Raw genomic sequence first — 109,765 nt, 5'->3', positions numbered from 1 at the left:
AAGTGCAAGTCATGTCATCATTTCTTCTTCAGCAACGAAGGATAAACACACACATTTTCACATTAGTCATGTTGTACAGAAGAGTTAGAATCAATGAGAGAAACCATGAGAAAGAAGAGACAAAAAAAGAGATCAAATAGTCTGCTTCCATCTGCATTCAGATTCCGTAGTTCTCTCTCTGGATGTAGACAGCATTTTCCACCATGACTCTTCTGGAGTTATCTTAGATCCTTGTATTGTCAAGAAGAAAGAAGTCCATCAAAGTTAGGCGTCATACAATGTGACTGTTACCGTGGACAATGTTCTCTTGGTTCTGCTCATTTCTCTCAACATCAGAAACTTCTATTTTAAAAAGAGAAAATAACACATTATAGGGGAGTCCTGACCAGGGATGATGCTTTGTTCTGGGGAAGAAAAAGGGAGTAAGTGAAGGTACAGTGACAGTGAAATGACCTGGTTGAATGGCTGGATGGGAGGCTGATGTCTAAGATTAGCCTGTAGATACAGTGGACAAAAGTGGGCCTTCAGAGGGGAACTCCTAAGATGAAAGGATTAACTTTCCTCAGACCTGGGGTTGGATGACTCCAAGTTGGAGGTCTAGGTTTCAGGTACCCTGTTGATAGTCGTGATCTAGGTGAGGAGGGTCAATTCAGCAGCAACAGGCAGATGATGAGATGGGCAAACTGACTGGCATGGAAAAGAATGGAGCCATGGTAGTTAAAAGATCATGATGGAGGATGACTAGGTAGCACCGTGGATAGAGCACTGGCCCTGGAGTCAGGAGGACCTGAGTTCAAAATCTGGCCTCAGACATTTACTAGGTGTGTGAGCCTGGGCAAGTCACTTAAACCTCTTTGCCAAAAAACAAAAAAAAAAAATCAAAAAACCCATGGTGGAGAAAATAGAAACTGAGTGGTTCTACCTTCCCAGCTTTGCATTTCCATTGTCCATTTTATAACCCTGACAGTCACACTATTTGGGGCAGAGTGCTTGAGCTAGTCTGTACCAGCTGATTGCTCAGTTTTTCATATGCGCATACCTTCAAATCAGGGCCTGGCTTATTTGGTGATTGTCTAGACCAGGGCTAGCCAACCTTCAACCTCAAGGTCACCTGTGGCCTTCTAGGTGGTCAAGTGTGGGCTTTTGACTGAGTTCAAGTTTTACAGAACAAATCCTTTTATTAAGGGGATCTGGAATCCCCTTAATAAGTTTGGAATCAGTCAAAGGGCCACACTTGACCACCTAGAAGGCCACAGGTGATCTTGAGGCCCTAGGTTTCCCTACCTCTGGTCCAAATTTATGAAAGTGAAAGAGAAAATGCTACTATTGCAGGTCATATGTAAATATGTGTCCTGCTCACCTTTTTTTTTTTTTCCTGGAGAGTCGGTTAAATACTCTTCAGGACTCCCTTGGCCTCATCCCTTCTGTGATCTTTCTTCTTTCAATGTCATCAAAGAAGTAGAACACTAGGCCATAGCTAGCCTTCCTTCATTCTGATCTTTTATGTTCTGCCTTTACTGAATGATGACACCCGCTTGGATCATCCTTTGCTACCTATCCCTGAATCCCCAGTTATCTGCTTCCATATTTGTCTTTGTAAAATTGATATGTATCCTTTGTTTTGTTTGCTTGTTTTTCACAAAGGCCAGGCACAGCCAGGCCAGATTCTTCATCTCTCAGACCTCCCTGCCTTAATTCACTCTTCCTTCCAGCCTCGAAGGATAGGTTCTCCTAATCAAGGACCCATCATCTCCCAGCTGTTCCCTCTCTTAATTTTCAGTCCTTCTCTCTCTGCTGGTTCCTTTCCTTCTGCTGACAATATAAGAACTTAATTTGGTTTTTTTTAGACTCCTAAAACCTTCCTTTGACTGTGACCTTATCAAGATACCATAGTCACTGTCTCTTTCTTCTCAATGCCCTCCTCTCATTCCCCTGCATTATGCAATTCTGTTCTCATCACTCTACTTAAACTGCTCACCAATGATTTCTTGACTGACACACTGAATAGCCTTTTCCCAGGGGAGTCCCCCTTGACCTTTCTGTTGACCATCCTTTCACTGATCACCTTTTCTCCCTCTCTGTGACACTTTAATCTAACTCTCTTACCACTCTATTTTTGCTGTCCCATCCTGACCCTGCTGCCCTCTAAATATAGGTACTTCTAAGGCTCTGTCTTCAACCATCTCTCTCTGTCTCTCTCTGTATCTCTCTGTCTCTGTCTCTCTGTCTTTCTCTTTGTCTCTCTGTGTCTGTCTGTCTCTCTCCCTCCCTTTTTAATCTCTCTGCTCTCCCTCACTGGCCTTACCCATTCCATTTATTTCAATAGGCCCCTTGATGTAATTCACTCCTGATCAATGTCTCTGGTACTGGTGCCTCCCTCAGCTCTGCTTCTGACTGCTCAGTATCATTTACATTTATCCATCGTTCCTTCAGAATTCATGTCAGGTACCACTTTCTCTATGATTGGAGGAAGGATTACCCCCTTTTAATATTCCTTCCCCTCAAAAAAGTGACATCTCTCTCCCTCAGATATTCCAAAATTTTTTATTCATTTTGAACTTAAATTCAAAGGCAAAAAAAAAAAACATTTCCATGTACACAGTACAACATAAGGAGAGGATTCAATACAAAAGCATGAATTTCCATTTCACAGCTGGCTTCTTTTAAACTACGTAATTAAAAACCACCCATCATTTTCAAAGCTGCTCTACTTCTCTGTGCAAACGTCTACGTTTCCTTTTGTTCTTTACTGTGCACTTTTACATTTTTTTCCCTCCGTCCCTATCCCACCCTAGAGAAGGTTACCATTAGACACAAATATGACCATCTGTGTGTAAAACCATGCCATACGTCCTTGGGTTTAACAGTTCTTTCTCTAGATGTGGATAGCCTCTTCCTTCACAGGTCCTTCAGAGTTGATATGAATATTTATCATACTCAAAATGACTTAGTCATTTCAGCTATTTTTAAAAATATGTAGAGTATTGCCTTTCTCATTCATCTGCTTATTCCCCAAGCTGTTATTAAGTATCTACTATGTGCCAAGTACTTGAGATATAAAGACAGAAACAACCAGAAACCTGTAACCTCCTCTGCCTGAAGGAGCTTGTGCAGGCGAGCATGCACATAGACATGTATAAGGGAATACAAAGTATGTAGAAAGTAAGTAAGATAATTTGGAGGGGAGGAGGTGATCAGAAAGACCCTGTGTAGAAGACAACATTTGATCTTGGCCAAAACTGAGATTGGGTATCCTAAGAGTCTGAGGAGGAAAGGGAGAGATTTTCCAAGCTTGGTGAAGCAAGCCAGCCAGCCTGTTAATAGGAATGGAATTTAGGTCAGTTTTTCTAGAAACCAAAGGGTGGGGAGGAGAGGTGTGATATTGGTCTAGAAATATGGGTTGGGCTTTCATGTGACAGAGGAGCATCCTAAAGGCAAAAAATGAGGCATGGAAACTTCTGAAGGAGAGCAATGAATCAGACCTTTAGGTGTTTTAGGAAAATCAATTTGGCAGCTGTGTGGAGGATAAATTGGAAATGAAAAAGACCAGAAGCAAGCAGATCAGTTAGGAGGTTATTGCAATATTCAGTCCAGAGATGGAGAAGGGTTAATCTAAGGGAGGTGGCCCTGTGAGTGGAGAAAACACAAGAGAGTGAGATATGGAGGAGGAATAAGCAAAACTTGACAACTGATTATCTGTGGGGGATGAGGGAGAATGAAGAGTTAAGGATGATGGACCATTGTGAACCTGGAGCACGGTTAGTAGGGTGGGACATGGAAAATGATCCCCCAGAGGAGACTAGGAAGGCAGGTAGGAGAACAGATAGATGATGTGTCATGGAAATTCAGGGAAGGAAAGGGGAGTCACCTGTCAAAGGTCAAAGGTCGCCTACTTGAGCAATTAAGATATTCTAATAAAGGTGTTTCAGTCAAGTGATCAACTCAGAAGCTAGGTTAGAATAGGATGAGAAACTGAATGAGACGAAAGGAAGGGGAGGTTGCTTGTTTTTTCTAGTAGTTTGGCTATAAAAAGGGAGGAGACATAAGATGACAATTTGAATGGATAAAGACTCAAGTGAAGGTTTTTTAGTGATAAAGTCAAGCATTTAAATGTAAGCTAAATTCTAGGGATACAAAGAAAGGCAAAACAAAAACAAATAACATCCTCCCCCATCCCAATAACCAGTCCCTGTTCTCGAGGAGCTGAGGAAACCACGGTATGACCAACTATGTGCAGGACTGGGATATGTCTAGCCAGCAGAAGAACCCCATATTAGGAAAAGATTTTGGATTAAAGAGGAAGGGGCAATGACCAAAGGGAAAAGCTGTTGGAGAAAGAGACAGGATGATATGGGATCATGGGCACAGGTACAGGGGTTGGACTTGGTATTGTTGGTGAGAAGGATCTCCCTTTTTTCAGGGACTCACAAAAGTGAGGAGAGAATGGGAGATGATGTCGAGGTGTTCTGGGACATATGAGCCAAGGTCATCTGCTGAGAGGGAGTTGGAGAAGGAGGAGGAGGAAGCTTGAGGACAGAAGGTTTGGAAAAGCCTCTGTCGAATTGTTGTTTGTCTTTCATTCTCTGAGAGCACCAATGACATCAGGAGGGTAATGTCTGGACTTGCAAGTGAATTGGATTTAAGTGAGGCAGATCTGTGCAAAGTCATTAACCTCTCTCCTTCAGAATCATCAGGGTCCAATGGCAAGGCATAGGTCAGGATGACTGGTCATGACCCCCTGGGATAAAGAGTAAATTAGAAGAGTAAAAGGATTACAGTATAGTTAAGAGGACCTAACTGAGATGAGCTAACAAATATGTCTTGGACCTAGTCAGAATGGTTGTCAAAGCTCTTCCAGGAACTTCAGCAGTGTAAGAGTAGGAGAAAAGGAAGACTAGGTAACTCTGGGTTCAGGTTTAAAGATCTGAGAGTTGACAGTGAGTTAATTGGTTAATTATATGATTAAGATTGAGAAGGGAGGAAAATGAAGCCACAACAAGAGTGACAGCCAGAGGGAGGAAAAACTAGAGTTCAGAATGGGTAGCACTTAGAGACATGGATGGATGGGTAATAGTCAGGCCTGAATTACAGAGTATCCACCAGATTGTCCACCAGATTCTGGGTAGAGCTGACGTCACAGTCTTCACAAATCATGGGATTTGATTGAGAAGGCTGGTGAACTGGGAGACCAGGTTGTTTAAGGGGGCATCAACCTGTATATTGAAGTTCCCAAGAATGAGAAGTTGTTGGAGTGGAGAGAAAGGCTGTGATTCAGCTAGGTAACTCCCTGAGAAAGGGGAAAGAATGACTTTGGGATGATCGATTTGAAGTAGGAAGGGCTTTAGAGGTTGAGCCCCGCCTCCTCATTTTACAAAAAAGGGAAGTGGAGTTCAGAGAAAAGTTCAAGAATTCACCCAAAGTCACCTAGCTAGTGGACAGGTCTTCCTGCCTTCAACACGCCATACCCTTTACTCCTCTGCCCTTCAAAACCTTTGAACCAAGTACTGCCATGGGGGATTATTCATTTCCTCCCAGAACCTCCATTTTAAGGAAGGGCCCACAGACCAGTCATGTTAACTCCTTTCTTCCTCTCTGGGCCCCATCCCTTATTCTCTGAACATCTTTGTTCATCATACCCTTGACCAGGCACTGTCTTCTGACATCCCTTACATTGCATTTGACTTTCCAGTTCTTTGCTTGACACTTAGGAAATGCTTCCTGATTTGACTGAGTTTGAGCCTCCAAGCAGAGGTTGTTGAATGAGGCAGAAGGAGCTAGAAATGTTTATAAACATCTGATGCAGGGCTGTTATTGAGGTGTGCCTGGTGTCAAGAGAAGGTACATACAGACCTGGATAGGACAGCCAAGGATCGGCTGGATTGGGGGGTGGGAGGGAGGAACAGAGGGAAAGCCAGATGATTAATTTCAAAAGACAAGAGAGAGAAGACAAGAATGGAGGGGAGGCTGTTCAGTGGAATGTTGTCCCAGTGGGCACAATGGGAGGGGAAGGAAAAGGGGGATGGGGACTTGTCAAGGGCACGTCCCATGTTGATAACCATGGGTCAGCCGTAGGGATCCTGCGTGGCCAGAATTAGGTGTAGTGAGAGTTTGCTAGTCATAGGATAGGCATTCAGGACATTTTGATGGGGGACCCTCAAGGGCTCTGAGATGGCAGAGGATGCGTTAAAGGTAAGTAAAGAACTAGTTAGAGAAGTGAGATGAGATTCTGAATCCCACGCTTGAGAATTCGAAAAGCTGCAGGGGCTAAGCAGCGTGGAATTTCAAGGAACAGACTGTAGTAAAGTAGTACAGGCAGTGCTTGCTTTTCCTTACGATTGATAGCAATCCCTAAAGTAAAAGCGGCTTCTCTCTAGGTTCCTCCCGCCCCCCTTCTACACCTCCCTCCCCAATTGTAATAAAGAAACACTGGCTGAATCATATCAGCTGTTCTCAGGACAAGTCTTACCTCATCAAGCCACGCCCACTTTTCAGTTCGGCCTTCCTCCCGGCTCTCCGGGCTTCGGAGGCAGATCCTGCGGGTTCCCAGAACCTGTTAGTCTCTGATCTGACAAGTACCGCACCCAAACTGAGAAACAGTTTTTGCCAAAGGCGCGTTCTGAAAACGAGTTGCGTGGCTACCGAAACAACGAGAGACAGACCTATTTTTAATCATACACCCAAACGGGGGCAAATCGAAAGGGACCAATCGAACTTTCTCCGCTCCGTAAGTTTTACTAAGGGGAGTTGCGGGGAGTGGGGAGAAGGGAGAGGGGGCCGAGGAGGGAAGGGAAATAAATAAAAGGGGTGGGGGAACCCCGCACTTAAAGAACAAGATCTTGGAGCTATGTGGGTTGGGGTGAAAGAGGAAGGAAGGGGAAAGGAGTGTATTGGGACTGGCCCTTTTAAAGTGGAGAAAGTGGGGAGTTAATTTCTTTTGGCTCCTTTTCAGACCCTCCAGCTACCTCTACCAGAGAGTGCATCTCACCTTTTTCTCGTTCGAGATCTGTGGCTCTATGGCGATAGAATTTTGTGTGAGGAACATCCTATTGGAATTTGCAGTGCTACTGGCCATCTTTTTCGGTAAGTCTGGCCTTGCTCTCCGGCCACGGCCCAGAGATAGATAGCGTTAGATCACGAAATTGGGAATTCCTATCCACCAGCGCCCTGCACTGCACCAAACTCGGGCTGGGGAGTGGGATGGTTCTTGGGAGTCGGAAGGCATCCCTCCCAGATAAACAGCCGGGTTAACAGTAGGGGAAGTTGTTCGTAAGTAGGGACGCCGCAAGCATGCTGCTGGACAAGGATCTCCTGCTGAAAGATCCAGAGCCGAATTTGGATCAATCCTAAGAAAAATACCAAATTTGTGGTTTGCTCTCAGAGTCCTCTCGATGCCTCCCTGTCTGTTCCCCACCCTTTCTGCCTCTCTGGCCTCTCAGTTTCCGACAAAAACAAAGTCAACAAAATCTCCTCCCCCTTTTTCTTTCCTCCCTGTCTCCACAATAAAGTAAGGAAACTGTGGAGAGAAGTTTCTGGGCACTTGACCTTGATCAAAGCGCAGAAGATGCACTTTGGGGGACAGGGCCAGCATGTCCACAGCCACCCAGATGATAAAACCTTGCCAAAAACTGAGTTCTTATGCTCTCTCCCACCCCCCACCCTCGCCCCCAACTTTCACCACTCTTTTCTTTTCAAAACTGGGTAGCGCTTTCAGATAGCTTTAATGAATCTTTCATTTCTGACCCAGGTCAGGAGCAGCCTACACCCCATTGTCAAATGAAATTGCCACTTTGTAGGATAAGACAGGGAAAACCAAGAGACAAGGTGGCTTGTAAACCTCCAAGATTTCTTGGGTGAGCTTAACTTTCTTCCTCCTCCTATCTATTTTTTCCTTTGATTTCCTAGTTGGGGAACTCACAGTCTGCCTCATATTGTTTGATGACTGCTTGTTTCAATGCAGTAATCACTTACCTTTCCATTTTTCCACCTTCCAATTCATCCTTACCAGAGATGTCAGCCGGATCTTCCTAAAATATGTTATTCTCCAGCTAGAAAATCTTCCATGGCTCTCCATAGCCAACAGAAAAAAAATAGCATATATGTTAGGCACTGTGCCAATCACTTTACATTATTATCTCCTTTGATTCTCCCAATAATCCTGGAAAGTAGGTGCTATTATTATTCCCGTTTAACAGATGAGGAAACTGAGTCAAATAGTGACTTGCTGGGTCACACAACTAGTAGGTGTCTGAGGCTGGATCTGAACTCAGGATTTTGAAACTCATGCTTCTTATAGTGAAGAGCCCATCTTAGACATTATCTTTGCCATAGCAACTAGCACTTTGCTTTTTATGGAACAAATCTTAGGAGCCTAGGATTTTCAGGGTAAAGGGGGGTTTTAGATTTGCTGAAGGGTCCTACAGCTAGTAAATGTCTGAGGCCATATTTGAACTCGGATCTTCTTTGTCTCCAGGCTTTGGTGCTCTATCCACTGCACCACCTACTCCCCTGGGGTGGAGAAACAGGAAAAAAACAGCTCAAAGTAGATTTCTAAAACATAGAAAGTTCTTTATGTTAATTTAACATTTACCTCCCAGTAGCCCAAGAGTCCTAAGTGTATTCTTTGGAATAGAGCACAAAAGTGTCCTCTTTCCATGAAAACCTTTGGGGTATTTGAAGACAGATCCCTTACCCGTTGTCTTTTCCAAGTGAAACATGCCAAAGGAAACGCATCTTTTCATCATTTCTTGTGCGATAGGGTTTGGTCTTCATTCTAGTTGTCATTTCTGACATGGTCTCATTGTCTTTTTTATATGTAACTCCAAAATAGAACTTAGTTTTCCAGATGTGGGCTGACTAACCCTCAGTACAATGGGATAATTATTTATTGGAATCAGAACATTACACATCTATTCATCTGGTTTTTAAAAAAATATTGGAATCTTTTTTTAAAGCAACTTCACCATGTTCCCACTGAGTTTATGATCTTTCTTTTTTTGAGGCAATCAGGTTAAAGTAACTTGTGGAAGGTCACATGGCTAATAAGTATGTGAGGTCTGATTTGAACTGGGGTCCTCCTGACTCCGTGGCAGTTGCTCTGTCCACTGTACCACCTAGCTGCCCCCCAGTTTGTGACCTTTTAAAATTCTCAGTACACACACACACACACACACATGCACACACGCACACATACATAGAGACAGAGTGCACAGAGTGAATTGAAGAGGATGGGATCATATACTAAAAAAAAAAAAATGAAATCAAGCAGTGAGAGAGAAATATTGGGAGGAGAAAGGGAGAAGTTATATGGGGCAAATTATCTCTCATAAAAGAGGCAAGCAAAAGACTTATTAGTGGTGGGATAAAGAGGGGAGGCAAGAGAAAAACATGAGATCTACTCTCATCACATTCCACTAAAGGAAAGAATATAATGCACACTCATTCTGATAGGAAAACCTATCTCATAATACAGGAGAGTGGGGGACAGGGGCACAAGCAGGAAGGGGGGGAGGATAGAGGGGAGGGTATGGGGAGGAGAATGCAATACGAGGTCGACACTCACGGGGAGGGAAAGGACCATAAGAAAATAGAAGTAATGGGGGACAGGACAGGATGGAGGAAAATACAGTTAGTCTTATACAACACAATTAGTATGGAAATCATTTGCAAAACTAAACAGATATGGCCTATATTGAACTGCCTGTCTTCCAAGGGGAAGGGGTAGAGAGGGAGGGAGCTAAAGAAGTTGGAACTCAAAGTGTTAGGACCAAATGTAATGTCCTTACCACTGGGTAACAAGAAACACAGGTTAAGGGGTCAAGAAAGCTATCTGGCCCTACAAGACAAAAGAGAAGACGGAGACAAGGGCAGGGAGGGAGGATAGAGGAGAGAGCAGATAGGTCACAGGGGCAATTAGAAAACTTGGGTCTGGGGGGGGGAGGGGGAAAAAAGGGGAGAAAATTTGTAACCCAAAATTAAAAGTTTAATAAAAAAAAAAAAAAGGAAAAAAAAATAAAATTCTCAGATCCTTTTCAGATGAACTTTTCTTAAACCATATGTTTCTCATCTTGTAGAGTTTTTAAAAATTCATTAAACTGCAGGCATTTTTATTTCTCTATATTAAATTTCATCCTGTCCACCTGTTGAAATAAGGCAGCACAAATAATGGATAAAATGCTCAACTTGAAATCAGGAACATCTAGGTTTGGGTTCTGCCCCTGGATACTTACTAACTAGCTGTGTAACCTTGTGCAAATCACTAAGTCTCTCTGTTTCTCAGTTTCCTCATCTGTAAAATGGGGAAGTTGAACTTGATAACCTTTCTAAGGTTCCTTCCAGCTTTAAATCTAATAAATCCTGACTGTTATCCAGTCTGCCATCCCTACCTCCCACCTCTGGGTCCTTGGCAAAAGCCTTATCAAGATATCAACCAACAAGCATTTATTAATCACCTACTATGGCCGTATCTTCATCTAAGCCATTGATAGTAAGTATTGAACAGGAATAGGCATGTGGAGTGTTGAAGTATTCATCAAGATATTCCCTTCATGGTCCATTTTCTTTCCATTAAGCCACATTCTTCAGGCTGGTATTTTTCCATTAGCTATGAATCCTACTAACTACTATTACTGGACCTACTTTTTTTGTGTCTCCACCCATATCATGAGTGTCAGGTGCCTTACCGAGAGCAACCTGGAATGTGATGTTTTCCCGAAAAAGGTACTCGGAAAGTTAGAGATTTTGATGAATATTTTAAGTACATTTGTAAGGCACCTAGGTTCTCTTGTAAGGTTTAAGGCTTCGTTTGTTTGTTTTTGAAAAACTGATTTAAGGATGTCTGTCTTATTCCTCTGGGATGGTTTTTTTTTTTGTAAATTTTCTCGTGATTTTTCTGCTTTTTTGAACAGTAAAATAAAGGTAAAAACGACTTACTCTGGAGACTTAAATTGTTTCGCAAGACATCTGTTGTTGCTCTGTCTTTTTTAGTCATATGTGACTCTTTGTGACCCCATTTGGGCTTTTTTGGCAAAGATTCTGGAATGGTTTGTCATTTCCTTCTCCGGCTTATTTGACAGATGAGGAAACTGAGGCAAACAAGCATAAATGACTTGCCTAAGGCCACATAGCTAGGAAATGTCTGAGACCAGATGTGAACTCAGGAAGATGAATCTTCCTGACTCCAGGTCTGACGTTGTATCCACTAAGCCATCCAGCTGCTCCTATATTCTTTACTAGAATAATGGTTTTAAATGCATAAAATTAAACATACAACATTACAAAGGAAACTATTTATATTTTTTTAAGTTATCAAAATATTTTTAAAAACCAAGTTCATGGATCTCTTCTAAATCTAAATGGATGTTGTCCATCAAAATGATCTCCAGAGAACAAAAACGTTACTGGAAACTTCTCTTTTGTAATCATCCTCAGACCCAGTTTTGACCAGTTTTTCAGGAAGAAATGTTAATAAATTCAGAGAAATCTGATCATGGCCCTCCATCCATACTTTTGCCCCCCTACTTCTTCTAGGTCTCGTTTGAGAATTTTGAGAATTGAGAAACCTCCCTGGAGGGATTGTAGGCTGAAACTCAACCAGGGGAAGGTTGAGAGAGATAGCTTTGACATGTCGCAGCCAGAGTAGGGCTGGCCTGATGATTGTGTGCTGCCTTTTGGATTTGCAAGTTATAGGAGGAATTCATGATAGGTGCTATCACCCTCTGCCTATATACTCTGCTGAGTCATTTCCCTCATCAGTTTAATTCATCATTCATTTATTTATTTATCTGTGTACTATTACCTAGTCCTCACAGACTTGTACTAGTACTTGACACATAGGGGAGTTGGGAATAAGAATTTATTAAGCACTTACTATGAGCCAGGAACTATTGCTAAGCTCTTTACAAATATTTCACTTGATTCTCACAACAACTGGAGCATCTAGGTGCTCTTATTATCCCATTTTACAGTTGAGGAAACTGAGGCAGTCAGCGGTTAAGTGACTTGCCCAGGGTTGCACAGGGAACATCTGAAGTCTAGATTTGAGTCTTCCTGACTCCTGGCCTAGCCTCTATCTCCTTTGACACCTACCTCCCTTATCTAGTAAACCCTCAGGGATAGTTAATAAGGGCTTAAGAAATGTTTGCTGACTAACCTAACTAGAGGGCATTTAATGGAGAATCATCAAAACAAAATGCACCTTGATTGTAAATGAAAAAATCACTCTCTGGGACTACAGAAAAACCTGAATGCTGTGTGATTGTAATTACCTGGCTGGATCCCAGAGGAAAAAAGGGGAAAATGGGCCTTTTTCTCAGCTTTGCAGAGGTAAGGGGCTCTGGGAGTAGAATATTGCATGTGTCTCAGACTCAGTTGATCAGTTGGTAAGTTTTGTTGAACTGTTCTTCCTCCTCCATCTCCCCCTCCCCCCATAAAATTCTATGTAATAGGAAATGGTTCTGTGAATATGAAAGTGGTTTTGTTGTTCAGTTATTTCTGTCATGCCCAACTCTTCATAGCTCCATTTAGGGTTTTCTTGGCAAATACTGGAGTGGTTTGCCAATTCCTTCTCCAGCCCATTTTACAGAGGAGGAAACTGAGATGGAAAGGGTTAAGTGACTTGCCCAGGATCGCACAGCTAAGTGTCACAAGCCAAATTTGAACTCAAGCTTTCCTTACTCCAGGTCTGGTGCTCTATCCACTGTTCCACTTAGTTTGCCAGGAAGGTGGAAGAGGGATATATTTGATATATTTGAAAATGTAGATGGTATAAAAACAAAAGCAAAAGATGACAAAAATGAACCAACCCAAATCTTTCTCTGAAGATGTGTATAGTCTACCTGGGAGTGGAGGGATAGCATTTAATACAATAAATTTTTATTGAGGGGTAGTGTGGTACAGTGAGTCAGGGGACCTGGGTTCAAATCTGGCCTCTGTTTATTATATAGGTGATGTGGGTAAACCTTTAAAGCTTTCCAGACCTCTTTCCTCATCTGTAAAATAGAAGGATTGGACTTGAGGATTTCTAAGAGCCACTCCCATTTTAGATTTATTGTTTTCTTAAGTTCCTACTACGTTCAAGACACCGGGGATATAATTAAAAAGGGAGGGGGAAAATATTCATGGAATTTTTTTTTTTTTTTACAAATATTTCATTTGATCCTCACAACCTTTGAGGTAGGTACCATTATTATCTCCATTTTACATTTGAGGAAATTGAGGCAAACAGAGATTAAATGACTTGCCCAGCATCTGAATCTAGATTTGAACTCAATCTTCCTATCCATTGTACCACTTGGGTTGGCTTCAGTTGATTAAAAAATGGCAGATCTCTATCAGGACATAGATATTAACTTTGGCACCTTCCCTCTGAAGTTATCTCCAATTCGTTCTGTCTATATCTTGTTCCCAGAGTCAAGAATTCCTGACCTAGACTCAGATATTTACTAGCTATGTGACCCTGGGCAAGTCACTATGCCATGCAAAAGTAGTTGTTTGCTAATTTTCCCCCCATTAGACTGAGAGCTGGGACTCTTTTGTATCCTGCTTTGTACTCTCATTACTCAACACGATTGCCTGACATGTAGTAGATTGAGATGAATGCTTGTTGACTTGACTCAGAGTCTGAATGGCAAGTCCTTTGATAATTGATCTTGACTTGATTTGATAGCTACCGGACTGCCTCTGCTAGAAATCCAGTCTACATCTACAATGAGCATTTACAGATGGTGCCAAGTCAGTTCCGGTCTTGTGAATTGAAAACCAAAGAAAGAAGGAGAATTCACAGCAGTGAATATAGTTTCTAACAGTAGAGCTAAATAATGAAATATGATATACTGACTTTTGACTAGCTACCTAAATGCCTTTCTAATTTGTTATTAGAAGGTCCCTGGGGTGTGGTTGTGCTTCTTACTCAGGGCCCTCTTCGGATGACTCAGAGGAGGCAGTGGGTGAGGGACAGGAGGGGAAACAAGCCACAGCTTGGCAGGGAGGTGGGGGGCAGTACATTCTTGAGTGCCTGGGGAGACACCCAGAGGTAGTGAACTCTTAAAAAATGAGAAGTATAGGGTCCCACAGTGGCACTGGACCATTGGTTCTGGGACTGAAGTGGAGGAGGGCAGAAGACCAGCAGAAGCAAAACAGGAAGATAAAAACAAAGTGATGAGCACAGTGCCCTGAAGAAACTTTCTTTCCTTATCACTTTAAGTAACTTTTTTATTTTTTGATAAATAGTATTTTTTTCTTCAATTGCTTATAAATACAGTTTTCAGCATTCATTTTTTAAATAAGCTTTTGAGTTCCAAAGTTTTTCTTCCTCCTATTCCCCCTCTATCTCTTCCATCCCCTCTTTGCAAGATGGCAAGCATTCTAATATGTTATACATGTGCAGTCATGTGAACACATTTCCATATTAGTCATACTGTGAAAGAAGAAACAGAACAAAAGGGAAAAGTCACACACACACACACACACACACACACACAAATAAAACAAAAGAAAAGTGAAAATAGTGTGCTTCAATCTGCATTCAGATTCCATAGTTTTTTCTCTGGATGTGGATAGTATTTTCTGTCAAGAGTCTTTTGGAATGGTCTTGTATTATCGTATTGCTGAGAAGAGCTAAGTCTACCAAAGTTGATCATCGCACAGTATTACTGTTACTATGTATAATGTTCTTCTGGTTCTGCTCACTTTACTGTGTCAGTTCATGTAAGTCTTTCCAGGTTTTTCTGAAATCCACCTGCTCATCATTTCTTATAGCACAGTAGTATTTCATTACATTCATTTACCACAACTTGTTCAGCTGTTCCCCAGTTGATGGGCATTCCTTCAATTTCCAATTCTTTGCTATCACAAAAAGAACTGCTATAACTATTTTCCCTTTTTTATGATATCTTTGGGATACAGATGTGATATTGGTATTGCTGGATCAAAAGGTTTGATTGCCCTTTGAGCATAGTTCCGAATTGCTTTCCAGAATGCTTAAATCAGTTTACAACTCCACTAACAATGAATTAGTATCCCAGTTTTCCGACATCTTCTCCAACATTTGTCATTTCTTTTTCTGTCATATTAGCCAATTCCACAGCTATGAGGTAGCATCTCAGAGTTGTTTAAATTTTCATTTCTTTAATCAATAGTGATTTAGAGCATTTTTTCATGTTACTATAGATAGCTTTAATTTCTTCATCTGAAAACTACCTGTTCATATCCTTTGACCATTTGTAAATTGGGGGACGACTTGTATTCTTATAAATTTGACTCAGTTCTCTATATATTGGAGAGACAAGGCCTATATCAGAGACACTTGCTGTAAAAATTGTTTCCCAGCTTTCTGCTTTCCTTCTAATCTTGGTTGCATTGGTTTTGTTTATGCAAAAACTTTTTAATTTAATGTAATGAAAATCACCCATTTTACATTTTATAATTTTCTCTATCTCTTGTTTGAATTCTGATTTGGCATTTGGGGCAGCTTTCTGGTTTCTCTCTACCATCTTATGTTGAAATTCGCCCCCTGGTAGTTTCTGTCTTTAATTAGTCCTAGTTCTGTCTTCTGGAACCACCCAGAGCATATCTAGTCCCTCTTTAGCAATTCAGATATGTGAAAACAGATATTGTATGTCTCTCCTGCCTCCTCGCCCTCCCCCCATCTTTTCTGTAGTCTAAACAATCCCCTCATCATTCTGTTATCTTTCATCAAGAATGGTTTCCAGAGCCATCACCATACTGTCTGGCTTCCTCTGGTTGTTTTCTAATAAGTCAACTTTGGTCCTGGCAAAAGTGTGGTAGACAGACCAGGACATGATACTCCCAGCGTGATCTGACCAGATTGGGGTAAAATGAGATCATTTTATCTTTTAATCTGGACACTGGATAGCTAGGTGACAGTGAACAGAACACTGGACCTTGAGTCAGGAAGACATGAATTCAAATGTGGCCTCAGACACTTTACTAAGTGTGTGTCCCTGACCAATAATCACTTAACAGTCGTGTTTGCCTCAATTTCCTCATCTATAAAATGCTCACACAAGCACAAAGCACAGTATCTGGCACATACAAAGTGCTATAAACATGTTAGCCATCATATATTATTATCATTAATACAGACTGATTCAGAAGCTTTTTAGTTTTTCCTCCACATTGCTGGACACTGAATTTTAAATCAAATAAAGCCTCCAGGTTTTTTTCATGTGAACTGCTTTTGAGCCAGCAATCTCCTGTTTGGAAGTTTCATAAACTGAATTGAGTTGAATTCAAATAAATTGAGGGGATATCCTATCTCAGTGAGAAGAGTAATAGATTTGGAGAGATGGAGAAGGTGGATTTGAGTTCTTACTTTCCATTGATAATCTGTGTGACCTTGGGCAAGTTACATAGCTTCTCTAAACCTTAATTACCTCAAATTTAAAAGCGGGGGTTGGAGGTAGTGGAATACAAAATGCATTAAAGACAAGAAAAATCCAAAGCAATTTGATAAGAGAGAGTCCTAGAAATTTGAGGTAGGGAGGTGATCAGAAGAGGTGGCAAAATGTCCACTTTGGAAAGGAAGAAAAGCATATGGGGCATGCTAATCTTTCAACTTGCCTTGTTCATTTGGTTCCTCCACAGGTACCTGTTCTCTCAAGTTCTGTTGGTAACTGTGTGTCTGGTTTCAAATACTGTATCTCATGAGCCCCTACCAGTGTGCTTTTCATTAATGGTTAGCCACTAGATACAGTTAGCTCCTGAATAAAAGCATTTTCTCAGATGGTGTACAAAAAGATAAGAATGGTGCCAGATAGAATGTAATTCTAGGTAAAATAATAATAATAACAACAACATTAACAACAACAGGAATAATTCAGAACAATTTAGTAATACTTATCAATAAAGGAAATTAGGTTAATTAGTAGAGCCCAGGAAGTTCTTGGTGAGGCTTTTCTAAATCCTTATGAGTCTGTTCTATAGAACCTGTTCTAGACTTTTGCTCAATATCCACAGCAGGCTGGCCATTCTGTGATTTATACCTATATCATCCTTTCTTGCTTAAATAAAATTTCACCTTCTTCCTTAGAAAGATGGTGAAGTTCCAAGTGCTGTGTACCCAAGAAAGCCATGCACTCACAGATATGTCATAATGCACTGAATGAAATAAAAATAGATTATTGGCAACTTGACATGATCTTAATGAAATCATCAATTGTTTCTGGGAGTGCCTTGATTGCAACATTGCAGACAAAACTTGAAAGTGCTTCAAAGGGTGGGAGACTGAAGGGAAGTGATAACTCCTTTTTGCATGGGGCTTCATTTTTAAAAGGGATTTCCTACCTAGAACCTTTTTTTCTTTTGGTCTGTATATTTTTTATTAGTTTTGGGAATTCCCCATGAGGAAACTCCCTTTACCCATGTAGATCAGCTACTGTTCTGCATATTGATAGTTTTGGTGCCTACAGGCATTGAGAGGGTAACAGTCAACAGAATCTGCTTCCAATTCGAATATAAATAGCTCAAAAAACCTGTTTGGTAGTTGAGGTTGTTTTGAAAACCTGAAAAAGAATCCATTAGTATTTCTGAATCTTTAGTTCTTCTCTAGAAAAAATAACTGTGTCCACTTTGGAAAGGAAAAAAAGAATATGTATGGGGGCTGCTAATCTTCCAACTTGCCCTGTTCATTTGACTCCTCAACAGGTACCTGCTCTCTCAAGTTCTTTTGGTAATTGTGTGTCCTTGTTTCAAATACCATAACTCACAAGCCCCTACCAGTGTGCTTCTCATTAACAGTTAGTCACTAGATACAGTTAGCTCCTGAATAAAAGCATTTTCTCAGATGGCATACAAAAATTTCTCCCATAATGTTGTGGTGCACTCTTTCACAAATATAGTGTTTATAGGAACAGTGAGCACAAACTTGCTACAATATGAAGCAAACATGGCAAAGACAACTCACAACTCTTAGTGTTATAGGACCTAGATGTCCTTTCTTTATAGAACTAACTCTTCTCAGCTTTATATACCTCACACAGCTCTCCTCGGGTAGGCTCACAAGGTCTACTCTCCTCCTTTTGACTCCTGATTGCTAGAACCCTGCCTCCCATGACTATTTAGAAAGTATAGTCTCTGCTTTCTGCTGGATGCAGTGTCTGCTACTGGTTCAGTAGTTCTTATTCAAAGCTATATTGCAGCATAGTGGCTCAGTGGATAGAACTTTGGAAAGAAGTGGGCAGAAGACTCATCTTGCTGAGTTCAAATCCACCCTTTAACATTTACTAGTTGTATAACTCTGGGGGGGAATCATTTAACCTCTATTTGCCTCAGTGTCATCATCTGTAAAAATGATAATACTTATAGCATCTACCTTCTAGGGTCATTGTGAGAATCAAACACGATAATATTATTAAGTGCTTTATAAATGACTTCTAGTGGTTACTATATTAATATTAGCGATAATGATGATGATGATAATGATAGCTGATGGTGGGGGAAGGGGGAAAATTCTCCTCCCCAAGTCTTCACCATAGTCTGTTTCCATTTTCAGAGTCTGCAACTCAATAGAGACAGAAAATTTCCAAAGGCTTACCTATATAAAGCCCCAAGAGACAACCCTTGCACATAGTAGGCTTTTAATAAATGCTTGTTGGACTCGATTGTATTGTATTCTTCTTACAAGAGTTTAAAAAAATCTGTCTCCCTAGAATTTCCTACTCTTGTATAAGCCAGGAATAATTAAAATGTAAATGTGGAGTTTCAGAGTGCTAATTGTTTTGCATTCTAACTACTAAAAACTAGCTGCCAAAGAAAAAACTCTAGGGCACTGATGAGGACTCCAAAGGGAGGTGTTTTGGGGGGAAAGATCAAAACGATGTAAAGGCTGGAAAGTCATTGGTTTGAAGAAATAGAATTTAATTCTACAAGCATTTATTGATCTCTACTTTGTGCAAAGCACTGGGGATTCAAAAACTAAAAAGAGTCCCAGACTCTAGGAGTTTACTGAATTGCAGGTACACAGATAAGTATTTATAGACAATATACAAAGTAAATGTAAAGTGGTTTTGTGGACAGGGTTGTTTAGCTCATTAACAGCTGGGGATTTGAGGGAAAGCCTCTAGTAGGAGGCTTCAGCTGTGCTGTGCTTTGACAGAAACTAAGCATTCTGGGAGTGTTGAGGTCAGGGAACCATAATGTTGAGGTTTGGGACCCCAAAATCCACACCCCAGGTCCTGCCCAAATAAATTTGACCCAAGTCTTCTTTCAACCAAAGTAAAACAAAATTTATTAAAGATTCACCATATTGGGTTGACTCTTAGAAACCTCAGCATTTGTGATGCTTGTATTAGCAAGCGGACCAGACAGAATCTGAGTTAGATTGAATCTGAGCACCATCATGCAGGCAAGATGGAATTTATATACAGAAAGACTGTGGGAGGGATCTGGGGGTGGTCTGGTACTCTGGGGTGATGGGAGGAGAGGATTAGGGAGGGTTTTGAGGAAGAGTCTGGAAGATCTTAATGGGACTGGGGTGACTGAGCTAGGGTAGGAAATCACTGGAGGCAATTGGGAGATAACAGACAATGGAGGACTGGGGTGAAAAACAGGTGGAGCAATCCAGAGGTAATCTACAATGGAGGGCCAGACTAGGTTAGGGGTAACAGATTTGAGTATGAAAATCCAGATTAAGTGGGCAAATTCAAGGAAAGTTCAAGGGGGTTCCCAGAGTCTGTACCCCACCAGGAGGGCCAATTTGGTTGGAACCTAGAGCTGGTAGTTGTTGGTGGTGGTCCTTCCTTCTCAGTCTTCTCTTTTTACAGAGGACCAATGACATCAGGAGGGTAATGTCTTGACTTGCTAGTAAATTGGTTTTAAGTGAGGCAGGGCTGTGCAAAGTCATCAGCTTCTCTCTCTCTCCTTCAGAGTCATTGGAGTCTAGTGGCAAGATGTAGGTCAGGATGACTGTCGATGGCCCCAGATGCAGTGGAAGACCTTGGCCTTTTTAAGCTAAGGTCTTTCCCAGGTCTCAGTTTGTCTGAGCCAACACACATTCAGTAGTTAAAAGGCTAGGTAAGAATTGAGGCAAAAGATAGTCCAGTCTGCCTTCACGGAAGAATCAGTCCGAGAGGGGAAGATCCTCAGACTTTCTTACCTTGAGCAAATGAAGGAGAATAAAATGGAAGATGGGTTGGATCCTGATTGTGAAGGGCTTTCTCTGTCAAATGGAAAGGTTTATATTTTATCTACAAGGCAGTAGAAAGTCACTGTAGTTCCTTGAGCAGAGGAGTGGCCTATTAAGACAGGTGGTTTAGGCAAGGCTGTGTGATGAAGACCACTCAAACTAGTTGGACCACCAGTTAAGTGTGGAATTTTCAGCCTAAGCATTTACACTTTGGCAAAGGCTGTAAATAAGGCCTTGTTTTATTGTTTTGTTAATTAATTGAAGAAAGTGTTAATATTGCAATTAAACTTAAAAGCATGTCCTCGATATGTTTCTTTATGTAAGAGATGGTTGTTAAACATTTACCAGCATACTCCCTGGGTGTAGCAGCAGGCTGTGTAGAGCACAGATTAGAGGAATAAGACTGGAAGAAAGGAGACAAATTAGAGGCTATTATAGTATTCCAAGTGAAAGATGATAAAGTGATGGCTGTATAAGAGCAACAGAGGAGATAGTTAGCTGGATGTTATGGAGATAGAGTCAATAGGACTTGGAAACTCTTTGTATATGGGGTGTAAGAAAGGATGAAGAATTGAGGACAATTTCAAGGTTCTGGGCTTGGGTGCTTGGAAAGATGATAGAGCTTCCACAGAAATAGAGAAATTATGGAAAAGGGTGGATTTGGGACATGTTGAATTGGAAATGCCTATAGGATATGGTGGTGGCTAGAATGCTTGACTTGGAATCAGAAAGACTCATCTTTCTGAGTTCAAATCTGGCTCAGACACTTACTAACTGTGTGACCATGGGCAAGTCACTTAACTTTGTGTGCCTCAGTTTCCTCTTATGTAAGGAGAAGGAAATGGCAAATCATTGTGCCAAGAACACCCCAAATGAGCTCTCAGAGACAGATATAACAGTAAACAACTGAAAAACATTGACAAAATGGGATCTTCTGATGGAGACGTTGAAGGCAAGAGATTGCCTGGCTCCAGAAACAAATCTGGCTGGATCTAAATTTGTTAATCATCTTCATAGAGATGATTATTGAATCCATAGGACCTGGAACAGAGTAACTCTGGGAAGTACTCCACAAAATGGAAATGGATGATGACCCAGGAAAGGAGCCTGAGAAGTAACAATTACATAGTTAGGAGAACTGAGAAAAGAGTGTCTCACAGAAGGACATTGTAGTCAACTGAGTCAAAAGCCAGAGAGAGGAGGGGAAAGGAATAAACATGTATTTAGCACCAATTATGTGCCAGGCACCGTGCTAGGCACTTTTAGCAAATATTATCTAATTTGATCCTCAACAACCCTGGGAGGTAGGTCCTATTATTATCCTCATTTAACAGGTGAGAAAATGAGGCAGACAGGGAGTAATTGACTTGTACATGGTCACACAGTTAGTAAGTATCTGCTGATGTTTGAATTCAGGTCTTCCTGATCAAGTGTCCTATCCACTGTGCCAGCAGATTCTTCAAGAATGATAAGGTCTAAGAAGAAGCCACTGGATTTAAGTTAGAAAATTGGGTAATTTTGTAGAGAGGACTTTTATTTGATGAAGGCAATGAGTATTTATTTTTCTAGGCGTCTGGCAGTGACTAGGAAGAGAGAATTGGGACATAGAGCTTGAAGGAGTGGCAGAGTTAAGGGAAGGACTTTAAAAATCCAGCACTCTTAAGAGATCTGAGTTTTTTTATAGATAATAGGGAAGGAGCCAAAGGAGAGATAAATAGGGAGGGGAAGATCAAAAGGTCAGTGCTTCTGCCGGAGGAAATGGCATGGTGTAGGATCCTGGGCAAAGGTAGAGAGGTGGGACTTGGTCAGGACAAAGCTGGAGCAATTGAAGAAGGAAATGGGAGAAACTGTGGCTGCAAGGATTTGATAAGAGGGTTAGAGAAAGAGATCAGGACGGCCTCAATCTTCTCAGTAAAGTATTGTGATAGATGAAAAGTTCCAGAGATATCATTTCTGAATAATGAATCACTTTATTAATTATGGCTGGTGAATGATTAATAAATAGTAACAATAATATATTTATAATAATTAAATAATAAAAATAAATTAATAGTAAAATAATAATAAAAGAATGGTGATTTGGTGAAACATAGCAGATCTCTCAAGCTTATATGTCTTTAGAAGAGTGGGTGTTCTTGACAGCTGGCAATCAACTCTGATTGGTTAACATTGAGAGATGGTTTTTCCCTTTTGTTCTGAGTCTTCTTCCCCAACATGACTAATCCCTTTCCTTGCCTTGCTCTCCCCTCCTCTGCTGTCCCCTTTACTTCCCTTCAGACACTGCGGGGGCCTCTGCCTAAAGGTTCTCTTCTGGACCCTCCAGGCTTCAGAGTGATTATCAATAGTAACTGTTGGGGTTTCCCTCCCAGCCGGATGTGTTTCTCTTCTTGGCCTCATTAAAGGGGTCATGCCCTGAATACTTGTTTTAAACAGGCCTATTCAATGAATGGGCCTTACTTCACGCTAAGTGAGTACCTGCATACACCTTGACCTAAAGGACCCAAGGTCTCCCAGTGCATCCTGAGCCATCTGCAGTCATCCTGAGGAATATCAGGTCACTGAATTCAGATGGCTCTCGAGGAGAAGTGAGGCTAGTGACCTGCACAGCCCTCCCTCACTCAAAACAAAGTCAAGTGCAAGTCGTGTCATTATTTCTCTGATGGCATGGTCTTCTTTGGCAACAAAGGTTGAACACAACAATATGGAAATATGTTTAACATGATTGTACATGTATAGCCTATACAGGTTACATGTTGACTTGGGGAGGGGAGAGGGAAAGGTGGGAGGAAGAAAAACACTGCCCCCAAAGTCTAATTGATGAGGGAATGAATATTATAATGAGAGGTGGGCTTATTCTAATGAGGGGCTAGAGGACTTGACTGATCACTCAAGCATGGACAGACAGATTCCTCTCTGTTCACATCACCTAGTCTAAGGTAAATTAGACAAAAGAAAGGATTCACTGCCACTCAGACCTGCCTGACTTAAACACGATGAACCAGAATTCACCTGGACCAAAAATCTCTTTACCTTTTGATCAGATCTAAACTTTCTCATTTGGGTAAGTCTCCCCCAAGATTTCATGTCATTATCAGCCCTGCACTTCAAAGCTGACTGAGTAAACTACAGGAGCTGATTTCTGAAGGAGGAAATAGAAAGGGGGAAAAACCTTAGGTATAATTCAGTAATTGATTATTAATATGACTGAGAAATAATCATTTCTCTCATTCTGAACTGATTGAGATTACAAGCAGGGATCAGCCATTTGGAGAGATTGAAGAGATGGGAAGGAGAGAACCCAGCCAAGGGAAATGTTTGTGACCAGAGAGCCTCTTTTTATTTGCTGGGTTTTATTGGCTTTACCCAGGGATTCAAACTGAAACCTGGGGGTGGGAATATGTGCCTAGAGGGACTTTACTTTCTCTCCTCTATGACCCAGGGAAATTAAGGAGAAGCTGTGGCTTAGACCAGGGGTAGTAATAAGGGACCAAGGGAGAAAAGGGGGAGTGAGGTGTTATGAACAACACACTGGACTAGAAATCAAGATCCTAGGTTCTAGTCCTCTCTGACATTAAATAATTCTATGGTTTATGACAAATTCCTTCTCTTTCTGTTTCCTTTGAACATTTCTGGGCCTCAGTTTACAAATCTGTAAAATGAGGGGGTCAGATTAGTCAGACTAGATGAGCTCAAATGTCCATTCCTGCTTCAAGTGTTTGATCCTAAAATGAAAACTTTGCATTAGATGGCCTCTAGGCCCCTTTACAGCTGTACCATTCAGAGTCATTGTGGTGAAGTGTTCAGAGCACTGGGATTTGAACTGGGAGAACTCTTGGTTCCATATGGTACCAGCTCTGCCCCTTACTACCTGGATGATTTTGGGCAAGTCACTTTATCTCTGTATGCCTCAGTTTCCTCAACTGTAAAATGGGGATAACAACAGTACCTATCTCCCAGGGTTAATTGAAAAGCACTTAGCAAGTGTCTAGCCCAGACTAAGCAGTATGTAAACGTTAGCTATAATAGTAATCATTATTATAGGTACATTCCTATGATCCTGTTATTTTTATAATTACTCTTAAGGACTCACAGAGCTGGCCCAGAGCAGATTCATAGCAGAACTGAGGCCATGCCCAGGATAGCACCTGCCTTGTCCACCACCTGTATCGGGCACAGAGTTTGTACCAAAGGAGTTGTCATGGTGCAATTAAGTAACTTTGCACTCTGACTGACTGAAGGAATGTCAGGGAGGAGGGACAGCAGACAGGAGTGAAGGACAAGGGTTGGGACATAGTGGTCCCTGAAGGATAGTCATCCTTCCCCTTTCCATCCCAGGCCCAGGCCTTTCCCCCCACCCCCCAGCCCCAGGCCTTCCCCCCCACTGCCCACAGAAGGTTTGGCCCAGGCTGCTGAATCACAAGGGTGAGGTCATTCACCTGGGGAAAATCACCAGGATGTCTTTCTTTAACCACAGCCTAGAGGGGATTTTTCAAAAAAGACAAACCAGTACCTTCACTGCAACTGTTAAAATCTGTGGGACCGTGTCAGGATGGTAGTCTTAGAAATGTACTGCTCATTTCTAAGTGTAAAATACAATCACACCCAACAAAACCTAGTCAAAGACAAACCGGGACCCTAGACCTCCAAAAGCCTGCAGCCCCGCTTAGCAGTGTTCAGCACAGAGTAAGGACTTAATAAGTACTTTTTACTGTCTGTAACTCTCTCCCCCATAGAATCTGAATATAGGATCCTCCTGCTTAAATACAGGGTCCATATTATCCCTCGCTCTTAGCCTACCTCTTTACACTGGTGTAAGGGGTGCCCACTGACCAACTGCCCAGGGCACCCTTCCCAGGTGCCTGCAAGTTACACTGCATGATTTCTCTCCCCCTCGCCTCCCCTATCAGACCATCCTCCCATAATATGTTGAAGAAAATTGGCTCAAGTGAATTTTAGGGCTGGAAAGAACTTGAAGACTAGGGAATGTATAGAGAAAAAAAAAGGGGATGTCTAGGTTCTTTAGTCAGCCCCAGGCCCCCACCTTGGGGGGGGAGGTGGAGTGGGGTGACAGAGATGTTCTGCTTCCATAACCTTGCCTCAGGCATTTAGTGCTGTCTCCTGCCTTCTGCTCAGTCCCAGAGTCCCCTGTTGCAACTTAAGCCTTCCAAAGCTCTTTGAGGCCTGGGGCAGTTGCCCTAATTTGCTATAGGCTAGAGACAGGCCTCCCTAAAAATCTCCCTTTAAATTGCCTTTAAACAAAGTTAGTTCTAAATTTAGGATAGATCAGTTTTGCCCACATAGGAGAGGGATCTTAATGTTCTCTGGGATTTCATTTTTATAATATTCACAGAGTTCTTAAGATGTTTTCAAAATCTATTTTCGTATACCAAGTAAAACAAAAAAGGATTAGATGTGAAAGGGTGACTAGTTCATAAAGCCTGCTTTTAAAAAAGTATATAAATTCAGCATGTTACCTGCACAGTTGTCTTGCTTCTCTGTGGTTCCTTTTCTTTTTTTGTTTGGGCTGTACTGATTCCCCTACCAAATCCCTTTTCCTCCACCCAGTGAAGAAAACAAACCCCTTATAATAAATGAGCCTAATCAAGCTAAAGAAATCCCCGCGTTTGCTATTTTGTTTTGCATTTCTTTTTATCCCTAGCACTTAGCACCAAACCATGCACAGAATTAGTGCTTAAAAAATCCTAGTTTATTACTACGTGGTCTAGCTGTGGAACCTGGGAGTCATGGTTGAACGTTTCATTGATCAACATTCTTAAGTCTTTCAAAGTTTTATTTTCTTTATAATGTTATTACTGTCAGTATAAATTATTCTCTGGATTTTCCTCAGTTCAGACAATTCTTCTCAGGTTTCTTTGAAACAGTACCTTTTGTGATTTCTTACGGCACAATAATATTGTTACACTTACAAAGCACAATTTATTCAGCCATCTCTCCAAGCGATGGCTATCACCATTTCCTCTAATTTATTGCCTCAGCAAAAATTGCCCCTAAAATATTTAAATTGTTTTTGGACATGCTTTTTAAAATATGTAATAAATAATAATAATGATATGGATAAAATATTATTTTAAAAATAAAATCAAGCATTAAACATAATTAATAATAGTTAAAATACTGACATCAGTATGACTAAGGTTGGCATAAAATCACTGGCACCAGTTGAAAACAGGGCAGCTATTTGGTTCAGTGGATAGAGCACCAGGCCTAGAGTCATGAAGACTTGAGTTCAAATCCAGTCTTAGACACTTTCTAGCTGTGTAACCCTAGACAGCTCACTTAACCCTGTTTACCTTAGTTTCCTATCCGTATAATAAACTGGAAGTAGGAAATGGCAAACCATTCCAGTATCTTTGCCAAGAAAACCCCAAAGGGGGTCATGAAGAGTTGGATACAACTGAAATAATACAAGAAAATTGAAAATATATATTTCAATTTATTTTATGTGTGTGTATGTATATATATATATATATATATATATATATATATGTGTGTGTATGTAGATAGATTTCACAAGATCCTGGGTTTTTTTTTAACACTTCCTTACATTTCTCAATATATCCCTACTCGAACCTTCTCAGAGAAGTATTCCCCTTGGGGGTGACTATTAGATTATTATAAGGTTTTGAGCTCCTTGAGGACAGAGACTATATTTTGCCTCTTTTTGTATCCCTGACACTTAGCACAGTGCCTGGCACAAAGTAGGCAATTACTTATTGAATGGATGAATAGATTGTGCTATATCAATGTAATTGAGTATTAAATTGAGTACTAAAAGAAATGATGTATTGGTGAATTTCAGAAGAAACTGGAGAGACTTTTAGGAACTGATAAAGAGTGAAATGAAAACTAGGAGAATAATTTGTCAATGATAACATTGTAGAGAAAAACAACTTTGAAAGCCTTTAGAACTCTGATCAATGCAATGATAAACCATAAATTAAAAAGAGTGAATGTGAAACATGCTACTACCTCCTGCTAGAGAAAAGTTCTAAGCTATTTTTTCTATTTTCAACTATTCTTTCAGTTACTCATACAGAATTAGATCTGAACTCATCAAGAGTTCCCTCCAGTGATGTACATCAAACTCATCCATGCCATCCCATTCTGTGAAACTTTTTCTCACAACCCCTGAAAAGCCTTCTTTTCTTTCTCCCAATGCCATAAAGGTACCAGTGGACTACTCTGGTGGTCCACCTGCCATTCCTGCTCTAACTGTGTGACAAACCAATCATTTAGCTTTGTTCTCTTTTGTGTCTTTTGTACCCCCTTTGTAAGGAGCGTATGAAATATTCAAGAAGAAGTAGTATCTTTCATATGAGGGCTGCTCAGTCTACCTTTGGTGTCAGCTGGCACTCAATTCTCACATTTGGCTCCAAGGAGCTGTAGCATGCACAGTGGCCACACCCTGCCATCTTGGCTGACAGGCTGAACCATGTTGAAGGTAATCAACTGGCCTCAAATCCATCTGTGAGTTGTGGGGTATATCTAATTCAAACATGTGCAGACTCCTCAGCAGATTGGGGAGGTAACAGTTTGTACCAATGGCCATGAAGGTGGCTGAAGCAGGTGCTTTGGAGCTCTTAGAGTTTGGTCAGACATCAAAGATGCCAAGGTCATCCACTGCATGCCAGGCCATCACCAGTCATCCTGACTTTTGTCTCACCACTGGACTTTGATGACTCTGGAAGAGAGAGTGAGGCTGACAACCTTCTGCAACTCTGCTTCACTTTAGTCCAACATTCCCAAGTCAGGACATCACTCGTAATTAAATTGGTCCTCTTCTAAAATGAAGAACAAACAGCCCCCTTTGTAAGCACCTCACAGTCTATGATAGTGGGATCCAAGCGTGATGGTTCCACTGTGCTTGCTGGAGAAAACAATTTGTGGGGAATTTTTTTCAGATCTTCTCCTTTTTTCTTCAGTTTGGAGTCTTCTTTTCATATTCACCCCTGAATGCCTTAGGATGGCTTTCTCTCAAGTAAGATATCTTGCCCATCTTTCTTTAAGTTGGTTTTACACTTTACCGCTTCTCTCTACTTTATGAGACAGTACTGCTCATAATTGTCCGTCATCCTTCTTTGTAAGCTTTTGCAGATGCGTTTATCTTCTCACCCAGTGTTTCCTTTGGTTACCATCTCTTACCATCTGGCAAGTCCAGTGTTTGCTGCCTGAGGCACTTTCTGATCAATTTTGGTCTCTTTGTTACAGCAATTAATCTGCGTTAATTTAACTTCCAGATGAAATTGTTATAATCAGGGCCAATATAATTTCTGTTGTCCATTTCCTATTTTTGACTTTCAATAGTTTATTAAAATAATTCTGGGTTAAATCTTTTTAATTATATGTTATATCTTCTCCCCCATTACTATTCTTTCTTCTTGTTTATTATAAATTCTGCTTTTATTTCTTAGGAGACAATGGTCTGACAGCACAGACAGCTGGCACAAGGATAATTCTCATGTCAATAATGTCTATCCAAATGTAGCCAGGGAATTATTATATTACTACATCTAATAAAGAATAAAAAGAAGAGTAAGATGATTCTAAAAAACTAGTCAATATATTGAAAAAGTCTAATATTATGTATACAGCTTCACCCTTATGGTTCCCCACCCCTCCAAATCTCTGCAAATATAGGAAGGAACATGTGATCTCTCGGGCTTCCAATGTATTTAAAATAGAAATTAAGTATTTGAAAAATATTGTTGTTCAGTCATTTCTATTATGTCTAACTCTATTTGAGCCCATTTTGGGTTTTCTTGGCAGAGATACAGGAGTGGTTTGCCATTTCTCTCTCTAGCCCATTTTACAGATGAGGAAACTGAGAAAAACAGGGTTAAGTGACTTGCCCAGGATCACACAGCTAGTAATCGTCTGAGGCCACATTTGAAGTGATATCTTCCTGACTCCAGACCTAGTACTCTATCCACTGTACTTGGAAGTATTTATCTAAATATAGATAGGTATACATTCTTGCAAGGGAGTGTATATAGTAACATAGACTACTTCTTCAGGTAAGGTGGAGCTATCTTGTGAGGGCATTAAACTGCCAAACACAGAAATTTGTATTTTTATCCTAGAGGTAATAGAGAGACACTTAAGAATTTTTTTTTAACTCAATCTGGGTTAAGTGACTTGTCCAGGGTCATACATCTACAGAGTGCCTGAGGTAGAATTTGAACTCAGGTCCTCCTGACTCCAGGGCCGTTCTCTATCTACTGTGCCACCTAGCTGCTACTTAAGCGGGAAAGTGGCATTGTGTGGCAGCTGTGTGAGGGATGAATAGGTGAGAAGAGGGACTCCAGGCAGAACTATATGAAGGCTACTGCAGTAGTCTTGATAAGAGGGGATGAGAGAGAGAGATACATGGTTATACCATGTTATTAAATTCTAGGAGGCTAGGTGTTGTAATGGATAGAGCTTAGGCTTGGAGTCAGGAAGACATGAATTCAGATTCAGCCTTAGACACTTACTAGTTGTATGACCCTGGCCAAGTCACTTCCTTGCTCCCAGCCTCAGTTTTCTCATCAGCAAAATGGGAATAATAACCTTCTTCCAGGGTTATTGTGTGGATAAAATGAGATAATATTTATAAAGTACTATGTATGTGATAATTATCGTTATTTAAATAACTTTCACATTTCATGCCTTCCGTTGGATTTAAATACGTACATGTGTCTTTCCAGGCATTATTTTCCCTTATGTACTCAAACTCTCCTACGTGTTTTCTCCTTATAGATTTCATTCCATTTCTTGTTTCTTTGTGTTCCCCATTCCTGAGATGTACTCCCTTCTTTTCTCCACCTCTTAGCTTTCTTCCTGTCATCGCTTTGATGTTCCCTCCTGCAGGAACCCATTTCTAATGTCCTGAAATTACTCTGTATTACTGTTTTATAGGGCAGCTAGGTAGTGCGTAGCATACCAGACCTGGAGGCAGGAAGACTCATCTTCTTGAGTTCAAATCTGGCTTCAGACTCTTGCTAGCTGTGAGACCCTGGGCCAAGTCATTTCACTTCATTTGCCTCAGTATCTTCATCTATAAAATGAGCTGAAAAAGGAAACAGCAAACCACTCCAGGATCTTCACCAAGAAAACACCAAATGGAGTCACAGAGTACAAAATGACTGAGAAAGGACTGAGCAACTGAAATGGGAAGCCAGTTACTCTTCCAGGCAGCCCGTTGTACTTTGGAATAGAAGATGCCTTACAGAGACCACATCTTTGACACATTGCTTCCAGTTCTGTTTTATGTGGCCAAGCAGAATGAATGCCTGTACTTCATGACTCATGACAGCCAGGTGGCACAGTGGGTAGAGTGCTGGACTTGGAGACAAGGAGACCTAGGAAACTTCAAGAGGCTCTGACTCTTTTTTTATGACTGAACAACTGTTCTGAACCTTTTATTTACTTGTCTGTACATCATCTCTTAGGTTGCAACAAAAAGTATGTATCAGGAAGTAGATGCAAAATGATTCTGTTCAGTCATTTCAGTTATATCTGACATTCTCTGACCCTCTTTGGGATTTTCTTGGCAAAGATTCTGGAGCAGTTTGCCATTTTCCTCTCCAGCTCAGGGAGTTCAGGTCCGGCCAGGCCAGCCACTCTATTCACTGCGCCACCTACGTGCCATGTGCATACAAAATAAATCCAAAGTAATTAGTTGGAATGGGGATTTGGAGCCAGGGACAGTTGGGTTCAAGTCCCAAGACAGACACTTGCTAGCTAGTTGTGTGACCCCAGGCAAGTCGTTTTTGGTGGGAATCCCAGATACCAGAGCCCAGATGCTTGCTCAGAGAGTTAGCTTTTCAGCCTAGTGAATAATGGGTATGGCTCTTTTAGCCAAAAATTTGAATCTGTATTTGTTTGTTGAATCACCTTGGGCCTTACAGATAACTTGTCTAAGGGAGGAAGGGTCTACTGTCAGAGGATGCCCCTCCCTTCTTTCCCAGACTCCTCTGTTTGTCCCTTACTTATCATTCCCAGAAAGCTCCCTTTACAATGCAAATATATTACCTGGGAAAGATATTTTATTAACCCATGGATACCATTAATACTTTAACAGATTATTTTATCCATATCATTTGTTAATTCATTCAAAAGCCATTAAGTTCTTTTTCTTTGTGCATCATAATAAGCACGAGGACAGGTGTATGTTTTATTATGTGTTTATTATGTATTACTATTCTGACTCATTTGAAACTTATTTATTATTCAAGCTCATATATACGTATATGTGCATATGTACATGTATATCTATCTATCTATTTATGAGTTTGAATCCAGGCCCCACCACTTACTACTTGGCCAGTCGCTTAAACTTTCTTATCTGTAAAATGAAGTAGATAGATTCCTCTGCTTCTTCAGGTTGTTTTCAATTTAAACAAGGAATTTTCCCAAAATTGGCATATACTGTGTCAGTCCATCAATACACATTTATTGAGGTCCTGCTATATGCCAGACCCTGTGCTAAGTGCTAAAGATACAAACAAATGCAAAACACCAACAAAACCCAAAACAAACAAAACCCAGTCTCTTTTCTCAGGGAGCTCTCCATCTAATGGGGGAAGGCAATATGCAAACAGGATAAACTGGAGACAGTCAACAGAAGGAAAGCATTTGAATTTAAGACTTTGCAAAAGGTGGAATTTCTGTTGAGACTTGAAGGAAGCCAGGAGGTAGAGATGATGAGGGAGACAGTTTTAAGCATGAGGACAGCCAGTGAAAAAATGACCTGAGGTGGAAGATGGATTGTTTTGTGTGGCCAACAGCAACTGTCATAAGATGGCAGAATATGTCGGTGTCAGAGGGTGTGAGAAGACAGGAAAAGTAGGAAGGGGTCATATTTTGAAGGGCTTTAAAAGCCAAACAGGATTTTAGATTTGATCCTTGAAGTAATAGGGAGTCCCTGGAATTTATTGACTGAAAGGGTGATGTGGTCAGACCTGCACTTTAGGAAGAGCAGCTAAATGGAGTAGAAAGAGATTGAGGAGAGAAACTAGAGGCAGGGACACCATTGGGCAGGCTATTGTAATAATCCAAACTGGGATGATAAAAGCCTGCACCAAAGCACTGGGGAAAACGTGACCTATTGTTATCTATTGTTCTCAGTCTAGAGAAAACCTCTCACCACCTCACCCACCCACTAAAACAAAACCACAAAGAAACTTCTGTGTGCCAAAGGACAGGAGTATTATCCCAACACCCTGAGTCAACAAAGGACAATATAGTACAGACCTCAAGGCATCAGAATGGCACTGAATTCTGGGTGATTGGGGAGCTAGTAAAGGGTCACAGAAGAAAAAGGTCTGGAAGAGAGAAAAAGCATCACAAAATCAGACATCAGATGTCCTGATTTTCAAAACCAAGAAAGACAGGAGTGCATTTAGCAAATCATAAGCTAGTGAGCTTGACTTAATTCCTAGGAACACTCTAGAATGGATTTTTAAAGAGATCATTGGTGAACATCTAGAAAGGAAGCAGTGATTGGAAAGAGCCAGAAATGACTTGCCCAAGGTCATAACAGCTAGTTTCTGAGGCCAGATTTTGAGCTCAGAAAGATGAGTCTATCTCCAGGTCTGGCACTCTATCCACTGTGCCACCCAGCCACCAAACTTTTGATAAAGTAACTCATACTACTCTTGTAGAGAAAGAAGAAAGGTGGATTAGATGAGAATATTATTAGATGGAAGCCTAACTCCCAGAAATAGGAAGGTGACAGTCTTGTGCTTTTCAGACCTTATCTGGAATGGTATGTCCAGTTGTGGACACCATAGTTAAGACCAACGTTGGTAAGCTGGAGAATGGCCAGATCAGGGCAATAAGATTTGTGAAGGATCTTGAGTCTATGTCATACGGGGACCAGTTAAAGGAAGTAGGCAAGCTTAGCCTAAGGAAGAGAAAACTCAAGGTGTAACATAATAGTTGTCTTCAAGTATATTCATTCTCCTGATTCAAATGCCTGTTGGGGTGGTGGGCTGGGGGCGATCAACAAGCAATAAGTACAATGGGATCATATATTTTCAACATTTCAGCCAACTGAGCACTGGCAAAGATAGGATCCAATGTGGGCTATCACTCATAAAGGCCTGCTTGTTCTCCACTAATCAAGGATGCTCTCAGTGGGTGCATAGATGACTTTCCTAAAGGTTTTTGTACAGATGGGAGAAGAGGCAGATAGGTAATTATTTCAGTTGCTGCTTAATAGCCCTTTACATTTGCCATTCATGAGCCCTCCAACTAAGCCTTAGTGATACCTATGAATAGAAACTTCTGTGAAAGGGAGAGACTACCCCAACCCATGTTCCACTACTGGAATTTAATTTTTCTGAATTCTATTGAGTAGAAATTTTATTTTTAGTGCCTCAGAAAGTTTGTGGTGTTCTGAAAAGCATTTTCTTCCCCAGAGGCTAACTCAATCTCCACCCCACGTGGAGGGCCCCAGGTTCAGAATTACTCATGGTGGGCCTGACTTGGAAGTCATTTTTATTTCTTAGTAAGGGGAAATAGTTCATCCTCCTGTTCATCACTTAGGTGTCCTGCATTTTGCATGTGGATGCCTAAGATCGTGGATCTTATTACTGGCTGGATTCTTCTCTGTCGTCTCCCAGGAATCACTGCTCCTCTCTTCTACAGTTTTTCATCCTCTCTGCTACTCTTTGTGGTACCGGAATTCTTGGGTCTGTTTCCTTCCTATTCTTCCTTTTTAGTTGAAAGTCCTTTAGTTTCAAATCACAAAACTCTAGGAAAATGTGGAGTTTGGTTTTTGTTTTGTTTTTATCACCCCTGCTTTGATGGCCCTGGCCAAGAGCTTTTCATTCCTATATTTTAAACTATTGCCTAGAAATCCAAATCTGACTTTTGAACATTCTCTTAACCAGCTATTATCTTGCCCTTCAGTCTTCAGACTTTCCTAAGGTTTTCAGAATTTTGACCAGCACTTCGTCGTCTTTATCCGGGATCCCTTGGTTCTTTGTAGTGGTTTAGTCATTTTTTCCTGACTCTTTGTGACCTGTTTGGGGTTTTCTTGGCAAAGCTCTTGGTCAGATTTGCTGTTTCCTTCATGAGTCACCAGGAGTAGCAGTTTTCATATATGACAAGTCTGCTCCCTCCAGCTTTCCTCTTACCCAAAACTCTTGTGTCTCTTATTTGGCTCCTTATTCTCGCTGGTTCTCCTTCTTCCTTTCCTTTCTTGTGTCATGTTCTTCCTTTCCTCTACCTTATAGATTTGCTAACTCTCAGAGGCAGAAGGGACTTCACAGTCCTCAAACCCAGCTCATACCTAACAAGAGTGTCCTCTGCAAACATCCTCAAAATGTGGACAATGATGGGAGATAAGATATCCGTCCTCTTTGTTCCTTTTATTTAGCAGCTGGTATGTTCCAGGCACTGTGCCAAGTGTTGGGGATACAAACAAAGACAAGAATACATCTCTGATCTCAAGGAGTTCACAATCAAATGAGGAAAAATACAATACATTAAAAAAAGCTAAAAGTGGGGGTGGGGAGGAGAAACAAAAAGAGAAGGGGAAAGTTGTGGGGGCAGGCAGAGGATCCTGAGGAAGTGTGACTTTTTGAGTTGATGTGAGATTCCAGAGGGCCTTTCCCAATCCCTTTTAATTCCAATGCCTTCCCTCTATTGATTATTTCCTATTCATCCTGTATATAACTTCTTCATAAATGATCCTTTGTTTCTCTCCCCACCCTTTCCTCCCTGCAGATTATAAACTTTTCTTAAGGGCAGGCACTGTCTTTTGCCTTTCTTTATATCCCTGGCCCTTAGCACTTGTAGTAGGTGCTTGATAAATGCTTATTGACTGTTGGGTGGTCCAGGAGAATATCATTTAATTCTAATTCTGAGCCTGAATTACCAGAATGACAATTGGGTCCAGGTTGTGAATTTCCCTTTGGGTCTTCTCATCCTTTTTTTCCTTGCTTTCTTCTCGAAGCTCATTTTTAACTCTCCCTATTAACATGATAGAGAAATATTCTTCCAGTTTTGCTATTTGGATATTCTTACCTCCTCAGGATTACTAAGCTAAAAGGATGCCAATTGTCTAGGGGAAATCAGTGATCTAATTAAGTCTATCCACTTTGTTTGTCTTTGTCAATGATCTTCCTATATCTTCCAGTATTTCCCTTGTCATCAGGCTCCCCTCTCCTGAGTGAGGTTAAGTGCATTTAACTGATAGCAAACATAAGACAAAACAAATAAACATCCAAATTCAAACAGCACCCTGTCCACCAGTAAAAAAAATCTAATTACCTAATTAGAGCTACCTACCCTTTTTTTTTTTAGTGTGCCCCAGGCAATAGAGTAAAAAGACTTGGGAAACTGATTTGTATATTAAGATAATTTAGTATATCTTTCAATTTAATACATACCTGCCACAATAGGGAAAATGCAATTTGTGTATTTATTAATTAGAGTCCTTCCTATAAATCTATTGTGAATGGTAAGCATATGTTAAAGACAATGTTGTACCTTGGTTAAAATTCCCTCTTTACAGTAATTTAAAAGGAAAGGTCTGCTAGAAAATAAGAGTCCTTGAAATTCAAGCATACTTCGGAAAATCCAAAAATACGATCACGTATGTATAGGGACTAATGACTGGCAATGGGAAAGCATAATCAGTGGTGATGATAATAATTGCTCTTATAATTATAATAATGGCAGTTAGTTTTACATGGGCAGCCAGGTGGCACAATGGATAGAGTGCCAGGCTTGGAGTTAATTAATATATATTGTATTATATAATTACATATATATAATATGTATTACATATATATGTAAATATATACTGATAAATCATATAACAAAAATACTAAATAATTATTAGCTCAGACACTTACTAGCTGGGTGAGCCCGCCCAAGTCACTTAACCCTGTTTGTCTTGGTTTCTTCATCTGTAAGATGAGCTGGAGAAGGAAATGGCCAACCACGACAATATCTTTACCAAGAAAACCCCCCCAGTTAGTCACTGACAGAAAAACGTCAACAACAAACAGTTACATGGTGACTTAAAGTTTGTACAGCACTTTATATATTATCTATTGTTGTATCATATATTATCTCATTTGATCTTCATGACAACTCATGTGTGGTAGGTTTCATTGCTATCCCCATTTTACAGATGACATAACTAAAGCTGAGAGAAGTTATGTGACTTACCCAGAGTCACACAGTTAGTAAAGGGCTTGAGGTGGGATTTGAACCCAAGTCTTCTTGCTAATAAATACTAAAGAAAGGGAATAGGTATTTATATAGTAGCTACTATGTGCCAGGCACTGTGCTAAGTGCTTTGCAAGTATTATCTCATTTGATTCTCACAACAGCACTTCCAGTTAAGTGCTGTTATTATCCTTATTTTACGATTAAGTAAACTGAGGCAAACAGAAGTTAAGTGTCTTGCCCATGGTCACACAGCTAGTAAATATCTAAGACCAGATTTGAACTTGAATCTTCCTGACTCCAGAGCCAGGGCTCTATTTACTTGACCATCTAGATTAGTGGTGGGGAACCTGCAGCCTTGAGGCCACATGTGGCCCTCTAGGTCCTCAAGTGCAGTCCTTTGATTGAATCCAAACTTCACAGAACAAATCCCTTTAATAAAAGGATCATCTGGATTCTAGATGATTAGAGATGACAGTCAATTATGTCTCTTTTTTTGTTCAGAATCTGCCAGGATTCAAGGAAGAAAATTACTCTAATATGTCTTAAGAAGAAATGTGTGATATTGTTTGAATAATGATGGGAGATAAAGATGTCAATCCTCCTTTTTATTCCCTTTGTCAATTGATTGACAAAAATATAACACATGTCAGTTTTATTGCCTAAAACTGGTATTTTATTTTTAAAATTTAAGTTTTATGGGTGCCTCTTCATTCATTTCTCTGCATCTGCCCCTCACTCCCAACCTTACCCTTCCTTGTTATAAGTTTAACAGTTCAGAGAAACCTACTGGCAAGATGACCACATTTCACATGAAAGACCCGAAACCTACTGGCCATCCAATTCTTATGGATATGAAGGAAATGTTTTCTTCTCTCTTCTTTGTGACCAAGAATGGCAGTTAATTTAAGGATATCTGACTGTTAGAGCTGTGTTCATTTATATTATCATAGTGCATTGATTCTACTTTTTCCATTCACATTGGCAAATACATCTTCCCATGTTTCCCTGACTGTCTCATAGTTGTCATTTCTTACAAAATAATGATGATCCAAAGCATTTATTACATATCACAGTTTATTCAGCTATTCACCCATTGATGGGCACCCACTTATCTGTTTTTGTTGCTTTTGATGTTATTGTTACAAAAAATTCTGGTACAGTCTTTCCTGTTTTTGATCTCCTTAGCCTATTTGCCTGGTAGTGGGGATTGCTGGGTCTGAAGGTTTGAAGAGCTTGGTGATATTTTGGCATAATTATAAATTATAAAACTGATTGTTATTATCTTTGTTGCTCATTTATTTCAGTTATGTCCAACTGTTTGTGACCCCATTTGGGGTTTTCTTGGCAAAGATATTTGAATGGTTTTCCATTTACTTTTCCAGCTTCTTTGACAGATGAGGAAACTGAGGCCAGCAGAGTTAAGTAACTTTCTCAGGGTTACACAGCTAGAAATTGTCTGAAGCCAGATTTGAACTCAGGAAGATGAGTCTTCCTGACTCCAGGCCTGACTGGGCCTCTATGCACTGTGCCACCTACATGCTGGTATTATCTGTTAAAAGAGTCTGATTATATAAGTATGTAAGATAGATTTTCATACCGGATTGAGTGTGCATATTATTTCTTCCTTAAGCCAAATGTGATGAGAGCAAGCGTCACTTTTTCCCTCTCACCTTCCCCCTTTCCCCCTCATTGAAAAACCTTTTTCCTGCCTCTTTTATGAGAGATAATTTGCCCCATTCCATTTCTCCCTTCCTCCTCTATCTATATGTATCTGTGTGTTCATCCTTCATTGTCAAAGAAGACCATGCCATCAGAGAAATAATGACATGACTTGCACTTGACTTTGTTTTGAGTGAGAGAGGGCTGTGCAAGGTCACCAGCCTCACTTCTTCTCCGGAGCCATCTGAATCCAGTGACCAAATATTCATCAGGATGACTGGAGATGACCCAGGATGAGGCAACTGGGGTTAAGTGAATTGCCCAAGGTTGCACAGCTAGTGAGTGTCAAGTGTTTGAGGTGAGATTTGAACTCAGGTCCTCCTGACTCCTGCACTGGTTCTTGCACTGGTTCTCTCTCTACTTCACCACCTAGCTGCCCCTATCTAGATGTATATAATCCATCTAACTACCTAAATACTGAGAAAAGTCTCAAGAGTTACAAATATTATCTTTCCATGTAGGAATGTAAACAGTTCAACTTTAGTAAATTCCTTATGATTTTTCTTTCCTGTTTACCTTTTCATGCTTCTCTTGATTCTTGTGTTTCAAAGTCAAATTTTCTGTTCAACTCTGGTCTGAAATTCATCAAGAATGCTTGGAAGTCCTCTATTTCACTGAATGACCATTTTCCCTCCCTGAAGTTCAGTTTTCCTGGGTAGGTAATTCTTGGTTTTAATTCTAACTCCTTTGACTTCTGGAATATCATATTCCAAGCCCTGTGATCCCTTAATGTAGAAGCTGCTAGATCTTATGTTATGCTGATTGTATTTCCACAGTACTCAATTGTTTCTTTCTGGCTGCTTGTGATATTTTCTCCTTGACCTGGGAACTCTAAAATTTGGCTACAATATTCCTAGGAGTTTTTCTTTTCAGATCTCTTTCAGGAAGTGGTCAGTGGATTTTTTCAATATTTATTTTACCTTCTGGTTCTAGAATGTCAGGGTGGTTTTCCTTGATAATTTCACGAAAGATGATGTCTAGGTTCTTTTTTTTTTTTGATCATGACTTTCAGGAAGTCCCATAATTTTTAAATTGTCTCTCCTGGATCTATTTTCTAGGTCAGTTATTTTTCCAGTGAGATATTTTACTCTGTCTGCTATTTTTTCATTCCTTTGTTTTTGTTTTATAATTTCTTGATTTTTCATAAAGTCATAAGCTTCCATCTGCTTCATTCTAATCTTTAAGGAATTATTTTCTTCAATAATCTCTTTTTCCGTCTGGCCAGTTCTGCTCTTTAGGGCATTCTTCTCTTCATTGGCTTTCTGGATCTCTTTTGCCATTTGGGTTAGTCTATTTTTTAAAGTGTTCTTTTCTTCAGCATTTTTTTGGGTCTCCCTTAGCAAGCAGTTGACTCATTTTTCATGATTTTCCTGCATCCCTCTCATTTCTCTCCCCAATTTTTGCTCTACTTCTCTTACTTGATTTTCAGAATCCTTTTTGAGCTCTTCCATGGCTAGAGATCCAATTCATGTTTTTCTTGGAGGCTTTGGATGGAGGAGATTTGACTTTGTTGTCTTCTGTTTGCATGCTTTGGTCTTCCTTATCACCAAAGTAGGATTCTATAGTCTGATTCTTTTTCTGGTTTTTGCTCATTTCCCCAGCCATTTACTTGACTTTTGAGTTCTTTGTCATGGTAGTTCTTTGCCTCCAGTGGGGTTGGGGGTGTACTGTCAGCTGCTCAATCCCCCCACAGTCTGTGGGCCTAGAGCTCCAGAAACAGTGACTGCAGCTACCCCTGCTGCTGCTGTGGCTGCTGCGGATTCCTCTGCCCCCTACTCCCTCTGCCGCCCTGGGGCTGGGGCCTCATCACCCCATTCTCCTGTACTGATACCAGAGGCTTTTCCTACTGACCTTCCAATTTATCTTCAGTGTTTTGGGGTCATGAAATCTGGAAACCACCACAGGTATGAGAGATTCAGTCTCCCCAAGGCCTGCTCAAGTCACCTCTGTGCACTCACAGCCCATGCTGGACTGCGCTTTGCTCCCAGCATAGTGCGATAGACACTTCCCAGTGACCTTCCAGGCTGTCATGGACTGGAGATTTGCTTCACTTTATCATTCTGTGGATTCTGCAGCACCAGAATTTGTTTAGAGCCATTTTTTACAGGTATTTGACTGGGCTTGGCAGTAGCACTCTGGAAAGTCCATGCTGTTACTCTGCCATCTTGGCTTTGCCCCTCTTATCTGCCCATCTTGTAATCCTCCTTAAAAAAGGAAATGAGGTTAGTTTGAAATGAACTTCTTGATGATGGTGGGTGTTGGGTCTCTGAGATTACCATTTCCCCTCCAGTCCCTGCTTCCTCTCCCCCACCACCTCCACTGAGATTTAGCATTCCTGACACTTTTTATAGGATCTTGCCACCTTGTTACTTCTCCTTAAATCTGTTGATCATTTTCCTGTCCATTTATATCAATCTTTGTAGAGGGAGGGAAGGAACAAGCATTTATTGAGTACCTTCTATGTGCCAGGTCCTATACTAAGTGCTTTCCAAATATTATTTTAAAAATATTATTTCATTTGATTTTTAGAAGTTTCCTCTTTTTCTTCCTCATTTAAATTTTTCTTTTTGACTTTAGAATTTCATTTCTGAGAACTTCCCATAACCTCTGGATTCACTTCCTTGTAGAAGTTTTAGTCCTTAGGATCTTCCTTATCCTTCGAAATCCTAACATCCACATTGCAGGGATGTTTGTGAGAATCATGAGATAGCAAATATGCAACATTTTATATATATCTTTAAGCCTTATATAATAATAGGTTTTATTTTTAGGAGTATTATCTGGAGAAGCCCTCACAAAAGGATTCAAAGGGTGGGCCATTCCACAGCTCTAATAGCCCACAGTCACCAGTCACTGGAGACCAAACAAAGAAATTATTTCCTGTGTCTTCTAAGTAGGGAGGTCTGGAAGGCAAGTCTAGATTCATGGAAAGTATCTCTTTTCAACAAGGGTCCACATCCTGCGGTGGGTGAAAGATGAAATGATTGAGGAAACAAAGGTTTGATCTTCTGAACATTTCAGTTTTATTAAGCAGTACATGCCAGTTGGCTAACAATGTGGAACTAGATCTCCTCAGCTTAGGCCTAAATCCTGAATACAGGGGGAGACAGACCTTCATACATTAAAAAATCAAATAAGGCCAATTAATTGAAAAAAAGTCAACATTAGGTGATCTGATTTCTAATTGGATGAAAGATCTAAGATCTAAGTTGGGAAAGGGAGAACATACAGGTGCAATTCCCTGATTCAGAAAAAGAGGGATCAAATTCCTCCCCAAGTGTCTGTGAATAATCAATGAAACGTGGGAACAATAACTAATTGATCAGTATGGGTTCAGTTTTCAGACAAGATAAGATATTTTGTTGTTTAGTGGTTTCAGTGGTGTTTGACTCTTGGTGATCCCATTTGAGGTTTTCTTGGCAATGATCCTAGAGTGGTTTGCCTTTTGCTTCCCCAGCTCATTTTAGAGATGAGAAAACTGAGGAAAACAGGTAAAGTGACTTGCCCAGGGTCACACAGTTAGTAAGTGTCTGAAGCCAGATTTGAACTCAGAAAGATGAGTCTTCCTGATTCCAGGTCTGGTGTTCTATCCATTGGCCACCTAAGCAGCCTACATAAGGCATTCTTTGCTTGATATGTGCAATTTTGAGAAAATTCCTTGCATCAGTCTATGGATCTGACTGAGCATAACCTTGGTCCTTAAGGGTCTCTAAATAGCAGATATAGGTAAAGATGATTCAGTTTCCTAGCCACACAGGGCTAGGTTCAAAGAATACAATAAGGTTTCCTCCCAATTCCTACAGTTTCTCACAGGACAGAATTTAGACTGGACCCATAATTGAATAGGAAGGGAATTGAACTAGTTCCAGAATTGAGTCACAAGTTGGAGATAGGATGATTCACTCAATTCCCACAATTAACCACTTGTTGCCCTACTTCTTTCAATTCCCTCATTCCTCAGATTTCATCAGCTTGATTGGGGCAACATTTTAGATTAATCAAAAAGCTCCAGATCAGATCTTGTATCAACTCCCATTCCACTGAAAAATACTAAAACAAGAGGACAATCCCTCCGTACTAACTTGATTGACAGTACATGAGAGGAACAGCGCAAACCAAAATATCCTGATCTACTATTAGAAATGTTCTGGGATAAAATATGTGAGAAATTTGGAATTGAATGATTTCTTAAATTGAGGTCTTGAAAAATCACTTAAAACTAGCTACTTCTGAAATAAACTATTTATCAAATTGGGGCAGCTAGGTGGTGCAGGGGATAGAGCACTAGTGCAGGAGTCAGGAGGACCTGAGTTCAAATCTCACCTCAGACACTTGACACTCACTAGCTATGTAACCTTGGGCAAGTCACTTAACCCCAATTACCTCATCCTGGGTCATCTCCAGTCATCCTGATGAATATCTGGGCACTGGATTCATATGGCTCTGGAGGAGAAGTGAGGCTGGTGACCTGCACAGCCCTCCCTTACTCAAAACAGTCAAGTGCAAGTCATGTCATTATTTCTCTGATGGCATGGTCTTCTTTGGCAACGATGGACGAACACACACACTTAAATCATATCATATGTTCAAAGTGCTTTGCAAAAGTTAAAGTACATATAGATGCTAACTATAATTATTGTTGTTGTCTACCTTTCACTCCATATCCTTTGGTAGAACATTACCTATATATAAAAAGCTATTTCTTTTTTTAGTACAAATTTTTAACTTCAGAGCTTTGTAATTATAAATGTTCATGTCATTTGGTCAATCAAGACTCAGACCTCAAACTAGGCTACTTCATATACCAATTGAAAGAGAAAAATATGTTATGAAAACAATGCTCGAGGGCTTCTTTACCATAAGGAAATAATTCACTATGTTAGAGTATCTTACACACTGAATATCATAAATTGTAAAGTCAGCATTTTATGTTATGGATTTTATTCATTAATCTTTTTTAAACACAACTGTACTGTAATTGAATGTTACAACAAAAAATAATAACTAATAGCAAGTGTGTTAAAGAGACAGCCTTCCTTCATTTGTCTACTATTTCATTCAAAACCCGCATTATGATGAAGAAAGAGTATTCACTGGCTTCTAGTAAGAGGTTTGACTCTGGGATGATACTCATAACCCTCTGCAGTGTAATGGCAGCTTCTTTCTTGAGGTGGGTCAAAGTCCACCAATTTTGCCTGATTCTTTTTTTTTTTCCAGTCTCCTCTGCTTCTTTTCTTTCAGGCAGGCAGCACCTTTGCCAACAAAGGCAGCTTATCTGATGGAAGAAAACTCTTCTCTGGGCAGTATACCTGAAATCTAACTATTAGAATCCCCTTTTCAGTAAGACTGGTGATAAATTATCATGCCTTCATTTAGCACCCATTTGATGTCTCTGACAATCTGACCAGGATGAGAAATGATGATAATAGTCTAAGAATTATTCGTGGTTTCCAAGAGCCACATAAAACTTCAACCAATTGGATATTCATACCCTTGAAAAGGACCTCATCTCATCATATAACTATAGCATTGTTTTTCTGATGCAAAATAATGAGAATATTTCATGGCTGAAGGCCTGGTTCCTGAACCAGGAATGTCATCTTCTGATCATTTTTCATGCCCTTAACAATATGGACCTCCAGAATCTTTTTCTCTTGAACAACTTTCCTTCCATTACAACTTTTTCATCTGTCTTTATGGATGATTTGTACCTCATGCCCTTGGCATTCTATGCAAATTGATTGAATTTGCTGAACCATTCCAGGTTCCATCTGAAGGATTATTTTTTAAAATTTTTCATTCATTTTATTTTTAATGTATGGAATAAAACAAATATCTCCATAAAATAGTATAACAAAAAAAAAGATTACACATGAAACTGCAAATCTTTTATGTACAATTTGCTGTTCCTGTTAAATATACAATAAAGTTATCTTATTCCAATGTCTCTGCAATTGGGATGGCATTCTAGGTCTCTTTTCTACTCATCCTGTACTTCACCTATATCACAAATTACATTCTTTTGCAAATACAGTTTTCTTGTTGAATAAAATCCATAACATAAAATGTTGACTTTACAATTTATGACATAAAGTGTGTTATATCAGTCTTGATCACTAACTCCTGATGCATAACATTTTTACTTCTCAGTTCCCTTTGCATTTTTCCCTCCTCCAAAAAGCACATCAAAGATTTCTGCTGGTGAATCAAAGCTGTCATCAGAACCACCCTCTATGATGACTTGTTCTCCACCTTTGTCATATAAATCTCTCTTCCCTTACATCAGAAAACACTTCATAAACTCTAGAAGTCTGTTTGCACTTTTCTCCTTCATTTGGATTTTGATCCAGATGATATTTCAAGGTTAACTTCCTGTACATCTATTTTAATTTTTCCTAAGAGGCCTTGAGTATTACCTCCAAAACTATGGTATGAGAAAGATGAAATGATTGAGGAAAAGAAAGGTTCCATCTTCCAAAAGCATGTCAATTTATTAAATAATGCATGCCAATTGCCTAACAAACCAGGAACAGACCTCAACAGCTTAGGGCTGGACCCTCATACAGGGGGAGATAGACTTAAAAAAAAAGCCCAAAACATACCAACATTTTAAAGATATTGTGCTAAATAAGCACGAGGCTAAGGTACAATTGTATAATTTACAAATTCAAAGGAATGATACAGGTACTCCTTTGTCACAGATCAAGCATCCATTTTGAAGTGTGAAGTTTAGTCCATATTGTCTTTGTTCTGTATTTTCTGTCCAAATTGCTTCTGGGTATCTAAAGTTTTTCTTGTATCAGGCTATTTTTAGATCCATTTCTAATCTGATAGGAAGTAAAACCACTAAAACACAACACTGTGAATCTGTGAATCTGTGAATCTGAAGATTGAGTCATAGGAAGTGACAGGAAGGTCAGTCTTTGGATTCACTTCAGACAGAACTGATTTCTCTCCATCTCACCACTGGGATCTGCAGTACTCCTGGTGGTCACTTCTAGTGAGAATGACTATTGAGAATTGAGTCACCTCAAATCTCTGTTTTGGTTTAAGGAATCTTTTTTACTTGCTTTCCTGACAATCCAGAAAAATCCACCAAGTTCATTCTGAATATGTTTCCATAGCTCTTCCTTTGCTTGCATATCTAGGTTCTCTTTTCAACTCCACACTCCAAATCACTTCAATTAACAAATTAATTGATTAGATTAATTTTAATTTAATCAGTTAAAAAACATTTGTTACTGTCACTCCCTACTTTTCCTTTGTTCCAAGGTCAGAGAAAGAGGTGTTTCTTCTGCTTGCAAACTCCCAAGACAGACTTTTATATATTAAAAAACAATTCATCAAATAAGGCCAATTAAAAAGAAACAGTGTAACATTAGGTAATCTGATTTCTAATTGGATGAAAGTTTAGGAACTTTTCAAGCTGGGAGGAGGAGAGCAAACTAGTACAGTTACCTGAAGTCTGAAAAGGAGGTGTCCCATTCCCCTCCCCCCAAAATGGTCTGCGTACTTTCAAAGGAACATGAAAACAATAACTGATTTATCAGTATAGGGGCAGTTTTCAGACAAAACACATGGGTTTCTTGAGATATACAGTTGTTTGCATCAGTCTCTGGATAGGATTGAGTTTCTGGTCAGCCTAGTCTTAGTCCTTGGCCAAGGGTCCCTAAGCAGCAGGCAGAACCTAAACACACAGGGCTAGGTTCAAACAGTACAATAAGGTCCTCTTCCAATTTTCATATTTGAATAAAGGTTTTACACAGGATAGAATATGGACTTGTAGGGGTGGGAAACCTATGACCTCCAGATCTGGACTAGATCCATAACTGAGTAGAAAGGAAAATGAGCTAGCTCCAGAATTGAGTCACAAGATGGAGTAGGTATGGTTCAGTCAATTCCCACAATTTAACCACTTGCTGTCCTAATTCCCTCAAAACAAAAGGATTGGAAGTTGTTTCCTTCACCACTTTCTGTGGTCAGGGAGCAGTGACAGAATTACATTGGTGATGAAATGCCCATATCTAAGGGTGATAAAAAGGGGCTTCCCAGGAGCTAGTTGGGATATTAAGTCGAAGAAAGAGAAGGTGATCGGAGTGAGTTTTATGTTCTGAGTTCAAACAGTAGCAGCTCTTGTCCTCTGCTTCTCACCAAGTTTTCTAGAAAGGGCAACAAATGGTGTTGTCTGGAGAAGCCCACCAAAGGATTCATTAGTTTGTCTTAAAATCGCTAGCTAAAATTTAATAGCTAGCATTTGTATAGACTTTAAGGTTTGCAAAGCACGTTATATATGTTAACTCATTTTGTCCTCACTACAATCTTGTGAAGTAGGTGTTATTATTATCCTGTTTTACAGATGAGGATACTGAGACAGAGGTTAAGTGACTTGCTCAAGGTCACAGAGCTATGTCTGAGATAGAAGTTGCACTCAAGTCTTCCTGACTCCCAAGTCCCATGATCTATTGAATTATACTACTTAACTGCTTCATTTATACCTAAATCTCATTTCTTCTTCCCTCCCTCCATTCCCCCCTTCCTCCTCTCTTCCTCTCACCCCCTTTTGTCTCCCTCTCCTCTCTCCCTTCTTTTCTCTCTCCTCTTTTCTCTCTTTCCTCCCCCCTCTCCCTTTCCCCTTTTTTCTCTTCTTTCCTTTCTCCTCTCCCATTCTTTCTCTCCTCTTATCCATCTGGGGAGGAGAAATATTTGTAGTAATTCAGAATAATTCAGGAGTAAAAGAGGACATCATAGCCATCCTTAACTATTCAACTAGCATGTGGAAGAGGGATTTGACATGGTCTGCTTGGCCCTTGAGAGCAGAACAAGAAGCAGTGAGCAGGGGTTGCCAAGTGGCAGATTTCAGAAAGATCCTCAGTCACTAGAGGTGTCTAAAAGAGAAAGGGACTGCCAAAGGATAGAATGATTTTCCCATCACTGCAGGTCCTCAAGTGAAGGCTGGATATCAGTGTGTTAGGGACTTATACTGAAGAGGAGATTCTTGATCTGGTACAAATTGAACCTAAACTACCTCCAATGACCTTCCCAGCTGTATGAGTCTGTGACTGCCTTCCATGTGGTAGTTCTATGAACAGCTCTCCTGTCCCTGGTTTTTTTACATTGAGTTCTTTCAGGTGTTCCTCATGTGGCCCTTAACCATCCTGCTTGCCTTCTCCAGACAGTCTTCAACGTGCTTATTAAAATGTGACAGCCAGAACTAATACCAGTATTAGAGCAATGTTATGACCAGGGCAGAAGGCCATGGAACCATCTTTATTATTCCAGCTGTCAGGACTCTCAGCATCACCCAAGATGACAGTCACTGTTTTGTGTGCTGCCTGGAACTTTTGATTTTATCAAAGGGTCAGGACTTGTTCACACAAACTGCTTTCTAGCTGTGATTCTTTCCTATCTCTTCACCTCCCTTACCCCCATTTATATTTGTGAAGTTAATTGCTGTTTTTAAACTTCATAAGATTTTCTATCTCTGCTTATTAAATTTAATCTTATTATAATGAGATCATCACAGTTTAGGGAGATTTTTTTTTCACCCTGATGCATGTTAACTACTGCCCCCATCTTCATGTCATTAGCAAATGAATGAATGAATGAAGCATTTCTTAAGCATTTTCTCTGTGTAAAGCACTGAGTACAAATTTTTTAAAAAAGTAAGATAGTCCCTAGTCCCAAACACTGGTCCAACTGCAGAATGGATGGAAAGGGCTGATGATTTTTAGGGTACAGGAATAGGGTAGATGGTAAAACACAGTCTTTGGTGTCATTTCCGTTAATAATATGTGTTATATTGAACCATTCGGTGATAAGGATATTGATGGTGATGGTTGTGAGGTATATGGTGGTCTGGAAAAAAAGCCCAGGTCCATCTGGGGCACTACTCTTCCTTGGTCTCTAGAGCTCACTCCATTTGGTCAGCAGTGGTATCAGTGGTGGTGGGGAATGTCATGCAGGTGCCATCTTTTCAAGGATCACTTCTCTGGATAATGGCTTTAGGGCCAGATAGGAAGCTGAGCTGGTGGCCTGGGTGGGACACTATTCTTCCCAGGACTTTTGAGTGCAGGACTTTGGGCTGTTTCTACCAGGATCTGAAAAGAGTTGATTGTAATGCCTTGACATTGTTGGCACATGCCACCTCCTTTCTCTGAGCTTCTTGCTGTTTCAAATGGCTACTTTGCCTCTCTCCTCAGTGGCACAAGGCACTTGGGAGTAGTGATAGTGGCAGAGATTGGGGAATGATATTCTCAAAGGGGTTCCTATTTTTAATAATGACAGTATATGTGTGTGGGGGGCAGTGTTTGACATCCTGCACAAATCTGATTAGCATTCCATCTATGCCTTTATTCAAATCATTGATAAAAATATTAATGCAAAATTGAAAGGCAGCATAGTGTAGCAGAAAGGTCATTAGCCTTGAAGTCAAGAGTACATGGGTTCAGATCCTGCCACAGACAACTGTCTAACTGTATGACCCCAGGCAAATCATACACGCTGTTCCCCCCTCCCCTTGAGTTTCCTTATCTCTAAAATAAAGGGGTTAGAATGAATTGCTTCTAGGTCCTTCTCAGTTCTAAATCTTTGGTTCTATGTTCCTTTACTAAACAGAACACAACTAAATACAAATCCCTATGAGACTGCTAAGTATCTCCTGATAGTCCAGCTTACTCCATTTTGCAGATGAGGCTCAGAGGTTGCTCAAAGTCATCTACCCAATTAGTGGAAGAGCCCAAATGAAAACCCAGTATCCTTTCTTTGACGCTAAATAGCCATGGAAAATCTTATATAAATAGCCATGTGTTATTATGCTAGCTATAATAATAAGGGCAGCTAGGTGGTGCAGTAGATAAAGCACCAGTGCAGGAGTCAGGAGGACCTGAGTTCAAATCTCACCTCAGACACTTGACACTCACTAGCTGTGTGACCTTGGGCCAGTCATTTAACCCCAGTTGCCTCCTCCTGGGTCATCTCCAGCATCCTGATGAATATCTGGTCACTGGATTCCAATGGCTCTGGAGGAGAAGTGAGGCTGGTGACCTGCACAGCCCTCCCTCACTCAAAACAAAGTCAAGTGCGAGTCATGTCATTATTTCTCTGATGGCATGGTCTTCTTCGGCAGTGAAGGATGAACACACACACAGCTATAATAATACCAACCATGTTTTTTATTAGTAGTATTGGTTATGGGGTATAATACTAGTTATGATTATTAGTACCCTAATATTACTTATATACTAATAATTGTTACTGTACGTGGCAGCTCATGGTAAGGCATTGATCTCTGTCTCTTCCTCTCAAACCATAAAATCTAGCTGTGTATCCTGTTCCCCTATAGCCATGACCACCTAAGATGAACATTTTGCTGAGATGACTGGGTAGAGTGAATGACCAGCACCCCGTGGGTCCAGTCTAATCTCTGACCGGTTCTGGCATTGGACTGAGAGTCAATAAATATTGGGGGGGGGGGGCAAGACAGCATAACACAGTGAACAGATTACTAGGCTCAGACTTGGATTCAAATCCAAGTGTGCAATCATGGGCAGATCCCTTAATATCTCTGAGCTGCCACTTCCTATTTCATAAAATTGGGATGATAATACCTATAGTGGTTATCTGGCAGAATTGTCATGAGAATCAAATTATATTGTGTCTGAAAAGGCCTTTGCAAGATCAAAAGCATTGCGTAAATGCTTTATTTTTTAAATTAAATTATAGTTTCCAAGATAAACCAAGGCATTATTAATAATGGTTTTGATGAACAGGCAGCATGGCATAGTGGATTGAAATCTAGCCTCAGATCCAGGAAGACCTGGCTTCAAGTCTTGCTTCTTATATTTACTGGCTGTGTGACCCTGGGTAAATCACTTAATCTCTTCATATTCCAAGCAACTCACTAAACAAATAAACTGAAGAGAGGGTCTTGACCTGTATCACTGGGAGAAACATTTCTTCATTCAAGGAGTTGCCTATACCAATGAAAGCTCTAGTCTTTCTCCTAATCTAGCCCTTTGATACAAACTAGTCAGACATAGGAGATGCACCTTGAGTATGGACTTGTCTCTCATTTCCTTGTGTTTGTTTCTAGGTGGTAGTGGTGGTTGTTGAGTCATTTCAGACTCTTCATGACCCCATTTGGGGTTTTCTTGGGAAAGATACTGGAGTGGTTTGCCATTTCCCTCTCCAACTCATTTGACAGATGAGGAACCTGAGGCAAACAGGGTTAAGTGACCTGTACAGGGTCACATAGCCAGGCAGTGTCTGGGGTCACATTTGAACTCAGGTCTTCCTGACTCCAGATCCCATGCTCTATCCACTGAGCCACCTAGCTGCCCTCTAGCAGGTGGTCAGCATGCTTCATTTTCAGTCCTCTGGAACCAGGGTCGAAACCACTCCTTTACAACATTGCAAAACCCAGTGCTGTATGTTGGGGCAATTCATTACTAATGAGCAGATAGTACAGAATAGGAAAAAAATACAAATAGAGAAAGAAGACTAATAAATCTGTGAATGTTTGTTACTATACCAAAAGATTTTGGAAAAGGTTCCTGAATAATTCTTTTCAAATTTTCCTCCTCCTTCTTGTTTTTTCAGTTTTGATTATACTTGGGGAAAACTGCAGCTCATTATCTGTTTTTAACACCCATTAAAACACCCAAATTTATAAGTTAGTTATTTTTAATATTTTACAAAATTTGAGTTCTGAATTCCTTCCCTCTGTCCAGTCCCTCCCCCATGCATTGAGAAGGCAGGCAACAGGATATTGATTACACATGTGAACTCATGTAAAACATTTCCATATTAACCATGTTGCCAAAAAAAGAGCAAGAAAAGCAAAGTTTAACACCCATTTTTGAAACATGAGAATTTCCCTTTGAACTGAATGTAGTGCGCCAGGAAGCGAGAGCACTGGAATGGATAGGGGCTTATCAGCATGTGCCAAAAACACTCCCCATGATAGCGTTTCTGTGTTTGTCGCAGTTTCCCCACAAGACTGGAACCCTTATAGGCAGGCACTCTCTAATGCTTTCTGTTCCCTAAAGATAGTGAGCATTCTACTGGTCATGATATTGGCTCCTTAGACTGGAGATCCTTTCTGTTATCAGGGGTGAGGGGAGGGGTCTGAAAGGACGGGTTGCTATGTTTTCAATGTGTTTATGGGGTTTTATCCCATCTCTTTCTATTTTTCATAGACTGGGGCAGCTGTGAACTTGTGGAGAAGTTTGGCATCCTGAACCATAGTGTTACACTTTCACCAGTGAAAAATGGAGAGTTTAAAGATATTACCTGGAAGAAAGGGAAAGATAAAGTAGCAGAATGGCAAGAGGGTGAAGACGTTACGTACTTTGGGTCCTTTACAGAAAGGGCAATATTAGACCAGTCTGGGAACTTTACTATCCTGAATTTAACGGCATCTGATGAAGGCCAATATGAATTTGAGTCAAGGTTTCAGAAAAGTGAGACCATGTTTCTTTATGTCTTAGGTAAGTAGTACATTTATTTTATAGGCTTGCTTTGGATTTTCCAGTGCAGACCCTTTCTCTCCAGCAATGAAGATTACAACCTTCTTGTCAATTGGCAGTGAGTTTTTGTGAGCTGTTCAATACAAAAACTTCTATCTGTTGGTGATCTGTTTATTGATAAGCCTGCCCACATCCATAAGGTGTCCTTAGACAGCATTCATCAGACCTGTACCTAAAATCCTTCCAGCTTGATGAAATTGGCTGGTAGAATCTTCTCTGAGGTCACTGCCACACCACGCCATGCCATGCCATGCTACATCATACCACACCATAGTGAGATGCTCCAGGGGTGGAGAATTTGTGATCTCAAAGCCACATGTGGCCCTCTAGATCCTCAAATGTGGCCCTTTGACTGAATCCAAACTTCCCAAGTTCCCCACCCCTCTGCTAGACTTAGTGAAGAATAAGTTTTATATCAATATTAAAAAAAGATACATTTTCCACTATTTTAAGAGACCTTTACAGTGAATAATTATGGGAATGAAAAGAATTTAACAGTTAGAAGACATATTCAGACAGGTGTTCCCTTTCTTAGAGCTTTCTGATCCTTGACTTTGGGATGGGGTGGGGAAAGTATGTGTCTACATTGCTTCCCTGGTTGAACATAAGCTCTTTGAGGGGAGAGATTGTTTCATGTTTGTCTTTTTATCGCTACTGCCTGCCTGATGATTAGGTTGTTCAGTTGTTGTCAGTCATGTCTGATTCCTCCTGATGCCATTTGGGTTTTTTTTTTTATTTTTGTTTTGGTAAAGATATTGGAGTAGTTTGCCATTTCTCCAGCTCATTTTACAGGTGATAAAACTGAGGCAAATGGGGTTAAGTGATTTGCCCAGGGTTACACAGCTAGTAAGTGTCTGAGTGCAGATTTGAACTTAGGAAGTGGAGTCTTCCTGACTTCTGGTCTGATACGCTATTCACTATACTACCTAACAACATCATAGTAGATGATGAGTAAATGCTTATTGGTTTATTGTTTGATTGAACTGGTGTAGGTGGTATAGGCATAGTAACATCCTTGAATGGAGGAGAGAAAGGATCTTAAGATCATACGTCTAAAGCTACAAAGGACATTGGAAGTCACATGCTTTAACTCTTTCATTTTATAGTTGAGGAAACTGAGTCCCAGGAAGATTAAATCACTTGTCCAGCCATTCTTACTCTGCTAGAATTCCTGGCACATCATAGAAAGGGGAAAATGATGGCAGTGCTGACTGAGATCACTACAAATTTATGTTACAAAATCTCAACTTGACTGCAGAAAGGCAATTCTTTTATACCTCCCTAATCAATTTGATAACCTACTCCCAAGAATGGCTGTCCTAAACTTTTTCATCTCTCCCTAAAACTCTCAGGAAACTTCTCATCCCACCCTCTTAGTAGAGAAGTTTCTTCACCAAAATAACAAGTCATTTGTCAATAGCTCTTTCTTCTTGTCTCCTGTTCATCTCATGTGACCATATTTCTTCCCCTACACCCTTGTTTCACAAGTGGCCCTTCTTGTCAAGGTGAAACCCTCTCCATACGCTCTTTATCCCATCCCATCCCAGTTTCTCCAGCAGATCACCCCTCTGTCATGCCCACTCGTTGGCTAATCTTCAATCTTCCTTGCTACTGGCTCCTTTCTTTTTGCCTGTGAAGATGCCTATGTCTTCTCCACCTTTAAAACAAATCCTCATTTGATTCTGTGCATCTCTGCTTGCTAACATCCTATATTTTTTTCCCTTTCATGGCTAAATTCTGAGAAAGCTGTGCATTCTCAGTACTTCTATTTTCTCTCCTCTCTCTTTTTAACTAACTCGAGTCTGACCTTCTTTTTCATTCAACTGAAACTCTTCTCTCTGAAGTTACTGATGATCTATTAATTGCCAAATCGAATGGTCTTTTCTTAATCCTGTCATCCTTGGCCTCTCTGTGGCCTTTGACGCTGTCAGACAACCCCTTCTTTTGTATACTCTGTCTTCTCTACATTTTTATTATACTGCTCTCTGGCTGTTCCCCATGCCTTGAATGATCTCCCTCATCATGTCCATTTTGACTATGTGCATTATCACTGACAATTTGCCATGCTTGGAATATTCTCTCTCTCCACTTCCTGACTTCCTTAATTTCTGTCCAGACAACTCAAATGCAACCTTCTGTAGGAGGCTTTTCCAGTCTTCCCCCTTTTCCTTTCCTACCTCCCCCCACTTCCATTTATACCATGACTTTCCATTTACCCCATATACGATAATAATAGTGGCTAATATTTAGATAGTGTTTCCTATGTGCCAGGCACTGTGCTAAGTATTTTACAGATGTCATCTCGTTTCATCCTCACAACAACCCTGGGAGGTAGGTGCTATTATTATCCCCATTTTACAGATGAGAAAACTGAGGCAAACAAAGGTTAAGTGACTTGCCTAGGGTAATACAGCTAGTTAAGTCTCTGGGGCTGAATTTGAACTTAGGTCTTCTTGACTCCCAGTCCAGATCTCTATCCATTGTGTCACCAAGGTGCTCCAATTGTACGTATGTTTTATATGTACAGTTTCTTCTATGTCTCCCTCATTAGTATCAGAACTTCTTGAGGTCAGGGACCATGTTTTTACCTTTGTTTGTATCCCCTTTGTTTGGTCAAATGCCTGGCACAGAGTGAAAATGCAAGTTTCCTCATCAGTAAATGAGGGAATTGGCCTGTGAAGTTACTTCCCAATCTAAATCTGGATTTCTAGGATTCTTGCCCACATCTTTGTGTAAATCCTCAAATCCATTTAACACATTGCAGGCCTTCCCTTAGGCTAGCCATCTGTTATCCTTCTCTTTCTCTCTCTCTACGTGACTGGCCTCACTTTTGTAAGATATAACTTATTCTTAAAAATACCATCTTTGCTACAGCTTACTTATACCCACTCTATCTCTTTCCATTGATCTTTGAGTCCCCAGTTAAGTTTGATTTTTCCTGAGATCATGATGTTCCATGTTTTGTAACCACGTAGCAGCTCTCAGAGAATGTTGACGCTAAGAGGATGGATTTTCAGGACAGTGAGAAACTTGGGGTCACGGAAAGTGTTATAAAGTTTCCTAAATGAAATTCTAGTTTCAAAAACACTGGACTCATTAAGAGAAGGCGGTATAGTAGAAAAATTGCTGAACTTGCAGGTAAGAGAACCTGAGTTCGTTTCTTGCCTTAGACATGTACTCACATGACCCTGAGCGAATCACTTAACTTCTTCAAACCTCAGTCTCCTCATCTGTAAGGTGGGAGTAATAATAGCACCTACCTCATAGGGCTCTTCTGAGGTCCTAATGAGGTAACAGTATATGGAGTAAAGCATATTGCGAATCTTAAGGTGCAGTATATATGTTAGCTACTATCAGTTGAGGATTATCCATTTAGAGCTGGTAAGGCCCTTACAGATTATCAAATCCAACCTCCTTAATTTACAAGTAAGGAAAATGAGGCACAGAGATTACTTGAGTTGCTCAGGGTTACAGCTAGCAAAGGACTAAGGCGAGACCTAACCCTAGGTTTTCCTGATTCCAAATCCACTACCCTATCCACTGTGTCACCCTACCGGTAGTGGTCAAACTACAAAATTTGCATAAAATGGATAATTGTAGAATTTCAGAGGAACTTCAGAAACCAACTAGTCTAACCCATACTGTAATGAAAAATCCCTCTCCACTCTGAAAATCTCATAACTCAAAGGGATTGCAAAGGTTAAATCCTACCTCCTGCCCAGTAAAGAGGTCCCCTCCACTGTCTTCTTGACTGGGAATCATCCACCCTCTCCTTGTATACAACCAGTAATTGGAAAACTCCTGCCCACTCCACATTTCTTCAATATTTCTTTTTTGTTTTATTTTTATTATTTACCATTTTATTTTTCTCCAACTGTGTGTTAAAAACATTTTTTAACATTTGTTTATTTCTTTATTTTCTAAACATTTCTTACAATGAACCAAAACTTCCGTGGATATTGTATTCTTTTCTTTACAGACATGCCAGGTATTCCTGTGGGCCTTTTCACATCAGAGGAGCTGGCCCTTCTGGCCCCACACCATTTTTTTTTTTAATCTTACCCGTTGAAGTTGTCATACTTTCTAAATCTATGTTTCTTGCTTTCAAATGGCTAGCAGACGGGAGTCAGTGAAGTTTGTCTCAGAAATAGCATGTGCTCAGCCACCACATGCTGCAGAGACAGGCACTCCCAGTGTGTTGGGACGTTCTGGCCTTCTATGCAAATGGCTCACTGTAACAGGATGTATGCCCTTAAAAGTAAGATGTAAAATTCACTTCCCCCTTGACCACTTCCTGTTCTATGTTCTTCACCCATAGAAATGCTTAATCATCTTGGTGAGCTAGGGAATGGGGAAGAGAATGGGCATGTAGCAGATGGCACTGGCTTTGGCAAAAGGCATTTCTGTCTGCATTTCTGCAAGCTCAGTTTTATGTACTGATATGTTATTCTCCATCAGGCCACAGCTGCGGTTCCTAAAAATGGACCTGGGGCTTGTTGCCATTTCTTTCTTTTATAATTGATTTATTTGATTTATTTATTATTTTATTTTTCACCAGTAAAATGTAAAAACAATTTTTCGCATTTGTTTTTAAAACTTTAAATTTCAAATTCTCTTCCTTTCTCCCTTTTCATCCCCTTCCTCTCCTCATCCCCTCCCCCACTGAGAAGGCAAGCAATTTGATATACGTTGTACATGTGTCATCATGTAAAACATATCCTTAATAGTCATATTGTGAAAGAAAAGAGACAAAATAAATTCAAGAAAAATAAAAACGTTTGTTTCAATCTGTATTCAGACACCATCAGTTCTTTGGGGAAGGATGTTTCTCATCATAAGCCCTTTAGAGTTGTCTTGGATTGTTGTATTGCGAGAATAGCTAAGTTATTCACAGTTGACCCTCTTACAATATTGCTGTTCCTTCACTTTGCATCATCACATGAAAGTCTTTTGAGGTTTTTCTGAAGGCTGCTTGCTCATCATTTCTTATAGCACAATAACATTCCCTTATAATCCCATACCACACTTGCCATTTCTTGACTGTGGTTATTTCTTCTTGTGAGTTGGAGGTTAGGAAAGTCTGTCCTTCTACCAAAGAACTTCTAAGAAGTGGGTGCAAGTTTAACTTAAAATTTTTTTAATATATACAAATATGATATCATTTTTAGCTCCTTCTCCATTTCATCTTGGAATTCTAACTGACCTAACTGAAAAATATTTAACAAGAAAAAGTATTTTGTGGTGATGAGCCAGTGTTTCTAAGTAAAAAGTAGACATCTGTCTAAGCTCTGTAAAGCAGAATAAGGTAGAGAGAAGACAAGCCCCTTCCTCAATTAGGAATTCCAAAATCTCAGAGTAAGGAGGGACCTGAAAGGATCTTCAGTCTGGTCAGCAGTCATTTATTGAGTGATGACTGTGCCAAGTACCATTCTTAATGCTGAGGATATAAAGAAAAGCAAACAAAACAAGTAACAAAACAAAACAAAAACAGCTCAAATCCCCAAACAACTCTTAGCCCAAAGGAACTGACATTCAGAAGAAAGAGAGAGTATATGAAGAGAAGATGTGAGGAAATCTGGGAGGAGAAGGCAGTGACAGCTAAGGGACAGTAGTAACCTCCTACCCAGAGTGAGATTACAACAGAGCCCTGAAGAAAATAAAGGAAGCTCAGAGTCAGAGGGGAGAGAAAGTAGTATTGAATGCATGGGCCATGTAGGGCAAAGGTACCCAGTTAGGACATGCAGTTTTGTAGTCAAGTCCAACTTTGATCAGAAGTCCCTCTACAACATACATCTCTTACAAGAGATCGTACAGACTCCATTTTATGATCTTCGGTAATGGAAAACTTGGGGCAGCTGGGTGGTGCCATAGTGTCCAGCCTGTGATCAGGAAGATTCATCTTCATGAGTTCAGATCTGGCCTCAGATGCTTCCTAGTTGTGTGAAGCTGGGCAAGTCACTTAACCCTGTTTCTCCATTTTCTCATCTGTCAAATGAGCGGGAGAAGGAAATGACAAACCTTTCCAGGGTTTCTGCCAAGAAAACCCCTGAGAAAACTGAGCAAAAACTGAAATGGAAAATTGCACTGTGAAATAGACATACTGAGGAAGATGCCTTACAGAGAGACCACATCTTCCTCTCTGAAACTTCCACTCATTGCTTCCAGTTCTGCCTTCTGTGGCCAAGCAGAATGAATTCCTCTTCTTCATGACGCATGGCAGCCAGGTGGTACAGTGGGTAGAGTACTGGACCTAGAGACAAGGAGACCTAGGAAATTTAAAGAGACTCTGATAAGAGGTAGCCTGGTAGAGTGAAAAGAATATTGGTTTTTGGAATCAGAGGACCTGGATTCAAATTTTTCCTCTGATCTGTGTGATTTGGGGCAAATTACAACTTCTCTAGACCTCAGTTTCCTCATCTGTAAATAATACTAGCCTTCCCTGTTACTATCTTCCTCTGCCCTCTTTTTTCCATTGAGAGCCTTCTCCTGCTAAGGTAAAGTAGAAAGACAGATGGTTTTAGCAACTGAAGACCTGAGTTTGAATCGTGGCTCTGTCACTTGCTATGTGGGACTCAGGGCAAGTCACTTGTTTGTCAGAAGGACATAGGAGGACTTAATGACCTCTGAGGTTCATTCATAGGCATCTACACCGTACAGCAGATAAGAGCGCTGAGCCTGGAATCAGGAACGGTTGAGTTCAAATCCAGCCTCAGATATTACTAGCTGTATGACCCTAGGCAAATCACTTAACCTCTCTTTGCCTCAGTTTCCTCAACTGTAAAATGAGAATGGTGACACCACCTCCCTCCCAGATTTGTGAGAATCAAAAGAGATGATATTTGTAAGCGCACTCAGCATAGTTCTTGGCAGGTAGTAGGTACCATATAAATGCTTAGTGCATTCTCCTTCATCTCAGCTCTAAGCCTATGATGGATCCTTGATCTCTTTCTCATATATTCCTTCCCTGTCTGGTGCCAAAGGGAACCTCACCTTTTCCTTTTGACACCACATCTCTTGGCACCCTGTCCAAGGCTGGTCAGGGCTAGAAGGAGGAGCTGGCATCCTCTTTGGTCCCCACTAGCACTCTCTCTGCCACTATCACTCAGTAACTGCCTCTCCTTTAAATTATACTCCATCCTGTTCTTGTGCCTTGCTTCTTTTTCTTTATCTCCCTAGCTTTAGCGCAGTGCTTGACACATTTGTTGTTTAGTTGTTTCAGTCATATCCAACTCTTCGTGACCCCATGTGGAATTTTCTTGGCAAAGATACTGGAGTGGTCTGTCATTTCCTCTTTCAACTCATGACAGATGAGGAAACTGAGGCTAACAGGGTTAAGTGACTTGCCCACAATCAAACAGCTAGTAAGTGTCTGATGCAGGACTTGAACTCATGAAGGGGAGTCTTCCCGACCGCAGGCCCAGCACCCTACGCACTGTGGTGGCACGTAGTAAACATTTAATAAATACCCTTTCTGTGTCTCTCTGTGTGTCTCTTCTCTCTCCCCGTCTATCCGTCATATCCTTGTTGCTGTCATCTGTGGACCTCCACGTTCCCTTCCCTCCTCCCTAGAAAATGCAGTATCTGGTTTATCACTTTGTCTTTCCGGGCCCTTTTCTCTTCCAACCTTGATTTTCCAATTTCTCAACCTCCTCAGCTCCTGTGACCTCTTTCTTCACTCTCCTGAAAACACAAAAAAGTTTGTGTTATGCTCAGTTATAGAATCTCCGAGGAGACCTTAGAGAGATCTCCGTCTAAGCTAATCCATGCCCCAAAGGAGAATCTCCATTCTGACAGAAATGGGATGATCCACATCTGAAACAGGGGGATCCAACCCTTGCCTAAAGCCCCCCAGGGAGGGGAGACTTGATATTATGAAGGCTGAGCATTTCATTTTGGGAGAGCTAAGAATGAACTATTCTACTCACCCACTATTCTAGACCTGCTCTTGGGGACCAGACAGATCCAATCTCTTATCTGCTTGGCATCCTCCTCCTACCCATTTGAAGACAACTGTTCTGCCCCATTTCCACTCCCAGTGACCAGACTTTGGGTCCATTTGTAGATCTGTCTAGGTAAAGAATTTGGAAGAATGAGAAGATAAAGTCAGGAAAAGAGGTTGGGGCCAAACTGTGGAGTGCTGAGGAGTTTAGATGTGTTCCTACAGGACATTGACAGTTTGGGAATAGGGAAGTTACAAAATCAAAGCATCAGGGGCAGCACAGCAGATAAAGCACCCATCTTTGACCCTGGAAGACTTGGGTTCAAATCCCACCACTAAAATAGTGGTTGTGAAAGACATTTCATGGTCTCTCAGCCTCAGTTTCCATATGTATAAAATGGGGATAATAATACATGAAGTACCTCACAAAATTGTATGCAAATCAAATGATATCATGTATATAAATGTTGAAGTGCTATATCAGTTTTAGTTATTATTAAAGCAGTATTTTAGGAAAGCTAATTTGAGCCAGCTCATAGAAGCCAGTTGTTCAATTTTCTGTCTGAGCCTTTATATCTTAGAAATCAGAAAATTCTACAAAATAGGGCTTGATTTATTGTTTTCTTGATTGTCTAGACTTAATAAAGTGATGGAAAAAATGTTCTTAAGGCAGATTTAATTTGAAGTGCATATTGTGCACATTTCTCCCCAAATAGGAGGCAGATGTTAAACATTTCCCACCATATCCCTGCAATAATAGTTTGTTGTTAAACATTTCCTATTATACCCCTGATTGTATGACCCACAGTAGATGAGGAATGGAAGTTTGGATGAGAGTGTTGCCATTGAAAGTGAAAAGGATATAAGGAACATCAAGAACAAAAATAAATAGGCGGTGATGATTAGGACATGTTAGGCATATGATGAGGGAGGGAAGACATTGCCCTGAGGTTTTAGACTAGAGTGATGGGGTGAATCATGGATGGAGATAAGAAAATTAGGATTGTGAGTCACATGGGGACTGATAGAGTGAATTCATTGTATATTCTGAATAAACTGAGTTGGAGATGTTAGCAGGATATCCTTTTGGAGGTAGGGGAACCATTGTGCTTGGGTACCTAGATTTATGAATCAAAGTAGAGATGATAAATGAAGCCAGGGATGTGAATGTCAAATCACCAAGAGAGACAATGTCAAGACAGAGTCTTATTTGCATGTTGTTTCCCTTGTTAAATAGTGAGCTCCTTGATATCAGAGACTACCTTCTATCTTCCTTTGAACTGCTAACATAATAGCACATAGCCTGGCACATAGGAGGTATTTAATATTGATTGACTCCCTGACAGACTCTTAGAGGGCAAGAGGAGGAAAATGAGCCAGTGAGGAACCAGTCTGGGTCCTATTAGGTTCAAAGGATTTGTTGTAGTACAATGAAAAGTGCATTCTCTGACTCTGGAATCAAAGGAGCTTGGGTTCAAATCGAGCCTCTGACCTTTAGTACTTCTGTGACTTTGGGCAAGTTACTTTGGCTTTCTTAGCCTTGGTTTCCTCATCTTTAAAATCTATAAAGAAAGAGTTGGTCTGGATTGCCTGTAAGACTCCTTCTAATCTCCATCTCTGATCCTGTGAGCTACCACAAGAAGCATATTCATGCTTAGTATATATTGTGTCAGCCTTATTTAAGGACATATGGAGGCAGAGAAAAGATAGTGAATGATCTCTATTTGGTCCTGTTAAAAGAAATCTTTGAGTCCTTGCCTGATTAAAATAAACACAGGGAAGAAAGTGAAAGAAATTTACAGTTATCTCTTCCACCTCATGGGGGTAAGGGAGGCAACACCTCCTCAATCTAGAAAATCTGTGGAAAATTTTTTGGTCTTCCCTTCACACCACAGAAGTCTGAATTATTATGGTATTAAAAGATAAAATATGTTGATATTTTACAATACCAGTCACATTTATGCATTTCTGAGTTTAAACTTTTTCTGTGTTGTCTGCTGGCCTTGGTGTGTCATCTGTGGTTTCCGAAAAACTCCTCCCAAATTCCCATTTAATTTCCTATGTCGACCCATGATGTATCAGAATTTTGCTAAGGAAAGTTGCCCCTTGCTTTTATAAACAACTTGTTGACAAAAGGAAAAACAATCCTAATGGGTAAACCTGTCTAAAAGGGGAGGGGCTAGTGCCCTCTTGCCTTCTCTTTTATTACAGCATCTTAGGGAAATGAGATTAGTGCTAAGGAGATGAGATCAAAGTGTATGCCGCAGGCAACCCTTTTCCAGGAACTGGCTGGAACATTCTCCAAAGGCTAAGGAGACAGGCTTTCAGCCTTTCATCAAGGTTGGCTGGCACATAGTGACTGATTCTGCACTGCTCCATGTTGTCATAGCCTGCTCTTCATGACTTGCCTGGATTCAGGACTTTCCCATTATCTGGTGATGCAATGACAAGTACTAGGATTTTGCCTCCTACATCCCTGAATGTCTGTTAAAGCTAAGGAATGCAGTCTTTGAGCTTGGGTAATGTTTGTGCCTAAATAGGGACCTTAGACCAAAGATCCAGTGGAAGGGGAGCTGGCCTGAACTCAACTGGGTCCAGGTAGGATATACTTCTACCCTGGTAGAGTTTCCCTCTACCTCATTGGTAGGAACAGGCTGTACAATACTGGGAGAAAGGAAGAGAATGATCAGCTAGTTGAGGAATCCTAGAATCCAGGAAATAGACCTTAGAAGCCTGCCTTTTTACACTATCCCCACCAAAGGTCTTCCAGACTTTGTTTCAGGTCCTCTGAGCTGGAGGCCCTACTGCCTACCACCTACCACCTGAGGCAGCACATTCACTTGTAATTCATGTGTTTATGTTAGAGTGAATGAGTTGCTTTCACTTATTAAACAATGGGAAACCCAGGAGAGAATATTGTAAGGAAATTTAAAAGAGGAGAGAGTATTAAGAAAGAAGGAAAGGAAAGAAATAAGTATTTATTCAGCACCTACTGTTGCTGGGCACTGTGTTAAACACTTTACAGATATCTCATTTGATCTTCACAAGGGATGTAAGTGCTATTATTACCCCCATTTTACAGTTGAGAAAACTGAGGCAGAAGTGACTTGTCCAGGGTCACACAGCTAGTATCTGAGGCTGGATTTGCACTCTCTTCCTGACTCCAGATGCAGAACTCTATCCACTTTGCCACCTCGTTGCTAGGAAATTGAAGAAAGGAATGGTGAGAGATAGGGGTGGGAGGAGGGGGAGGGTGTCAACTGAAGAATGACAGTCTTGGCAATTAGAGGTCATTTATAGTAACCTTGGTGAGAACAATTGGAAAAGAGTGGTATAGACAGAAATAGAACTTTGAAGGTTTAAGTGTGAGTGAATTGATGATTAGAAAGTGGAGAACTAGCCCTAGAGATTTCAGAAATTGTAAATTTCCAGAAATTTACAAGGGAAGGATTATTTGTTTGTTTTAGATATGGGAGCCTGAGTGTTTTTGTAAGGGGAGTCAATACTGGATAAATAGAGATTGCTTTCTAAGAGTGAGAGCCCAATTGAATGAGACGACAGATTTGTAGTGAAGCCTGCGAGCACATATTGGGGGACTTCTTACAGCAGTTCAAAGTGATTCAGAAGTAAGGGCAGAGAAAGTAAATGATGGGAGTGACCCAATGGTGCCTAGTAAAAGTTTGTTGTTTTCCAAAAACAACAAACAACAGCCCGTATGCAGGACACACTTTTAAGTTTAATCTGCATTTTCTCTGGTCACTTTTCTAAAGTGCAGGCAGTCAACAAAAGATCAAATCAAGTCTTCATCTGAAGCATTTGCTGATTCCGGAGGTACAAATACACTGAAAATTTCACAATTGGCTCTGGCTCCAACCCACCACTTGGCAGTGAGTGACTCAGGGTTGGGAGTTGAGCAAATGGAAAGCAGGGGATCGCCTTTAGACAAGGGATTCCAGGACCAGATCGCTGCTAAAGTGGTTATTTCTGGAGTCTAAACTGAGAAAGGAAGGAAATGGTTAGAACCAAGCTAATAGATTGGAATAGCAAATGATAGAGAGGAAGGAGCGATATTTCATCTGAAAAGGAAGTTACTGGGATCACAGTACTAAATTTGTCACTCTGGCTACGTAGCTTTTCCTTGTTTAAACAATCAGAAAACCAAAACTAAATGTTGTCAGGGGATCTGAAAGAGGAGAGGGTATTAAGAAAGAAGGAAGGAAATAAACATCTATTAAGCACCTACTATGAGACTTGCACTGTGCTAAGTACTTTACAAATATCTCATTTGATCCTTACAACTCTGAGAGGTAGGTGATATTATTATCCCCATTTTACAGATGAGGAAACTGAGGCAGACAGAGGTTAAGTGACTTGTCCAAGGTCACACATGTAATAAGTGTCTGAAGCTAGATTCACGTATCATCACATAGAAAATTAAGGTGTGGGACTGGCTGGACTTTCAGTTCTAACAGTCTATTAAGCTAGAGAGATATTTGAAGGACCAGTAGTTGTGCTAAAAGCATAAAACATATTTAACAAGAGCAAGTCAGGAAAGACAGGAGATCAATTGCCTGTGGGCAATGAAGGAGGAGTCAGGATGGTTCTTGAGATGTCAAATCTGGGTCACTAGAATAATGGCAGTGCCATTAACAGAGAGAGGGAGAATTAATCCTAAGGCTATGTGTTTATTTTTAAAGAAGATGGTTATTCAAAGGAATGACTCTCAGCGTAGAATTTTAGCAGAGAGAGTTTTCGATTTTCTGTGGGAACATCTTGGGATCCTTCAAATAATATAATGTAGGCAAACTCCTATTTCACTTATAGCTATGACTTGCTTTGTCATAATTCCCATTCTCTGCCTCTTTGAGGCTCCTTTAAATCCCTTTCTGGGAAAACCATTCAGGGATGTATGGGGAGCCAGCTCATACTCAGATAAGCTGATTGTTAAATTTTCAGTGTAAGCAACGACATCTGGGAAATTGGCAAAGCTATAAATCAGGATTTATATATTGTTTATTGTTTGTCTAGAGTAGGAGTACTACACATGCTAACAGATGATTAGCCTGAACCAGACTAAAATGTAATTGGACAGTGGTGAATAAATAATGAAATGAATTTTGAATAAATGAAAAAAAGTAAATGAAAATAAATAAAAGCACAATACATTATAATAATGTCATTTTCTGGTATTCTAAGTCAACATATGACCTGCAGGGATCCATTTCTATTAGATCTATTACACTTCAGAAAGTGATGGAGAAAATGCATTTATTAAGTGCTTACCATGTGCCAGGCACTGTGTTTAAGTACTGGGGATGCAAAAAGAGGCAAAAAGACAGTTTCTGCTCACAAGGAGATTATGATCTAATGGGGGAGACAACATGGCAAACAGATATATACAGAACAAACTACATATAGGATAGATAGGAAATGCTTAATAGAAAGAACTGGAATTAAGTGGAGATAGGGAAGAGTTGCTGTAGAAGATGGGATTTTAATTGGGACTTAAAGGAAACCAGAGAGGTCAGTAGTCTGAGCAGAGGAGGAAGAGCATTTTAGGCAAAGGGGGAGGGGAAGTACAGCTAGAAAAAAATGCCTAGAACTGAGGGATGGAGGAGGCCACTGTCACCTGGCAGGGAATATGGTGTAAGTAGACTGGGAAGGTAGGAAGAGGTTAAGAAGGGCTTTTGAATGCTAACCAGAGCTTTTAAAAGTATTCTCTGCTTTTGGGAGAGCTGATTGTTAAATATTTACCAGCATAATCAGAATTTCAGATTTTGAGCAGTAAAGGAAGTTAGAGATAATTTTGTCCAACCCCACATTTTACAGATGAATAAACTGAGTCCCAAAGAAGTTATGTGACTTTTTCAAGGCCATAAAGGCAGTAAGTGGCTGAGATGGATTTGAAGCTAGGTTCTCTGAATCCTAATCAAGCTCTCTCTTCACTTTACTACAAAGTGTAAAGGGCTTTCCAGACTGAGAAATTCTATACTGCTGAGAAATGGCTACCTCTGGTGTTGTTTTTCCTTCTCACTGTACTAAATACAAGTGAGATGATGTACTTTGCCCTCAATCCAAACTGCAGTAATACCCTTAAATAGACTAAATCAGGCATTTTTTTAGAGTTGTGCATATAAATCTCTTTCCTTAATGAGAAATGAATTGCATTAATTAATCATAAATACTTATGAATAGGTTTATTATTTCATATTTTAGTCATGAAGCCAGCCCATAGGCTGTTTCCTTTCCAGGTAGACCCTGAATCAGGCTGTGGTTATGATTGTTTTCCTGGAGGATTAAGGTATGTCTCTGAAAGAATGGGATTTAGAGTAACCTGAAAATCTAGAATTGGGGAAAGTTGGGTTGTGGAGCTCTGCAGTTATATTTGCATATTTTAATAAAAGAGTTATCTGGCATCGGTAAGTGTAATGAGACTCTCGGAAGAGATTGTGCCAGTATTTGGAGTACGAGTCTTTGTGTTGGCATGTTTAAAAATAATAAAAGCAGTAATAACAGCTGACATTTATATTGTACTCTAAAATTAGCAAAGTTCTTTACATATATTCTCATTTGATCTTCACAACAACCCCATGCTAGTATTATATCTATTTATACATGAGAAGACCTGAGGTAGACAAAAGTTAAATGATTTGCCCATGGTCACACAGCTAGTAATTATCAGAGGCAGGAATGGAACTCAGGTCTTCCTGATTCCAGGCTCAGCACTCTATCCACTGAGCTACACCTTAGGAACGTAAATTATAATGTCAAATAAATAATATCATCTTAAATTGTGTATAATACAGTAAGATTTTAATGGATTTATGGTATCACTGATCTGGGTGTTTCCTTTCAATTTCAACACAACCTGTCCATCCTGTGCTACTTTTGTTCATTTTTTGTGACCCTCTGATTTCATTGTTATGTGCAAATTCCAGGGAGGAAATTCCCTTTACCAATTCAGATCTCAACCTTTTCTTCAACTTATAATTTTAGAAAGATGCTCTGGGCACTGAAAGATGCAGAGTGCAAGCTGGCATCTGTATCCTCTTAAGGGAGGCGATCTTTTTACCCACTGTGTTATGCCAGTTCTCATAGTCTTATCCAAATCCCCTTACACATCTCCTCCACAGTGTGTCCACCCAACATGCTGAAGGCTTTTCTTTAGATTGCTTGATGCTTTGAGTTACTAATGAAACAGAGATGCCCAATAGTTATCCCTTACCACCTAAGGAGAAGGTGTGATACTCTTTAAAAAAGTAAGATTTTATTGATCTTTTTTATATTATCATGGTTTTCCCCAGTGTCTCCCCCCTCCCAGAGAACCATCCTATGTAAAAAATAGTATTTTTCAAAGAAAAAAAAAGGAAAGGAAAGCAAAAGAGAAAGGAGGAAAATGTCAATGCAACTAATCAGTCCATTGAAAGTCTGAAAACAGGTGCAGTGTTCCACACCAATGAACTTGACCTGTCCCCGAAGGGGTGGGTTGGGAGTGACCTCTCATAGATCCATTTTCTTTCAAGCCATGCTTATTTTTTATAATTTGGCAACATTCACTTTTAATTTTTGTATGTTTATGGTTCTTTTTGTTTACACTACTGGAGTCATTGTATGTATTATTTTATTAAACAATATATGAAATGAAATAATTATTAATTAAACAGTTAATATATGCTTAAATGGCATTTATTAACTATTTCCTATGTACCCTGCTTACTTACTTCTGTATCAGTTCATATAGCTCTTTCTATGCTTCTCCATATTCATCATTTCTTAGAGCACCATAATAATCCATTATATTCTGCACCACAGAGAGTTTAGCGTTTCTCCAATTGATAGGCATCTACTTTGTTTCCAATTATTAGCTATTACAAAAAAGTGCTGCTATAAATATTTTGAAGTGTATGGGAACTTTCTTCTTATCAACAGCTTCCTTGGAGTATAAACCCTATAATGGAATCTCTGGATTAAAGGATATGGATGTCTTAGTAACTTTATTTGCATAATTCCAAATTGGAAAGTCATGATCGTAACCTCTTTTTGGCATACTAGTGAAACCTATGGATTCCTTCTTGGAATAATGATTTTACATGCATAAAATAAAACATGAAATTATGAAGGAAAATTTATATAGTCGAAATGTAGTTTCAAAATTTTTTTTTTAAAAACAAGTTCATGGGGCAGTTAGGTGACGAAATGGATAGAACACCAGTCCTGAAGTCAGGAGGAGCCGAATTCCAATCTGGCCTTAGATACTTACTAAGTGTGTGACCCTGGGGAGATCACTTAACCCCAATTGCCTCACCACTTCCACCTCCCAAACAAAACAAGTTCATGAAGCCGGGTTAAGAATCCCTTCTCTTAGGAAAGAATTTTTGACTAAAGAAGAGATAGAAAGCATTATGAAGTGCAAGATGGATAATTTTGATTACATTAAACTGAAAAGTTTTTGCACAACCAATCCCAATGCAACCAAAATTCAGAGGGATATAATATATTGGGAAAGAATTTTTACAGCTAATCTTGGGGATAAAAACCTCATTTCTAGAATATATAGAGAACTGGCTCAAATGTACAAAAATACAAGTCATTCCCCAATTGATAAATGGTCAAAGGATATCAACAGGCAATTTTCAGAGGAAGAAATTAAAGATACCTATAATCATATGAAAAAATGCTCTAAATCACTTTTGATTAGAGAGATGCAAATCAAAACAACTCTGAGGTACCACATCAAACCTATCAGATTGGCAAACATGACAGAACAGGAAAATGATAAATGTTGGAGAGGATGTGGGAGAGTTGGAACACTAATTCACTGTTGATGGAGCTTCGAGCTCATCCAACCATTCTGGAGAGCAGTTTGGAACTATGCCCAAAGGGCTACAAAAATGTGTATACCCTTTGACCCAGCAATATCACTTCTAGGACTGTATCCTCAAGAGATCATAAAAATGGGAAAGGGTCCCACATGTGCAAAAATATTTATAGCAGCACTCTTTGTAGTGGTCAAGAACTGGAAATCAAGGGGATGCCCATCAATTGGGGAATGGCTGAATAAATTATGGTATATGAATGTAATGGAATACTATTGTACTATAAGAAATGATGAAGAAGAAGACTTCAGAGAGGCCTGGAAAGACTTATATGATCTGATGCTGAGTGAAAGGAGCAGAACCAGGAGAACTTTGTGCACAGCAATGACCACAGTGTGTGAGAGTTTTTTTGGTAGACTTGGATCTTCATAGCATTGCAAGGACTTAAAAAAAATTCCCAAGGATCTTCTAAGGCAAAATACCTTCCACATCCAGAGAAAGAACTATGGAATTCAATCACAGAATGTAGCAGATCATTTTCTTTTCTATTATGTTTTGGTTTGTTATATGATTTCTCCCATTTATTTTAGTTCTTCTACACAGCATGACTATAGTGAAAATGTATTCAATAGGAATGTATGTGTAGATCCTATATAGAATTGTATGCTGTCTCGGGGAGAGAGAGGGATAGTGGGGGGCAGCTAGGGGGGAAAAAATCTAAGTTTTATGGCAGTGATTTTAAAACACTAAAAATAAATAAATAAAAAAGAATCCCTTCTCTTTAGATGTTGTACTCTTCCCCCCACCACACACACACACACACACACACACACACTCACACACACACACACACACACACACACACACACACACACACACACACACACACGCACGCACGCGCGCACACCCCTCCCAGTAGACTACAGGTACAGGTTTTATGAGCGCTGGGATTATTTTTCCCTAGCATGTACCTTGCCCTTAGGATCATGGCAGGGAGTAACTTCAGAGGCCTTCCACTTCAATCCCCTGATAGGTTTCATGGTTTGGTTTGGAATTTAAGTCATAATAGTAGAAAGACCAGATGGATTTTTAAGGCAGGGAGGGACAGCATTAACCAAGGCCATCTTTGGGAGTGGTAAGAGTCTACCAGCCAGTGGAATGTATTGGGGAATTAAGTTTAGATAGGCCTCAGAGTGATAGAGATGGGACGTTGACAACTTCAGGGGCTTGAATGCCGGTCTGAGTAGTGTAAATTGGTGATTGGCAGAGCTAAGCTTCTGCTAAAAGGTGAGGTGAAGAAAGCCCTGAGTTCCAGTCCCTGTTGTGTTACTGTCTATATGTTTTGGGGCAAGTCTTTTCACTTGGGCAAGTCTTTAGGCTTCAGTCCCCCACGTAAACATAAAAATTGAGGGGTTTGAAATAGATCAGTCAGTCAGAAAACATTTGTTAATCATTTACTACATGCCAGGCATTGTACTGAGGGCTGTATCTTCAAAGAAAGGCGAAAACATAGTTCTGATCCCTGTTGTCAAGAAGCTCATAATCTAATGGGATCTTTGAGGTCTTTTCCACCTCAAGGCCTATGAAATATATTTTTAGCATTCTCTATTTTCCTTCTGATTCCTTTCCTGCAAACCCACAGTCCCTTCATGCTGCCCCTTGACTGTTTTGGAGGCACCACCAGACATCGATCCCAGCCATATCTGGAGCAAACATCAGGAAAGGAGTTCTCAAATCAACTTCTTAAGAGAAATTCAGTTGTGGCCAGGCAGGCTGACCCACTTGGGCCTGAGGATGCAAGACCCAATGGGGAAAGAAACCTGGAACATCACTCTGCCTGGCAGTGATACAAAGGTTGCCCTTTATGATCAGAAGCCCCAAGATATTGAATGAGACCACTAAGGGAAGAATCTTGAGGAGGGACCAGGGAATAACCCAATCAAGGAGAAGCTCACCTAGATCAAGGAAGTATGGGATAAGGTAGCTTCCTTATCTTCATAATTCCTTTTGTTGTGTGCTTAGCTCAGTTATTTCTCAGAGGGAATACAGAGACTCTCAAGGTCCTCTTTAAACTTGACTTCCTGGATTAAAGAACCCTAGTTACAGCCTGGGCAACATCCTACATTATAATCTAGACCTTCCCTAGTCTCAGAGTTCACCTACTTGATTTTTGTTTCATTCCTTGCTAAATAATTGGGCAATATGGCAAATTAATTTAGCAATTATGAATTACGAATGAGTGACCGTAGCTTAATGGGTAACACTTATCGAGGTAACTGGTATCTTCTATTTTTGTTGCTTAAAGCCACAAGACTAACCTGTGAATGAATGACTGAATGGATGAATTGAATCTCCTTGAATGAATGAAGGCATGAAAAAACAATTATTCAGCCTTTGCTGTATGCCTAATACTATGCTGAGGACTGAGGATACAAATACAAGAGAGATAGCATACATAGTATGATGGCAAGATTGCTGGATTTGCATTCCAGGGAACTGGGTGATCTATACTGGTATCCTTGTTGATCATCAGACAGCAGGGATACAGGGACTTTCCCTAGCATCCTGACACCTTGAGCTATCAATTTACCTGTTCTGGCCCCAGGGGTTTCCAAAATATGCAAGAGAGAGGATTTTCCCACTAGTACTTAGGGAAGAGAACTCTCTTTATGCACTCCTGAGTTTATAAGGAAGACTAAGGCTTGTTATAGATTTGTAAATAAGGAAGGAAATAGACCTGTAAATTCTATGCTGTAAGAGACTCCTGGATGGAGAAACTTGCTCCACTGGGATAGGTTGGCATCTTTTGCCTACAATTTACAGTCTTAGAGAGTTGCTCAAAATTGAGAGGTTAAGTGATTTGCCCAGAATCCACAGCCATGAGGTGTCTGAGGCAGGTAGTTCCACTACTACCTGCTGCCTCTCACGTTTTTTTCCTTTTAAATAGTATTTGTTCCCCAATTACATGTAAAGAGAATTTTTGACATTCTTTTTTTTTAAATAAAATTTTGAATTAAAATTTTCTCCCTCTCTCTCCTCCCCCTCCCTAAGATGGTAAGTAATTTGATATAGGTTATATCATATAAATATATGCAATCATATGAAACACACTTCCATATTAGTTGTGTTGTGAAAGAAGAAAGAGAACAAAAGGAAAAACTACAAAAAAATGAAAATAAAATGCTTTGATCTGCATTCAGACTCTATCAGCTCTTTCTCTGGATGGGTTAGCATTTCCATCATGAGTCAACTGTCTTGCCTCATTGTATTACTGAGAAGAGCAAAGTCAATCATAGGTAATTGTCATACAATGTTGCTGTTACTGTGTGCAATGTTTTTCTGGTTTGGGTCATTTCTTTGCATCAGTTCATGTAAGTCTTTCCAGGTTTTTCTGAAATCTGCCTGCTCATCATGTCTTACAGCACAATAGTATTCCATTACCTTCATATACCACAATTTTTTCAGCCATTCCCCAACTGATGGACATCCTCTCAATTTCTAGTTCTTTGCCACCAAAAAAAAAATGCTATAAAAATTTGTGTACATATGTCCTTTTCCCTTCTCACATTTTTGAATGGCAGTTTTACATGTACTTGGAGCATAAAGCAGTTTCTGTTGTAATACATGACTTGTTTAATCTTTTTTTCTCACTAGATAACCTTCCACAGCCTGTCCTGTCCTGTGATTTTGATGGTGAAAACATTACAGTTTCATGTAATGGGCCAGAGGACACTCGCTTTCTAAGTTACGAATGGATATTTTCTGGATTGTATGTGAATCTTTCAGAATCAAAGGTGCAACTGACGAGTCCTATAGATATCCCTCAAAGCATCTCTTGCATTTTGAAGAATCCGAAATTTACCAGTGAATCTTCACTCTTTCTCACGACCTGTGTCCCAGAGAGTGAGTATTCATATGAAGTTGACTACAGGAGGCAGGGTAGTACAGTGGAAAGAATGCTGGGATTAGGGTCACAGGACTTGATTCTATGATCCAGGTCAAAGTCTGATTCAGCAGCATCCTGCCTGGGTGACCTTGGCCAAGTGACTTAACCTCTCTGGGCTGTAGGATCCTCATTTGAAAAAGGAATGGATTGGACTAGACTAGTCCCTTGAGCTTCAAAGCTATGAGCCTTAAACCTCTGCAGTTCATATGCAGAAATTTGTCTAGTTGCTAATAGGTTCACTTATATTTGATTAATGAGGTGAACTTTGTTCAAGAATCATTTGAGCAAAACAATTACAGAAAGAAAGCCATGGGGTCTGATAGAAGGAACAGCTTTCTAATAATTAGAGTCGTCCAAGGGTGGGAAGCCTCCATGTGACTACATGTGCCCCTCTAGGTCCTCAAGGGCATCCCTGTGACTGAATCCAAACTCCACCAAACAAATCCCCTTAATAAAAGGATTTATTCTGTAAAATTTGGACTCAGAAGGCTACACATGGCCTCTAGGCTGCAGACACCCCACCCCTAGAGTAGTCCAATATTGGAATGGGCTAGGTATCAGGAAGTAGGGAATTCCTTAACCTGGAAAAACCAAGAACAGCAGCAATACACCAGATCAATAATATAATGAATATAGCCATATAAACAAAAATAAAATTACCAAAAGAAAGATAGACAGACTTTGATTAATCAAATAGTAATGATCCCAGAGGACCAATAATGAAACCGGCCTCCTGCCTCTTAAAGACAAGAAGGGAGAGGGGATTACCAGGGAAGGAAGGTGTACACATTCATCACTGTGTGGTTTGTTTTTGCTTAAAATTACTTTTCTATGTTGTATGGGAGGATTCACTTCTGGGCATTAAGGGTAACCAGAAATGACCATGATGTAAAAACAAAAGGCATTAAGAAAAGTAAACTTTAATTTTTTAAAATTTAAAAATTAAATCTTAAAAAATGGTCAAGTTTAAAGACAACAAATATCAAGTTCTTCTGTTTTGAGTTAAGCAAAATGACAAAATGAGTTCCTTAAAAGTTACTTGTGAGAAAAATAGATTTTGAGACTTTTTGGTCAGGCCATATGTTTAATAACAGTTATAAAACCAGGAAGCAACAACATAGCATGTTTATTCTCAGACTTTCTTATTTTAGTCAGTCAATGATTTATCACGAAAGAAACCAAATGGAAACTTGTATGTTTGGAGGAGTGGGGGAAAATGAATGGATTTTGCAATCTGGGTGTGGTAGAGGAACAAAAAGTTCTAGAGGTAGGAACACTGTGTCATTTGTGATATACTGTGGTCTTGTGGAGGAGGTGAGGAATAGGATTGGGAGAATATAGCTCTAAAGAAATGGGAGATATCCAGATTTAGAGACATCTCCACCCCAAATGGTCATGTGGACTGTTTTTGCCCAACCTGTGGTAGAGCCTTCTGAGCTCCTAATGCTGTGATCAGCCACAGAGGGACACACTATGTCTTGATCCTGACATAGTGATGTCATTTTGGTCCTCCTTGAGAATGAAGGACAACAGCCATTTCAGGAGATTCATAAATCCATCAGGGGACATTCTGAACTGCTTCCCTGTTCACAAAACTCAGAATTGGATGGGATTTCCAAAGTTGAACACAAATACCTCAATAGGACAAGTGGCCAGGCACATTGACTTGAACTTTCCTATGGGTAAGGAATTCACTGCCTTCTGAAGTAACTCATTCCAGTGTTGGGCTACTTCAATTATTAGAAATTGGTTCCTTCTATTGGACAACTGCCTGTCTATAATTTCTCTCGATGGCTCCTAGTCTTCCCCTGTTTTTAAAAAAAAAAAAAAAAAAAGAGCCAAACTATCTAATCCCTGTCATGGGACAGCCCTTGACATTCTTGAAGTCGTTTCTTCTCTAAGTGTTATCTTCTCAGGCCTGAACATTCTCCATTCCCTCAACTTATCCTTGTATGACTTGGGCTCTGGTCTCCTTGTTAGACTTATAGCCCTCCTCTCTGTGTATTCACAACAGATTTTCAGTACCCTTCCTCAAATGTGGTACCCAGAACTGAACACAGTAAGTACCCCCCACACATGATCTGACCAAGGTAGAGTATAACAGCACCATAACCCAGGAGGCCTTCTTCAAGTGCACTGTACTTTATCTACCCCTCCCTTGCCCTCTTCTTGAGGATGAGTGAATGACTTTACATTAATCCTTGCTATCTTATTGGATTGACACATCATTGGGATCCAGATTTGGTCATCCATCGTCTTAACGATTCTTTCCAGTTATTTGTAATCTGCCAATATTTATTCTCTGTGTAGCTTGCTTTAAATATATTTATTTGCATGTTGCCTCTTCAGTTAGCTTATAAGCTTCTTGAGGGCAGACCAGCTTTTGTCTCTTTTTGTATTCCCAGTGGAGGCCAGTTCCAGTTCTCCTGGTCTGTATCTCACCACTGCACCCAGATGGCTCCAGAGTAGAAAATGAGGCTGGTTACATTGCACAGCCCTTGCTCATTTAAATCCAATTCACCTGCAAGAAGTCATGGCATTGCCTTCCTAATGTCACATTCCTCTTTGAGAATGAAGAGCAAACAACAGAAACAATTTGCAAATATTTATAAATTTCATCTCCGTCTTCATTCCATTCATTGGTAGCCAAAAACAAAATGTTGATTGGATTGAACTAGTATTTATTAAGCACCTATTATGAATTGTTGGGTCACTCAATGAGAGGTCTCACTCCAGGTTGATATTGTATTGAATGTTGTGGATGTGAAATTGGAAGTGCTGGGTTCAAATCCCAGCTGTGTTATTTACTATCAGAATAATCACAAGGAAATGACTTGACTTTCCTACACCTTTAGTGTTCTCATCTGTAAAATGAGAGGGTCTCTCATGGTAGTCCCCCACCTACCTGCTTCTAAGAGGCAGGAGATAGCTTCATTTTTCTTCCTCTGGGCCATTATTACAAGTTTCTTGATTACTCAGAGACTGTATTTCTTTTCGTTATTTTATTTTTATCTGCATTGTTATAGCCACCATTTTGTTGCTCTGGTTCTGCTTATAAAAGCCTCCTTTCAAAGTGTATTATTGCTGTCCTTGGTTGTGAATGACCTCAAAGGATTCTTGAACAGAGGTCTACATACCCCCTGTAATGATCCCGAGTACAGCTTGACCCAGATCAGAATGTTATTGGGAAATATTTAACAAAATAAAATAAAAACACAAGAAAAAATCAGATTAATATCACATTTGGAAATGAAGTCAAAGTGCAATTCACAGGGATCCCTATGTTTGAGTTAGTGGTCCCTCTTTCTGTTTCAGCTTGACACCATGACTACTTAGCTAAAAGCATCTAATTTGACTAGATCTATGTTTTGATGCATTTTTTACTATTCTTTGGGTTTACTTGGCAGGAAGGAATGAAGTATTTTATTAAGTGCCTACTATATGCCAGGTACTGTGCTAAGCACTTTACACATACTATCTCCTTTGATTCTTGAAACAACCCTGGAGCTTGGGTGCTATTATTATTTCCATTTTACAGATGAGGAAACTGAGCAAACAGAGGCTAAACGACTTGCCCGAGGTCACACAGATTGTGTCTGAGACCAGATTTTCAGGTCTTACTGACTCCAGCCAGATCCAAGCACACTTAACTTAATCAAAAACTTACCTCATTTGATGATAATGAAAGGGTTCTAATGTGACTTCCTCAAAATACTATTGTGAAGCAGGTAGCCTAAGTATGGGGGAAAAGGTAAGGACTTGGGAGTCAGGACACCTAGGATTGAATCCAAGCTTGACTAGTCACTCTCTAGCTCTGCGACCATAGTGAAGTTCACCTCTCCAAGTTTCTGCTTCCCAGTAATAATAGGATGCTTCCTAGCTCTAATCTCTGATCATGTAGATTTCTATGCTTCTGTATCCCGCTGTTCATTGTTATGCATATGGAGCTCGTGGTCCATTAAAATTCCTAGATCTTTTCCAAACAAAATACTGGTTAGCCAGACCCAGCCCATCTTGTACTTATGAAGGTGATTTAAAAAAAATAATTAACTTATTTGTTTTCAGTTTTCCACAATCACTTCCATATATCTTAGATTTTCCTCCCTCCTTCCGCCACCTGTTCCCTTGAATGAGGAGCCCTGAAAATGAGATGGGAAAGAGACCACAGAGAGGAAGTTTATGTATATCTCCTCCTCATTTCCCCAATGGGAACGGAACTTGGCTAAAACCCCACCATTTTTTGTTGTATTCTAACATTTTTTAGGGCAGCTAGGCAGTGCAGTGGCTAGCTTGAGATCTGGAGTCACGAAGACCTGAGTTCAAATTTGACCTCAGAGCCATACCAGCTGTGTGACCCTGGGCCAATCACTTAACCTTGTTTGCTTCAGCTTTTTAATCTGTAAAATGAGCTGGAGAAGGAAATGGCAAACCACTCCAGTATCTTTGCCAAGAAAAGCCAAGAGTCAGAACACAATTGAAATGACTGAGTAAACTGAGAAGGCCAGATGACCAGTTGTTAAGGCTTTTGCAAAAGCAATTTCTGTTCCCATGTACATTATACCAGATGACCTTTAAGGTCCCTCCCAACTCTGATAGTCTAGTAATTCATTGACCTTTGCTTGATAGAATTTTAAGCTCAGGAGAACTACTTTTTTTCTGTTTTTTTAAAAAAAATTAATCAATTTGTTTGCAGTTTTCAACAATCACTTTCATAAGTTTTAAATTTTCTCCCCTTCCTTTTCCCCTCTTTCCCCGAGACAGCATGCAATCTTATATGGGCTCTACACATACATTCTTATTAAACACATTTTCACATTAGTCATGTTGCATAGAAGAATTCAGGAGAACTATTTTAGGACAAAGTAGCTACTTCAAATAATCTCATCTGATCACTGTCTATTGTATCTCCCTCCCTCTTTCTGTACCTTTGACCTAAGCTAAGAAAATTCACTTGACAAGCAAAATGAGATTTATGGTATAAATTTATTTTCAGCACATATTTACCACATACATTACAGTCACTTTATTAGCATTTCTTTTCTTTTTAACAGATTATCAGGCAAGGCACAGATATTTTCTAATTCCAGCATTCGTGATATTCATTATTGCTGTCTTTATCATCTCAAGAAAATCAGGTATGTAAAATTTTTTAAAAATTACTTTGTGAATTCTTTGATATATTTTTCAGAGTTGTAGAAAGAATGGTTTAGCAATGTAAGCCATTGGTTTGAAATACTAGGCATTTGATGGATGCATGAAAACTGGTTCATGTTATTGTAGTATTTTCACAATTACCTAAAATTTGGGGCTGCTTGACATTCCAGTTTTCCCCATGGTGATATGAAGCATTAGGAGTAATAATAATGATAGCACTGTATATATTGTACATATATTGCAATGTATATATTGCAAAAAGACCTTTCTATATGTTATCTTTGACCTTGGAGAATGCTGGTATGGGGTTATGTCCTATCTTGCCACAGATTCCTTTATCTAGACAGATGCTCCTAGAAGTACATCAAGTAGCCTGGGATGAAGGGCGGCATTTTTTTGGTCTGCCCCAAAGTGCTCTTGGACAAGAGTTAGGATAATAATGCTGTTTCCAGAAGTAGGTCTGAATCACCTAAAGACCATGGAACAGATCCAGCCTCTCTAGGATTCTCCAGACAGATCCACAACCTGGGCCCAGCATCCTAATGAAAACTCTTAATGACCTTGGACCCAATTTAGTCTTTTTTGGGTGTGATGAAGGACCCTCCATTCCTCAGTGGAAATTTGCCTGGTTGCTAACCACATTGGATATGCACCTAAGATTATAAAGATTTCCACTGGAGACAATCACCAGCCAGGGAAAGAAGGCTGCATTTACAATTAGAGGAGCTAAGAAACCTATGTGACCTTGGACAGACCACTTGAATTCCTCATCTGTAAAGTGCAAGGGTTGGCTCAGATGGGCTCAGTGGACCTCTAAAGTTCCTTCTGGCTCTAAATCTGTGACTCAATGACACATTTCAGCTTTTTTGATTCGGTGATACTGGGCTCTTGACTGTTCTGTGAACATGATAATCCCTATCTTAGCTCTGGGAATTTTCTGTCACCGCCTCCCATACCTGAAGTGGCCAATTTACTCAGCGTGTTGACTTCCCTGACTCAATTTAGTCTCAATTAAAGAAAAAGTCTTTAGTCTCAACTAAAGTCCCATCCTTTACAAGAAACCGAGCAACCTCTCTTAATTCTAGTGCCTTCCTCCTATTAATTATTTCCTATTTACTCCATATGTAGTCTGCTTTAAATATATTTGTTGGCATGTTGCCTCTTCCATTAGATTATAAGCTGTTTGAGGGGCAGCTTTTTGCCTCTTTTTGTATCCCCAGTGCTTAGCACAATGCTTGGCACATAGGTATTAAGAATTCACTGTCCATGCTGCACTCCCCCCACCTCCATGCTGTGCTGTTGGATGCTCTTCCTCTGGCCCCTGCCCAGACTCTACACCATAGCTGGGGCTTCAGCACAACCTCAGCTGAGTCATCAGGAAGAGGGTTTGAGTCAGAAAGCACACAACTCTCAAGAGAACTTCTTGTGCCAAATTAGAGAGGAAGCTAGACTAAAGTAAGTTTGTCACATTTTATCATTGTAGCTCTGTTGTTAGAAGCTATATTTATCATTGTGATTTCCCCTTTCTTTGGTTTTCAGTTCACAAAACATGAATTGGCTTGGCACCATCTATAAATGGGCATTGTAGCTGTAGACTGGATTTCCAGCAGACGCAGCCCCTTAGTTATCAAATGAATATGTACTAGGTACCATATTAGGTACTGGGGGATAACAAAGCAGGGCACAAAAGAGTCCCAGCTCATAGCTGAATGGGGGAGAAAATAGGCAAACCATCATGTTTGCATGATTTAGTGACTTACCCAGGGTCACACAGCTAGTAAGTGTCTGAGGCTGGGTTAGAACTCAGGACTTCTTGACTCTAAGAACAAGATGTAAATAGGACAGACAAATTGCAGATATTCTCAGAGGGAAGATGCTGAGCCTATGTCCTGATAGCGTCCTGCCATTTTTTAATTGACTGAAGCCAACCCAGGTAGTGCAGTGGATAGAGCTGGATTGGGAGTCAAGAATACCTAAATTCAGATCTGGTCTCACACACTCACCAGGTATGTGACCCTTGGCAAGTCATTTCAACGCTGTTTGCCTCAGTTCCTTCATCAGTAAAGTGAGGATAAGAATAGTATCTACTTCCCAAGGTGGTTGTGAGGATCAAATGAGATAATATTTGTAAGGTATTTAGCACAGTGCCCAGCTCATAAGTAGGTGCTGTAGAAATGTTCAATTTATTATTTGTTCCCCTTCCCTGCAGCCATTGCTGCTGGACTCTGGGGTGTAGCTTGGGCTCAGTTTCCTCTCTGCATAAGGGAGATTCTGTTTTGGCAGGGCAACAAAAATCCCTGGACGAAGAGAGTAGATTGTGGTTTAAGATATGGGATGACACAGACAGCAGAAGTGAGAGGAGGGCAGGGTGAAGAAGATGTAGCAGGGAAGGGGCCACTATGACTTTCTGCTTCTTGTCCTTTATGTTTTTTCCTGGAAGGTACATGCTCTCCTTGCCATTAGGACACACATACACATACAAACATACATATATAAGAGTACACATTCTACAAGAACATGCTCCTTTGCCCTCTCCTGCTTTAACAGCCCCCTTACATCCCCCTCAGCTCTGTGGCATCCCCAGGATCTAGAACACACTCTGTCTCTCCTGCTGCATCATCACTTTCAAACGTTCGGTGGGATGGTTACAGCTTTTTCCTCTTCAGACATCCCACAACCTGTTCACATGTGCTGCACTCTCCCCTCCCCTCCTCCCGTGTGGCCATTTACTTAACTGCAAGCAGCTCTTGGCTCAACTTTGGAGGCTGACCCCCTGCCTCCAAGCCACTCACAAGCCATCTACAGTACCTCATCCTGTGCACCTCATCCTTGTCGGTTTCCAAAACAACACAGGGGAAAAATAAAATCACTCAAAAGCTAAGAAAGTAAGTTTATTCTAAGGTGACTTTAAACTGGTCATAAGACCACAGATTTAGAGCTGAAAGAGACGTTACCAGCTGTTGAATATAATTCTCCCATTTTACTTATGAGAAAACTGAGACTGAGAGAAGTTTATTTATTTACCCAGTCACACAGCTGGTAAGTGTCTGGAGCAGGGTTAGAATTCAGGGCTTCCTGACTCCAGGCCCACCACTCTATATCCGTTGTGTTACCTACATGACAATTCCAGAAGGAGGGCCCTTTTAGCCTTTTCTACCAGTTTCTATAATTAATGAGCATAGGAGCAAAATAATAATTTATTTTTAAGAATTAGAATTATTATTTGAATAACATCATTAATAATTCAAGCTGTACTGAAGCCAGTTGGTTACCATGGATAGTATCATCACCCACAATCACCCAGGCATAATAGTGATCTATTAAAAAAGCACCACCACAAACCCACCCATAAATTAAGAACAGTGTTTTTTAATAGATGTCAACATAACAGATATTCATAATCTCCAAACCTTGTGGAACCAAAAAACCTTCCCAATTGATGCCTAGCAGAAGAAGTCAAAGTCCTTTGAGGACAGCACAAGGGGTCCCTCATTTCCACCATCTCTCCACTGCTGCTGCAATTGTCCTCAAGGTGTTTTCAGTGACCCTACAGAAGATAACCTTCTAGCCAACACTAGTATTCATGGCACCTATGGATGCTGTGCTTGTAGTATCCAACTACAAAAAGTAGCTGACTTGTCCACTCTGCAGTAGTATGCAGGACATGAAATAGAAAAGTATAGTAGCAGGAAAGCCATTTGTCTGAAGATAGTTTTTGTCTTAATCTCAGTGTAAAAGAAGATCATGAAATTATTGTTATTATCACTAACAATAACAGTAATAGGTATTGACTCATGGTGGGTAGAGAATTGGCCTTTGAGACAGAAGGTCTTGGATTCAAATCCTGTCTCTGTCACATACTGACTTTGTGACCCTGAGAAAGTCGCTTTACCCTTTCACTTATCAAAGGCTCTAAGTTGCCAAGTGCCTTCTGATCTTTATCAGTAGAGGAAGCTCCACACCAAGAGGGAAAGGAGAGAACAGGTAGTTATTAAATGCCTGCTGTGTGCTGAGTGGGGGAAATGAGTAAGCATTTCTATGACTCCTACTATATTCCAGGCACTAATGTGAAGCACTTTCGAAATATTATCTCCCTCCATTCTCACAACAAGCCTGCAAATTAGGTGCCGTTATTATTCCCATTGTACAGTTGAGGAAGGTGGAGGCTAAGTGACTTGCTCAGAGTTACACAACCAGTAAGTATCTGAGGCTGGATTTGAACTCAGGTTTTCGTGATTTCTGTTCATCATGTCACTTACCTACCTTAAGTGCTTTACCAGTATGATCTCATTGATTGTAGGAGCCCTCTACACAAATGAAATCATAGATTCCAACAGATATAACAATGATAATACTGGCAGAGACCTACCTTGGTATAGTGGTAAGAACACTGGCCCTGGAGGTACAGGAGAACTAAATTTAAATCCTGCCTCTCACATTCCCTAGCTGTGTGATCATGGTCAAAACGATTAATCATAAGAGCCCTCAATTTCTCCCTCTATAAAATACTAATAACCTCTGTGATACTTTCCTCACAGGGCTGTTGTGAGAGTCAGTGAGAAAATGTCTGTCCATTTTTTTTGCAAACCTTAAAGCACCATGCACATACCAACCATTATTTTATTAGGAGCAATCCAACTTTCCCATTTTAGAGATGAAGAAATTGAGATCTAGAAAGGGTCAGGTGACTTGGCAAAGTCCCATAAGTAGTAAGCAGGAGGGCCAGAATTCACAGCCAGGTCTTTGAATGTCAGATCTAGTCCTCTTTCCTCTCTACCACACTCCTTCTAGCAAATGACAAATCCCACTGATTTCAGTACGTGGCCACTGCCATGGGGACATTAAGACAATTCTTTGTTAACTAGAGGCTGATGATTCTGTCCCCTAGGGATCTGCTAGGTCTTCATCCCATTCTGTGATAGTTTTACTGCTAATTCAAGCCACCAGTCTGGGCAAGGAAATGGATGGAAGTGAAGATGACAAGCCTCCATTTTTCAGCTACCCAGCATGCCTAGTGAGAGACAGAATGGCTGAACCTGTTGCCAGCACTGAATTCCAGAGTCCATGGTGCTCGTTGGCTCCTAGATTGTAAGACCTGGAAGGAAACTTCTAGATCTTCAACTAGTGCAACTCCCCCCTGCCATTTTACACAGGAGAAAACCAAGATTCAAACTGGTGAATGAAGTGACTTGTCTTCCTTGACTCCCACTGAAATCTTTCATTTTTTTTTAAAGGAACACTTCATTCTCTCTGACACCTAAAACTCCTTTACCTTCCCTCCTGTGAGTAGCATTGGCATTCTCTTTGAGTAGTAATAACTGTCCCTTGGCCATGACAGAAATCCACATGTGCTGCTTTCTATGAGGGATTGTAGCAGAGGCTTCCCTATTCTTTATACTAGTTGGAAGTGAAATCTCAGGCCTTTATAATTCTTAACTCCCCTAGAGAACTCTTGTGGAACACTGTTTGTCAGGGGTGGTCTTCAGCTCTTAGCTCTTACTCTGCTCACTTCATTAGCACACCCTAACCTTGCTAGGACCTTGCTAGGTACACTCAACTTACTCTGGGTTGTTATCCTTTCTGCAGGGAGTTTGGTGATTGACTCACAGCCTTTCTCTCTTTCCTTCCTCCCTCCTGCCCTCATTCTAGGCACTTCTACATCCATATTGATGCTCCCTCAAACACCCCGATCTCCAAGTTTTCCATCCAACCCATGTTTCCCCATCCTCACAAAAGCCCTCACTTGATCCATCCAGATATACAAGCTTTCCTCTTGCATTTCTCCTTCCTTAAATGGCTAAAATCCTCGAGAAAGTTGTGATTTAGGTTCTTTTGCTTCCTTTTCTCTAATTAACTCTATAGTCTGGCTTCCAGCTCATCATTGGACTGAAACTGCTCTCTCCAAATTTACCCATGATCCCTTAATTGCTAAATCAAATATCCTTTACTCAGTTCTCCTCCTTCTTGACCTCTCTGCAACCTTTGACTTTATGGGTCACCTTAATATTCTCATCTTTCTAGGTTGTTCTGCTTCACTGTTCCTATTCTGGACCTTTACCCTGGTCGTTCCTACTAGACCTGGGTGTGCACAGAACCCCTGCCCTGAGCCCAATTTCTTCTTCCACTAGATTATTTTGCTTGGCGGTCTCATCAGTTCCCGTGGATTTAATGATCTTCTCTACGTAGGTGATTCTTAGACTTATTTATCTGGTCCTAAGGTCTCTCCTGAGTGCCAGTCTTACATTTTCAATAGCCTGTTGGACATCTTGAACTGAATATGTTCTTAGATATCTTAAATTCAACAGATCCAAAACTGAACTCATTATCTTCTCCCCTCACCCAAAAAACAGACGAGAAACCAAAACCTTCCCATCTTCCTAGCTTCCCTATTACCATGCAGGACCCTACTATCTTCTCAGACATCCAAGCTCACCACCTAGGTGTCGTCCTTAACTCCTCACTCTCACCCCCCATATCTAATCTGTTGCCAAGGCTCGTTGATTTTATCTTACCCATCTCTCTCATTGGCCCCTTTTCTCATTACAGCATGTCTAGACTACTGCAGTAACCTGTTGGTGGTTTAACTGCTTCAAGTCTCTCCCAACTGAAGTCCACTCTCTACTCAGCCTCCAAATTGATTTTCCTAAAACACAAGCCTGATCTTATCTCCCCCTTACTCAATCATCTCCAGTATCCCCCTATTACCTCAAGGATCAAATAGAAAATCCTTCATTTTGCTTTTAAAGCCCTTTAGGACCTAGCCCCTTCTTCCTTTTTCAGTCTTCTTATCCTACTCCTTCACATACTGGGATTCAGACCCAGGTCCTCAGTTTCCAAGTCTGGTCCTTTTTCTACTGCACTGTGCTTCCTCTAAATGGTAATCATTTACAATTAAATAGAATTTTGTTGTTTGCCACAGACCTTCTGCGTGACTACCCTGTGAAGTAGGAAGCATAAGTACTATCATCCTAGTTTGCAGAAGAGGAAACTGAAGCTTAAGGATGTAAAAAAAATTGCTTCACGTCTAGGCAGTAAAATGGCTTATTGCATAGAGTTCTGGACCTGGAGTCAGGAAGACCAGAGTTCAAATGGGTCCTCTTACACTTACTAGCTGTGTGACCCTAGGCAAGTCACTTAACCTCTGCCTGCCTATAAAATGGAGCTACCTCCCAGAGCTGCTGGGAGGATAGAATGAGTCAGTATTTGTAAAGCTCTTTGTAAACCTTAACGAACTATATACATATTATACATATTAGTAATAATAAATGATAGAACAGAGCACCCAAACCTGGCTGTCTGCCACCAAGTCCCATGTACTTTCTGCTGTATACAACAAGTTGTAAACAAATGCTCTCAGGCTTCTCATCACCCATTCAGCAGAAGACCAGAAATATTCCGGAATTTGAAGGAAGGAAAGTTTGGGAATGGGGTAGGTGTAGCATCTCTCTCCTTTCCTTGCAAAGGTTCAAAGCATTTATTTGCATTTACTAAATCCTTACAGAGGGACTGTCATCTGCTCTGTTTCATCTATAGGCCTATTAGCCAGCAAGAAATACTGTTTTAAATCAACATATTTATTTGAGCAAAATTCCATGACAACAAACTAGAGACTCCCCTCCTAGAATCCCTGGATTCTTTCAAGGGTCATCTCAGGTGCCATCTACTCCTGTCACTTCTGATGTTACTTTGTATTTATTCATCTTTGTATCTCCCTCCACCCCAAGAGAATAGAAGCTCCTTGAGGCCAGGGACTGGGTTTTGTTTTCTTTGTTTGTTTTGTCTATGTATCTCCAAATCCCAGCACTTTGTCAAGAGCAGTGGAGACATGTAATGTTTGTTTAATTGAATTGCATCTATTATAAAAGGATTCACTATTAGATAAGAAAATGTTACTTTGTAACCCATATTGAAGGATGGTACTTTCTTGTTATCAACTGAGTTATCAACTGAGTAAGATCCAAATCCTTTTGCCTGGCATTCAAAGCTTCCCTCATTCTGGAATCTAGCAAACGGCTGTGCATACAGCAAGTATTGAACACAAGTCGGTTAAGTTAATCGAACAGAATTTTGGAAGTTATTCACATGAACTTGTATTTTCTAGGATGACTGAACAAAAGATGAGCTCCAACGCCTGTCAATGGAGAGATAGAAACATCTTTAGAAAGCCACTGCCTTCTGTTTGAGTGTTTTCTTCATGGAGAAATGTATTACTGCTAAAACAATGGCTCTTCTCTTCTTAAACACAAACATTAATCTGGAATTAGGATATACTTTTTTAAAAAGTGCACTTGGAGCATACTGAAATCACCTACCTCACAGTGTTAAAGTCTCTTGAGGCTGTTTTCATCCATGAAGTAGCTCTAGAAGAACCAGCCACCGCCATCACCAACCTGGCCCAGGAAGAAGAAATAGTGAGCCACAGTCAGCACCAGCAAGCTGTTTGCTAAAGAACAAATTGTTTTTATTCAGTGTGTTCAAGCTGGGACCTTTGGAAAACAGGGACATGGGTTTTCCCTTCTTTTTTTTTTTTTCTTTTGGAAGATCCTTTAAGGAAAGTTACAGGTAGGAAGGGATATTTACTACTGATGACATTTTGCGTTACTGAGTCCTATGTACTGTTGTAGCTAGTTAGCCTGTCAGGGAATTCCCCCAAAAGCCAACATGCCTGTTTGAAACTGCAGAAAGATTCTTAGACTTGCAACTGTGACTGCTCTATAGGAAAGCACTAAAGGAAAATTTTTATATATTTACTGTATATATATATATTGTGTGTACAAAAACTTTATTTTAAAAATTTTTTACATTATATATACTTTATTTAAAAAAAATTTAATCCTGAGGCAGCTACGGCAGAGCACGAGGCTTGGAGACAGAAAGACCTAAATTCAAATCCAGCCTTGGACATTTCTTAATTGTGTGACCCTGGGCAGGTCACTTAACCTCTGATTACCTGACATAGTGATCCATTGGAAAATGGTAAATGGCAATGGTAAATTGATCCATTGGAAAATGGTAAATGGTTAATGGCAAATCATAATTAAATTCACAAATGAAATTCATGTTTTACAAAACACGATAAATAAAACTATGAATTAAGAGTGTAATAGCAAAAATGCCTAGTATAACCAAACTGAACCATCAAAGATGAAGATTGAGTATGTTCTGTCACAGTCAATATTTGGTGAATTAAATCTTGAGTTCAAGTCCTGTGTTTGAGGCATAATGACTCTCTGACCTGGGGCCAGTCACTTAGTGTCTCTGCACCACAAGAAAATTATTTTTTTGGGGGAGGGAGGAATGATTAGGGTTAAGTGACTTGCCCAGGGTCACACAGCTGGATTTGAACACAGGTCCTCCTGACTCCCTTCCAGCAGGTTGGTTCTGCTGCCACCATGGCCACTGACACATCCACAGCTGGGATTCTTGGTACGGTAATGGCAGCCTGACAGAGTCCAGCATTGAAGACCTTGGGGCAGTCAGCGGTATATAGCCTTTGACCAAACTTAATGAAAGGGCTTATTCTGTGAAGTTTGGATTCAGTAAAAAAGGTTTCATCCAAGGACCTAGAAGGCCATAGGTTCTCCACCCCTGATGTAGTATACTTATGTGTAACTCAAAAAAATACATACAAAGTAATTCTGTTATTGCCAGAATCAGGAAGTGTTCTTTTGGCCTGATAAGACTCCAGGTAGCCATTAGGGAATCCCCTGACTTTGAAAACTCAAATGTTGGTGCTTCTCTCTCTGGTAATTATGTTTATATGCAATAGGCAGAGAGTTGGATGTGTCTGTTGACCTGGTATGTATGTATTGCTTATGATTAGACAGAAGCCCTGTCTGTTGGTCTTTATTTCTTTGCTTATATTTTCGCTGTTGGTATATGTAATGAAAGGAGATTTTTGACCCCCTCAAAAGTTGCCCTCAGTAAATGTTTCTTGACTGACTGTGTGCCTTGATTCCTCATGGTGAAGACTATTGTGTCATGACCAAAGAATGTTCGAGAATCATTGCTGTATCCAGACAATAAAAGGCATGAGGGTGAAGAACACTGTATTTGTGTTCTGGGGACTTGAATTTTGAATCCCACGCCTGCAACTTACTGTGTGATCTTGGGTGAGTCACCTGATGTCCTTGGATCTCATCTATAACATGAAGGAGTCATACTGGTTGACCTCTAAAGTTCCTTCCATTTCTAAATTTATGATTCTAAGTCTGTTGCAAGGTATAAGGTTATGGGAGCAAAGAAGAATTCCAGAAAAGCTAGTAACATTTGAGAGCCCCTCAGCTCAAGGGATCGTGGAAGAGCCCCTAAAAGAGGTTTAACCTAAGTTAAAGCTCAAGGGATGAAAGGCAGAAGTAAAGAGTGTATTCTAGACCTTATGGAGATTTTTTTGAGTAGATCTTGTTATAGTGGGGAAAGTGGTGGTTTTAGAGTCAAAAGACTTGGATTCAGATCCTGCCATAGATACTTACCATCTGTCTAACTGTCGGTAAGTCATTGGACTTATTTGAGCTTTCCTCCTTCTCCATCCCAAGCACCCAATAATAATGTTATATTTGTATTATATATTAATGTATACTATGAAGTCCATCCCAGGAATCCAATAATAATATTATAATTATATAATATGTTAATATAGCAGACCTGTACAACCTGCAGCCCGTCAAAAGATTTGGGGCCTCTACATTTTTCATGGGCCGCCCAAAATCATTCGGTGTGCTTCAAGCAGCCCACAGGCTCCAGGTTGTAAAGGCCTGTAATATAAAATATATTATCCAACCTAGGCATCTAATAATATTATAATTACATAGTATGTTGTTCGGCCTTGAGGCCGAAGGGCTGCCCGAGTCTTACCTTTCACCTGTCGCAGGTCTTCGGTGGCCAAACTGGATAAACGTGTTGAGAGAAGAGACTTTCCAGAGTCGAACAAGGGTTAGGCTTTATTCAGGGTCTTGGTTACATGTGCAGGGTGAATTCTTCCTCAGGAGAGAGGAATCCTCCTCCTCCCAAGGAGGCAAAGATTGTACAGCAAGAGAATGGGAGTGGGAGAGGGGAGGGACCTTCTGCCCTCTAAGGGCCCCTCAGCTCGAAGAGCGCCTTCAGGCTTTCCTGACCCTACTTAAGCTCTCCTGCCACATAGTTTGCACCTGAATACCGTGCCTGCTCTCAGCCTTTAGCTAGTCAACAACAGGTGTGCTCAGACAATGGGTTAATCTCAAGGGTGGGATGCTCTCCCCAGCAAGTTTCCCACGGAGAAGAGGCGGAAATGCACGAGATAGCCCGTGTCTCACGCCTCAATTCCCAGCTGTTCCCTGGGGGGCCTCATGAGAACTCTGAGGTTTAGAAGTCCTCACCTTTACCTGCTGCCCAAGACTGTCCACATGAAACTGAGCTTACACCCCCAACAGTATGTTACTATATAATCTCACCCATCCCAGGCATCCAATAATAATGTTATAATTATAAAATATGTTCCTATATAATGTTATAATAATAATTCCAGAAGACCAATGACGAAGCATGCCATGCCCTCCCCCCAACAGAGATGATAGACTCAGGATGCATAATTAGGCTTTTGTTGTTGTTGTTATGACCAATAAAGGAATTTGGTTTTCATGACTGCATATTTGTTACAAGGGTTTTGTTCTTTCTTTTTTCTTTTTCAATGGTAAAGAGAGGTGGGAAAGAGAATATTTTTAATTGGAAAAAAATAAAATCAAGTTCAAGCATTCCCCAGTATCATTGGTGCTCTGGGTTAGGGGCCTGATGGCTGAAGCAAACCTTACCATCTTTCTGCTTCTCTGTGGAGCTTCTGTGGCAGTGAGGTTGCTGTGTGGTGCTATGTTAGATTACATCTAAAGCAGCCCTTCCCTCCATGGTGTGTTCCCTGTAACCTTTCCCAAGTGATTGCAGTGGGAATGTTTTGTTAGCCATGGGCAAGGCTGAAGTATACCTAGTGCCCTGGTGCTGAATTCTGTACAGTTTTACTAGTACCTCCATGGGCTGTCCATCATTCCTCCCTTAACTCCAGGTTTCAGTAGTCACATCCTTTCCAGAGTGTCTGCTCACCTGGTTGTGCAACGGACTCTGTGAATCCTCCCCTCCCATTCTCAGACATCTACACTGATTGTAGTATTTGGCCCAAGCTATAACTGTTGACCTCAGGAGGACCTGAGTTCAAATCTCACCTCAGACACTTGACACTCCCTAGCTGTGTGACCTTGGGCAATTCACTTAACCCCAGTTGCCTCATCCTGGGTCATCTCCAGTCATCCTGATGAATATCTGGTCACTGGATTCAGATGGCTCTGGAGGAGAAGTGAGGCTGGTGACCTGAACAGCCCTCCCTCCCTCAAAACAAAGTCAAGTGCAGGTCATGTCATTATTTCCCTGATGGCATGGTCTTCCGTAAGGAAGGGCGAACATACACACACACACACACACACACACACACACACACACACACACACAATTGTTGACCTCCAGCTCAAATTTCTCCAGTTGATTAGCTCACACCTGTATAGAAATGGGGCTGAAGTCTGAAGGCATTCCAGTTGGGGCTTCATACAAAAGGCAGCATCTACTCTGCCCTGGGGCTGGGCATGGAGTGTAGCAGGCCAGGGGAAAGTTCATAAATACAATCAATCTAACCCTTTTCCTTAAGGAATCTGACCCCTCCCCCCTCCTCCTTTGCGGATCTCCATTGGGGAGCCAGCTGCCATAGGAATTAATCTTTAATAGGGCCAGGTGAAAATAACTCACTGTTAGCCACCTGGAAAAAGGACGAAGGACAGTCTCCATTTGGAGTCTTTTCTAGATGTAGCTGATTCTGTGAAAAGTAAATGTTCAGAGGTCTACAAGCCTAGGGAATTCAACTGCAGAGACTGGGTGGGCTCTGGCCCCATTAGATCATACCTTTGGGAGGCATCACTCCACTTACCAGGTTTCCATGTGAGTTTCTCCTGCCAACCCCCTCCCCAAATTTACCAAACAACAACAAAGCACTAACCCAATGTTTAAATATTAAAATAATTAAATATTTCCTTTTTTGGACAGAGAGTCCAATCAGAATTCAGAGGAGGGAGTCAGTACAGTGGAGAGAACACCGATTTAGAGTCAGTGACCTGGGTTCAAATTCTTCTTCTAACTCTTACCATCTGTACAGGTCTTTGGACAAGATACTTGCCATTCTTGGGCTATAGTTCCTTTATCTACAAAATGTGAGGTTTGGACTAAGTGGTTCCTTAGGTCCCCTCAGCTCTAGATGCATAAAGAACATGGCATGGTTTAAAACTTCATTGATTTCTTCTGGGCTTTCCTGACTCAGTAGTAAATCCCACTCCCTCTAAGCCTACAATGGCTGGGTCTGTTTTTCTCTCTGGGCCTCCTGTTCGATACATTCAACCTCTGGTCAAAACTTGCCCTTGCTCACCAGCAAGCAAGGGCTTTACAAATAATATCCCATTCAATCCTCACAGCATCTCAGGGAGGTAGGTGCTATGATGACCCTATTTTTATTGTGGAGGTATTCAGAAGTTTAATAACTTGCCCAGGGTCACACAGTTAAATAAGTGTCTGAGGCTGGATTTGAACTAAGGTGTGATCTAATGGGGCCAGAGTCCACCCAATCTCTGCAGTTGGTTTCAGAACCAGGGCTCAATCCACTGTAGTACTTAAACTGCCTGGACTCTGACCAGAGAAACTCTCTGATAGGCCCTTCTCTTGGTCTTGGGCGTGCCAGCAAATTAGTGCCAAAGAAATGAAATTCCACTCTTTTATCAGTATATCTTGAGTCTTGCCCAGCTCTTCTTGTTGTGTAGTCATGTCGGACTCTTTGTGACCCCATTTGGGGTTTTCTTGGCAGAGATACCGGAGTGGTTTGCCATTTCCTTCTCCAGCTCATTTTACAGATGAGAAAACTGAGGCAAAATATGCTAAGTGATTTGCCCAGGGTCACACAGCTAGTAAGTGTCTGAGGTCGAATTTGAACTCAGATTCTCCTGATTTTAAGTTAAGTGCTCTATCCACTACGTCACCTACCTTTTGTCTTCTTTCTCCTTTTAACTCTGTCTTTCAAATAAATCCTAGGTTCTCCTTGGGTGTCCCAACTCCCCCTCCCCGCCCACTTTTTTTTCTGTCACATCTATGTTCTTCCCCTACCTAGGTTCAGTAGCCTACTTGGATAAAAATGAAAGTCACATTATCTATTCCAAAAATCTATCCATTGTCTCTGCACATAGAACAATGTCATAAAGGACAGTAGGATTCAGAGTGGAAAGAACCCCTCCCCATGTGGGAGGGCATGAAGGAATCAAAACCCAGGGTGCTTAGGACCTGGAAGAGGAACTAGCTCAGTCTCTCATAATGTGTTACTACAGTATTTTTAGGGGATAGTAAAGCATCAGTATAAAAATTATACTGTGTTAAGTCTGCTAGAAAAAAACTTTATTTAAAATTGATTATTAACATCTAATTTCTAGTTTGGAGAGAGAAAGAGAGATATTAAAAGTGACAAATTCTCCCATTTTCTCACGCGTCTCTAGGCCAAGGCTCACCTGGTCATTGTTTGGGCCCCAGTTGGCTCAGAGTGAATATAAATAGCAGTTGTTTCCGTTTTGGCCAGGAACCCTGAGGGTCTTCCTCTCCCAGACTGATTTTTTTTAACTAGGTAAAGAGGCCATTCTTTGCCTCATTTCTTACCTAGCCTTAATCGATGAATAGGTGTTGCCTCAGTCAAACTGAGATCTGTTAAAGATCTTAGTTTAAAAAGGCCAAAGTCTCCCAACTGCATCCAGGGTCACTTCCGGTTGTCCTCATCTATATCTCACCATGGGACCCAGATGGCTCAGGAGGAGAAAGTGGGACTTTCTGTTTATATAGCTCAGCCTCACTTAAATCCAGTTCACTTGTGTGTCATGACTTCCCCTGCCTGATACCGGTGGTCCTCTTTGAGAATGAAAGACAAGCAACAATAGCGGTAGCTGCACAGGATGATTTGAAGTAACAATTATAAGAATCTTATACAATATATGTATATCATCATATGTATGGCATATCTATATATATAATATGTTAAAATATAGTTTGGGAATTAACATTCCATAGCAATAGTCTACTTAATTCCTTCCTGGACACTCCCCCCCCCCCCCCCCACAATCCAAAGGGGCTCCTCCCTGGAATCAATATCTTTAATCCTTTCTCCATGGAGAAGGATGGGATTTTGTGTCAGATAGTTTCTTGAGTGAACAAAGAGGATGCTTCTTTAAAATAGTCGATAGCCTAACCATTTCAAGGAGGGTAAGGAAATCACTTTTCTTAACAAGAAATTTTATTCTTTGTTACCAACCATTTCTCTAAGAAAGGCCTTTGTCCTTGACCTAACTCACTTTCAAAGCAAAGAGTCCAGAAAGGGTTTTAGGCTAGGGAAAATATTGTTTCTTAATATTTCTAGAAGGAGTCCAAGCCTCTTCTTCTATAAAACAAAGGGTCAGATTTAGATGTCTCAGTTCCCTGAAGTTTTGATGTGTTTGTTCAGAAATCAGCCTGGGTGAGGCATAGTGGGAGAAGCAGACATGCAGATAATACAAATCACCACTTGAGGTCTCTCTCCCATTAAGAATGGAGCAACCATGCCCTATCTACTATTAGAGAAAATGGATGCCAAGAGGACTGAGGCTCCTAGGAAAGCCCTGCTCCATTAGACTGGCAGGAAGGATCGCTGTAGCTAACTCCCAGACCCAGATCCTCACATGGTCCTGTGGCAGACATTCTGTTCTTCTAAACTTTGCAAAAACCCAGCAAGCGCAGAACTGAGCACTTTGACATCAGAAAGTCCCATGATAACAGTCCTTGCCTATTTATTGGGATTTCTTGAGAGATTGGTATTGCCAGACTGAATCAGGCCAATAGCTTACTCTGTTATATTCATTCTATCTCTGCCATAGTAGGTGATTAATAAATGTTTGTTGAATGAATGAATGATTATGGCAGGAAGGGATGGAATTCCTTTCTGATGGAGTAGGAAGAGATCTCTGGCTCTGGAGTCAGAGAGGATTTGAGTTCAAACTTTGGACAAGTTGTATAAGTCTCTTTGACCTCAGTTTCCTCTTCTGTAAAATCAAGGGGTTAGACTAGACCAGGGCTTGAGAACGTGCAGCCTTGAGACCACATGTGGCCTTCTAAGGTGAGGGTTTTTGACTGAGTCCAAGTTTTACAGAACAAATCCTTTTATTAAGAGGATTTGTTCTGTTCTGTTGCAATTCAGTCAAAGAGCTTCAATTGAGGACCTAGAGGGCCACATATTACTTTCAGGACATAGGTTCCCCTCCCCTGAATTAGATAGTCTCCGACGTTCCTTTTCACTTCATATTTATGATCCTATATTCATAATACTTCACTGAAATCTTCCAGTCTTCCAGTGAGGAAATCCTGTGATCAGCGAGTATTTAGAATTGGAAGGGACCTACTAGCTGTGTGACACTGGACAAGTCACTTATCCCCAGTTGCCTCCAAAAGTAGATAAAAAACTAACAAGAATTTATTAAGTACCACTTTTGGGTCGGGGGACTGTGCTACAGTGCCTACTGTATGCTAGGCACAGGGCTAAGCACTCTACAACTATTATTTCATTTAATCTTCACAAACAACCTTGGGAAATAGTTGCTATTATTACCCCCATTTTATAGATGAGGAAACTGAGGAAGACAGAGGTTAAGTGACTTGTCCAGGGTCACACAATAGTAAGTGTCTGAAACTGGATTTGAACTCAGGTCTTCCTGATTCCGTTCTCTGTGCATTGTACCACCTGGATGCCACAAATAAAAGCAAAAAACACTCACTTTTCTTAATAATAATACACACAACATAGAGCAGAGCCAGTACTTGAATCCATGTGTTTTGACTATAATCAAGTGCCAAAATGTTGACGTGGAAAGAGCCTCAGACAAGGCATTAGAGGAACTGGATTCCCATCCTGATTCTGCCATTATCTCTGTACGTGATTCTGGGATTCATCTGCAAAATAAGGGGATTGGACTAATTCCCTAACTAATTTAATATTCACCTTTTTCGGGGGAGGGTGGAGGGGAGGCCATCAGAGTTAAGTGGCTTGCTCAAGGTTACACGCTAATAAATGTCTGAGGCCATAGTTGAACTCAGGTCTTCTAGGGTCGGTTACTCTATTTACTGCACAACCTAGCGGGCCCTTAGTATTAATCTTTTTTTAAAAAAGATAAAATTTAATATTAATCTCACATTCCTTCTAGGGCTAAAATCCTGGGCTTCCAGATCCCACTGATTACAACCCAGTCCTGAGACTGAGTGAGGAGAAGATTTCTGCTCATGGTTCTCTTTTCTGGGCTGTTTCCAGAGGATGTTTGAAAGAGGCTCAAAAATGTCTCTAAGAGTTGGCCAGCAGATAATCAAGTAAAAAAGTCTTTCATTTTAGTAATAATACCTTTTATTTCTGAACCAGTATGTACCTCAATCTGCAAATACTTCAGCATTCTGCCAATGTAAATGTTATGGCTCATGGGCCATCCTGGGTCATCCTGGGCTTCCAGCCCAGTGTGGTAGAGATTTTTAAAGGGGACTACCTGTCTGACCGAGCAGAGTCTAACAAGGTCAAGGCCAAGGATGTGGTCTTGGGAGTTAGGATGCTTCCTTTGCTAAACCCAGCTATGAACATTAGCCTGTGGGAAATCACCAACAAAAAGTCAAAACTAAGGTAAGTAAGTAGAAAAAACCTGCTCCTGGGGAAGTCAACATTTCAGTAATAAATGTAAGTACTCAGAAAACATTCAAATGATGATCTGTGACAACAATACCCTATCTGAAGAGTTGCTCATGAGGTCTTTGATTTGCCCACAATGGCAGAAAGGTGATGTGAACTATCTTCTTGTGGAGTTTGCTGTGCTTTGTAATGGATAGAATACTGACCTTGGAATCACAAAGACCGAATCCTGCCTAAGATACTTATTACTGGTGTGACCCTGGGTAAGTCACCTAACCTTTTTGAGCCTTAGTCTCCTTGTCTGTAAAATGGGGACAATAATGCCTGTAGTACTTACTTCATAGGGTTGTAGTAGAAATCAGATGAGATAAGATATGGAAAGCACTTTTCAAAGTTAATATGCTTATTAAACAACAACAATAATTCTGTATCCCCTTCTAGTCTGTGGGCTTCCCACTCCATTTCCTTCTGGTTCTCATCACTACCCAAAAGAATTTCCAAAAGGGTAAAGGGCCTGATACAGGATTGATATGGGATCTCTTGACTCCCATCTATGTACCACAGTTAAGAAAGTTGTGTTTTCTCCCATTTGCTGGTAGTACTAGGCTACCTGTGTCCACTTAGACCCTAAGGCAGGGTGGGGAACCTGCAGTCTCAAGGCCACATGTGGCCCTCTGGGGTCTAATTCAGTCAAAGGGCCGCACTTGAGGATCTAGAGGACCATGTGACCTCGAGGCTGCAGGTTCCCCACCCCTGCCTAATGAATCCAAGGCGAAGGGGTCAGTCCTAGGGTCTTGCCCTTTTCCTTTGGGGTTACTTCATGAAAGACCTGGCTTCACCAGAGAGTATTAGAGCCAGAACCAGTGTGGTCCCAGAGAAATTCAAGGTTGGAGATGACCTAGGGCTCACCCTCATGCTGTAGGGGCACAGCCAGTCAGGGCATAGACATGTGGAAACAGTGCTGGTAACAAGAAGCAAGTCACTTAACCTCTCTGATCTGCAGAGTCTTTCCCTGTAAAATGGGGGTAATTACCTGCTCACTCCCTGCCTCACATGGTGGTTGTAAGGAAAGCAATTTGTAGCACATTATCAGAGTAGGAAATGAGTCATTACTTTTGTTATCACTATTATACTCTACTGAACTTTGTGATCATGGGGAAAAAAATCACAACTTCTTTGGACTTGTTCTCTTAGTTATATAATGAAAAAGTTGGGTTACATGTCCTCAAAGATGCTTTTACAGAATCACAGAATTTTAAAGTTGAAAGGAGGAACGTAGCACAATCCATACCAGAAAAAGGATTCCCACAACATAAACAATTGGTACTCTACTCTTTGCTTGAATATCTCCAGTGATGGGGAACTATTACCTTTCAAGGCAGTCTATTTTGCTTTTAAGTCAGCTCTAATGATCAGGAAGCTTTTTTTGACATCAAATCTAACATATCCTTGCAATTTCCACTCCTTGCTCCTGGTTCTGCCCTATGGGGAGAATCTTCAAGTATTTCATGTCTTCAGTGACTGAGCTGTCTTTCATCTTGTAAAGTTTAATGGGATATAAGATCTTCCCCAACCATGAATATGTCTCATATGGAGCCCTTGCGCAAAACCAATTAGGCTGTGGGCCACAGGGGTTCCCATACCTTTCCAGTTAAGTGCTGATTTCCAAGGTTCTCTGCATTAAGCCAATGAAGTGCTGAGTCTTTGATTGGAAACAATATATATATTTTATGTCTTGGAGAGAAAGGTGTGGACAAAGAGAGAAGGAGAGGGGGAGAGAGAGAGAGAGAGAGAGAGAGAGAGAGAGAGAGAGAGAGAGAGAGAGAGAGAGAGAGAGAAAGCAGAGGGAAGAACTGACCGAGGGGAGGCTTGACAGAAAGAAAAGTGGGAGCTCCCTGCGTTGGCGTTCCAGTGCAGGTACCTTACTAAATCTTGCTTTCTGATATCCTAATAGCAGTGTTACAAGTAAATATTTTGTTTTTGTCTTGGAGAGGAGAGTTTATTATATTTTGTGAACAAGCCCTGGGAAGACAGATGCATATTCATAGCAACTGGTATGGGTATTGCATTGGCCTTACAATTCTCCACCCAAAGTCATGCGTGAGAATCTCACATCTATTGGATTGGTTTTCTTTTGCTTTTTGGATAAACCTTGTGTCAGAACCTGGGTATATTTGGAGGGATTTCTCCCTTCTAGGTTTCCTTCCTAACTTAGCCAGTTGAACTTGTTATCAATTCCCATTACAAGTACCCAGATCATGAGTGTTAAAGAAAGAGCAACTTTATTTGAATTCAATTAACAAGCTTCAAAATCTGGTTCCTTTCAGTTTTCTCAATCTCCATATATTTTACTGCTGCCCACATACTCTGTGTTCCAGGAACACTAGCTCTCTTGCTGTTTCTCAGACAAAATATTTCATCTCCCAACTTTGTACCTTTTCCCCATGTAGTACTAGAATGCTCTTTTTTTCTTAGCTCTGTCTCCTGGCCTCCCAGATGTCAGCCCCCACCCTGCCTTCTGCAAGAAGCTTTTCCCTATCTCTCCTGCCTGCTAATGTTTTCCCTCTGAGCTGCTCTCTCTTTTACACTGTGAGTACATCTTTGTTTGCGTGTTGTATCCTTCATTAGAATGTGAGATCCTTGAGGGCTATTTTTGCTCTTCTTTGGATCACCAGTGCTCAACACAGGGCCTGGCACATAGTTAAGGCTTAATAAGTGCTTTTTGACTGAATCAAAAAACACAAATAGAACATGTTTTAAGACCCCTAGGAAACAGCCAACCCCCTGGATGAGCGGCCATCTGCATGGATGAGTGACCATCCCCGACAGTCTTTGTAGGCTCAATGACTTTGAGCAGGAGAGGGGAACTTGCAGCCTCAAGGCCACAAGTGACTTTCTAGGTCCTCAGGTGCAGCCTTTTGACTGAGGCCAAGTTTTACAGAATAAATTCTTTTATTAAGGGGATTTGTTCTGTGACGTTGTGATTCAGTCAAAGGGCTTCACTTGAGGACCAAGAGGGTCACATGTGGCCTTGAGGCCAAAGGTTCCCCATCCCTGACTTATTGTCCTAGCTCGGGTTCTTGCTTGGGGTGCCCAGGGTTGCCTCTCCATATAGGCTTCTAACTTCACTATCTTTAGCCTCAATATTCTCCAGGGCTCAGGTCTGCTGAGTTCATCTTCCTCTTTCTATCTCCTTCAACTCCTAGCTGATGACACCAGACACTGATCCTATTACAGCAGCATGGTTTCTCTACCTGATTTCTGCTAAGGTCATAGAAAATGACATTCTTCTTCTTTCCAGGCAACCACACAGAATTAGTCAGAAAGGGCCACAAGTTTAACTAATGCATAACTAAGGATTCCCCTCTGCAGCCTATCTGACAAGTAGAATCCAGTTTTTTCCTGAAAACTCGTGATCACTCCTTTGCCCTCCTCCAGATGTTCTGGAAGTGGGAGATGGGAGGTAGGAGTTTACTGTCACTGTGCTTACATATCTCCATACAAGGATGCCATCCGTTCCTAAGTCTTCCCTTGGAACTTTGTTTTCATGACCTTGGGCCTCAGGAACATGCACTCACCCAGCAGGAACATGCCTCCTCTTGCTTTCTCTAAACTGCTCTCCCTTCCCAGACCCACAGTAGCTCAGGGTGACTTTCAATTTCATGTCCTTCCTTACCCAGCACCTACGTGCCTCAATAGGATTGTAAGAAAAGCAATTTGTTATTTTATATACACCTTATGGCAAGAGATCAATGTGAGTCTGTTATTTTTAGTAATATCATTATTAACTAGATGTGTAACTGGGTGATAAATTACTTAACCTCTATAGCCTCTGGGTTGCCCATCTAGATGATGAGAAAGTTGGACCAGTTATTTGAAGGTCCCTTCACTGAATTATTTAGAGTTATGGAATTTGGGGGCTAGTTCACATCATACTGCAAAAATATTGTCGTTTGTCCTTCATTCTTGAAGAGGGCCATGACCTCAGGAAGGTAGCGACCAGTGGCCACCCAGCCTTTACCTCCAGTGAAGAAAAACTCACTATCTTGCTAGAGTGTAACAGCTTATGAAAACACCCCAATTTCTCCACTTTGTTGCCTCCAAGACAGCTGGATAGAGTTATTCAAATCCCCCAGGATTACTTTCTAAAACTTCTTAGAGAGAGGGGGAAGAAGCAAAGATTTGCAAACCCTACTACAATCATCAGGCGCCTTTGAGTAAGACTTTCATAGGTCAGAGAGAAGGAAACAACTATTTCAAGGGAAAAAAGACAAATGAATGAGAAATTAGGAACTAGGGTTACAGGAAAGGGTGGCAATTATCCTTCAGTACCCTTTCCCAATCCCTGTTAATTCTAATGCCTTCCCTCTGAGATTATCTCCAGTTTATCCTGTCTATATCTTCTTGTCAGGAAGACTGATCCTGGACAAGTCCTCAGTTTCCTCATCTATAAAATGGGGATAATAATAGCTCCTACCTCCTAGGGTTGTTATGAGGATCAGGGAAGATTAAAAATTGTAAAGCACTTAGAAGAGTGCCTGGCACATAGCAAATGCTATATAAAGATTAGCTATTACTATTAATAAGAAGAATTATATTACATGTAGTTGTTTGCAGGTTGTCTCCCTTATTAGATTGTGAGTTCCTTGAGAGCAGGAACTTTTTTTTGCCTTTTTCTATATCCCCAAGACTTAGTACAGTATTTGGCACATAGTAGTCACTTAAGAAAAAGAAAGACTGTTGACTTGCCTTGACTCGGATAAAAGACACTGATTATCTCCAGATCGAGAGGCCTTCAGCTGTTCAGATTTCTCCATTCTGGTTGCCTCTTCCTGGAAACTGAGAACTTTATTCTCCAAACAGGCCTTAATCTAATAGCAGGCCCCTTAAGGGTTCTAATTGTTCACCTTCAATATCACTGCTTCCATATTAACTTTCCAGTTTCTTCCATAATGTAGTTACCTCTGACTCTTGCAGTGCATTTTCCACCTTAAAGGCCTTTTGAGTTTTTCTTTTTTATTGTGTTTCCCTTCCCTGGTGCCGTCTCCTTTTTTCTCTAAATTTTCCCATTGAAGTGGCTGCTAGGTGTCAGGTCAGAGAATCTAGCCCATGGGTCTGAACCAGAGGAAATCTTTCTAAAGTATTTATGCTTCTGCCTTAAACCTTTGTGATTTCCCTCTCCCTGTGATTTCCCCTTCTTATGGACATTGACCTTTTGCTTGTCAATAGTGGACTGCAGTTTGCAAGGTCCCTTCAGAGTTAGGTTCACATTATTTTGCTAGGATTCCTACATCCTGTATTCTATTTTAGCTCACTCCGGAGAAAGTATTTGAACTTGTTTCTTGGAGAAGGATACCTTGTTCTGGATGCCTAGGGAAATGTTCCCATTGTTTGCCTGTAATGGTGTCTAAGTCTAGTAGACACCCTATAGTTTTGTTTCCAAAAACAGCTAACTCAAAAATGCCCCAGATGTGACCAGCTAAGCAGCTTGAGTTTAAAATCTGCCTCCCTCTTTCCCTTCCTTTCTTCCACTCCTATATCCTCATCATTCCATCCCCCCACCACACACACACACACACACACACACACACACACACACACATACATACACACACATACATACACACACACACACACACACATTTAGAGGAGACTCTATGGCCCTTGGGTTCTTACAAAATAAACAGCTCTCCAGCAGAGAGAAAGGAATGTCTTCTTTTGTTTCTCTAGCAGAGAGGGGAAAAGGACTTTCTTCTTTTGTTCCCCATCCCTGTTTGGGTAGAATTTATATGCTTCTCATCTGGTATAGGGGAGGCGGCAAAAGGGCTGGAATGCCAAGGTCTGTGTGAAGACAGGTATCACTTCTTCCCCACTCTGGATCTCAGTTTGCTTAGCTACAAAATATACACTGGATGATGTCATTAGAAGAATGGGGTTTGCATCCTTGAGCAATTCATTTCACTTCACTTTGCCTCAGTTTCCTTATCTGCAAAATAAGAGAATCATGATCAATGAATTCTTTGGGCCACACTAGTCAGGATCTTAGTGGATGAAAGATTCCCCTTGTATTATCCCAGTGTTTTTGCCACAAGCTCCTGGCTCTTAGTTGGAATGGTCAGGCAAGTTTGCCTTACAGATCAGGAAATCGGGATCAGTAAGGGTGAAGGGGTAGGATGGTAGATATAAAGAATGCTAGATTCTAGAACCTACAAAACCTAGGTTTGAATTCTGCCTCTCTCTGTGCCCTTGGACCAGGAATGTCACTTTTCTGGGCCTCAGTTTCCTCTATGTTATATGGGGACTATACTAAGTAACCTCCAAGTCTCTTTCTAGCCCTAAATCCTGTGGTTCTCTAGTTTAGAAATGTAGATATGTACCAGCATATGTACTTTTCATGAGGAGAAGGATCTCCTCAAGTAGAGTCATGAACTGTGTAACACAATGTTGGGCATTAACACTAGGAAACAATATAGTGGAAAGAGTCCTGGATTTGGAATCAACCCAAGGAGCTAATGGGTGAACTCTATCTGTGTGACCCTTAGCAGTTTATTCAATCTCTCTGGGGGGGGGAGTCAGTTTCCTTATCTGTAAAATAAAGGAGATGGACTAGATGATCTCAAAGATCCATTCTAGGTCTGACACTCTGACAATTAGGTGGTGCAGTGGATAAAGCACTGGTCCTGGAGTCAGGAAGACCTGAGTTCAAATCCAGCTCCAAACACTTGCTACCTCTGTGACCCTGGGCAAGTCACTTAACCACTGTCTCCCTCAGTTTTCTCATCTGGAAAATAGGAATGATAATAGCACGTACTTCCCAGGGTTGGTATGAGGATCAGTTGAATTTATAAAACACTTTGCAAACCTTAAAGCATTATACAAATGATTGTTGTTGCTTCTTGCTTGAAGAGGATCAGTGATATCAAGGGGGTGATGTCCTGAATTGGATATAAGTGAGGCAGGGCTGTGCAAAGTCATCAGCCTCATTCTCTCCTCCAGAGTCATCTGAATCCAGTGGCAAGACATAAGTCAGAATGACAGCCAATGGCCCAGGTGCAGTAGGAGACCCTGTCTTTGTTGAGCTAAGGCCTTTCCATGATAGTGAGGAGGAAGAGGAGGAGGAGCTGAAGGTGATGAGGAAAAAATTCCATCTGGTAGTACTAGATACATCTGATGTATTATCTTGCCAGCAGAATCAAATGCATACTCATCTGTTTGTCATTTAAAGCCCTTCACAATCTACCTTTCCAGTTCTCTTACATATTACTCCCTGTCATACTTTCTGTGTTGCCCCAAACTGGACTTCTTGGTTTTCCTCCCCCCCCCCCCATATTTTTATATTTTCATAGACTGTCCTCCATGGTTAGAATGCACTTCTCCCTTTCCTCCCCTTCTTAGAATCCCTGTTTTCTTCATCATTTACCTCAAGAACCACCTTTTACAAGCATCCTTCCTTGATTTCTCTTTCTTATCAGTTCTTATCGTTGTTGTTGTTAAGTCGTTTTTCAGTTGTGTCTGACTCTTTGTCATTTGAGGTTTTCTTGGCAAAAATACTTGAAGCGGTTTGCCATTTCCTTCTCCAGCTCATTTTATAGATGAGGAAACTGAGGTAAACAGGGTTAAGTGACTGGCCCAGGATCACACAAATTTGTCTGAGGATAAATTTGAACTCAGGTCTTTTTGACTCCAGGCCCAGCCTTCTCTCTACTGAACCAGTTAGAATCCTATAATTACCCTTTATTTATTTCGAATATATTTTGTTTATACTTATGTGAATACATGTTATCTTTTCCTATAGAATGTAAGTTCTCTGAAGGTGGGGGATATTTCATTTTTGGCTTTATATCCTCAGCATCTAGCACAATGCATGAAGAAATTGACACCATCTAGCTGGTGCCTAATATATGCTTATTGACTGTTTATCTTTCTGAAGATGGGAGGGCAGGAGTTCATTTATTCTTTCTATGGATACTGATTGCATATATAATAGCAGGGAGCCATGTTTATGGACCAGGTATCCTGCTCCCAGGCACTGTCCTCCCGAATCATGACTTTCATGTATTGCCTTCCCTCATTAGGATGCAAGCACTTTGAGGACTGAGACCGCATTTCTCTTTGCTTATATTTTGTACCCCTGGCTCTCAGCACAGTTCCTGGCACACAGGAAATACTTAATAGATGCTTGTTGCCTTGCCTTGCCCCTAAAGATTTTAAACTCCGTGAGGGCAGGGAGCATGAGTTATTTTCATCTTTGTCTATTTCATGCCTGGAAGAGTACCTTGCACCTAATTGGTGCTTAATAAATATTTGCTGATTTTAATTGAATTGTTTCTGTTATGGACCTGACAATTTTCAACCTGACTTTCTTTCTCCAAATGCTGCCCTTTCCCCTTCTCTTTCCTTACTCTCTTTCCACCTTGGATGAATTTACGGGGATCATCCACTACTGAAATCAGACGCTTACCTATAGATTACAGTATTGGCTTCACCTGGAGGTGTAAGAGTGGTAAGAGGTGGTAGGAAATGGGAGGGGGCAAAGGGCACAGAGAAAAAGAGATAAGGGACACCAAAGACAAACTTCATTTATTTCTTTCTAAGCACTGTCTGATTCACCTTCAATTGTGCTCAGACCAATAAAAACTAGCCCTGGAGGTATTCTTCCTGTGTGTGTTCGTGTTTTGTTGTCGAAGAAGACCATCAGAGAAATGATGACATGACTTGCATTTGACTTTGTTTTGAGTGAGGGAATACTGATACTTCTTGTTTGTAGCCAGGCATTGCAGCTTAAAGAGAACATTGACCACCATTTTGAATTCAAAGGCTCAACATAGCAGTCACAGATTTAGTCTGAAGAGATCTGAGAGATCATCTAGTCTGATCTAGTAACTTAAGCAAGCCCAATCTTGGTCCAGGGCCAGTCTTGGGAATTTTCCAGAATTTTTCAGCCTGGAGTGACCACAGTTCTCCTCCATGTTCAGACATTAAAATGCAGAAGGGCTTCTCTTACATATTAATTTTGAAAGTGACTATGGGCTCTGGGGTAGAACATTTTGAATTGTTCTCTGGGGCTGCCTAGACTGATGGACATTAGAGACTTTAAAATACAATAAAGCATTAAAATATTCATTAAGATCTACTCTTGGATACTTAAAAAAATGACTTGGGAAGTGGAAATGGCATTGTTAATAGATCATTGTGTTCCTAGAGTCATTGTTCTCTGACAAATGATACTTGGGATGCTTGGTTTTTGATCCTTTACTGGGAACAGAAAATAACCCCTCCTAGTCTTCCTTTGGAGGATTCTGATGAGGAATCAGATACCTTGAAGAATCTGTAATCTCATTTATCCAATAATTCCTTCTAATTATGTAGATTGCAACTCATCCATGCCTGCCCCTCCTATGTGACTTGTTCATGTTCTCCCAAAAATTTACCACAGGCAATTGTGTTGAATATTCTCTGTCTGTCTCTCTCTGTTCATCTGTCTTTCTCTTTCTATCTTTCTCTTCACTTCAAGGGTGCCAAGGGACTGGCTAGCCTTCAGTCATTCCTCGTTCTTACCATTAAACAAGCCTATCTTCTCTTTCTATTAAACAATTCCTCAATGACATAATTTATTCTTGTTCTTTTCCTGGATTACTTGCAACCTGTTCACACCTGTCATCTATCTTTCCATTGCCCTCCTAGGAGGATACCAATGAAATGAAATAAAATCGTGAAATGCTAATGCTGGAAAGGACCTTCAAGATTACCTAGTTCAACTTCTTCATTTTAGAGATCAGGAAACTGAAGCCCCAAAAAGTAAATGGCTCCCTCCAAGGTCAAATGGCTAGGAAGCATCGGAGTCCATAGTCCTTAAGCTTGACCTAACTGGTGGAACTCAAACTCAGGTTTCTGATTCCAAGTCCTTGCACCATGGTTCCTCCAGGCTGAATTTTGGTACTAATACCAAAGTCTCATATTTAAAACAATTTCAATGTAAGTTGATCCACAGGATCATCTTACACCCATGCTCATTTACCATGTGGTAAGCCCCCAGACTAACGATACTTGAAGGTTTGAGGGTATTTCCTAGGTCTTATCTGTGAAATCACAGATGGTTGTACTAGTAGAAAGACTTTCCTCTTTAGGAAGTTCCTTAGGTTGAGGTTCCTTAGGTTCTCACATTCAAATCGTTGGCATTAAATTTATTGCTGAAGGTCTGTGCACAAGGGCCAAATACGATGTACTGAAATTCAGTCGAGTCAAATGGCTCACTGACCTAAAAGTGCTTTGCACACAATAGATTCTAGATAAGTATCTTGATGTTTATCTAAAGAACCAGTTCCCCTCCCCTCTTTCAGCTAAAAGATAATTTTCATGCACCAAAGGTTAGCAGCAAGTACAGTCTGTACTACCAGTTACCAAGGTGAGAGCAGCATATTTATCTCAGGCTTACATTCGTTTTCTTTATTTGTTTATAAGGATCTTATTTCTCTGAATTAAAAATCTAAAACCAAACTTAAGCATAATGTTTATGCATTATACAATACATTAAGATACATCTATAACACATATATCATATATTAAAATATACAATGTTGTTGTTGTGTTTGTCCTTCATTCTTGAAGAGGACCATGACATCAGAGAAATGATGACATGACTTGCACTTGACTTTGTTTTGAGTGAGGGAGGGCTGTGCAGGTCACCAGCCTCACTTTCTCCTCCTGAGTCATCTGGGTCCAGTGGCCAGATCAGGACAACTACACATGGCTCAGGATGAATTAGATATTTGTAATAAAAACATTGAGAACACACTTTCTACTCTTTTCAATTCTGGATTCTCTGTGTTCACTTTGCCCATTTTCCCTTGGGCACTGGACACCAGTTGTTTCCCTTGTGGCTCATCCGTCAAGACAAAGGAGCCATCATGGGTCCCTGACCCCACAATCTTAAAGGGAAGATGGGCAGAGGAGGAAGGAAGTGGAACAGACTGTTCCTCTTAAGGAAAGCGGAACCAAGGTCATACAGAATCTGTCTCTTCCCTTGTCGACACCTGGATCACTTGTCAAGGTCACAGGCTAAGAGTCCAAAGGGGCTCCAGAGGTGATTCACTTCATTTTTATAGATGAAGAAACTGAGACCCAGTGAGGCTGAGAGACTTTATGGGTTCTCTTATTAGAATGGAAGTTCTTCAAGAACACAGACTTTTTCTTTTTTTGTGTGTTTGTATTCCTTGCGTTTAACCCAGTGCCTGGCACATCATAATCGCTTAATAAATGCTTGTTGACTGACTAACTGACCAAGGTCACATAGCAGATAGCAGACAGAATCAGGACTCCAACCCAGGTCCTTGGACTCCAAATCCAATGCTTCAGGGAGATTTCCATTGTTTTGTGAAAGCTGGGTTAGTGTGGTTGCAACACCATCACTGCTTTCATTCCTAGATTTATAATACCCCAAGTCTCTCTTCTTCAAATTCAGAGCCGATTTGGAAAATCCCTTGTAATCGAAGGACATTGGTAGGAGTTTTAGCACCAGTTTATTTTTTCCAAAATATTTGTTTGTACTGTCCAGTCAAATGAACCAAACAAGCATTCTCGAAGTGCTGGGTGTTGGGGATTTAAAGGATGCAACATTCCTTGCTCTCAAGGAGCTGACGCTCCCCAGTCCCATCAACCATCAGACACAGTTTTTCTACCCCATGACTCTTTTTTCTTCTCCGTGAACTCCAAGGGCATTTGCCATTTCAATTCTGAAATGTCAGATCAAACACCTAAAGTCACTCCCCATTTTCTCTAGTTTCTGTCCATTTTTCCTTGCTGACACATATTCACCCAAACTCTCCTGCTTGCTACCCTCTTTCTGAATCATGACTGCGCCTTCTCCTGCTCTCTCCCATACAAGCTCATCAATGGAAAGACACCAGGCTTGGTGAGAGTTCGAATCTTGACTGCACCATTGTTGACCTTGAACAAACCTGTCTGGATCTCGAGTTCTCTATCCATACAATGGAGGAGCTAGACTTGGTGGCCCCTTCCACCTCCAAGTCCAAGGAAGGTGGACACTAAATTATCTAAGTTCCCTGCCTACTATGAAATGCTGATTCCTATCAACTTGGTGATCTCTGTGCTGATAACTTAATCACTTACTAGACACTTTCACGGCATGCACTTTAGTCATTTCCATCGGGGAGAAGGCACCCATGCACTTCTCCAAATTCTCTTCATGGACTCTGTGTATCAAAGGACCTTAGACATTGACAAGATCAGATATATAGAATCATAAAGGACATTAGACATTGTCTAGTTCTATCCCTTTCTTTTATGGAGACCCAGAAAGTTTTGGTGATTTGCCCAAGGTCACACAGGTAATAAGTAACTGAGGCAGGATTTGAATCCAGGCCCTCTGACTCCAAAGGCAGCCCTCTTTCTATTGTACCATGCTGTCTCTGTGTCACACAGTGAGATCAAGGCTGCTCTCAGGATGGTCACCTTGGTCTTCTCACTCCAAGTCTGGTGTTACATTGCCTTTCTCTTAGGCCGTGGGTTGAAATTATGGTCAATCATTACCTTTACTACTGAGTGAGCTCCCAGTTAATGTCTCTAAAAGTCATATTCTGAATTGCTCTGCTTGACTTAAATATGATTTTTTAAAAAAATTGTTAGGCTATAAAGTACATGCTAGAGGACACATTCTCTATTATATTTCTAAAGTAGAGAGTTTCTAATATTTCTAAAGATGAAAGGTTGGAAGAGCCTCAGTTTCCTCATCTGTAAAATGGAGATAATAACAGACAACATGGAACAGTGGAAAGAACACTGATTCTGGAGTCAGAAGTCCTGGGTTCAAATTATATCTTTTCTAATGCTTACTAACCTTGGGGAAAGCACTGAACCTCCCTTTTCTTATCTGAAGAGGTTGAACAAGGCCTCTGAAGTCCTTTCTAGCAATAGATTTGTTACCCTATGACTAGTCCCCGACTTCACAGGGTGGCGGAGGATGGAATGAGATATGTGGAAAATGCTTTGAATCCCTTAAAGCATCACATGAAAGGGAGTGTCTATCATTATGGGTTCTAGGATGGGGAACGGTGGTGGTAGCAGTTCCTGCATATGAAATCAGATTCAGATTCAGATCATCTCTCTCCATTTTGACCTTCCCTCCTCCAATCTGTTCCTTCCCATCCACTCCCACCCTCATAAAAATAAAGACAAAAAACAAACAAACAACAATACACTGTACCTGACCTTGAGAGAATCATTGGTTCTTTGTAGTAATATTCCACTAAATAGAATGAAGACCTATGGGCCTTCTAGGATCATAGGTCAAGAGCTGAAAGAGACCCCAGGGGCTGTGGAAGGCAGTCATCTCATTGTAGGGCTGAGGACATTGGGGCCCAGAAGGGTTTGTGGCAGGCTCACCAAACTGCTGAGGGAGAGTTTGAGCACAGGTTTGCCTGACTCAGAGCATAGTGCCCTATGCGCTCTGACAGAGACAAAGTGGGTAATAGGAAATGCCCGAATTCAAAGCTGGACCCAACCTCCTCCTCCTCCTCCATTCTCTTCCTTCTCCTTCTGTCCAGTCGATTTTTTTTTTCAAACAGCTCTTCAGAAACATTTACACTTCAAACCTTTCTTGTTTCCAAGGTAAGTGAGTCTACATAGTTACTATTTAACTCTACTGAAGATCTCTGATTTGTTTACAAGAAGCTTTAGTTTAAAATCAGTTAAATGGTTGACTTTCAAAGTAGCAACAATAACACCTTTTACTGTCCCTCTTCTTCCTTCTTTCCTTTTCCATCATGCCCCAGAAAAAACAGTTAACTGTGGTTTAGTGGAAAGAGCTCTAGAATTGGAGAGGACTGACTTTTTCATCTGACTTTTTGGAAATCAATTCCCTTCTCTGGGAGGCAGTTCTTCATTTATAAAATGAAGAGAGGTAGCTAGGGGCCACAGTAGGTAGAGTACTAGACCTGGGAGTGAGTCAGGGAAACTAGAGTTCAAATGTGGAGGAAGATATTTACCGATCATGTGACACTAGGCAAATCACTTCACTGCTGCCTGCCACTGTTTTCTCATCTGTAAAATGGGAATCATAATAGCACCTACCTCCCAGGTTGTTGTGAGGACTAAAATGAGATATTTATAAAGCACTTTGTAAACCTTAAAGTGTTATGTAAACACAAGTTATGACTATTATGCGATGGGAAAGATTCTAGATTTGGAGTTAAAATTCCAGCTCTGCTTTTTACCACCAGTGTGACTTTGCACAGGACTTTTCACCTCCTTGAGATGATCTCTGAGATCTTGTCCAGCACTGTCTGCTGCCTTATTATATATGTCTCACTGTGTGAGAAATATGCAAGTTCTATTAACGTCCCAAATGACCTCTCCAAGAGTAAACACTATATAGCATATGTGATATTGTTACTGAATTTTTTTCAGCTGTTTCTGACTCTTCGTAACCCCATTTGGGGTTTTCTTGATAAAGATAATGGAGTGATTTGCCATTTCCTTCTCCAGCTCATTTGACAGATGAGGAAACTGAGGCAGAGAGAGTTAAATGACTTACCCGGGGTCGTACAGCTAGTGTCTGAGGCCAGATTGGAACTCAGGAAGATGAG

At 40.6% G+C, this 109,765-nt stretch overlaps 1 protein-coding gene, 1 long non-coding RNA gene and 1 pseudogene across 3 annotated transcripts; 1 reads left to right on the top strand and 2 right to left on the bottom strand.

Annotated features, from left to right (window-relative positions):
- Positions 1-6,417: 6,417 nt before the first annotated feature.
- On the top strand, positions 6,418-87,481 carry CD58 (CD58 molecule). 2 transcript variants are annotated; one of them, XM_072644460.1, is made up of 6 exons: positions 6,465-6,724; positions 6,950-7,080; positions 51,247-51,537; positions 71,986-72,234; positions 77,329-77,412; positions 85,533-87,481. In XM_072644460.1, exons 2-6 carry the CDS (start codon positions 7,014-7,016, stop codon positions 85,535-85,537), a joined length of 696 nt encoding a protein of 231 aa, XP_072500561.1. In that variant the 5' UTR covers positions 6,465-6,724; positions 6,950-7,013; the 3' UTR covers positions 85,538-87,481. The 2 variants fall into 2 exon arrangements, with proteins under 2 accessions (XP_072500562.1, XP_072500561.1); XM_072644461.1 differs by lacking the exon at positions 71,986-72,234 and having other exon boundaries at positions 6,418-6,724; positions 85,533-87,374.
- LOC140530435 (dnaJ homolog subfamily A member 1 pseudogene) lies at positions 43,288-43,821 on the bottom strand (annotated as a pseudogene).
- Positions 87,482-105,581: 18,100 nt separating the features above from the next.
- Positions 105,582-108,738, bottom strand: LOC140527498 (uncharacterized). Its single transcript, XR_011974817.1, has 2 exons — positions 108,390-108,738; positions 105,582-106,894 (listed from the first exon to the last, which is right to left on the bottom strand). It is a non-coding gene; the product is annotated as an uncharacterized lncRNA (long non-coding RNA).
- Between the last annotated feature and the right edge of the window lie 1,027 nt (positions 108,739-109,765).

This window comes from Notamacropus eugenii, chromosome 2, assembly GCF_028372415.1.
Source record: "Notamacropus eugenii isolate mMacEug1 chromosome 2, mMacEug1.pri_v2, whole genome shotgun sequence".
Taxonomy (NCBI): Eukaryota; Metazoa; Chordata; class Mammalia; order Diprotodontia; family Macropodidae; genus Notamacropus; species Notamacropus eugenii.
The sequence above is the reverse complement of the archived record's forward strand: the minus strand, read 5'-3'. Positions and strand labels throughout refer to the sequence as shown.

Bases quoted from the DNA above. Each gene is read 5' to 3' on its own strand.
- CD58 (XM_072644460.1), top strand. From the start codon at position 7,014: ATGGCGATAGAATTTTGTGTGAGGAACATCCTATTGGAATTTGCAGTG. The intron at 7,081-51,246 runs GTAAGTCTGGCC...TATTTTTCATAG, and splicing joins GCTACTGGCCATCTTTTTCG to ACTGGGGCAGCTGTGAACTT. The intron at 51,538-71,985 runs GTAAGTAGTACA...TTTTCTCACTAG, and splicing joins CATGTTTCTTTATGTCTTAG to ATAACCTTCCACAGCCTGTC.